Consider the following 141,193-nt stretch of genomic DNA (forward strand, 5'->3'; position numbering starts at 1 on the left):
AAGTATCCATTTTATTATACAATTAGGAGTTGTTTTGGTAAATTCTTCAGGATGATTCATGTACTAACCCGCCACTTGGCACCCGAACTTGACCATTTTCGATTTTGTCCTGGATTTTGGAGCATGTTGTATTTTGACAGGAATTGGGACATTTTTGGAGATGTTTTGACGCATGGTTACAACTGGGCTAAGATGAGGAATAAAAGGAAGAATCAACACGCAAAAGATGGGACCGAAAGGGGCCAGAAAAAGCCCAGGCCGGCCGGCCTGGAGTCCTTGGGCCGGCCGGCCTAGCCCTTTTCGGAGCCCAATCGGTCTCGGTTTTCTTCGGCACAAAGTATGCGTCAACCCTAATCTATGTTTTACCAAAACCACCGACCATATCTGCCTATAAATACCCCGAAGCCGCCGTCAAAAAAGGGAGATCGCAGGAGGGCAGCAGAAAAGATCGCAGAGATCGCAGAGAAGAGCATCCAGAGATACATTCGAGTTAGACACAAGAGAAAGGCGACACCGGAGGCCTCATCGTCCCTCGGTGCCGCTGCAAGTTGGAGGACAGCAAGGGATCCATCCCTTGCCGGAGATTTCGTCACCATGATCGACTACGCTTCGCTTAGCTTCATGGGGTAAAGTCCTCGTTTGTTCATGGGGTTGTATGGAGATCTTGAGTTGTAATTGCCGAATCCTTTATGAGATTGATCTATCACGATTCTTGTTGATGATGCTTTGATGCCTAATAGTTCGCGACTTGGCTTTGAGTTTGCTTTGCTCTTGCATGGTTTACTTAGATTACATCAACTATCGTGTTCTTATTGATTCGTTACCGATTATCCTCGTGTAGTGACAGTATGCGGGAGGGAAAGGTTTTGATCTTGGAACACACCTTTGGTAGATTAGATCTGTTCTTCGTTGCTTGGCAATTACATCTCTAGTGATCCTAGACCCTATAGACAAATGCTCTTCATGTCTTGTGCACACATCTATCATTGCTCACTAGTCTAGATTAGATTAGATTGGTTAGATTAGATCTATTTCACACTCAATCATTCAATATAGATCTTTTACTAACATCATTAGTGCTTAGTTAAGCATAGTAATACACTTGTTCCGTGGATTGATAAACCTTGGGGGAATACTCTAAGGGAAAAGCTATACACGATCCGTGCGCTTGCGGTATGTAAATTGGCGCTTTAAGAAGCGTCAACAAGCTTTTCTGGCGCCGTTACCGGGGAACAAGCGATTTTGCTACGTTTAACTTTGTATTAATTTTGTTGGTCACTAACACCTAACCTTTTCCCTAGAAAATTTTTATTTTCTTGTTTTTGTTTTGATTGTCTAGATGGGCCATCTCATTCAACACGTGGAGGAAGGAGAAAAATCACTAAGGGATTATGCAAGCCCGCGATCGGAGGACTTCGACATGCAAAAATCAGATTCGGTGTTGCGAGCCACCGAGTATGAGATCAAGCCTCAAATTATCAAGATGGCGGCGGCAAACCCCTTTAGAGGAGATGAGACAGACAATCCATATAGACATATCAAGTGGTTCACAATGCTATGCAACACGATACAACAAGACGGAGTTCCGCTAGCTTGGTTTAGATGGAATCTTTTCCCATACTCACTTGCAGAACAAGCGAGAAGATGGTTTGCACTTGCATCCTTCGAGGTAAAAGGAAATTGGGATGACTTGATGAAGAAATTTTGCGAGCGGTTCTTTCCGTTAAGCAAGGTTCAACATATTCGGAAGCAAGTGATCAACTTCGCGCAGGGAGAAGAAGAAGGGATAGATCAAGCATGGGATAGATTCAATGGATTGATTGAACAAGGACCGAAGCTCGGATTTTCCGGTGAAGTACTCCTGCATACCTTTTACTTTTCCCTAACCCCCGAGTGCATGCAGTTTGTCCAAATGTGTGCAGGAGGAGATCTCATGGAGAAAACACTCACGGAAGCTGCCCAACTCCTACAAAAAATCAGCAAGGGGGCGGCCATGCGAAGAGATTGGGAAAAACGATGTTTGGCAAGCTCCGAGGAAGAGTCTCAAGTGCGGGTGCTTGCTGGAATTTTCAGAAAAGAGGCATCGGAAGTGAGGGAAGAACAACCGAAGCATGGGAAAGTCATAGGGACAAACCACGATGAAGAAGCATCGATCCGGAGTGCAACGAAAGACGACCCGGAAAAGAAAGGAAGAACCATGGGCACCGCCAAATCGCTAAGGGAATTCGAGCAAATGGATTGGATACCAATTGACTTCGGAAAATTGTTCGACAAAGCAAGACCGCATCCAAATCAGCGAGGAATGGCGAAGGTGATAGCTGAAGACTTCCCGCTGGATAATCACACGGGATACACATTTGGCAAGGAATCAGCCGGTGATATTATTCGGAAACTTTTTGAAGAAAAAGAGGAAGAGATTGACTTGGACAAAGTGCTGGAGATCAAAAGGACCCTAGGAGTGAACTCGGAATCATCACCCTACGCACACATAGCCCAAGTATATGCGATTTGAAGCGATCAAGGCGAAGGTAACCCATCACCTACACCTCGCGTTGATTGCATGATAGAAGGAATAAAATGTTGCAATGTTTTATGTGACGTTGGCGCCCATGTTAGTGTGATGAGTTCCAAAGTTTATGTTGAGCTTTTTAACGAAACATCAAACCTAGATGCCACAATCATTAAATTGATCATGGGAGATGGTAGATTAATCAAACCGCTAGGAGTGCTTAGAAATCTAAATGTTGCCATAGCGGGTAAAAAAATTCCTACCGAGTTTTTTGTGATTAATGCTAGTGATGATGAGCAAGAAGGCATAATCCTTGGAAAGCCCTTTCTCAAATTAGTAAATGCTGTTCTAGATGTTAGAAAATGGATTGTCACTTTTGATCTAGATGGAGAGAAGCGCTCATTCGAATTTCATTCAAAACCGTCTATTGCTTCACCTCTACCTCTTGATAACGAAGAGGTAGAGAGCGTTCGTTCCATTTATTCTTTCAGGGATCCTCTCCAACGCGCTTTGGAGAACGAAGACGCTCAAGATAATCAAGACGAAGAACTAGTGGAAACGATGGAAGAGTTGAAGCCACAACACGGGAATTTGGAGGAAGAAAAATTTGAAGACATTGGAGAGTTAGATCAAGAAGAGGATGGTGCGCCCGATGTTGAGATGAAGCCACTCCCCAAGGGGTTGAAATATGAATTTTTGGGAGATGGCAAGACTTTTCCGGTGATTATTAGCGACGAATTGAGCTTGGAAGAGACGGAGAAGTTGCTGAATTTATTGAAGAAGCACAAAAAGGTGATCAGCTACTCGATTAACGACTTGAAAGGTATTAGCCCCGCTTTTTGCACACATTGTATACAACTCGAGGAGCAATACAAGCCGGTCGTAGAGCATCAAAGAAGGTTGAGCCATGCAATGCGTGATGTGGTGAAGAAGGAGGTTATCAAATTGTTGAATGCCGGAATAATATACCCCGTGCCACATAGTGAATGGGTAAGCCCCGTTCATTGCGTTCCAAAGAAAGGAGGACTCACGGTTGTGAAAAATGAGAAGGAGCAATTGATACCACAAAGAACCATCACGGGATGGAGGATGTGCATCGATTATAGAAAATTGAATAAGGCAACGAGGAAGGATCATTTTCCACTACCATTCATTGACGAGATGCTAGAAAGGTTGGCAAAGCATTCACACTTTTGTTACCTTGACGGATACTCGGGATTCTTCCAAATACCTATTCATCCGGATGATCAACATAAGACCACATTTACTTGCCCGTATGGAACTTTTGCATATCGGAGGATGCCTTTTGGGTTGTGCAATGCGCCCGCCTCTTTTCAAAGGTGCATGATGGCTATATTTTCAGATTTCATAGAAGAGATTATGGAGGTATTCATGGATGATTTCTCGGTGCATGGTACTAGCTTTGATGATTGCTTGGCAAATTTGGAGAAAGTTCTTAAAAGATGTGGAGAGGTTGATCTTGTGCTTAATTGGGAGAAGTGTCATTTCATGGTGAAAGAAGGAATTGTTCTCGGTCATGTTATCTCCGAGAGAGGGATAGAGGTGGACAGAGCGAAGATAGAAACCGTGGAAAAATTGCCACCACCTACGGATATCAAATCTTTGAGGAGCTTCCTCGGTCATGCCGGATTCTATAGGAGGTTCATAAAGGATTTTTCGAAAATCACCAAGTCATTGACACAACTTCTTCAAAAAGATGTGGAATACATCTTCGATAGTGATTGTCTTCACGCATTTCGAACACTCAAGCAATCTCTCATAAGTGCTCCTATCATGCAACCTCCGGATTGGAATCTACCTTTTGAAATCATGTGCGATGCAAGCGATTACGCCGTAGGAGCCGTCCTTGGACAAAGGAAAGAGGGGAAGGTAAATGCTATCTACTACGCAAGCAAGACTCTCAATGAAGCCCAAGTTAATTATGCAACAACGGAGAAAGAATTGCTTGCCGTGGTATTCGTCTTCGAAAAAATTCAGATCATACATAGTAAACTCTAAGGTGATAGTTTATACCGACCATGCGGCAATCAAGTATCTCTTGTCCAAGAAAGATGCTAAACCACGCTTGATTCGATGGATCCTATTGCTACAAGAATTCGATGTAGAGATAAGGGACAAGAAAGGGGCGGAAAATGTTGTGGCCGACCACCTATCAAGGATGAACCATGGAGACGATGAAAAAGAACCTATCGAGGATCAAATGAGAGATGATCACCTATATAGAATTCTCGACAAAGATAGTTGGATGAATGAAATAATAAGGGCAATAAAAGGGATGCCTTTGGATCACTTGGACAAGAATGCAAAGAGAAGAGTGATCACGGAAAGAAGAAAATACTATTGGGATCCACCATACTTATATAGATATGGAGAAGATGGAGTCCTAAGAAGATACATACTGAGAGAGGAACGTGAAGAAGTTCTAAGAAAGTGTCACTCATCGGGATATGGAGGACATTATGGGCACTTTAGAACTCAAGCTAAGGTATGGGCTAGTGGATTCTATTGGCCCGAGATGCATGAAGATGCGAAAAGATTCGTTTCGACTTGTCCGGACTGCCAAAGACGGGGAATATCTCGCAAAGGAATGCCATGCCATTGAACTACAATTTACAAATAGATCTATTTGATGTCTGGGGAATCGATTTCATGGGACCATTTGTGAACTCACATGGATTTGAGCATATATTGGTGATGGTGGACTATGTTTCGAAATGGGTTGAAGCTATGCCATGTCGGAAGGCATCAACGGAGGAGTCCATACACATGATTAAATCGGTAATCTTCCCTCGATATGGCGTACCGAGAATCTTGATAAGCGATGGAGGAACACACTTCACGGGCAAAGACTTTGGTAAATGCTTGAAGAAATTGGGAATTGAACATAGAGTGTCCACGGCTTATCACCCCCAAACAAACAGACAAGCGGAAACTTCGAACAAGCAATTGAAGGACATTTTAAAGAAGACCGTGTTAAAAGGAGGAAAAGATTGGTCGAAGAGACTAGATGATGCACTATGGGCATATCGTACGGCACATAAAACCCCGATTGGTATGACTCCTTATCAATTTGTTTATGGAAAAACATGCCACTTGCCGGTTGAGCTAGAACATAAGGCGTATTGGGCAATGAAGGAAATGAACTTTGATGCGGAAGCCGCTGGAATTAAAAGGAGAATCCAAATAAGCGAATTGGAGGAGTTAAGATTGAAAGCGTACAATAGTGCATCAATTTACAAAGAAAGGATGAAGAGATGGTACGACAAACGATTACAAAACAAGGAATTCAAAGAAGGAGACAAGGTCCTACTCTACAATTCAAGATTCAAACTCTTTGGCAAAGGAAAATTGCAAAGCAAATGGGATGGACCGTACGTCGTACACTCAGTTTCACCCACGGGAGCGGTGACAATCATGGATGCGAAAGGTGACCAATATGTGGTGAACGGACAGCGACTAAAGGTATTCTTGGAGCCCGACGTCGTGCCCCTTCATTACATCGACATATACACCATGGAGGAGGAACCAGAACGTCAAGCCTAACGACGTTAAGCAAGGTAAGTTTGAAAATATTCTCTTTTAGATTTTATTTTTGTAGTTTTATTTTTATTTTGGACGAACTTCGAGTAAAACATAGACTCATAATTTGTTGGAGGGCACCTCGGAAAAAGTTGGAGTCCAGGGGGCTGAAAAACCCCCTGGGCCGGCCGGCCCAACACCCCTAGGCCGGCCGGCCTAAGCCTCCTCGTGTGCGAATCGGTCTCAATTTTTGGTAGGTGCGAGATAAGAAAATTTCAAACCTGTGCCTTATAGATTTCGCATGCCAAAACCGAATAGATTTTGGACTTTTCGTCCAAGTCTTTTCGGGACATAAATAGAGGGGCAGGGTAGATCTATTCTCTCATACTTTTCAATCTACACCACCACCTCGAGAGAGACGTCGACAATGGCCGGTTCAGCGAGCGCAAGAGCCACGATTGCAGCAATGGAGATCGAGGAGAGGGCTTGGACGCCTGACACCCCCACGCCAAAGACGCCTAGCCCCATCTCGGCAACCGGTGCGCAGCCCCTCCTTGTTGAAGCAAAGCGATGTGAAGCGAAGGCCCCTCCGAAGAAATTCAATACCCAAGCACGGATGAGCGTCGGAGGGAAGGGCCGTCAATGGTACAACGAGAGGCTAGCTCAAGCCCAAAGGGTGGTCGTCGTCATCAGCAGCGACGAAGACGAAGGCGAGAAGCGACAAGACAAAAAGCCACCCACACCTAGGCGTTCCTTGCGCCTCCTCGGAGTCAAAAGAAAGAACTACATCGAGCACACCCCGGAGCCGAAGGATTATGCGGGGGACAGCAATTGGGAGAGCATCATGAGCCCTGGTTCATGGGGTGCCACCGGTCGTGGCTACGATGATGATTGGCCGGGGTGGGCCGAAGAGGAGAGAAAAGAGGAAGACGACCCCTCCGGAGGTGATAGCGGCAAGAAGAAGAAGGACGACGACGAACCCGAAGATGACAGTGCCAACAGCGGCGGGCATCACTTCGGGTGCTGTTTCAAGTGCCGCAATGAAATCGCGGATCTCCGCACCACCATCGATAGGTGTCACGATCAAACCGTGGCAATGGATCAAAGGATGGACGACATCGAGAGCTTGGGCGAAAAAGACTACAACTTCCTTGTCCGCAATATAAGGAAGTTATTTGGGATGGTCGGAGATCTACAAAAGCAAGGAGGAGGGCGTCCAAGATGCAATTGCCTGAGGTGCCGTTGAGAACGCCGACGAGCGTCACACCCGTCTTTTATATCATTGCGACGAGGACGCCGCATAATCTAAGCATGGGGGGGAGGTGTGACGGCTCCTAGATTGAATTTTGGTCTTTGTTTACTCAAAAGTTTGTCGTGTTGTGTGCTTTATTTTTCGCATGTGTGAGAGTCATAGTTTAGCATTGTGTGCTTTATTTTTCGCATGTGTGAGAGTGAGTCTTAAATTAGTGTTGAGTCATGAAAACAAAATAAAAAGAGTCTTTGTTTTTGTTGGATCGTGCAATTTTATTTATGCATTCAGTTTTACTTTATTTTCTTTAAAGCAATTGTTCACGAGCGTTGTCATGAAAATTATTTCGTATTTGTGGAGCTTAGTAGATTATTCATCCATGTTAATACCCACACTTAAGCTTTGATTTAGCGCTTGGTTTTGATTACACTTGCGAGTAAGGCATGATTTGGAGGACTTTAATTTCATAAAAATAATAAAACCCCTACAAACATAAGGTTGATCAAGTTCTTGGCAAGTTGAGAGTAAAAATCCTATCATCCACAAGCTATATTCGTCCCACCATAAGTATTGGATGTACATTGAGTTGAGTTAGGATTTCTTTCTCTTGGGAGTTTTAATTTCGAGCAATGATCATGTCCGTATTTTTCATCTCTGAATTGCTAGCTACGTCAATATTCGGTAATGAGAATTCCTCATTGGAATAACTCATGAAATCTACCGGATTCCAAAACCCGAACCCGAGATTATCTTGTTTATTATCGTCTTCCTTGACCACAACCCAATTATGAGGATACGTTCTGTTCCTGCGTATGATTTGTATAAAATATAACTTTGGGATGAAGAAAGGAAGGAGTACTGGAAGACGGACCGAATCCGACCTGGGAAAGCCCCAGGCCGGCCGGCCTACACCTCTTGAGCCGGCCGGCCTAGGCCTCTCTGGTCTCGGTTCGGGCTCCAAAAATTCAGGGAGACACTTTGGAGATTTGCCTATCTATGTTTTATAGAAAGTGTCCTATGAAAAGGGTCGGAACAGAGAGAGAAAATTCGGGAGAGAAGAAAAAAAGAGAAGAAGAAAGAGAAAAGAAAAAAAGTATGAGAATAGAAGGAAAAAAATAAAGGAAGGGATTCTATGGTTAGAGAAGTGCAAAGAGATATCACCTTGTTGTTTGAGAACAATATCCTCAATTCCAACCATGTGCAATCCGACAACAAGGACGATGCTTGTGCCTTGAAGTCAATCTTTTTATGCCTTTGCACATGTCCACCATTCTAAATCTTCTTACCCTTGAACCCTTTACATTATGGAGAAACTCTCATGATCATTGGCTCGGAAGGTAAGCAATCATTAGAAGGTTTTCTTAATTTGACAATATATGTATATACTTTGCTAAGCCTCACCTATAGCCCCACTTTATACTTGAGAGACTTTCGGGAGATGAGAGCTTGCAAATAAAAATAGGATAGCCACTTATATTGAGAGACATGAAAGGACTTGTGCAAGAATTTTTGGTCTAACCTTTGTTGCAGGGTATTTTGTTTCTTAAATAAAAAAAAGAGAAAGAAAAACCTCCAAGGATGGCAAGAAAAGCAAGTGTTGTCGATATTCGAGTTGCCGGCTAAAGGTAAGAGTTGTGGAGTAATATTGGATGAGTTTTGGAACACCCATGATATGATTATCCTTGCTGCTCCTCTGACCTTTGTTTGAAGAAATATTGTTAGATTTGTTTGCATAAGTAAATTTTGCAGTTCGAGAACTCTTGAGCAACCCATGGAAGGACTTGATGATTTGATTTGCTCGAGGACGAGCAAAACCTAAGCATGGGGGGAATGTTGGCACTCCTTAAGTATCCATTTTATTATACAATTAGGAGTCGTTTTGGTAAATTCTTCGGGATGATTCATGTACTAACCCGCCACTTGGCACCCGAACTTGACCATTTTCGATTTTGTCCTGGATTTTGGAGCATGTTGTATTTTGACAGGAATTGGGACATTTTTGGAGATGTTTTGACGCATGGTTACAACTGGGCTAAGATGAGGAATAAAAGGAAGAATCAACACGCAAAAGATGGGACCGAAAGGGGCCAGAAAAGGCCCAGGCCGGCCGGCTTGGAGTCCTTGGGCCGGCCGGCCTAGCCCTTTTCGGAGCCCAATCGGTCTTGGTTTTCTTCGGCATGAAGTATGCGTCAACCCTAATCTATGTTTTACCAAAACCACCGACCATATCTACCTATAAATACCCCGAAGCCGCCGTCAAAAAAGGGAGATTGCAGGAGGGCAGCAGAAAAGATCGCAGAGATCGCAGAGAAGAGCATCCAGAGATACATTCGAGTTAGACACAAGAGAAAGGCGACACCGGAGACCTCATCGTCCCTCGGCGCCGCTGCAAGTTGGAGGACAGCAAGGGATCCATCCCTTGCCGGAGATTTCGTCACCATGATCGACTACGCTTCGCTTAGCTTCATGGGGTAAAGTCCTCGTTTGTTCATGGGGTTGTAAGGAGATCTTGAGTTGTAATTGCCGAATCCTTTATGAGATTGATCTATCACGATTCTTGTTGATGATGCTTTGATGCCTAATAGTTCGCGACTTGGCTTTGAGTTTGCTTTGCTCTTGCATGGTTTACGTAGATTACATCAACTATCGTGTTCTTGTTGATTCGTTACCGATTATCCTCGTGTAGTGACAGTATGCGAGAGGGAAAGGTTTTGATCTTGGAACACACCTTTGGTAGATTAGATCTGTTCTTCGTTGCTTGGCGATTACATCTCTAGTGATCCTAGACCCTATGGACAAATGCTCTTCATATCTTGTGCACACATCTATCATTGCTCACTAGTCTAGATTAGATTAGATTGGTTAGATTAGATCTATTTCACACTCAATCATTCAATATAGATCTTTTACTAACATCATTAGTCCTTAGTTAAGCATAGTAATACACTTGTTCCGTGGATTGATAAACCTTGGGGGAATACTCTAAGGGAAAAGCTATACACGATCCGTGCGCTTGCGGTACGTAAATTGGCGCTTTAAGAAGCGTCAACAGAGGCATAAGCAACTACGGTACGAGGCCGGCCGAGTCATGGGGCCGCCTATGCCTCCGGGATACGGCACCCCCCTCACCACCTCATGCCTAAGTCTCTTATGAACGCAAAATTCCTCGCAGAAGTTTACCGAAGTCGCATGCGAGAACACGGAAATAGAGTAGAGAAAACGAGGGTTCGAACGCACAAGGCATCGATGGGCCACACTGTCGATTCATAATTACGAATTACTTAATCCAGAAGTACTATTACGATAAAGTACTAAATCATTACATGGGCTCCGAGGCCTACACTACCTACAGGTTATCATCCCACCTTTGTGGGTCTTCAGCGGCATCGAATTCGACTATGGGGGGGGTGTCGGCTTCCAGCTTCGCGGCCAGGAAGGTGGCAAACTACTCGGCAGTGGCGTCGGCATCATCCATGATGGTCGATGCAGCATTCGCATCGGCGTCGGATGGGATGACGTACCCCGATGATATCCTCTAGAGGTCCATGATGTAGTGCGTCGAGGCCATGACGAGGGCTCGCAAGACACCAAGGTGGAAGCTGCTCTTGGCGTGCTCGGCGATCCGACCACCTAGCGCTCGTAGGCGGCTGATCATCGAGCTACCAGACACGGTGCCCTCCCCCCCCCCCCCGAGCTGCTGGCACACACTCACAGCGGTCCGCTCTAGGATCCGCCACTCTCTCCTTCTTCCTCCTCTCGCTCTCGGCTCCGGGCTCAGGAAGCAGGGGAGGCGCAAAAGGCAGGGAAGACGAAGGCAAAATGGCCAGGTAAGCCCAAACAATCCCCCTTCCCTGTTTTTATCCATCAAAACAGGCGGATACGCCGCCATGGCCCGAATCCGCTGCATTCAATGCGGTAGATTTTGCCGTCGCTGACGGTTGGGCCCCACAATCGCGGAGTCTCCCACGCGCGCACTTGGCAATAATTACGGTGCAGTAACCAATGGGCGCGGCGGGACTGTTGCACTGTTCCATCCGTCAGCCGCCGCCCATGCCACTTCATCTACCCGAGGTAGTTGTCTGAAAAGGCGCGCCCGCACTGCACCGCACGTACCGGGCCACGTCGCCCATGACCAGCGGAAGACCCGCGCACACGACCAGCGACTCCGCGCCGCTTGCGAACCGTGATGGAATATTCCTTTCGGGGGCTCTTCACCCTCGAGGGAACCTTATTCCGAGGCCTTACTGATCAGGGGTTCGAAGCCTGGCCCGTCGAGGGTTCGACAGGCGCCCCAGATCGCCAGAGTCAGGGACTGCATAGATGTACCGTACAAGCTACCCTCGAACGTATAGTTCGAGACGTCCTACGTAGTGTTCAAGGCCAGTCGAGGGGGCCTAGCAGGGGGATCCCATCGAGGGAGAGCATCGAGCCCTCGGACCCTATCGAATGGGTCCGAACCCCGCCTAGCGAACCTTTGCGAGCGCTTTATGTGACGTGTCCATGGACCATGAGCCAACCCTTATCAAACGGGGCACGGACGTCCACTTGAAATACCCAATAACAGCTCACTGAAGCAGCCATAGCTCGCGGCCCGGGCATGGGTAGCATGGTCCGCTTCACCCCTCCTCCCTGCGGAAGGGCGACGAGGGTCATAATAAAAGTCGAGAGTTCCCCGAACGCCTTTACGCAGGCCGGGGCTCGGGGCCTCCTCGCACACCGCGGCTCAGGCCGCACCCTCGAATGGATCGACGACCGTCGATTATGAAGTTCCATGTGTTTAACCAAAACCCCCACTCTTGACGCGCGCCTGCCAGATGGTTCAGCCGGACACTGGGTCGCTGTGCCAGCACGAAAAACGCCGAGGCCGGCTGAAAGGAGTGCCGATGCCGGCTGAAAAAGATGCTGGACAGCCACCTCAGTGAAGGAACCAAGCAGGACGACGTTTATGGCCCTTGGACGAGTGCAAACACTCCTCCAAGGCCTCGGGGGCTACACCCGCGGGTGCGCTGACGCGCCCCCAGAGAGGAAACTTCACACATTTGAGGACCAAAATCCCCTGCAGGGGTGGTACCCACCCATACACTTTTGGTCGTCCTCTCCGCGAAGGAGAAGGAGACTTCATTGATCTTTACAAACAAAGATTACAAAGGGTTACCGGCTTAAAGCCGTCGAAAAGTACAAACACATTGCCACCTGCGTGGCAATTTTCCCTGTCTTGGGGAGGAGTGAACGCTGATGAAGAGCACCGAGTCCTTGGCCAGCGCGACGGCAAGGCTGCTCGGGATTGCAAGGAGCAGCCCAAAGACCGCACGGGTCCAGCGGGATGCCCTCCTCGCAAGCTTTCTTCTAGCATCTCCTCCACCGAAGACCCTGCGAGGGGTCAAGCTGGCGGACAGCACCCTCCACACCATATCCCGAGAGCGACATTGTCGCCAGGAGGGAGGATGCGAAGAACGGCCACCAAACCTGGCACCAACGCCATGGTCAGGCGTCTCAACCCCCCTTCAGGCTAAGGGACATCGCAGAAGCAGGACCCCACGGGACCAATGCTCTGCTGCTAATCCCACTGAAGCTAAGGGATGGTGCACACGCCCTCTCCAGCTTTCCCCCACCGCTCGCAAGCATTCTTCTAGCATCAAAGCCTAAAAAAGCCAGGCCACCCCATCTGGGGGCCAGTCGTGAAAGGCAAAGGAAAACATTATGAGACTTAGGCGATGCTAGAAGTAAGAGCAGGGAAGTTGGAGAGGAAAGGGAGTCCCAAGTCCCCTATTTATAGCTGCGTCGGGCGCCAAGCTTCAAGCCTGTCGAAGGGCGAAGGCTTGGACCGCCCGTGACGGCGTGGCTCCCCACGAGCGAAAGATACCCTCGGTTACCGTGCTGAGACATGATGGGACAAAGCAAAGCTGAGCCCTTGGACGTTGAGCGGCGCAGCATTGGCGCTAGCCGACTGCCCTCGAACGGCGCATCGCAAGGCAACCAGGGAAAGCGGGGCCGAGACCCTGAGCGCGGGACAGCGCGGCAAAAGCACCGGGTGTAGAGCGGCAGGTGCCATCGTGGCCCTGGCCCATTCAGCATGCTGACGCGTCTCGTCCCCGGAACAAAACAAAAAGGGGCACGTGCCTCGGAATACTCTCTCCACAGGCGCACTGCCCCGACCGACGAGTTGTCACATCCGCCGGGCCTGCACCCGGGTGCGCCTAGCGGGAGCGCAGCACCGATTGATCATGTCAAGGGGTAAAATCGCCAAAATACCCTTTGGCCGAATCCCCTGACTCTACCAAAGCCCCGGGGGCTACTGTCGGGGACCACGATTAGGGGCACCCTAATCGGGGTACTAAAATCACCCTAAAAACGCAAACACATATTAGGCAACTGAGCCCACGAAGGCCTACGGCCTCCTTCCAATCTGGAAGAAAGGAAAGGACTCAAAGAAGCCCAGCACGCGGCCCATCCGCACCCCCTCGGACCCGCGGGGTGATCTCTGTCTCGCTCGAGGGCTCCCATCGAGATCCTCGACAGCGCCCCGCATCTCCACCTCGCTCGAGGGTAGCGAGCCTACCCTTGGGGAGGCGAATCATCTCTGCCTCGCTCGAGGGTAGCGAACCTACTCTCGAGTGGGCCGAATCATCTCCGTCTTGCTCGAGGCCACCCCTCGACGAAAGGGACAAACGGCCCTTCCGCTCACCCACCCGTCGTACGGAGGCATTAAATGACAACCACTCCTCCACAGCGCCCAGGACAGACGGCGTCAGGCCGCCATTCCCCACAGGGCCTATGACCGGAGTCCCGTCTGCCAACTACGGTCACTGCTCCGCCATCCCAGACGCTGTGGCAACACTGTGGAAATCTGCGACGTGGTACGAGACGTGCTCGGCATAGCTCCCGTTACTATTCTGCCAACTCCTGCTGTCCGGACTCCACCTCACCACACCAATGGCCCCGGACCCGTCCCCTGCTCGGGAAGGGATCCGGCGTCGCCACGTCTCCCCCGAGGAGGGATGCTTAGCACTAGCAGCTGGAGGCCTGGACCTCCCCCCTCGAGGGGTCCGGGACCTCCACGTGACTCCCGAACCCCCTTACCGCACACGCTAGCACTCCACCCATGGGGGCCGGGACTGCCACGTGCCCCACTACCGCTGGCGAACATATATATGCAAGACCCTGGCCTGCAGGGCCCATGGAATGCCGCCACGCCACATCTGGAAGACGGTACACCCTACAGCGACGACCACGCCGCCTGCTGGGGCTGTCAGGATGCCGGTGCGATCTCCACAAGGCCGAGGACGATGCCCAGGACGACTGCCACATCCGACGCCATGCCCCACAATGTACTTCCCACAGTGCTCGACCACTGCACCCCCGCGATTTGGGAGAAAGACGACGACTTCCACGATCCCCTGCACATGTACACTGTCCCTCCTTGTGTCTATAAAAGGAGGAGGCGGGCTTCCTTTAAGGGGGTCGCGGTCGGATCCATTCGATAGTACGCAACACTCAGCACCACTGAGCCTCCGATGTTGGCACACGCCTCAATCAACTCCTTCTCTAGCAGAGACTTGGGAGCTTCCCTCCCTCTATCGCCTCGCCTGTACCCCCTACTACAGGCACCTCCAGTGCAAGATAATACAGTGCCCTCGCACACCCCCTTGCTGGATGTACGGCTCCACGGCCGGAACCAGGATAAATCCGTGCGTTACTGTGTTGCCTCTTGCATCAACATCTGGGACGAGGAAACACGCAGCATCATCACTAGTTGGGTCCGGACCGCCGGGTCAGGATACCGACAACCCCACTCCCTCTTTCTTTTGCCGGAGCAATACATCATATCAACAATGACTGCCTCAAGGGAAACTATTCCATGCACATCCTTAGCAATGGATTTCTTATATATATCAGAATTCGATACGCTGAAGATATGTAAAAAATGCTCGCTCCAATGTCATCATAAATGGCAGTCTATAATTAAGAGAGGCATATATATCAGGCTCCATATATCTGGCAAGAAGTTAATTTACTCCCAAAATTTGAAAGATATTTTTTTGCTAGCTGGCAAAATTTGGCTAGCTAGAGTGGAATATTAATCCTATTTGAATTGGCAGTTGCACTTGACCGATCACTACCGGAAATCGGCTATATGCCGAGTGCAAAAGAGTTTGCCGAGGGCACTAACACGGCACTCGGAAAAAACCATATTTGCTGAGTGCAATGATTAAAACACTCGACAAAAACAACAGACTTAGAAAAATTAGGTGTGGCACTCGGCAAACAGCATATTTGCCAAGTGCCCCACTTTAGGCACTCGGCAAACAAGGTCACGTGCCCCGCACACGATGTGTCTGTAACGGAACCGTGTCGTCCCTCAGTGCTTGCCGAGTGTCAAACAATCAGCACTCGGCAAACAGGTAGTTTTTCTGAATGTCCCCAACTACACTCGGCAAATGTTAAATAGGTGGTTATTGTTATGGTATTATTGTGGATTTGTTATGGCTATTATAACTTAACATTCACTATATTGTGTATTTGCTTTGAATTTTTTTTCTATATGTGGCATACGTAGCTGCAAATTTCTGGTACCGCCAATGAACCCCACTCCCCCTTTTTTCGCCAGGGCAATACATCAGATCAATAGCGTCTGCCTCAAGGGAAACTATTCCATGCACATCCTTGGCAATGGATTCCTTATATATATCAGAATTCGATAGGCAGTATATATTTAAGAGAGGCATATATAACAGGCTCCATATATCTGACAAGCAGTTAATTTACTCCTAATATTTGAAAGGAAATTTTTGCTAGCTGGCCAAATTTGGCTAACTAGAGTGGAATATTAATCCTACTTGAATTTGCAGTTGCACTTGACCGATCACTACCGGAAATCGGCTATACGCCGAGTGCAAAAGGGTTTGCCGAGGGCACTAACACGGGCACTCGGCAAAAAAAACATATTTGCCGAGTGCAATGAGTAAAACAGTCGGCGAAACAACACACTCGGCAAAACTATTATTTGCCAAGTGCCTTAGGCGGGGGCACTCGGCAAACAGCATATTTACCGAGTGCCCCACTTTATGCACTCGGCAAATAAGGTCACGTGCCCCACACACGACGCGTCCGTTAACGGAACCGTGCCAGCCGTTAGTGTTTGCCGAGTGTCAAACACGCAGCACTCGGCAAACAGGTGGTTTTGCCGAGTGTCCCCAACTACACTCGGCAAATGTTAAATAGGTGATTATTGTTAGGGTATTATTGTGGATTTGTTATGGCTATTATAACTTACCATTCACTACATTGCGTATTTGCTTCGAATTTTTTTCTATATGTGGCATACGTAGCTGCAAATTTCTAGCTCGGCCACTGAACCCCACTCACTCTTTCTTTCGCCGGGGCAATGCATCATATCAGCAGCGACTGCCTCAAGGGAAACTATTCCATGCACATCCTTGGCAATGGATTCCTTATATATATCAGAATTCGATACGCTGAAGATACGTAAAAAAGGCTCGCTCCAATGTCATCATAAATGGCAGTATATATTTAACAGAGGTCCATATATCTGGTAAGCAATTAATATACTCCCAATATTTGAAAGGAAACTTTTGCTAGCTGGCAAAATTATATTTGGCTAGCTAGAATGGAATATTAATCCTACTTGAATTATATTGGCAGTTGCACTTGACTGCTTGACCACCAGGTAAGCGAGCGAGATCTGCCAAAACCGATCGAGTTGGCACAATTTTGGCAATAAGTACCAAGTAACACGAGAACGAGAAGAGAGACTGCGTGCATGCATCTCCGGTAGGTGTAAGTCACGCCCCGATCGAACAGCTAGCTAGCTAGCACCAGCGAGAGCCAGCCAGCTCGCACACTCCACCGTCGCCCCCTCCCTTGTCATCTTCCTCCTCCCATGCATAGTCCCCTCTATTAATATGCAAGAGGCCAGCCAGGCCGGGCGCGTCTCACCCAGAACCAACGAGCAGCCTGCAGCTCCAAGCTTTGCTAGTCAACTACCTGACTCAGATCAGATCGAGTTCTAGATAGCTAGGGATCAGATCGATCTCCCTCTCCGCCGCATCGAGTATGTCTTCTCCAATCCGCCATGAACTCGATCTGAACTCACCCTAGTTTTTCATCCGCCTCTGTCGACTCTGCAGATCGAGCACCACCGTCACCGATCGGCTTCAGGGTTGAGGAGGCTGGCTAGCTATATATATATATATATATATATATATATATATATATATATATATATATATATATATATATATATATATATATATATATATATATATATATATATATATATATATATATATATATCCCCGGCGCTGCTAGTGACCGTCGTTGCCCCATCATTTCCCTACTCGATCTGACAGCCGCGTCAAGCACTTGGGTAAGCTCCTTCGATCTCCCTGCTGCATCTCTGACTTGTGGACCCCGCTATTAACAAAAAAATGTCAGCACTGATCATTTTTACACACGTAAAGTTTTACAAAAATCTTTTGCAATAATGTATATATAATAGTTCCGGGGCCGGCGATTGCCACCAGCTATATTCCGATCGAGACATGCATCTTTCAGATTAATTTATTTTGTAATCGAGATGTGTTTAGAAATTTGTAATTCGATCATCCATTTTAATTTCGTTTGGCATTTATCTGCGCTCGGGGTAGTTAGGTAACAAAGGGTTGGAGGAGCTAGGCAACAAACATGGATGGTCAAGGTCATCGAAAATTTGAAGTGGTTTGGCTTCACTAGGATTGATACTTTTGGAGAGTAGGTGCATTCATTGTTGTTGTTAGAGATGACCTGGATAATATCATTGCAGATTTGCTGTGCACAGATAAAAGTAATCTTTTTAAATAACACCCTCATTCTCCATTTTGCCAATAGGAAGAAGATAAAATATGGTAGCTAGTTACTTCTCTCTGAAATGTGGATCCTATTATTAAAATGCAGAAGGGGTGCACCCTAGCTAGCTAGCGCGTTGCAAATAAAACTCTTTTTTATCTTAATACAAAAATGCACAATTTGCATATTCGATAAATTAAAAAATATGGATCCTATTATAATGAAATGATTGCAGATTCAATCACTATGTACAAATAAAAATAGACATAGTACATAAATACCTTATTATTTTAATAATATAGGGACGTACTATCAGACTAATTACTTCACGTCTACAAGCATGGAAGTTTGCTGGCGATCTTGGGCTGGAAGGAATTAATGCCATCATTTTCCTTGCCAGCGCTTCACCACATAAGCAGATGCCAAAATAGGTTTTGCTGGAATAATTTTTGTCCCGAGCCATAGGATCCATCACCGACCGTTACGCCGGGCTCCCAACTCTCTAAATCGTTCACGCCTCGCCGCGCGCTGCGTGCAGTCACTTCTTGGCTCCGGATCCGGCGAACCTCGCTCGTCGTTGTTGGAGACGTTGCTGCCCCGGCCGACGCCGTCGATCCATCCTGCTTCTCCGGGCGGTAAGCTTGCTTGAATCTTTGTGTCCGAACTGCTTCAACTTCTTCCCAATCGCCAGCGACGGCCGGCCAGAAAACCTTGGCATCATGGCCGCCTCGTTGTCCCGTGATTCCACTCGCGCAAGCACCGCCTGTCTTGTCCCTCTCGGCATCTCCACGACAGTAACTGCGAGCGAGCTTACTTGGACCGCCGGCCACTTCTCTCTCTACATGCCCGAAGAAGAAGAACGTCGTCGACCCCTCCCTGAACCAGTGAAGGCAGGGCGTCCATATTGAGAGCATAGCGCTCTTACACTAGTTCCGACCTTGGATCCACCAGCAATACAGGGACAGTTTTCTATTTGATCTAACAATGCTTATGTACCTTAATATTGTCACTTTTAATTCTTTGTTCACCTTAATTCTGTTGGTGATTTATTGGTGCTTCCTTGTATTTCTGCAGGAGGTACGAATTCTCAAGAAAGTTAGAAAGGTACTTCTTTGCTCCACCAAAACAAGACACTAGGGGAAAGCAAGGAAGGTGACTTCCCACCATATACAATTTTTACGTTTCTATGTAAACTATTTATGTTTTTAAGTGATGAACGGCAAGCTGCACGGGACACCATTGACTTGTGCTTGATGAAGCTTGTCTGCCTCTTGAACTTATGATGGCATTGCATATTATTGGTTAAATATATATGGTTATTGAGGGACTTCCTTTAGGAGGGATTATGCGTACAAACCACATTTCGGGTTTCAGCGCTACGTACTTCAGGCAATGGCCGATGGTTAGAAAAGGCATTTGTTCTATTATGACATTGAGGGTCAGTTTGGCTAGTCATGTAAACAAATTACCAGTGAGTAACATTATTCCCTTGAAGGTCACTAGGGAACATGATGTCTTGATTCTTTTTGTGACTCCAAGGTTAATGTATATTAGGCATGGTGTATAAATTCATGCTTATCAACTCTGTCAACTTTTGGGAAATGTGGCAGTCAAAAGCACTTACTTTCACCAATTTGTGCATAAGTTTTCTAGATTTGATTCCATTAGTTGTTCCTCACGAACTGAACTAAGATTCTTGACACAAGGTTAGGGTTTCACCAAAATCCTAATGGACCAGTATGACTTCACTGTACGTACTAGAGCAGATGTAACCACACATTACAACTTCCATTATTGTGATTTATCCATAAGGAATATTCATGATGCAAGCTCTCGGACAGGAAGTTAAGTTCCCCACGCAATGATTTATCCATTATTGTGATTTTGAAAGGGGAGGACATGAGCGATATGTGGGACCCATGATCATTGCCATGGGGTTGACCTACCTAGGATTTTGATGCTCAGTTACTGGTCGCCACTTGAACTACCTCTCAGCCACCATAGGGGCCACCCACACCAGACCATTCTCTTTACATTGTTCTCCACTTCGATGGAGTAGTCTTCCCTTCAATGGCATCACTCTATGCCTCCCATGGTTCCCCTCACCACACACCAGCAAGACTCCTCAAGTTTAGTGTCTCCTCCTCGCTAGCCACTTTTGGATGCATGTCTCTCTTTCCCCTTGATCTGATGGGGAAGAGTAGTCATAGATAGAGACCGGCAATATTGGGATACCCTTCGTCATAGTGGCGGTGGCACCACCTTTGAATTTAATGTTGGCAACCCCTTCATATCAACTCCAACACCGCTCTCCTTTAACATTGCTTCAATTGCATCCATGGCATCTAATTCGACTCTAACATACGCAACCCTTAGCATCCACCATTTTGGTCGCAGTGCCACCCAATCCTTCACCTATGACCATCCTAATCGTCAGCTGCCATGTCATCATCCACAAAGGTCATCATGTCATCATCCACAAAGGTCACTATGCTCTACCCTTACCTGTATCAGGTTGGTTTTGGTAGCAAGTCTAGGACATGAGGTATTATGGTTAGAGGGTAGGCACTCTAGACAATCTTGTTTACGTGCTTTTCCAATACTTGATGTTCAACTAGAAATCACGAAAGAGCTAGTATTTCACCTTGAAATGACACAGAAGAATAGGATGCTCTTTAGAGATGATCATTCCCACTAGAAGGATCTAAATGCAAGTTCTTCTCCTCCGTAGAAGTGTGCACAAAGTCATCATTCCATCCCGTGCTAAGGAGGTTTTCTTAGGTCATAGGCTAGCCATAGCGATAGCTCAGTGTGCTTTCAACTATGCATGTTGATAACCTGTGGGGATTCATTTTTTGTTGAAGCTAGATGGAGATTGTTGGGGAACCTTGCAATAGGGCCCTCAATTAGGCCAAGTGGAGTTCGGACAAAGAAAACCAAACCAAGGTGTCGTTGAATGACTGGAGCTCTAAAGTAAATCCATCAATCACAACCAGGCATAGGATCAAGTTCTGCCTCCCAACCACGTGGTGAAACACAGGCCTCGACTACTCATCAAAAATATTACTTGGGGCCCCGAGGAAGGCCAAAAAGTCCATAGTGATTATATGGTTCAAAGCTTGTTGAACTCACGAGAAGCCCTAAACCAGTGAAGGCAAGGCCTCCATTTAGCTATCAAACCCCCTGGTGAAGCTAGCAAGGAAGCAGGCCTTGATCTCCTCTAGATGCCTGCAGGTCACTTCAAGAAAGGCTATTTATGGCATGGTGATATGAAGAATTTGACTACAACCACAACTGAAGCTTGGGGCATGTCACCATGCATGTAGCTAAGTGCCATGCCAAATATAATCATTTCTACCCCTGTGTGGGATATAGCATTTTTAGCCCCTATGTGGGTCATTCATGGAAGTATCACATACATATGTAAATACCATTGTGTCTTGTATCCGGGGTGGGAAACCCAATGCAAGGTCTCGTTCTCTAATAAAAGCTTGCTTCCTATCAGGGGGAAGGAATGGGAATGTAGGAGTTTGCATAAACAGAACCATTTGTAGAAAAGAGAATTAATGAGTGACCAAGGTTATCCATTGCATGCTCGTCCTACTCTTGCCTCCTTTGTCCTCAAGGTTACTACAAAATGGAGGTTGTTCTTTCTAACAATAATTTGAAGGGACCATATCGAGTGCAAATCAGAGAAGCTGTGCAAACTTACAAACTATGGATCCAGGCCACACGATGCTCATCCGATGGCTAAGTATGAAGGTGGAGGACATTTTGCATTTAATCACCTGCCATTAGCAGTACTAATCGGCAAAATTGCTAATCACTCACTCAGCCTCACGCCTGTCACAGCCATTCGTCTCCCGCAGCCTCACATCCAGGCGCGCGCCGCCATGAACTCGTCTGCCAGGCTGCCATGGAGTCCGCCAGACCACCTTGGACTCCGCCAGGGCGCCATGGAGTCCGATGCCGGCGCCAGCATGGACTCCTCCAGGCTGCGCACAATGGAGACGACCGCCGGTGCCGCCATGAAGACTGTGAGTGTATCAAAGATCATTCCAATCTTGGGATTCAAATGCTCTTTGCAACTTACTTCTATACTCGGAGATGATTTTGGTCGTGGTGTGCTTGGATGATCAAGGTGTGGGCCCTAACTCCGGCATTGAAGGCCTCAATGGAGATGGAATCAATGGCGATGGCCTCATAGGCGACTTGAGAGAGGGCACCCGCCCGCTGGTCTTCCGTCGCGTCTCTGATGGGATTCCGTCTCTAAAAGCACGTTAGTTCCTGTACGCACGGATCAAGTTGGATTCCCGTTAGTTCCCTCGGCAGCAGAGGCGATCCTTGAAATGCATGGCATCTTGCCAAAGTCAACTTTACCTGAATATCAGTGGTGGCGGCGACGGCGGCGATCTCCATGGCGCGCGGCCTGGCAGACTCCATGGCGGTGCCGGTCTTCATGGTGGCTCTAGCGGCAGTCTCCATGACACGCAGCCTGGCGGAGTGCATGGCGGCGCCGGCGTCAGAATACTCCATGGCGGCGCCCGCTGCGGAGTCCATGGCGGCAGCGTCGAAGTTCATGGCAGCGGCGGCCAGGCTAAGGGACGCGAGGCTAAGGGACCACGGGCTGTTGGCGGCGAGACAGCAGCAAGGTCCATCGCGGCGGTGGTGGCGGACTCTACAGCAGCGGCATCGGGACAACAGCAGGGTTCATCACGGTAGGGGAATCGGACGAGCAGCGCCGAAACGACAAGGAACGCCGACGCCGATTGACTAGGGCAGCGGGGGATTTGGAGGGGGTTTTCTCCTAAACTTGATTAGCTTTGCTAATGGTGTGGGGTTTAAGTGCAAAATGAACCCACCTCTAAAGGGAGCCATCAGATGAGAATCTTGTGGCCTTGATTCATAGTTTGCAAGTCTGCCCAGGTGGCCTGGTTTGCAATTGATATGCTCCCTAATTTGAATGATGATTACACATTGTTAGACAAAAAATTCTTCATTTATTCCTGTCCATCAATAATGTATGTCATAGGCCGATCCCACACTTCCAGTGCTCTTGCGTAATGTGGTTATGTTATGTTTTTTCAATGTAGTGATGTGCAAGATATGATTTTATGCAATTAGACTCCCTCATGCTATGATATAGTGAGCTTAGCCATAGTGATCATGCAGCATGGGATTAAGGCTACTATTCTAGAATATGATAATGACGCAACTGCTGCTAGGCGCGAGGATCACGCCCATCACCACTACCTGTCAATATTTGAACAATTAAGTGCGATTAGGCTCCCTCATGCTATGATCTAGTGAGCTCAGCTACAGGACTAGCTACATTGTAGTCTTTATTATGAATCCATGCATACACATGATATCTAATGTTACAGCTATAGGAGACACCTCAATGCCATAGTGTTCAGAACCTAATTTTTATATATTTTCCATTGGTTATATCCTTTTTATCACTTGGATTGCGTAAGGTGTGTTTCAGTTAACAATGAAGCTGCTCTCTCGATGCTAGGGCGAGTTACATTGTATTTTCTCATTCATATTCATGCATGGGTGTAGCTACATTTTTGTTATACTAGAATTCTATATTAATTTGCTACCGGTTGAACGATTCATAGCTTGGCAATGTAGCTAGCTTATTGCCTTATTATCTACTGTAGTGTGTTATTAGGACTGTACGAGTTATTAGTGAAGTTTCCCTGTTGAAGCTAGGGATTTGTTTGAGAATGCTTGGGATGGTTACACTTAGAACAAGTCTCTTTTTACCACAAAAAAAAAAGTCTCTTTATTTGCACTTGCATGCCTTTGCCGTGCTAACTGCCCCCCTAGACCCCAAAAAACCATGGAGCCCCCCTTGAGCCCCCCCTCAATTTTTTGAGAAGAAAGGATGAGGAAGAAGGAGGAAGAAGAAAGGAAGAGAGAGGAAGAAGAAATTAGCCCCTCCTTCAACCATTTCTAGATCCGCCACTGCTAACTGCTATGGATACAATGTTAGGAACCTGGTAACTATGGTTTCCATGTTGGGGATGCTTGCATTTAGAACAAGATCGTTTATTCATATCCAGTTTTTTTTCATTGTAATTTGATGAATGGTCTGGGGTGCAGTAATCACATAATTATATTCATCCTGAGGAAATTTTGTATTTATAATTTTCTAACAAGTTTTTATTTCTGCATGCAATTGGTAGTACCTTTACAATTTTTGGGATGTCACCTATGGCAATATTCTTTCTGTAGTTTAGTAAGTTTAATATTTGACATTGCTAATGCTGTTCATAATTTCAGGATTTTTTTTGTTGGACATGGAGCACAACAGGGATGAGGCCATCGAGGCAAAGGGTATTGCAGAGAAGAACTTTGAATCCGGGGACTATGAAGGGGCCATAAGATTCGCCGTCAAGGCTCGGTCTCTCTTTCCACTTGAAGGCATTTCCCAGATGATCACTACCTTCAGCATCTACCTTTCTTCGACGGTGAAGATTGCTGGTCAGAATAACTGGTACTCTATCCTATCCGTGCCAATGTCGGTGGATGATGAGACACTTGAAAAACAGCACAAGAAGCTGGTTCGTGAGATTCGCCCCGGTAGGAACAAGACAGTGGGTGCTTATGGTGCTTTCTCTCTGATCCAAAAGGCCTGGGCGGTGCTATCCAACAAAGAAAGAAGAGCATCGTATGACCAATGGCTATTGCAGCATGAGATACCCCAGCAGAGCACTAGTAGTGCTTCTTCAGGTGGTAGCAGTGGGTCCCAAAACTCTGCAGAAAATGCTTCTACTGCTGAGTCAGGGTTAAGCAAGCAAATGGAAGGATCATCAGCACCTGCAGTTGATCAACACAGCCAACCTCTGCCCACACCAATTCACCACCCAGCTCTGGCTCCAGTTGAATCAACAGAGGAGGGTCCTCTTACATTCTGGACTTCATGCAACAAATGCTCCATGCAGTATGAATTCTACAGGAACCATTTAAATCTCAATCTTCGCTGTCGTGAATGTTTTGAGCCATTCATAGCAACAGAGGCACAGAATATTGTTCCAGTGAAGAGGAGAGCTATGGATAAAGCTACTAAAGTTGGTTCATCATCCTCCACAGTAAGTTTGAGGAAAAAGAGTTTCACTTCCACCGATGCAGATTACGGGCGGGCTAGTTTGTTGGAACAACTAGATGAAGATTACAGGCGCTATAATTTGTTGGAAAAACTAGAGGTTGCTTTGAAGAAACAGCTAAATGATATAAGCACCATGAATGGGAATGACATGGTTAAGGACAGTGGTGGAGATAACAAAGTTCAAGCACCAGATGATTCTACTACACAGAATGATGTTCATGCTGATCCCAAGGAATGAAATATGCTCCCCTTTCCAAATGAATTCTACAGTGGGTCCCAGAAGTAGCGGGGTACGGTGACATGCAGCAACCTTTCCATGCTAGCCTCTGGACAATGGATGCTGAACTTTTGATGATTTGTCTTGCTTCGGACCAATCAATGCATGCAACTCGCTAATAATCTTGTGGATATATTACTGGATTTTATTTCCATTGCTAAACTTTTACTTAACTTTAAACAGGTGCAGTATGTGCTTTGAGTTTCTCAGTGAAAAAACCTCTAGGCTATTTTCGATATCTATTTTCGTTGGAGTAACCAAAGTACTAATCCAAGTTGAGAACCGAGCTTATTTTGTCCTTCGTTTATTCCTGTCGTGTGTATTTTGATGTTTGCAAGAAAAGAATACATCTTTTGGGTAAAGGAAGGTCGGTTTGCACATATCACGGCTTTCATGATGGATAAGTCTTGTCTGTGCTGGATGGATAAGGCACAGGGTCCTTGCAAGGACCATAGCATCTATTCTTGTAGCATATTTTCAGTTTGCTAGGACAGTTGCCGTCAGTAGGACAACAACAGTTAGCATCTACTTTTCTAGGACAGCAGGAGCATCTTGGACTAGGCAGTTAGCTTATGCCCTAGCTGGTTGTATATATGTGTGGCCACCCTTCCTGTTGGATGGTATGGCTTTGAGTGTGTGTGAATGAAGAAAAACAAGAAAATTTCCCCAGCTTGAGTGCCATCCTCTCTTCCATGAGAGTTACGATTGAACTACTGAAAACTAGCATCAGAGCCATACTGTCCTATAAACTGGACATCGCTTGCTCCTCCCCTATCCAAGCAAGTGTGAGCTCTCAGCTAGCAACAGCACTACCTGTTCCCCTTTCTCCTACCTCTTCTCCTTCCCCACGTAGCAGCCCCGTGGAGGTTCCTCATGTCCGACGGACAGTCTTGGCGTTCGGTCAGCTCGAGCGCACGGTGTCGGCAGGACGTCGAGCTCGCAGCGGCAGAAGAACGCAAGCAGGCGACTACTCAGGCCGCTGCAGCAACGGCTAGAGCGGCTAGGCTAGCAGCGGCGAAGCTGGCAGCGGTTAGGGCGGAGGCGGAGGCAGAGGAGGTGGAAGATGCAGCGCGTGCAGCAGAGGTTGAGGTGGAGACCTTGCTCCATCACCGGCGACATCACTGCCGACGGGGATCTTGAGGTGCTGGCAAGGGAGAGGGCATGGGAGTGGACGGCGCAGTGGGGTGGAAGCCTAGCCCCATGGCGGCGGCGGCCTGGAGGCCTGCGCGCACGGCGGCAGCGTCGGCTTGGAGAACTGCGCGCACGCCGGTGGCGGCCAGCAGGTAGGTGCGCCCGGCGACGACGGTCTGGGGGACCGCGCACACACCGGCAGCGGCCTGAATTGCGGCGGCGGCTTGTGGCACGGCAGAGGCGGCCGGGTCGGCGGAGGGCGTGGCCTTCACAGGCAGCGCGACTCCTCCTCCCCAGACCGGCGTCGTGGCTACCACCTAGTAAGGGACGCTGGTCCCGGCGGTGGGTGGCCGACTTCACCAAGACCAACTACGTCGAGTGACTGCGGTGATGAGGGTGAGGCTCCAAGTGTGACACATGTGGGATGTTGTCCAGTACGACGACTTCGACTACGACGAAGATCACCGGGTGCTAGATGTGCTCATTGCTGCAGTCCCTCCTGAGATGCAGTTCTCGATTTCCCAGAAGGAGACTGCCAAGAAGGCTTGGGACGCCATCGCTGCGGCACGCATCGGCAGTGACCGTGCCCGCAAGTCCAGGCTGCAGGCTCTTCGCAAGGAGTGGGAGAACATGGCCTTCAAGCCAGGTGAATACGTCGATGACTTTGCTCTCCGTCTTAACACTCTATTGCAGAAGTTGGTGCTGTTCGACGACGAGGTCTACAATGATGAGAGAGCTGTCGAGAAGCTCTTCCGCTGCGTCCCTGAGAAGTACAAGCAGACCGCTCATTCGATTAAGTCTCTGCTGGACCTTTCCACCATGTCGATCGAGGAGGCGATAGGTCGCCTCAAGGTCGTCGATAGCGACGAGCCACAGCCTCTCTCAGGAGGTATATCCATCAATGGCAAGCTCCACTTTACTCACGAGCAGTGGGAGGCCCGGCAAGGTGACTAGAAGAAGAGGGAGCCCTCTTCCTCGACTAGTGGCCGCAAGCGCGGCAAGCTGCGCAAGGGTCGCGGAGGTACCCAGACCGGAGCACGAGGGCGCGGCAAGGGTGGTGCCGCGGAGGTTCTCAGGGCGGCGCCGCCAACAAGTCCAAAGCAGCACGAGACGACGCTTGCCACAACTGTGGCAGACCCGGCCACTGGGCCAAGGACTGCCCGTAGCGGAGGCGTGGATGCCAAGCCCACGTCGCAGAGGCCCAGTCAGATGATGAGCCGGCTCTGTTCCTGCTCCACAGGGACATGGAGTTGCACCTAGCGGCACCGCCCGCCATCGTTCTACTCCACCTCGACGAGCCGCATGCCAGAGTTCTCCTCGACAATAGCTACAACGATGATAGGATTGACAGCTGGTACCTCGACTCCGGCGCCACGCACCACATGACTGGGTGGCGGGAGTTCTTCTCCGACCTAGACACCGACGTACGTGGCTCCGTCAGGTTCGGGTACTCCTTCGCCGTGGAGATCAAGGGCGTGGGCTTCGTCATCTTCACCGCCAAGTTCAGAAAGCACCAGATGCTCACCAGAGTCTACTACATCCCGGCGCTGCGGAACTCCATCATCAGCCTTGGGCAGCTTGATGAGAGCGGCTCGTGCGTGGTGATCGACAGCGGGGTCCTCCGCATCTGGGACCACCGTCGCCAGCTTCTCGCCAGGGTGGTTCGAGGGAAGAACCGCCTCTACATCCTCCATGTCGGGGTGGCCCAGCCTCTTTGTCTTGCAGCTCGCAGGGACGACGAGGCATGGCAGTGGCACGAGCGCTTTGGGCACCTCCACTTTGAGGCCCTGAAGCGGCTCGGCGCCAAGGAGATGGTGCAAGGCCTCCCGTGCCTTGACCACGTGGAGCAGCTCTGCGACGTCTGCGTGCTGACAAAGTAGAGGCCGGCACCCTTTCCCCCAGCAGGCAAGCTTCCAAGCCAGGGAGCAGCTAGAGCTCATACACGGGGACTTGTGTGGGCCGGTGACACCGGCCACACCAGGAGGATGGCACTACTTCCTGCTGCTCGTCGACAACCTCTCCCGCTACATATGGGTAATGATCCTCGGCCGCAAGGGAGAGGCAGCGGACACCATCAGGCGCGCTCAGGCTGCTGTGGAGGCAGAGAGCAGCCGCAAGTTGCGCGTGCTACGCACCACAATGGCGGCGACTTCACAGTGGCTGAGTTCGCGGCGAACTGCATGGATGAGGGCTTCTAGCATCACTACTCTGCACCGTACAGCCCGCAGCAGAACGGCATCATCGAGCGGTGCAACCAGATCGTTGTGGGGATGGCTCGGGCCCTCCTCAAGCAAAGGGGGGGTGCCGACTGTGTACTGGGGAGAGGCGGTGGTTACGGCCATCTACATCCTCAACTGCTCGCCCACCAAGGCGCTCGACGGCATGACGCCGTATGAGGATTGGCTTGGGCGCAAGCCGGCGGTCTCCCACCTGCGGGTCTTCGGCTGCCTCATGTTTGCCAAGGAGCTTGGCCACATTGGCAAGCTCGACGATAGGAGCACCCCGGGAGTGTTCATCGGCTACACGGAGGGCTCGAAGGCCAACCGCATTCTCGACCCGAAAGCACAACATGTGCGTATGACACGTGACATTTTGTTTGACGAAGGGCGAGGATGGGCGCGGGGCAAGGCATTGGACGATGGCTCAGCTCCGACATACGATGACTTCACTGTCGAGTACATCCACTTCGAGGTAGCTGGGGAAGTGGGCAGCTCTTCTTTGCCAAGCGTGCCTACCCTAGTCTCTGACCCTTCACCGACTCTAGCACATGCTACTCTAGCTGCACCATGCTCCCCAGCTGTGACACCGGCTGCAGCGAGTTCCTCACTGACGGTGCCACTATGTACATCAGCACCGACAGCTACACCGCCGGGCACGCCTACTCCCCTAGGCACGTCTACTCCACCGGGCATGTCTACTCCAGCACCCGCCCGTGTCGAGCACAACACAGTGTAGTTCGTCACCCCGCTCTCCCACAATGAGGAGCGCCTTGACGTGTACCACGACGGCGAGCCACTGTGGTACCGTACCATGGAGGATCTTCTCGGCAAACAGCCAGTGCTGGGACTGGTGCCTCACAACCTGGAGGCGGAGCTGGACCTCGCATGCGACGACGGTAAGCCCCAGTCCTTTGTAGAGGCCGAGGGACACGCGGCATGGTGCGCCGTGATGCAGTCAGAGATGGACGCGGTCGAGAAGAACCGCACTTGGGAGCTTGCTGATCTCCCTCGTGGTCACCGCACGATCACCCTTAAGTGGGTGTTCAAGCCGAAGAGGGATGAAGCCGGAGCAATCGTCAATCACAAGGCTCGCTTGGTGGCACGAGGTTTCGTGCAACAAGAGGGGTTCGACTTTGATGATGCCTTTGCCCCCTTAGCATGGATGGAGTTTGTGCGACTCCTCCTTGCGCTGGCTGCCTAGGAGGGCTGGCGCATCCACCACATGGAGGTCAAGTCAGAGATCCTTAAAGGCGACTTGAAGGAGGAGGTCTACGTGCACCAGCCACCGGGGTTTGCGATCCCCGGCAAGGAGGACAAGGTGCTACGCCTGCGCAAGGTCCTATATGGCTTGCGGCAAGCCCCGAGGGCATGGAACACCAAGCTGGACTCCATGCTCAAGGGGATGGGCTTCGAGCAAAGCCCGCACGAGGCGGCCATCTACCGGCGGGGCAATGGAGGAAATGCCCTGCTGGTGGGTGTCTACGTCAACGACTTGGTGAGCACCGGTACCAAGGATGCGGAGGTGCAGCGTTCAAGGAAAAGACGAAGGCCACCTTCCAAGTGAGTGACCTGGGGCCTCTCTCCTTCTACCTGGGGATCGAGGTGCACCAGGACGACTCCAGGATCACACTTCGATAGACCGCCTACGCCAAGCGCGTCGTGAGCTACCCGGGCTCACCGACTGTAACCCAGCCCTCACTCTGATGGAGGAGAGGCTGAAGCTGAGCCGTGACAGCACCGCGGAGGAGGTGGATGCTACCCAGTACCGGCATCTTGTGGGGAGCCTTCGCTACCTCGCCTACACATGGCCGGACTTGGCGTTCTCCGTCGACTATTTTTGTCAGTTCATGCAGCGACCGAAGGCGGAGCACCAGCAGGCTGTGAAGAGGATCGTCTGCTACATTGTGGGGACTCTTGACCACGGCCTCCACTACCCGAGGTGCCCATGGGAGGCGTGCGTCATCTGGTACAGCGACAGCGACCATGCCGGCAACATCGACACCAGCAAGAGCACAAGTGGGATCCTCTTCTTCCTCACATGAGACTTAGCCTTTAAAGCTCTAATTCTATCTGTAGTATCATTCATGTTCTTCTGACGAATATGAGCTTCACGGGCCTGGCTTCAGCACTCCACATTCTCCTCACGAAGCTGCTCATACATGTGAGCCAAAGCTGTGGAGTAACGAAACGAGAGAGCTGTCCTGGCATTGTAGTCCGGCATCATGTAGTTCAGATTGCGGTTCACCCGCTCTGTCCAAGCCTGAGTGGTCTCATCTCTCAGAGGGATAACACTGTAGGGAGTATCCACTATCTCGGCTGGATGCTTCTCCGTGAACTCCTCAATGGCCTTTCTAGCCGCAATCTCCCACGAGTCGGCTAGCTTCCTGCCAAACACTGTAAACTGCCAGGACTCCCAATCCAGAAGAGATGGGCAAGGTGGAATCTTGACTATCATGTGGCAGCGCGCTGTACCCAGCAGGCTAGACTCATGTCCTGTGTACTGTGGGGGCTCGGTATTGGCTTCAGCATCTCCCACAGTAGACGAGGAAAATGGCCGGTGTGGAGGGCATTGGAGTGTGCCCAGCCCTCAGCATCCACCACCACGTGCGTGAAGTCAACCATATGTAGGGACAAGTAACGCTAACATAAGCCACAGTTATTGATAAAAGAGTGATAAACCTTAATAAGAAACATACATAACTGCGGATAAGATAAATTACTAAACCGCCCAGATATGCAATAAATTTTTAAAGATGCCAGAATGCATGCTCGCGCTATTCGTTTCTCACCCAAACAAGTACCACTATGGTATACGAAAGGATTTAGCGGCACAATTATGTACTCTCCCTATCTATATATTCTATATAGATGACACCCACTAACTATTTCTCTCTTCATGCAAGGTGTCCACATCATTCTCCACTAAGTGTCCCACTAACATTCAACTACTTTATTAATTACAAAAAATGTCCATGTCATCTCTACAATATGCAATACTTTTAATCTTTAATTAACTAAAGTAAAGTCATATACATACGCTATTTTTTCATTATATATTCTTCTATAACATGATCAAATATTCTATTGGTGTTTCTTCTATTAGCTTATCGATTTTTATGAGATTCAATAAACAAAAAAATGTCCATATCATCTCTACTATGTGCAATACTCTTAATCTTTAATCTATTAACGTAAAGTCATAGGCATATTCTATTTTTTCAATACTTTTAATCTTTAATGTAAAGTCATATACATACTCTATTTTTTGAGCACCTATTCTTCTATAATGTGATCAAATATTCTATTGATGTTTATTCTATTAGTTTATCGATTTCTGCTGGATCCTGATAAAAAATAATATGCAAGTAAAATTCATATCATCTATATAGCCTATATAGATGACACCTACTAAAGTCATTAATTCTATTTCTCTTAACATGTAAATTATCTGCATCATATAGGAACCCATTATATCAAATGCCACATCACCGTCCACCGATTTTTTGTGAATGTTGCCATGCAAGCATCTTAATTTTTCTACTTTCAAATTTCACGTTAAAATTTTATTTAAGAAATTCCGCAGCAACGCGCGGGGTATCACCTAGTATATATATACTAGTCGTCCCTATGATCAAGGATTTCATAACGCGAGTAACATGGTTAGTATTCCTGCAGACAATCCAGATACAAGATATATAGAGAGATAATATATCCATTTCTGGACCCTTCGTGCCAGCACACACGAACGGCCCCCATGTGTCCTACACCACACGGATAACGCATATGCAGTTGCCCACATATTCACCCATACATTACCGTCCACTATAGAGATGGCACCCAAACGTTCAACGCTGAATGGGCAGCGCTGCATACGTTACTGAAGCAACATATTCACTTCCCGTACAAATCGCCTTACGGGACACCCAAGGGTACACGTGTCCCAAGGTACACGGTTATGACCAACTACATAACAAGTCTTCACCTCGTAACATTGCCTTACGAGATGGTCGTGATCACAATCACACGATGGGAAGTCCGTACTCCATATCAGGCAGCAGATAGCGACAGGCTCGTTTGAATGGAGCCTTATCACCTCCTCGTATGCTCATCATACGGGACACGGGCACGTATGAAACACGTGGGCTATTCTAAGGACTACCAGAATACTCACATTTCTACCTCAGCGTAGGTGCGTCGTTATAGAATAGTAGTTCTGCACAAAAATAAGGTTTAATGAGAAGTAAATGCTGGAAGTGCTGGAATAAAATAGATAATTAGATGCCACCTAACTTATAGAACATAATTAGGGCATACGAACTATCTACTCTATTCCTTAGCGCATCTAACGTCAACTTTTTGGAAACCCGAAATTTTGCAAAACAAAGTTTACTTAACGTAGTTAAGTACGCCAATAATCACCCCCCAGTGCAATTAGCTCTGATGCCAGCTGTCACAGAACAGTCCAAATAATACCAATCAAGTGCAGTAATTAACACTTAAACTTAATCCAGAATTACTGTACTAAACCAGTACACTCAGACTGCCTGTTGTAACCAGGATCGATTACACTGGAACTCTCGCCAAAAGACGAGCACAGAGGATTACAAGCAACAAAAGTGTTCAAATTCATTTACAACCAGAGTTTAAAATAGAAGTACCAACTTAATTTACAATAAGTGTTACCAGTTTTACAATTCAAACCTCAGAGTTCAAATGCAGCGGAAAGTAATTTAGAGTTTAAAACAAGCTTCAAAATATAATACGATAGATAACATCGACGACAGAAGACGAGCTTCACATCTTGCCCACTGATGTGAGGCTCACCTGCCCGAACTTCATGGAGAAGACGGAACCCGGAGGAAGTGGTTGACCGATCCACGAGGCGCAGATCTCCTCGAAGTCCTCCGGAACACATCCTGCTAAAATATATTACAACAACAAGCTTGAGTATTCTAATACTCAGCAAGGCTTACCCGACTATTGGTATATACTTAGCCGACTCCTAAACATGTAAGTCTTTTTGGCTCTGTAGTTCTTTTGCTAAAAAGCCACTAGTATTGGATCCTTACTTTCAATATTTTAGCTCCAATTGAGTTGAAAGCTATACACTAGGTTTGCCTAGTTCTCTAGAGCATACATGGTTAATCATATTAATCTTTAGTAACAAACAGCTCAACCTTTCCATTCCAGTCTCATTCCACTTCTTTACTACGATGCGACGAAGTGACCAAGGTTCTCATAACCGCGAGTCACGGCGAATCGATCCGATTTAACCTTGCAAGGTGGACCTAACTCACACGCCAAGTGCAACCCCGTCGAGTCACACCGAGCAACTGTTCCCATAATTACCTCGAAATCTGACGCACGGCCGCAAACACTCGGATGATGAGTCCCACACGTGCGAACACCCGGTGCCCCGTGGGTGACTACATCATCCGCCCTCGCACCACGCCAGTGTAGCAGATGGAGAGTCAGATTTCGTTGCAATTAGGTAATCAGCTTACTGGTTTCGACTACCTCCTACTTCCAGCATGTGGTTAGTACTGTTCAAACTTGGTCAGCACGGCCAGCAACGGTACGGTCCTCAATCGACACGGGCGGAGACTCAATTTTCCTTTATTCCATAATCAGGTTCCACTTTTCCTCCGCCCGGTCTCCATATCATTTTTACAGCACTATTTCTCACTTCTCTTATAGAAGTAGCAACCCTATATCTCGCGGGTGACAGGAAATCACTCGTCTTCTACCGGGTTTACTTAGCATAGCAGTGCTAGCGATAAACTGAACTAGTAAAGACACTGGGTATCCAAGATTATGCATCTATGGTTCCAATCAACTCTTTGAACGTAAATGCACAATACTTTAAGTAAAACATGGAGTACTTAAAATAAGGGATATGCTCCGGGGCTTGCCTTGCAGGTCAGCGGGGTTAATGCTTTCTTCTAGAGCTGGCTCAACGGCTTCTCCTGGCTGCTGGTCTCCTGCGGGAAGCTCCTGGACCGGCTCAGCAACCAGCTCGTACGCTACTTCGGGTTCAACGTCTATAGAAAAGAATGATGCTATGCATGAGACTTATGCAAATATGCAGTGTGATGCAATGCAATGCAATACTCATAAAAGGATGCACGGATAAACTAATGACCAGCCACCTCAACTATGATTTAACTGGACGGTGATATACTGAGATGGGGTTCGATTCCAAGTTTTATTTTAGCCTGAAGTGTCTCCACCAAGAAGACTGGAGGACACCTTGAACAATTCAGGTTCAGTTCTAAGGTTAAAAAGGATGTGTCCTAGGGTTTATCTACTAGCAAACAAGTGCAAGCAAAACCATCTAGCAACATTGACTAAACTAACCATTTCATGGTTCTATCAGATAGAGCATGAAATTAGGAAGCTGAAGAAATTGGTTTTGCCATTTTAGGATTTTTCTAGAATTATCTATGAATTTTGGAAGATCAACATGCAGAAAAATAGCAGTGAACCGGTGCAACCGGTTCACCACACCGGTATAACCGGTCCGGCATCACGAGCGGCGCTCGACCCCCCCCCCCCTGAACAGAGCACGCGCGCACGGCCTGCCGGCGGTAGCGTTCCCGCTGGCGAGGCTCAGGGTGGCGGCAAAGGAAGGGCGGGGAGGGTCCAGCAGGGTTAGGCGGCCTCCATGCGCGCAGCCGTGGCGCAAGAGCTCGGCCCAGAGCGTGGGGCGACGAGCGAGCGGCGGCAAGCGGCGGCGCACGGCGGCGAACCGTTGTTGGCGCTCCATAAGTACCCAATTTATCCCTTGTTTATCCTTGATAATGGTATGAATTTAATATCAAAATAACTAACTGTCCTAACCCCGGCCTAATTATTGGTCATTTTCACATTTGCACATATATTTTGGAGGAACTTCGTTTTTGCAGGTTTTTGGCCTATTTTGGAGCATGAAATGACAAGGCCCGTGATCGAGCGCTAACACGAAGAAAGACGAAGGCCAAAGCCCAAAGGAAGGACCAAAGCCCATGTTGATTCAATGTACATTCATGCACATCCATCCTCCAAGAGAGCCCAAAGGACCAAGCCCACGAAGATGAGATCAAGATACTTCGGGATTAAGCAAAGCAAATGAAGATTTAAGGAAGGATTCGCTATCCTATCCGTTCCTCGAAGATATCTCCAAGATAACGACGTCCAAAGGGGTGCAATCGTGAAGGACATAAACTCTAGAAGATGCGAGGAGTCTATACGCGAAAGATGAGACCGAGGCGGGCCCGAAAGAGGGTAGGCCGGCCGGCCTAGGCCCATGAGCCGGCCGGCCTAGCCTGTTTCCGAGGTGGTTCGGCCTCCCCTTCGACCGGTGGCTTCCTCGGCTCAGAAATAGCTTGCACCTTATTCAACTCGCGGCATCCATCCACCCAAAACTCGACGAAAACCTAGGGCTAAGACCGGAGGGAGACGACGGCCGCCGTAAGTCTTCGAAGTTGTCTAGGAGATGGCTTAGGCCACCCCTAGCCTCCATGGCCTCCCTGCGTGGTTGTGCCATGGCGGAGTTCATGAGCTAGTTGGATTCATCGATGGTGTGCACACGGCGGTGATGATCCAAACACATCTATTATGTGAGTAATGATAATCATGTCTTCCGAATCTATTAGCGATCATGTCTCTCCTTTTTGATTTCGTTCTTGCCTTGGGTGTGCTTATTCCTAGATCTATTCTCGAGATAGTTTGCATGGAGTGTTCCTGTAGCTATGGTGGCTAGAAGTTCATACCGGATCTACCCAAGGGGGTTCGACACGTCTAGCGTGCTTCGGGGTGCTTTTGTCCAAAGGGAGCATCGTGACAGGGCGTGGCCTGAGTAGGGGGGTTCCCGAGGGGTTGGATTGGAGGTTTTGATTTAAGGATGCTATTGATTGAGATGCATGATTTATTTGCTCGTTACCTTGAACTACAACTAGATGACGATAGGTCTAGTCATGTCTTTGGTTTTGCTATGGTTACGCCTATGTTCATGGATGAGATCAACATTTACACAACACTCATATCTATTAAAAGTTTACTCTATATGTGCAATTCATGCTTCATGTTAGGATAGATCCGTTAGATTAGATGGAAAACCTTAGGTAGTTCTTTGTTGATCCACGGATTGATAAACCTTGGGGGAGTACTCTAAGGGAAAAGCTACCACGATCTGTGCGCTTACGGTACATAAATTGGGGCGCTAAGGAGTGTCAACAACCGTGTTCCCAGTGAGGATGGCGCATGAACCCGAGGAAAAAGAGGTCGGGAACGTGGATTAGGGCACGAAGAAACTCACTGCTACCTTTAATCGGCACGAGGAAGGGCGGAGGATGGACGTCGACGAGAGGGGGGCGGAGCTCGGGTTAGGGTTAATGGCGGTCGGCGATGGCGGGCTCGATTCCGGCCGGGGAATGGCGAAATCGGGCTCGGGAAGTAGTTGTGGAGGTGCAGGGTGAGGGGTATCAGGGTTTTGGAGGGTCGGGGTGCGGGGAATCGAGAAGGGCAGCGAGGTTTGGCCGGCACGAACGCCGGCGGCGGCGTTGCTCGGGCTCGGCTCGGCACGAGCTCGAGAACGAAGGAGAAGAAGGAGGGGAAAACGGAGTTGGGTGCCGGGAGGAGATAAGCTCGAGCCCGCGCGAGTTCAAGCGCGATGGCTGACGCGTGGAGGAGCTCGCCGCCGGCCACAGTCGCCGGTATGGGCGGCGCACAGCACAGTGACCACGGTCAACGATTTTGAACAGATTTTGACCATCCAAATCTCCAAATTTCATATTGGCACTTGAAATTTGGCCAAAATAGAAGTTGTAGAGGACGAGATGATCTACAACTTTGGTTTTGGGTGAAAGTTGATTCGGAGCTTGGATTAAGGAGAAAAATGTGCTCTAACTCGGTTGAATGTAATACATTGTGCACTTGATTAGCACTAATGACCTTGATTAACCCTAATTAGCGACTAAACCCATGATTAGCACCAGAAATTAATCCTAGGGTGTTACATCCACCGCGTCGACTCAGGCGCTCTGGCTCGCTCGACTGTTTGGTGATCTCCTCGGCAGAGACACTAGAGCAGTAGAGGTCAGGGTGGACCGCAAGTCCGCTCTAGCGCTGGTCAAGAATCTCGTGTTCCATGAGAGGAGCAAGCACATCCGGATGAGGTATCACTTCATCCGACTCTGCTTGGAGGATAGGAGCATCTGGGCAAGCTACATCAACACCAAGGATCAGCTTGTGGATCTACTCACCAAACCCCTTGAGAGGATAAAATTCCTTGAGCTCTGTTCCAGGATCGGGATGGTCCAATCTTCACCCTTGACGACATACAAGACTTGGGGGGGAGAATGATGGATAAGTCTTGTCTGTGCTAGATGGATAAGGCAGAGGGTCCTTGCAAGGACCATAGCATCTATTCCTGTAGCATATTTTCAGTTTGCTAGGACAGCTGCCGTCAGTAGGACAACAGCAGTTAGCATCTACTTTGTTAGGTCAGTAGGAGCATTCCTTGAGCAGTTAGCATCAATTTGATCCTGCAGATATTGACAGAATGATCACTAGATTGTGCCCCAGGCCTCAAAAGCTGGTGTTGGAAGCAAACTCAACTGACTTGGACAAAACCTTGCAAACTGTCTCCATTAATCATGATATATCTCAAGATGACTGCTTCCCACAGTACCGAGCACGAGCAGTGGCTACAGGTTCACTTGCCAACCAGGGCATCACTACTACTTCGCCACCATTGCTGACTGCCACCCCCTTGCCCAATGCAAATCCACCTTCTGTTGTCTCAAGTTTGTCTCCACCTCAAACTATCTAGATATTTCTCCAACAGTGTTTTGTTTTTGAGGAAAATGTAGCCTGCTGTTTGATTCAGTTTTGCTTGTGCAGGACCACCAGTTCAGCAACCACAACCTCGTTACCAATTACCAGGCACTTCCCATTCCCAGGTATGCCCCTCCACTTTTTCACATCAAGTATTCATCACTGTCCTACCAAATCCAGTGGTATCTTCTACGTGGAAATGCCTCATCAAGCACAGCAATTAAATGAAGCTTGGGAGAAGAGGTTTCATTCCTTGGAGCAAAGGTTGCACGGCATGGTGACACCGGAAGCTCCTCAGGTGCACACATGAGATCCAAATTGATTTCTTGTTTTCCCCTAGAAAAATGATGCCTTATCCAAACAACGATTGAGATTTTCATACTATCATGTTCATCCGCAGCATAATCCAGGGCCTTTGTCCGCTGAACCAGTGGCTGAGGATGGGACGTCACACCAGGTAAATGGAACATTGGTTCTTTGCTCAGCTGCATTTGTCGGTAGTGCAGATTTTCTAGATAGAAAGGCCACTGGTACAGTACCCATGTGCGAAAGAAGAGTTCTGCTAGAAATGTGGAACCAAGGTTCTGCACATCAGCTTCCTTTTCTTTGTTACACTATGATTATTTGCACTCACCAGATCGATCTAGCCTGAGATAAATGCTGAATATAGTGTTGGCGAAATCGAATCTTCTTTCTTGGATCCTTGCTGATGCATCAGGAATTCGTGCATCTTTTGCAATTGGTGAAACCGTAACACTGATGTAATCCACACGCCTTGCTTTACAGGACGCCTCAGGCTCTTCGCAGCATGAAGGAGCGTACCAATCCACAACAGACGAGGATAGCGACGATGATGATGAAGATTATGTTGGTGACTAGGAACAATTGGTGACTAGAAAACCTAGAGACAATCACCAGAAGACAGCAGTGTAGGACTCGCCGGCTCTCTCTGCAGCTTGATGAGGCAGAACTTGATAAAATCACACCTTGTGTCACTGTTGTGGTACATTGGAGGTAGAAGAAGACAGAGGCAAGGTAGATGGAGGCGTGCTCGCCCTCCTTGCGGAGGCTCTGAACAACCTGATTAAGTGGCTAGATCAATCCTTGCTTAAACCTAAACAGTCTATACTCTCCTCTTTATAAAGCAGAGGCCATTCAACAAACTCCTACTAAGTGGATCTACCTATCGATTGACGAACCGACTGACTAACAAACTGAACCTCTAAACCTCTCTTAGCCACTAGGATTCGGTGCTGACGGCTGTTGCTTCCATTTCTTGCGGTAGTATTGGATGCCCGTGAAAGCATCCACAACATTTCCACCCTCCTTGGAAAACAGCTTGTCTTCAAGTTGAAAATCTGGATATGTCTCCTTGAACTCCTCGAGCTGCTCCCAAGTAGTGTTGGTTGGGGTGCAGCCCACCCAGCTAACACAAATCTCCCAATGGCCCCGAACCACTCGAGCCATCTTGATAGTAGCTGGCATGGGCACCACTCAACCATGGACAATGGGAGGCAGGGGCACCATGGCCAATTGCGCGTCGCCGATGAACTTCTTGAGGAAGAGCACGTGAAAGATATTGTGGATCTTGGTGAGTGGTGGCAGCTGAAGACGATAGGCCACAGGGACCGACGTGTTCCAGGACTTGATACGGTCCATAGAAGCGAGGGGCTAGCTTGGCGGTAGAGGAGTACGTGATGTCGGCGGCTGTTCGGTGGTGGAGACGAAGCCATGCCCAATCACCTGGCGCGAAAGATGATGTCCCGGTGTGCCGAGTCGTAGTGCTGCTTCATGTGATACTGGGCGTGGAGGACCCGCTCGCGGATCTATGCCAGGAAGACATTGTGCTCTGTGAGTTGCTTGTCCAACGCTGTGACACGTGTGACGCATGGATGGTACGATGCCATGGTTGGAGGGGGCCGGTTGTAGACGACCTCGAACGGTGTGCCTCACAGCGTCGTCTGGTAGGACAAGTTGTAGCGGAACTCCATCCATGGCAGCCACCGAAGCCAGCTCCTAGGACGATCTCCCACCAGGCAATGTAGGTATACCCCAAGATCTGGTTGGTCACCTCAAACTAGCCATCAGTCTTGGATGGAACGCGGAACTGAGGTGCAGCTTGACGCCGGCCAACTAGAAGAGCTCCGTCCAGAAGGTGCTAGTGAAGATGGTGTCATGGTGGCTGACGATGGAACAGGGGATGCCGTGAAACCACACGATCTGGTAAAAAAAAACGCCCGTGCCACCGATGTCGCCGAGTATGGGTGCTCAAGCGCGATGAAATGCGCGTACTTGGAGAGGCGGTCGACGAACGTGAGTATGACGGACTTGCCGCCTACCCTGGGAAACCCCTCGACGAATTCCATTGCAGTGTCCTGCCACACCGCCGATGGAACAGACAGAGGTTGGAGCAAACCCGCTGGGTGAAGGTGTTCAGACTTGTTCCGTTGGCATGTCATGCCAAGAGAACGAAGTTGCAGACCACCCTGTTGGCGTGGGGGTTGTAAAATGAGGCGCGTAAATGATGGAGGGTCTTCTAGACACCCTCATGCCCCGCGCCATGGGCTATCGCCATGATCTGTGGCCAGAGCGCAGATGTGGCCGGGACGAAGATGCGGCCATTGTGCAGGATGAAGCCGTCCACCAATGACCAGGCCGCACCCGCCTCGCCCCGCTCGATCTCCTGGAGCTTGGTGATGGCATCTTTGAGTGTGGCCGACTCCCGGCGGAGGTCAGTGAACAGGTCCAGCTCCGGCATGGAGATGGCGCGCACCACGACATCCTCCTTGTCCTCGTCGCGGCGTGACAGCGCGTCAGCAACCGCGTTCTGCTTGCTCGGTTGAACTCCACCTTGGTCGAGCAAGTACTTGAGGGCGAAGTGGTCGGTGCGGATGGTGAAGGAGCACGCCCAGAGGTAGGGGCGCCAATGGTGGACCGTCTTGACCAGTCCTATGAGCTCCCGCTCATACACCGCAAGCTTGGTGTGATGGGGTGCCACCGCTCGGCTGAAGAACGCGACCGGTCCGCCGCCGTGGTGCAGAACCACGCCGAACCCGTAGCTGAAAGCGTCGCAATCGCGATGAAGTCCGTGGTGAAGTCCGGCAGTTGGAGGGTGGGGCCGTAGGTGAGGGCTGCCTTGAGCTTGGTGAAGTCTTCAGTGGCTTGAGGAGACTAGACAAACGCCTCCTTCTTGAGTAGCGCCGTCAATGGTGCGTCAATGGCACCATAGTTGCTGATGAAGCAGCGGTAGTAGCATGTGAGTCCGAGAAACCCACGGAGCACTTTGACGGAGCATGGCTGTGGCCATGACTGCACGACCTCAATCTTGGACGGGTCCATGGCCACTCCCGCCGCAGATATGATTTGGCCGAGGTAGGCCACACTTCGTTCGGCGAAGGAGCACTTGCTGCGCTTCAAGACCACATTTTTGTTTGGTGTTTATTTTTGGGTTGCCTCATTGCTGCATTGGAGCTGAAGTTTCTCGGAGTTCTGTTAGTTTGTAAGGTTGAGGTTTGGACCTCACTCCAATTGAGAAATTATCTCAACTGAGGTACTGTATATGTGAAGAGCTACCATAGGTCGAGGATGCAACTGCCTATACAAATTTGTGGGCTACATCATCTAGAGACATTGGTTATAGATGGACAGTTGTCCCATCTTCCACATGATATTGTTCATTTGCCTGCTTTGTCATATTTGAAGGTTTCTGTGAGCATAGCTTGTCCTGATGGAATCAGCTAGATGGAATCTCTTCATGCTATGGATTGCTTTGATCCAAGCAAGCAGTCAGTCGATAATTTTATTAGAGTATATTTGGGATACCTCTATAGGATGAAATCTCTTCCCCGACTACTTCCTCTACTCCGGCAAGCAGGCTGCATCGACATCTTTTGCCCCGTCGTTCTTCTGCACTTGCGATTGCTGTGGAGGCCTTCTCTGTTGTTCCCACAGGCAATGGCGTGTCTGGTTGCGCCCTCTACCTTGCACGTCCGGTATTGGTAACATTGGTGTGTGCTTTCATCCTCGACGTGTTCTCGGGTCTGGCAAATCCGGTGCATGTGTCGCCACGCGCGGCCTTGACCTCATCCTCGACATCGATCTTCCTCCTCGACAACTGCCTTAACACGTCACTGTCTCCGTCTACGACACTTTCTCTTATGTGCCACCACCTCTGGCGCGCACCATGGTGCGCCCGCGGCTTCACGTGCGACTCCCTCATCTTCGGCAACCTCGACAGCAACGTCGCCACGGCTACCCTATGTACGACATCCTCAACCATGACTACAAGCTCTCGTCTCGGCTTCCTCGACATCGCCACAAAGAGCTGTCATCCGCATGAGGCTTCACCGGGTTTTCTCCACTCACATCACTCGTACTACCCCTACGTTATGTCTGCAGGGAATGTCAGTTCCTATCTTCAGCTTCATTTGTAGTCTCACCATCTGTAGATCCTGCTATGACTGTGGGGGAAGATTAGAGTATATTTGGGATATCTCTATAATAGGTAGGTTAAAATTGTATCGGGACTCTACACTATGAAGAGGCTTGCCCTCCAAGTCATGTAGCCCAATATATACCGGTTTAGACCTCAATGCAACATAATCCATGGATTATACCCAGTCTTACAAATTTAATGGCTCTCGAGGAGTTGCTGAATCTAAGGAAGTTGTACATCTGTATAACTGATCACAACTTCCCCACAATGGAAACACACCGGGGTGGTCTGCTTTATTCTGTCGAGAAGTTACTAATCACAATCCGAAGCATTTAACTGTTTTCGCGTTAGACCACACGCTGACAGGCTACCAAGCTATCACACACTGATACAGTAGCTGAAGTCGAAGCCGATGCCGTCGAAGCGGAGCGAAACGGGCTCATACTGCATAATCCACTCTTTATTCCGTCTTTATTCGCACGGTCCTCTCTAATGCCCTCGCTACTTAATCATTTGTTCACTGTTTCCTGAGAGTGATTGGGCTCGATCGACAAGTCTGGCCATATGTTGGGTCAAGGGGGTGTAGCAATGAAAACGTAAAAAAATTCTATTGTTGATACAAATGTAACAGCAGAACGTAACAAGAAGAGTGACACGTGACACCCCCCAACACACACACACACACACGAATTCCTCTAATTCTCAAATCCACTGATTGATGATTTAGTGTTAATGCTGAATGTAAAGGCTGTTTGGGTCTCTCATTTTGAAGGAATTGAAATATACTTAATAATCTAGGTTATTTGGCTTAGATTCGACACCCTATCACTTTTCAAAATTTAGATATAAGCTCTATCCTAAATTCATAGAATGCCTAATTGAAATTGATTCCAGACACTATTAAAACATCAAGCTATGTTTCTATTCCGTAATTTATAGCATACTTTTTAATTTACTCCTCTATAGTAGAAATATAGCACATAAATATCTCGCTTATATGGCCAATAATATTATACGAATATATTCTATATATAATTATATTAGTTTACTAAATTAATATTTAAATTATAATTATTAGAATGAAATTCAATTCCAAGCATTTTCTCCGATCGCCGAAACGCCAGAACCCCAGTAAAAACCCAGTCTTTGCCCCCACCCCCCACAAACGCCCCCTGGCGGAAACCCTCCTCTCCCTCCCCCACGCCGACGGCCGAAACCCTCGGCCCCACCTCCGCGATGGCCGGCCGCGGCGCCTCCCCCGCCCCGGCGGCCGCCGTCCAGGTGCGCTGCGCCGGCTGCCGCGGCGTCCTCGCCGTGGCACCTGGCATGACCGAGTTCATCTGCCCCAAGTGCCGCATGGCGCAGCGCCTCCCGCCGGAGCTCATGCCGCCCTCCCCGCCCAAGGCCTCCCCGACCCCGCCGCCCTCGGGCCCGACCCCGCCGCCTCCCCATTCGCTGCCGCCGCCTCCGCCGGTGCCGGCGCCCCCTCCGCCACCTCCGGGCAGCCGCTCCGCTCCCCGGGCGCAGGGCGTGGACCCCACCAAGATCCAGCTCCCCTGCGCGCGCTGCAAGGCCGTCCTCAACGTGCCCCACGGCCTTGCCCGCTTCCGGTGCCCGCAGTGTGGCGTCGACCTCGCCGTCGACATGTCCAAGCTCCGCCATTTCCTCGCCTCCGCCAGCCCGGGCTTCATCCCGCCCCCGATGCCACCACCGCCGCCGGTGCTGATGCCGCACATGCCCTTCCTGCCCATGATACCGCCGCACCTCCAGGTACCCATGGTGCCAATGTTTCCGCCTGCTGGGCCACCTGAGGAGATCAATGAGGTGAGTGGCTCTGCCTGTTCATCGTTATTGGTATGCTGTCAGTTAGGCTACTGTATCACTAGTCGCACTTGCTGTGATATCTGGTATGATTAAGGTCAAAATTGTGGTGTCTGTTGACTTGATTTTAGGTCAACTAGCTTCTTGTTTTTTAGCTGTGCTGCATGTCATATGAGAAATCTGTCACATGCATGTCTGGATGCTGATGCCCTTATTCTGGTAATGCTTGGAGCTTCAGATTTCCAAAATCCTCGCGAGCCTAACAGATAGTTGCCCTGAGGAACACATCTTCAGGGCTTGTGAGCACTGCAAGTCTCCACAAGTTTAAACTTGCACACGAGAAGACCTGCATTTCTTTTGTTTTTCCTGTTGTCTGTGGGTGCAACAATTAAATATGATTGCCTGTTATTTGGTTTGTCATGTTTTTGTGGGGCTGGTTGGTTTGGTCCCTTTGTGACCCTGACTTCTCTGTAAGACTAGAAACTGAACTTCTGGTTGCTCAAGAAACCAGAGCATTTATCTGTCATTGGTTGTAAAGTGCTGTCATGTGATCTCACAGTATCGTGTGAAGCTCATCCACTTCTTCTAGAGTCTTAAGAGGGATACCAAGGGCAACTGTTTGGATGCAGAGTACTTTTGGGGTCCAAGAAAAATACTATGGTTTTGCAAAATTCTTTGGTTTTGAAAACCTATGAGGTGTTGGGAATCAACAAACCTTAGAGTTTTGGAAACCATGACATTGTTAAAAACTGTATTTTTTTTGGAGGTTTACAAACTTCACTCATGACCTCTTTTTTCTAAACCATGGTTTAGCACACTGTTGGTTTCTAAAGACTAAAACTACAGTTTCTTCTTACCATTTTCCCCCCTAAAACTGCATCATCCAAACAGGTCTAATTTAAATCTTAATAATTTTGAAATAGCTTATTTTGTGGAAGCACCTTGTGGAAAATTAATTAATTTTTTTTGTCTGTCTTAAGTCATCTGGAACTTTGACTAGCAGTTTGAATTGATACAGTAGTCATGTGTACTAAGCATACAGATTGGTGTAGTTATCTTATGCATGCGCTAACTATGAAGTTTGCCCTTTGCTCCCACTTTTTCTTATCTGTATTCAATCAAGCTTAGTTGCTGAATGATGCATGGAAGTACTGAAGCGTTAAACAGTGCATATCATCCTATCAACGGTCGTCATATCTACCAATGGCTTCTTGATATGGTTCTGGGCTTCTGGCTTTATAACTGTATAAGAATTGAATTGATTTCATGCAGCTTGCAGTTGATGTTGAGCGTGACGAAGATGAAGGTGGTACTTTTGGGGAAACTTTCATTGATTACGTAAGGGTTTATGTTTTAATAAATTTGATGAGAAAAAGGAGAGCAATTTTGGACTTCCTAGATCCTTTTCTGTTTCACTTTTATTGTTGCATTGAGAAATTTACATATGCATATTCTATTTCCAGAGGCCTTCCAAGTTCTCTCTTGGTCTTCCTCATCCTGACCCCATAGTAGAAACATCATCCTTATCAGCGGTTCAACCTCCTGAACCTACTCACAAGTTGACTATCATGGAAGAATTGGATAAAATCAATGCATTATCTTGCTTACAAATCGAAACATTAGTGTATGCTAGTCAGGTCAGTTACCTTTTCATTATCTGACATTCCTTTTATACATACATTGCATCTCATGTCAGTCTTGTATGGCAGAGGCATCTTCATCATCTCCCGACTGGTGCCAGAGCAGGTTTCTTCATTGGTGATGGAGCTGGCGTTGGTAAAGGCCGTACCATTGCTGGATTGATCTGGGAAAATTGGCAACAGGGAAGGCATAAGGCTTTGTAAGAACTTCTGCAAGAAAAGAAATTCCGTAACCACCTATCCAATTTTTTGCTTGTACTTGCATTATATGTTCCTTCTTTGTTTTTTTAACGATGGATAAATTATTCAGATGGATATCAATTGGTTCGGACCTGAAATATGATGCTCGTAGAGATCTGGATGATGTTGGTGCAAAGTGTGTGGAAGGTGCAGACCTACAAATACACCAGTTTCTTTGAGTTATGAGCAAAATGGAATTACAACTCACATTAAGTGAGGCCATCTTATGCAAATAAATGGAATTGGGAGGCAGGATGCATCTGCACTTTGTCATTGTTGAAAACTTCTATGAAAGCATATAGTGACATGTAATGCCACTTATGTAGAACATTATAAGAGGTGGATATATGAAAGAAAAGTATTATAACAAATATAAGTATCAACTGATAGTCAACAGTATGGAAGCATTCTTATTTTCCATTTTTCGAATGTCTTCATGTCAGTCTCCATGAGAAAAAAAAGACTAGAAAAAATTGTTAAACACTTAATAGAATTCATTGATTAAATGGCCTGTCTTAATTCTAACAATTGAGTTGAAATGAAGAACATTAAACCTTTACCAGGCATATATGTCATTTGTCTATTTCATGTCTTTTTCTGATATTTACGATTGACATCATATACTTGTTCTGCAGTGCATGCTTTAAATAAGCTTCCATATTCTATGATAGACTCTGAGGCCATTGGGATCAAAGATGGAGTTGTTTTTGTAACTTATAGCAGCTTGATAGCATCCTCTGAAAAAGGCCTTTCCCGTTTGCAGCAGTTGGTACAGTGGTGTGGATCTGAGTTTGATGGTCTTCTGGTGTTTGATGAGGTACATAAGGCACAACCAACAAAAGGGAAATAACTGATTGAATGAATTCAGCATCTTCTAGAAAACATCACTTTATTTATTCAAACATAATGTGCATTAAGTTGAAGTGCTGAAACAATCTCTCCTGCAGTGCCACAAAGCCAAAAATCTGATTCCTGAGGCAGGGAGCCAGCCCACCCGCACTGGTAAAGCTGTTCTTGAGATTCAGGTGCATGCACATTCCTGTTTGGTGATGTTTCCTTGTGCTGTTTGCCCTTATGATCAGCATGAAACATGTTCTGCTGCTGTGGCCTTCCTGTCCAATTTCTTGAATGTGAGCTGTATGGATTTTAAAAACAAACATTTTATGTATAAATTATTGTCTGCTAAAATATATGTTTGAAACCATAAATTCAAATTGTACTGCCATCGAAATATGTCCGAGAATTTGTGATTGAGCTGGCAGCGCAGCATGGTAACTCTGGTATTACCATGCATTTTGTTACTTTGAACAGTATGTGTGGTCTTATCAGTGGGGCTTTTTTTGTTGTAGTAAAGATCCTTTACTTTCTAGGGGTGGCCGTATTAGTGTCAGGTTGTCAGAGTACTTAGTATTTTATTGTTAGTTTACTTTTCTGATGATATATTGATAATACTGATGGCACCTAACATCACAGGAAATGTTACCTCAAGCCCGGGTTATTTATTGCTCAGCAACTGGTGCATCTGAGCCTCGAAATTTAGGTTACATGATTCGGCTTGGTCTCTGGGGAGATGGAACATCATTTGAGAATTTTCACCAATTTCTAGGTTTGTGTTAATTCTTCTATTCCTTTTCTTTTGTTTTCTTTGTGCATACTTTCTCCCTTTCATATTTCTTATCTGAACTCACAAACAAATGATCATTGAGCTATTCATTCTAACATCATTTACTATTTGATGATGCTGAGCTTTTCTATCAAATTCCTTCCAAACCCGTAAATGGAAATTAACTGGTGCTTTATCTGCATTTTCTTTACTCGAATGTGTTGGAGTATATTGAGCCCATGTATAGAGGCCCATCTAGAGGCCCATGTGTAGGATCTATATATCCCACCATTCTAGGGTTTGGAGTAATACAAGCTATTATTCTCTCCCATCCTCTCTCTTACATGGTATCAGTTAGGGTTTCCTGGGTGCGGCTACTGTAGCCGCCGCCGCCGCCGGCGCCATGGCCGGCCGGCAGCCGGCGCCGCCGCCCCCTTTCTCCTCCTTCCCTCCCCTCTCCTCTGCTCCCGGCGCCATCTCCTCCTCTGTTCCGTGCGCCTGGCCGCCGGCTTCTTGGCCCGCCGCCCCCTGGGCCCCCGCCGCTGTCGCCCTCACGGAGCTCGACGCGCCGCCCCACCCACAGACGGATGCCGGACGCGCCTCCCTGGGCGCGGATCCGCCCGGCCTGGTGGCGGGGGGCGCGAACGGGGCGAGCGCTGCAGCCGCAGCCGCCCTGGGCGCGGGCGGCGCGGGCGCTGACGCCGCCGCCGCTGCGGCCCTGGTAGCTGGCGCGGGCGCCGCCGCCGCCGCCGCAGCTGCCGCCATGGCCGCGGGTGCGGGTGCGGGGGGCGCCGCCGCCGCCGCCCAGGGTTCTGGACCCCGGCCCGCCCCGACCGTTCCCACCAAGCTCCTGCCCTCTTCCTCTGCTCCTCGCGCCGCCGAGGTTGCCATCGCCGCGCCCTTGGTCGCCGCCGCGCCCGTGAACGCCGACCGCTCCTCTGCCCTACGCCTCTGGACTCCGCCCTGCGCGTATGAGGGCGCGGAGGGGGCTGTTCCCAGGCTGTTGGAGGATGGGCCAGGGGGCAGCGGCACGTTGGGTCCCGGCCCAGGAAGAGGTGGCCCATCTTCCACACCTCCCCATGGGCCGCCACTACCTCCTGTGGCCGTCGTGGGTGCCGCAGACATCGCACGCGCCGCGACTGCCGTCGCCGTGTTGCCTGCCGCCGCCGCCCGGGCTGCCCAGGCCACGCCACCGGCCCGTTCGAGCGCTGATGCAGCCTCCCCCACCGCCCCTACAGCGACTGGCGTGGGGGCCGTCGGGGCCATGGGACTGCTGCAGCAGCCGCTCGCCGCCGCCAGGGCCGCGGCCGCCGCCTAGGCCGCCCACGGCGCTGCTACTCCCTCCTTCCTTCCTTGGCCTGCGCTTGGGATGCCCCCCCGCGGCGCGGCCGTGGCCCCAGGACACGCCACCGCCGCCAGGGCCACCTTCCCCGTGGGCCTCCGCTCCCTGGCCTGCCGCCGCCGCACCCTGGGCCGCCGCCGCCGCCTCTGCTCACGGCGTGTCGTTGCCCCCTGGTGCTGGATCCACGGCCTCTGCCGCCGCTCCTCTGTTCCCGGGCGTGGGGGCCGCCCTGTTAGAAGCTCAATTTTCACTCTCATTGAGCTGAGAGGATGACACTCAAGTTGGGGAAGTTTTCTGGGTTTTTCTTCATTCACACTCACAATGCCATGACTTCCAATGGGAGGGGTGGCCACATATATATACAGCAGGCTGCTGGGCAGCAAATGAAGCCAATAATGCTATCTAACACTAGTCTAACTGCTGTCCTAGAGAGGACACTAACTGCTGTCCTAGAGAGGACACTAACTGCTGTCCTGCAGTCCAAGATGCTGCAGGGGTACAAGAGATGCCTGCAGTCCAAGATGCTAAGGACTACAAGATGCTGCAGGGGTACAAGGGACCACAAAGACCAACAGCAAGGACTTATCCATCATTCTCCCCCTAAGTCTTGTGCGTCGTCTTGTGGGAAGATTGGACCATCCCAGTCCTGGAGCAAAGCTCAAGGAACTTGATCCTCCCAAGGGGCTTGGTGAGCAGATTCGCAAGCTGATCCTTGGTGTTGATGTAGCTCGCCTTGATGCTTCCTTCCTCCAAGCAGCCTCGGATGAAGTGATATCTCACCCGGATGTGCTTGCTCCGTTCGTGGAAAACAGGGTTCTTCGCCAAGGCCAGAGCGGACTTGCTGTCCACCCTGAGCTCCACTGCTCCAGTGTCTCTGCCGAGTAGATCACCAAGCAGTCGAGCGAGCCAGAGCGCCTGAGTCGACGCGGTGGAGGCCGCTATGTACTCGGCCTCGCAGCTGGACAAGGCCACCACCTGCTGCTTGACCGACTGCCAGCTAACGAGGCACTCGCCGAGGAAGAAGAGGATCCTGCTCGTACTCTTGCTGGTGTCGATGTCGCCGGCGTGGTCGCTATCGCTGTACCCGACGAAGTGTGCCGCCCCAGGGCACCTCGGGTAGTGGAGACCGTGGTCGAGAGTCCCCGCAACATAGCGGATGATCCTCTTCACGGCCTGCTGGTGCTCCGTCGTCGGTCGCTGCATGAACCGACTGACGTAGCCGACGGAGAACGCCAAGTCCGGCCGTGTGTGGGCGAGGTAGAGGAGGCTCCCCACAAGACGCCGGTACTGAGTAGCGTCCACCTCCTTCGACGTGCTGTCACGGCTCAGCTTCAGCCTCCTCCATCGGAGTGAGAGCTGGGTTGCAGTCGGTGAGCCCAGCGAGCTCGACGACGCGCTTGGCGTAGGCGGTCTGTCGAAGTGTGATACCGGAGTCGTCCTGGTGCACCTCAATCCCCAGGTAGAAGGAGAGAGGCCCCAGGTTGCTCATCTGGAAGGTGGCCTTCATCTCCTCCTTGAACACCGCCACCTCCGCATCCTTGGTGCCGGTGATCACCAAGTCGTCGACGTAGACACCCACCAGCAGGGCATTGCCTCCTTTGCCCCGCCGGTAGATGGCCGCCTCGTGCGGGCTTTGCTCGAAGCCCATCCCCTTGAGCGTGGAGTCCAGCTTGGCGTTCCACGCCCTCGGGGCCTGCCGCAAGCCATAGAGGGCCTTGCGCAGACGTAGCACCTTACCCTCCTTGCCGGGGATCGCAAACCCCGGCGGCTGGTGCACGTAGACCTCCTCCTTCAAGTCACCGTTGAGAAACGCCGACTTGACGTCCATGTGATGGACACGCCAGCCCTCCTGAGCAGCTAGCGCAAGGAGGAGTCGCACGGACTCCATCTGTGCCACGGGAGCGAAGGCATCGTCGAAGTCGACTCCCTCCTGCTGCACGAAACCTCGTGCCACCAGGCGAGCCTTGTGCTTGACGACGGTGCCGGCCTCATCCCTCTTCAGCTTGAACACCCACTAAAGTGTGATCGCGCGGTGACCGCGAGGGAGATCAGCAAGCTCCCAAGTGCGGTTCTTCTCAACCGCGTCCATCTCCGACTGCATCGCGGCACGCCATGCCGTGTGTCCCTCGGCCTCTGCAAAAGACCGAGGCTCGCCGTCATCGCACGCGAGGTGCAACTGCGCCTCCAGGTCGTGAGGCACCAGTCCCGGCACCGGCTGATCGTCGAGAAGGTCCTCCATCGTACGGTACCGCAGTGGCTCACCGTCGTGGTACGCGTCGATGCGCTCCTCGTCGTGAGAGAGCGGAGTAGCAAACTCCACCGGGCTGTGAGCAGGTGCTGGAGTAGGCGTGCCCGGAGGAGTGGCTGTCGGTGCTGGAGTGCGCGGCGTCGCCGGCTGTGGTGGTGCAGCCGAGGAACTCGGCGCAGCCAGAGTCGCAGCTGAAGAGCGTGGTGCCGCCGGTGTGTCGGGCGCCAGAGTCGGTGGAGGCTCGGGGACCGGGGTAGGCACGCTCGGCGAAGAAGAGCTGCCTACTCCCCCAACTCCCTCGAAGTGGACATACTCGACGGTGAAGTCGTCGTACGCCGGAGCCAAGCCGTCGTCCACCGCCTTGTCCCACGCCCATCCTCGCCCTTCGTCTAACACAACGTCGCCCGCCGTGCGCACACGCGGTAGGCCTTCGAACCCTCCGCGTTGCCAATGAACACTCCCGGAGTGCTCCTGTCGTCGAGCTTGCCGATGTGGCCAAGCTCCTTGGCGAACGCGAGGCAGCCGAAGACCCGCAGGTGGGAGACCGCTGGCTTACGCCCATGCCAAGCCTCATACGGCGTCATGCTGTCAAGTGCCTTGGTGGGCGAGCGGTTGAGGATGTAGACGGCCGTCACCACCGCCTCTCCCCAGAAGACAGCCGGCATCCCCCTCTGCTTGAGGAGGGCCCGGGCCATCCCCACAACCGTCTGGTTGCGCCGCTCGACGACGCCGTTCTGCTGCGGGCTGTATGGCGCGGAGTAGTGGCGCTGGATGCCCTCATCCGCGCAGTACTCCGCGAACTTGGCCGCCGTGAACTCGCCGCCGTTGTCGGTGCGCAGCACGCGCAACTTGCGGCCGCTCTCCGCCTCCGCAGCGGCCTGAGCACGCCTGATGGCGTCCGCAGCCTCTCCCTTGCTGCCGAGGATCATCACCCACATGAAGTGGGAGAGGTCGTCGACGAGCAGCAGGAAGTAGCGCCGTCCTCCTGGTGTGACCGGTGTCACCGGGCCACACAAGTCCCCGTGTACGAGCTCGAGCCGCTCCTTGGCTCGGAAGCTCGCCTGCTGGGGGAAGGAGTGCCGCCTCTGCTTCGTCAGCACGCAGACGTCGCAGAGCTGCTCCACGTGGTCGAGGCACGGGAGGCCTCGCACCATCTCCTTGGCGCCGAGCCGCTTCAGGGCCTCAAAGTGGAGGTGCCCAAAGCGCTCGTGCCACTGCCATGCCTCGTCGTCCCTGCGAGCTGCAAGACAAAGAGGCTGGGCCACCCCGACATGGAGGATGTAGAGGCGGTTCTTCCCTCGAACCACCCTGGCGAGAAGCTGGCGACGGTGGTCCCAGATGCGGAGGACCCCGCTGTCGATCACCACGCGGGAGCCGCTCTCATCAAGCTGCCCAAGGCTGATGATGGAGTTCCGCAGCGCCGGGATGTAGTAGACTCCGATGAGCATCCGGTGCTCTCCGGACTTGGCGGTGAAGATCACGGAGCCCACGCCCTTGATCTCCACGGCAGAGGAGTCCCCGAACCTGACGGAGCCACCTACATCGACGTCCAGGTCGGAGAAGAACTCCCGCCACCCGGTCATGTGGTGCGTGGCGCCGGAGTCGAGGTACCAGCCATCGACCCTGTCGTCGTCGGATCCGTTGCCGAGGAGAACTCGGGCACGCGGCTCATCGAGGTGGAGTAGAGCGGTGACAGTCGGTGCCGCCGGATGCGGCTCCAAGTCCCCGTGGAGTAGGAACAGAGCCGGCTCGTCATCCGGCTGGGCCTCCGCGAAGTGGGCTTGGCCCCCACGGCTCCGCTGCGGGCAGTCCCTGGCCCAGTGGCCGGGCCTGCCACAGTTGTGGCAGGCGTCGTCTCGTGCCGCCTTGGGCCTGTCAGCGGCGCCTCCCTGAGCATCTCCGCGGGCGCCACCCTCGGCGGGTGCCAGATGTTAGAAGCTCAATTTTCACTCTCATTGAGCTGAGAGGATGACACTCAAGTTGGGGAAGTTTTCTGGGTTTTTCTTCATTCACACTCAATGCCATGCCTTCCAATGGGAGGGGTGGCCACATATATATACAGCAGGCTGCTGGGCAGCAAATGAAGCCAATAATGCTAGTCTAACACTAGTCTAACTGCTGTCCTAGAGAGGACACTAACTGCTGTCTTGCAGTCCAAGATGCTGCAGGGGTACAAGAGATGCCTGCAGTCCAAGATGCTAAGGACTACAAGATGCTGCAGGGGTACAAGGGACCACAAAGACCAACAGCAAGGACTTATCCATCACGCCCCTCCTTTGTTCCAGGCCGCCGCCCAAGCGCCTCCTTTGCCACAGGGCAGACGCAGCCGGTCAGCACCGAGTGGATCGCCGACTCGGGTGCCTCCTTCCACACCACCCCACATGTCGGTATTCTCTCGTCTGTCCGACCCCCACACCCCTCTTGTTTTCTTCCATCATGGTTGGTGATAGGTCTTGCCTTCCTTTCACCGCCGTGGGTTCTGCTCCTGGATCTTTTCGTCTTCCCAATATCCTTATTGCTCCTCAGATGGTTCATAATCTTCTTTCCATTCGTCAGTTTACAACTGACAATTCTTGTTCCATCGAGTTTGATTCTTCTGCCCTCACTGTAAAGGATTCGGCCTCCCGGCGTTCGCTACTCCGGTGTGACAGTACAGGGCCCTTTTACACCCTTCGCCTTCCTTCTTCCACTGCACCACTCTCGCCTTCTTCTTCGCCCTGGCCGTCTTGGTCCGCCGCTTTTGCCGCGACGCCGTCTTCCACCACCTGTCACCGCCGTCTTGGTCACCCTGGCCGCGACGTTCTGGCTCAGCTCAGTCGTAACACCGATGTTACTGGTACTAGGGCTCCTGCTGAGCCCCTCTGCCATGCGTGCCAGCTCGGTCGTCATGTTCGGCTCCCTTTTTCTTCTTCTTCGCATGCGAAGCATGCATTTGACCTTGTTCACTGTGACCTGTGGACCTCTCCTGTACTTAGCCTTTCTGGTTATAAGTACTACCTGGTGGTGGTCGACGACTTCTCGCACTACTCTTGGACGTTTCCTTTGCGCGCCAAGTCTGAGACCTTCTCCACCCTCCTCCACTTCTTTGCCTGGGTGTCCACTCAGTTCGGCCTCACCATTAAGGCCGTCCAGTGTGACAACGGATGGGAGTTCGACAACTCCACCTCCCGGTCTTTCTTCCTCTCTCGGGGTGTTCAGCTGCGTATGTCTTGTCCGTATACCTCTCCTCAGAACGGCAAGGCTGAGCGAATGATTCGCACGACGAACGACGTCGTGCGCACCCTTCTGATCCAGGCTTCTCTGCCCCCGCGCTTCTGGGCTGAGAGCCTCCACACCGCCACCTACTTGCTCAACCGTCTTCCGTCCACTGCTTCAACTACTCCCACTCCACACCACGTTCTTTTCGGTACCCCTCCTCGCTACGACCACCTTCGGGTTTTCGGGTGTGCGTGTTACCCTAACACCTCCGCCACTGCTCCTCACAAGCTGGCGCCCCGCTCGACACGTTGTGTGTTCCTTGGTTACTCCCCTGACCACAAGGGGTACCGATGCTTTGACCTCACCTCTCGCCGCGTCCTGATCTGCCGACATGTCTTTGACGAGTCGGATTTCCCCTACTCTACCTCCTCTACACCTTCTCCTGACCCCGAGCTGGAGTCTCTGTTTCCGACTGACCCGGTGGTTCAGCCACCGTTACCTGTCTGTCCTTTCCCTGCAGGTTTTCCCGGCACGCCGGCACCGTTTCCGGTGATCCCAGTTGCGCCGAGCGTGGGCCCGGTGCCCGCGGTCGCGTCACGCACGGTCCCCGGACCTCCGGTCGTGCCGCGCGCGGACCCGGTGTCACCCGCTGCGCCACGCGCGGCCCCGGTGCCTTCACCTGCACCTTCGTGGTACGCTCAGCCGGTGCAGGTGTACCGGCGTCGCTCGGCGCCGACCCCGACACCGCAGCGGGACGCTAAGCCGGTGCAGGTGTACCGGCGTCGTTCGGCGCCGGCACTGTCGCCGCCTCCTGCTCCAGAGGCTCCTGCGACGCCGACGCCGGAGCCGCCGCCGCCGCCGCCTCCTCCGGCTCACTCTCGAGCCGAGCCGGAGGTATACCACCCGCCAGTCATCCATCGGGATCCTCGGCATATCCATCCCATGGTGACTCGGCGGATGGCGTCTCAGGCCGCGACTCTCTCCGCCACCGAGGGAGAGCCGCGGGTCTCTCCGGTACCCTCCTCTGTCCGCGACGCCTTGGCGGATCCTCACTGGCGTCGTGCGATGGAAGAGGAGTACGCGGCTCTTCTTGCCAACCAGACGTGGGACCTCGTGCCGCGTCCGTCTGGTTGCAATGTGGTGACTGGCAAGTGGATTTGGACGCATAAGCGTCGGGTTGATGGCACACTGCAGCGCTACAAGGCTCGCTGGGTTCTCCGAGGGTTCATTCAGCGGCCTGGTGTTGATTATGATGAGACCTTCAGCTCAGTCGTGAAGCCCGCTACGGTGCACATGGTCCTTTCGCTTGCGCTCTCGCGCTCTTGGCCTGTGCACCAGCTGGACGTGAAGAATGCGTTTGTTCACGGCACCTTGTCAGAGACTGTCTACTGCTCTCAGCCAGCGGGATTTGTGGACTCGAGTCGTCCGGATATGATCTGCCGGCTCAACAAGTCTCTCTATGGATTGAAGCAGGCTCCTCGGGCTTGATACTCTCGGTTCGCCACGTTCTTGATGACACTGGGATTCGCCGAGGCCAAGTCTGGCACGTCTCTCTTCATCTACCGCCGTGGGGATGAGACTGCCTATCTGCTGCTATATGTCGACGACATTGTGCTCACAGCTTCTAGTCCGCAGTTGCTTCAGAGTGTCATCTCCTCTATGCAGCGGGAGTTCGCTATGAAGGATCTCGGTCAGCTCCACCACTTTTTGGGCGTCACTGTTGAGCCTCGTCCGTCTGGTCTTCTCCTTCACCAGCGGCAGTACGCCCTCGATATTCTGGAGCGGACTGGGATGACTGATTGCAAGCCCTGCTCCACTCCAGTCGACACTCAGGCGAAGCTGTCTGCGGATCTGGGTGCTCCGGTGGATGATCCTACCGCCTACCGGAGTCTGGCCGGCGCTTTGCAGTACCTCACCTTCAACAGGCCGGATCTCACCTACACTGTTCAGCAGGTCTGTCTCCATATGCATGATCCCCGGGAGTCACACCTTGCTGCGCTGAAGCGTCTCCTTCGGTACGTCCGTGGCACTGTGGACCTCGGCCTGGTACTTCACCGCTCGTCCTCTGCTGAGCTGGTGGTCTACACCGACGCTGACTGGGCTGGCTGCCCGGACACTCGTCGCTCCACCTCCGGCTACGCCGTCTTTCTGGGCGGGAACCTGGTCTCCTGGTCGTCCAAGCGGCAGCCGGTTGTCTCCCGCTCCAGTGCCGAGGCGGAGTACCGGGCTGTCGCTAACGGCGTGGCGGAGGTGTCCTGGCTACGACAGCTTTTGGCGGAGCTCCACAGCCCGCTCGCCAAGAGCACGCTCGTCTACTGCGACAACGTCAGCGCCGTGTATCTCTCCACCAACCCCGTCCAGCATCAGCGGACGAAGCACGTGGAGATCGACCTACACTTCGTGCACGACAGAGTCGCCATCGACGATGTTCGGGTACTCCATGTCCCGACTACCTCCCAGTTTGCTGACATTTTCACCAAGGGGCTGCCCTCGTCGACCTTCTCGGAGTTTCGATCCAGTCTCAACGTAGCCGGTGGCTAGTTGTGGCTGCGGGGGGTATTAGCCCTTTTGTGCTCTTTTTGTACTCTCATCTTGTCTAGTCTTGAACATCGCTGCGTCGGTTGTTCAGACTTCGGGGGTGTTAGCTTTCTTGTGGTCCAGTTTTGAACACCACTGCGCCGGTAGTTCAGACTGCGGGGGGGGGGGGGGTGTTAGAGTATATTGAGCCCATGTATAGAGGACCATCTAGAGGCCCATGTGTAGGATCTATATATCTCACCATTCTAGGGTTTGGAGTAATACAAGCTATTATTCTCTCCCATCCTCTCTCTTACAGAATGATAGGACAGCGCTATCTATTTCCTATTCAGTTTATTAATTAAAAAGGCTTAGAGATTAATGCTTTCTATAGGGATTTATAAATTGCAGGTATGCTGCTATTTGAAATTACTGTTATAAAAATGTACACTAACAGCAAGATACCATCATCTGTTCTTCACACACTCAAAGCCAAATATTCCTTTGTTTTAACAATAATGGGGTCAGTTTTAGGCACATATATTCCACAGCAGTAAGCGTTGCATCCTTTACATGATATTACCATGTTTAGTTACCATCAGAAATTAAAGCTGTGAAATCTAAATAAATACTAATGATTTTGGCTATTGTTCATGCTCTATGGGAATAATTTCCAGGTGCTCTTGAGAAAGGAGGTGTGGGTGCTTTGGAACTTGTTGCCGTGGACATGAAAGCCAGGTTAGTGTTTCCCGCACTGCTAAACGACCAAGTTCTGCCTTATATGTGCACAAGTGCACACAATTAATAAAGACATCCCATATGCAATGGATGAATATGTCTAATATTCTGTGTATGCTGTATACATAGGTCATGGAATTGTCTTGTTGCTAAATTTCAAATTTAGTGTTTTTGTGCGCCAGTGTTCATTAATACTGCTTTTGTTAAATCTTCCCCAGAGGTATGTATGTTTGCCGTACTCTGAGTTACAAGGGTGCTGACTTTGATGTTCTGGAAGCACCTCGGGAGGAAAGAATGATGGTAAATTGACATGCAACCTTTTCCCTTCTATTTTGGTGATATGATTAGCTTTATTTGAGCCATTTTTATCTGTCTTGTTACAAAGTCTGATTGCTCATAAATATGAAGTAATAATCTTTTAAATTTACCTTTTCCTAATATTTTTTTGAGCCTGTAGTTATGTCATGTTGCAGAATATGTATAAAAAGGCAGCTGGACTTTGGGTTGAACTGCGTGTTGAACTCCTATCAGCCATTGAATATTATGCAGAAGATAAAGTCAATTCAGCTCAAATATGGCGGCTATACTGGGCCAGTCATCAGGTAATTCCCTTTTTTTTATGCAACAATATGTTTAGTGTAGGAGGGAATAATGAATGTATACCTCCAACCCTAAAAGGGTGGGTATATATAATTCCTATACATGGGCCTCTAGATGGGCCTCTATATACATGGGCTCAATATACATCAACACCCCCCCGCAGTCTGAACTACCGGCACAGCGGTTTTCAATACTGGACAACAAAAAAGCCAACACCCCCCCGCAGTCTGAACTACCGGCACAGCGGTGTTCAAGACTGAACAACAAAAAACCAACACCCCCTGCAGTCTGAACAACCGGCACAGCGGTGTTCAAGACTGGACAAAACGAGAGTACAAAGGGCTAATACCCCCCCGCAGCCACAACTAGCCACCGGCTACGTTGAGGCTGGAGCGAAACTCCGAGAAGGTCGAGGAGGGCAGCCCCTTGGTGAAGATGTCAGCAAACTGGGAGGTAGTCGGGACATGGAGTACCCGAACATCGCCGATGGCGACTCTGTCGCGCACGAAGTGCAGGTCAATCTCCACATGATTCGTCCGCTGATGCTGGACGGGGTTGGTGGAGAGATACACGGCGCTGACGTTGTCACAGTATACGAGCATGCTCTTGGCGAGCGGGCTCTTGGCGAGCGGGCTGTGGAGCTCCGCCAAGAGCTGTCGTAGCCAGGACGCCTCCGCCATGCCGTTAGCGACAACCCGGTACTCCGCCTCAGCACTGGAGCGGGAGACAACCGGCTGCCGCTTGGAAGACCAGGAGACCAAGGTGCCGCACAGGAAGACGGCGTAGCCGGAAGTGGAGCGACGAGTGTCCGGGCAGCCAGCCCAGTCAGCGTCGGTGTAGACCACCAGCTCAGCAGAGGACGAGCTGTGAAGCACCAGGCCGAGGTCCCTTGTGCCACGGACGTAGCGGAGGAGACGCTTCAGCGCAACAAGGTGTGACTCCCGTGGATCATGCATATGGAGACAGACCTGCTGGACTGCGTAGGTGAGGTCCGGCCTGGTGAAGGTGAGGTACTGTAAAGCGCCGGCCAGACTCCGGTAGGCAGTAGGATCAGCCACCGGATCACCCAGATCAGCAGACAGCTTCGCCTGAGTGTCGACAGGAGTGGAGCAGGGCTTGCCATCAGTCATCCCAGCCCGCTCCAGGATATCAAGTGCGTACTGCTGCTGGTGAAGGAGAAGACCAGACGGGCGAGGCTCAACAGTGACGCCCAAGAAGTGGTGGAGCTGACCTAGATCCTTCATACCAAACTCCTGCTGTAGAGAGGAGATGACACTTTGAAGCAACTGCTAACTGGAGGCTGTGAGCACAATGTCATCGACATAGTGCAGCAGATATGCAGTCTCATCCCCACGGCGGTAGATGAAGAGAGACGTGTCAGACTTGGCCTCGGTGAACCCCAATGTCTGCAAGAACGTGGCGAATCGTGAGTACCAAGCCCGAGGAGCCTGCTTTAGACCATAGAGAGACTTGTTGAGTCGGCAGACTATATCCGGACGACTCGAGTCCACAAATCCCGCTGGCTGAGAGCAGTAGACAGTCTCTGACAGAGTGCCGTGAAGAAACGCATTCTTGACGTCCAGCTGGTGCACATGCCAAGAGCGCGAGAGCGCAAGCGAGAGGACCGTGCGCACAGCAGCAGGCTTCACCACTGGACTGAAGGTCTCATCATAGTTCACGCCAAGCCGCTGAGTGAACCCCCGGAAAACCCAGTGAGCCTTGTAGCGCTCCAGTGTGCCATCAGTCCGACGCTTATGCGTTCAGATCCACTTGCCAGTCACTACATTGCCACCAGACGGACGAGGCACGAGGTCCCACGTCTGGTTGGCAAGAAGAGCTGCGTACTCCTCTTCCATCGCGCGACGCCAGGTGAGGATCCGCCAAGGCGTCGCGGACAGAGGAGGGTACCGGAGAGACCCGCGGCTCTTCCTCGGTGGCGGAGAGAGTCGCGACCTGAGATGCCATCTGCCGAGTCACCATGGGATGGATATGCCGAGGATCCTGATGGATGACTGGTGGGTGGTACACCTCCGGCTCGGCTCGAGAGGGAGCCGGAGGAGGCGGAGGCGGAGGCGGCGACGGCTCCGGTGTAGCCGTCGCAGGAGCCTCCAGAGCAGGAGGTGGTGCCAGTGTCGGCGTCGAACGATGCCGGTACACCTGCACCGGCTGAGCGTACCGCGCAGGTGCAGGGGAAGGCACCGGGGCCGCGCGTGGCGCAGCGGTAGACACCGAGTCCGCGCGCGGCACGACCGGAGGTCTGGGGGCCGCGCGTGGCGCAACCGCGGGCACCGGGGCCGCGCTCGGCGTAGCAGGGATCACCGGAAGCGGTGCCGGTGCGCCGGAAAAACCTGCAGGGAAAGGACAAACAGGTAACGGTGGCTGAACCACCGGGTCAGTCGGAAACAGGGACTCCAGCTCGGGGTCAGGAGGAGTGGAGGAGGTGGAGTAGGAGAAATCCGACTCGTCAAAGACGACGTGCCGGGAGATCAGGACGCGGCGAGAGGTGAGGTCCAAGCATCGGTACCCCTTGTGGTCAGGGGAGTAATTGAGGAACACAACGAGTCGAGCGGGGCGGCAGCTTGTGAGAAGCGGTGGCGGAGGTGTTAGGGTAACACGCACACCCGAAGACCCGAAGGTGGTCGTAGCGAGGAGGGGTACCGAAGAGAGCGTGGTGTGGAGTGGGAGTAGTTGAAGCAGTGGACGGAAGACGGTTGAGCAAGTAGGTGGCGGTGTGGAGGCTCTCAGCCCAGAAGCGCGGGGGCAGAGAAGCCTGGATCAGAAGGGTGCGCACGACGTCGTTCGTCGTGCGAATCATTCGCTCAGCCTTGCCGTTCTGAGGAGAGGTATACGAACAAGACATACGCAGCTGAACACCCCGAGAGAGGAAGAAGGAACGGGAGGTGGAGTTATCGAACTCCCGCCCGTTGTCACACTGGACGGCCTTAACTGTGAGGCCGAACTGAGTGGACACCCAGGCAAAGAAGTGGAGGAGAGTGTGAAAGGTCTCAGACTTGGCGCGCAAAGGAAAAGTCCAAGAGTAATGAGAAAAATCATCAACAATGACTATATAATATTTATAGCCAGACATGTTGAGTACAGGAGATGTCCATAGGTCACAGTGAATAAGATCAAAAGCATGCGCAGCATGCGAAGAAGAAAACGGAAGTCTAACATGATGACCTAACTGACACGCATGACAGGTGCTCCGTAGGAGCCCTAGTACATGGAACATCAGTACTACGGCTGAGCTGAGCCAAAACGTCGCGGCCGGAGTGACCAAGCCGGCGGTGCCAGGTGGTGGACGAAGGCGTCACGGCAAAAGCAATAGACGAAGAAGTCGAAGACGGAGCAGCGGAAGCAGAAAGCCGAAGAGTGTAAAGGGGCCCCGGGCTGTCACATCTGAGGAGCGGACGCCGGGAAGCCGAATACTTCACAGTAAGACCAGAAGAGTCAAATTCGATAGAGCATGAGTTGTCAGCAGTAAACTGGCGAATGGAAAGAAGGTTGTGAACCATTTGAGGAGCAACAAGAACATTAGGAAGGCGAGGAGCAGAACCCACGGCGGTGACATAAGACCCATCACCAACCATGATAGAAGGACAAGAGTGGTGTGAGGGTCGGACAGAAGAGAGGATACCGGCATCAGGAGTGGTGTGGAACGAGGCACCCGAGTCGGCGATCCACTCGGTGCCGACCGGCGGCGTCAGTCCCACGGTGCTGAAGGACTGCGCCAGAGCGGCCTGGTCCCACCCCCCAGGCCAGGTCGGTTGCTGGCTGGGCTGAGCGGGCGGGGTCCAGTACGGCGCGGAGAGAGGAGCAGCACCGGTGAACATGGCCGCCGGCTGTAGTTGAGAATGAGGCCCCTTTCTTGGACCCTGGAACGGCCACGTCGAGATGTGCCCTGACCATGGGTTGCTGAAGGATGGTCTGGGCGTACCTCCAGGGGCAGGGGCAGGAGCGGGAGTCGGAGCCTGAGACGGAGGAGTCGGCGCGCCCCGACGGCCCCCACCGGTACCGGTACCCCCAGAAGCAGGGCCACCAGTGCCACCACCACCTCGTCCCCCCTCGGTCGGGTCGTACCGGACTCCAGATCCAGCGAGCGGGGCCTGGCGGGAGGAAGAGGAGCTGGGCTCGGGGTCGACGGGCAGCTGGCCGGAGGAGACGCGGAGGAAGTGCTCCGCCTCGGCGACCCGGAGAGCGGAGGCGTCGGCCGCGGCGCGCTCGCGCTCCCTGGCGAGGGCAGCCACGCGGACCCGCTCCTGGGCCGCCGAAGCCTCCGACTTGGCGGCGAGGAGGGCCGCGGCGAGAGCGGCGTCGGTCGGCTGCCCGCGGAGGGTGGCGGCGGAGAGCGGCGCATCCGCGGGCGACATCCCGAGCCCGGTCCATGCGGGAGCGGGCGCGGCGTCGGCGGCGGGCTGCTTGCCCGCGGCGATGGCGGCGCGGTGGGCAGCAGCGGCGGTGGGATCGGCGGCCGGCGGCATCCGTGGGAGCCGCAGGGCAGCGAGATCGGCGGCCGCATCCCCTGGAGCAGCACCCGCGGCCTGCAGCAGCTGCGCTGTGGCCTGCTCGGGCGGCTCCACGACGGGTGGTGGCACGGGCGGCTCCAGGACGGGCGGCCTAGGCGGCGGCGGCAGCGGTCGAGGCGGTGGCTGGGACGGCGCGGGCAGCACAGGCGGCGCGCCCACGGCGCCCTGCGCGTCCGCGGCCGCGTGCTCCAGCAGCACCAGGGCGGTGGCGGGCCGGATCTAGGGCCAGGAGGCGGCGGCGCCGCCCAGCGCGCCCAGCGCTGCGCCCCCCACGCCCGGCGTGCTCGCGCTCGCGCCAGCGGCGGGTTGGCGCCCCCGGCGGCCCCAGGCGGCACCGGCCCCCGAAGCAGAGGAGGGGGCGGCGGCCCAGGCTGTGGTGGCACCCAAAGCAGAGGAAGGGGCGCTCGAAGCAGAGGAAGAAGAAGGGAGGGGAGGGAAGGAGGAGAGGGGAAGGGAGGGGGCCAGCGGCGGCGACTGCTGCGGGCTGGATGGGAGGGAGAGAGTGAGGGAAACCCTAGGCTATTGATACCATGTAGGAGGGAATAATGGATGTATACCTCCAACCCTAGAAGGGTGGGTATATATAATTCCTATACATGGGCCTCTAGATGGGCCTCTATACACATGGGCTCAATATACACCAACATTTAGTACCATAAACATGCTGGCAGAAAATCAGGTAATTCCCCAAAAGTCATATTGTTATTACTCCTTGACATTCTCAACTCAGATGATATGGGATCACCGGATCAGAAAAAAAAGTTCTGATTTAGTACTTGTGAAGTATGGCAGATCATGTGCTTCATATATACTCTTTAACTCTACCCTGTATTGTTAATAATCTAATAACAGTACATTATGTATATTCTTTTCGCAGCGATTCTTTAGGCATATGTGTATGTCTGCAAAGGTACCTGCTGTTGTGAGATTGGCAAAAGAAGCCTTAGCAGAAGAAAAATGTGTGGTGATTGGTCTTCAGAGCACTGGAGAAGCTCGAACAGAGGAAGCTGTTGCAAAATATGTGTGTTTGTAACCTACTCATCTTTTTCTTCCCATCTTGTGTATTCTATAGCTTGGCAGGCAAACTGATGCATTTTTTTTCCCAATTAAAATGTGGCAGGGTGTTGAATTGGAGGATTTCGTTTCTGGTCCTAGAGAACTTCTTCTTAAGCTGGTAGAAGATCATTATCCTTTGCCTCCAAAGCCTGATTGTTTTCAGCAAGGTTTGCATCGGCACAAACTTTATAGATGGACATAGCGCTAATGTTCGAGTTAAATCTGTAGTTTTGCGATAAGTTTGCCAAAGTATCTGTAATTTTGAAAAAGGTAGTGTCCCTTATTTTCTTCCAAAATAAGTTAAATTTATTCATAAAATTTTGAATGGTTGTTTTTGTTATTAGTAATTACATAATTTTTTGTGGGCGTTTTCATGTTGGTTTTCCGCTGAAACAAAAGTGATTTTGTGTTTGTACCCAGATGAGCTTTTGCAATAGATAAATGACTCATGAACTTCTGTTTTTGCTAACGTCGCAGCAAATGAGGCTGGCTTTTTAGTTATGTAAATGTCATGAATTCATGCCGCCTGCTATTGTGCTGATATAAAACCACACACCTTACAACATCACATTTATGGCACATCATATTTACCTTCACTTATTCCTGCACAAATATCCAATAATCCCCCTTGTTGCCATCTTGCACTATCATAGACACCTTTTTTCAGGACTTGTGGTTTAATCTAAATGTCATGTGGGGCAAAGTCTACGAACGCCGCCGCAAGAAGACTCAGGTGGCCGGTTAGGATTGTGTCATCGGCCTTGGTTGTTATTTGGAAGGCTATCTCCTAGATATTAGGGATTTGTTATGCAAGGCGCCTAGGCCTATATATATGTAACTAAGAGACTCTTGAATGAATGAATGAATTATCGTTCCTCTCCTATCTCTACTAAGTCGTGCGAGCAGTAGGGTTTGACCCTGCCCTCCTACGTGTCCTATCTACCATCACATCTGGTATCAATTGGCTAGGTCCGATTCGATCACGCATTGTGTTTTGAGTTGGATCCGAACTGCGCTTCTTCATCATATATCCACACGCCGCTGCCAGATCCTCCCAATCTTCCTTCACCAAAACCCTATTCCACCAGCCGCAAAACCCTTAAACCCTAGCCTCCATGTCCGACGACGAGAAGCAACCGGACGGCTCTGTCCAGTTCATGGAGGCGATCCTCAAGAAGCTTGACTGCCTCGACGTCTTGGACGCCCGCTTGACCGAGCTCGATCGCCAGCAGTGTCTCCAAAGCGCGTCTCTTCAGCGTTTGGAGCAGAGGCATGAACATGCGCCGCCTGATCCCCGGCGCGAGGGGCCTATGGGCCAAGCTCGCTTCCACAAGCTCGATTTTCCCAAGTATGATGGCACCGACGATCCGATGCCCTTTGTCAACAAGTGCGAGCACTACTTCCGTGGCCAACGCACCATCGAGGAGGAGAAGGTGTGGCTTGCCGCGTTGAATCTTCACGACGCTGCACAACAATGGTACACGCAGGTGGAGAAGGATGAGGGCACACCCTCATGGAATCGCTTCAAGGAGCTCCTGGATCTGCGCTTCGGCCTTCCACTACGCTCCAATTCGTTGGGTGAGCTCATTGCATGCCGCCTCACGTCCATGGTGGCCGACTTCCAGGATCACTTCCAAGAGTTGCTCGCGCGCGCCGGCCCCCTGTAGGAGAACCAGAAGACGCAGCTGTTCCTCGCCGGTCTTGGGGAACCTCTCAGTCTGGACGTCCAGATCCAGGGGCCCCAGTCGCTCGCCATGGCCATGAGCCTGGCCCGTTCCTTCGAGCGTCGCAACGTCGCGGCGGCCGCCGCACTACAGCCCCGGGCGCCTCCACCTGCGCCCCCGCGCTCGCGTCCGCCACCACCACAGCCGCCTCTGCTAGCGGCCCCTACATCCGCGGCGACACCTGCAGCACAGCCGCCGAAGCTCCTGGCGTAGTCGTTGTCCCACGCCACCACAATGGTAGTTGGCCGCACCGTCCGCCGCCTGACTCAGCCGGAGATCGACGAACGGCGCCGCCTCGGCCTCTGCTTCAACTGTGACGAACGGTACGTTCGCGGCCACAACCGTTCATGCAAGAAGCTCTTCCTCCTCAACGTTGACTATGACGACACCGACGACACCGAGGACGCCGAGGAGCTGAAGGTGTCCCTACTGGCGGTCACCGGCATCCATCAGGACACGGAGCGCGCGTCGGGCACCGCACTGCAGCTGCTGGTCCATGTCGGATCGGCCACCCTACGTGCGTTGGTCGACTCCGGATCGTCGCACAACTTCATCAACTCGGATCGTGTGGCGTCCATCGGCCTCCAGGTGACTCCGCGCGCGTTGCGCGTCACCGTGGCCAATGGCGAGAAGGTGCCATGCGCCGGCATGCTCTGTCAGGCAGCGTTCCTCATCGAGAACGAACCCTTCATCGACAACATCTTCGTGCTTCCGCTGGGAGGCTACGACATGGTGCTGGGCACAACGTGGCTCGCCTCCTTGGGCACCCTCAGCATGGACTTCCGTACCCTGTCCATGGCATTCCGGCGCGACGGCCGCTTGGTCCAGTGGCGCGGCGAGGCCGGACCCCAGCGCCCACAGCTGCATGCCTGCACCCCGGAGTCGCTCCTAGACGCCCTCCTCGTTGAATTTGAAGACGTGTTCGCCGCACCAGTGGGCTTACCCCCAGCGCGCTCCAGGGATCACCGTATCCTGCTCAAACCCGGCTCGCTCCCGGTGGCAGTGCGCCCTTACCGCTATCCGGCGCTGCAGAAAAATGAGCTTGAGCGCCAATGCCGTGTCATGGAGGAGCAAGGCCTCATCCGCCGCAGCTCGTCACCGTTTTCTTCTCCTGTCCTCCTCGTCAAGAAGCCCGACAACTCATGGCGCTTTTGTGTGGACTACCGTGAGTTAAATGCCTTAACAGTGAAAGATAAGTTCCCCATCCCGGTGGCGGATGAACTCTTCGACGAACTCCGTGGCGCATGCTTCTTCTCCAAGCTGGACCTCAGTTCCGGCTATCATCAAGTGCGGATGCACCCTGATGATGTGCATAAGACGGCGTTCCGCACTCATGAAGGACTCTACGAGTTCTTGGTGATGGCGTTCGGCTTAACGAACGCGCCGGCTACGTTCCAAGCGCTTATGAACGAGGTACTCCGGCCCTTCCTCCGCCGCTTTGTTTTGGTTTTCTTCGACGACATCCTTGTCTACAGCAACTCGTGGGCGGAACATCTACAACACCTGCGCCTCGTCCTCGACACGCTGCGTGCACACCGCCTCTTCGTCAAGCGCAGCAAGTGTGCGTTCGGCACGACGATCGTCGCCTACCTGGGACATGTTTTCTCGGCGGAGGGCGTCGCCATGGACATCGACAAGGTGCGCGCCGTGCAGGACTGGCCGCAGCCGCGCTCTACTCGCGCCTAGCGCGGCTTCCTCGGCCTCGCCGGGTACTACCGCAAGTTCATCAAGGACTTCGGCGCGGTGGCGGCACCCCTCACGCGGCTCCTCTAGAAGAATGCGTTCGCCTGGTCTGACGAGGCCACGGCGGCGTTCGACGCTCTCAAGCGCGCGCTCACAACCGCGCCCGTCCTGCAACTACCAGACTTCGCCAAGCCGTTCATCGTGGAATGCGATGCTTCGGGCTCGGGGTTCGGCGCGGTGCTCCATCAAGACGACGGCGCCATCGCGTTCTTCAGTCGCGCCATCGCTCCTCGCCATCAGGCATTGGCGGCTTATGAGCGTGAGCTCATCGGGCTGGTCTTCGCCGTCCGACACTGGAGGCCCTATCTGTGGGGACATCCGTTCGTCGTCAAGACGGACCACGCAAGCCTCAAGTTCCTCCTCGACCAGCGCCTCGTCACAATCCCGCAACACCATTGGGTGAGTAAGCTTTTGGGCTTTGATTTCACTGTGCAGTACAAGCCAGGCTACTCCAACATGGTCGCCGATGCGCTGTCACGCCGCGACACGGACACAACGGTCAATAGCATCTCGGTGCCCTCCTTCGACCTCTTTGCTGAGTTCCGAGCAGCAAACCTGGCCGAACCAGCCTTGGTGGCTTTGACGGAGCAGATCGCGTCCGGCGAGCTACAAGCGCCTTGGGCCATCGTCGACGGCCTGGTCCTCTACAACAAGCGCATCTACGTGCCGCCGTCGTCCCCGCTCTTGCAAGTGGCTCTGGCGACTGCCCACGACGTCGGCCACGAGGGCGTCCAGCGCACACTGCAGCGGTTTCGGCGCGACTTCCACACTCCGAACGCCCAGCGCGTCGTGCAGTAGCATGTTCGTGCTTGTCTTGTGTGCCAACGCAACAAGACTGAGCAGCTGCACCCCGCGGGTCTCCTCCTACCCCTACCGATTCCATCTACAGTTTGGACAGATGTGTCCATGGACTTCATGGAGGGTCTTCCAAAGGTCGGGGGCAAGTCGGTCATCATGACCGTCGTCGATTGCTTCTCGAAGTCGGCGCACTTCATTCCGCTCGGACATCCCTACACAGTTGAGACGGTGGCGCGCGTGTTCTTTGGTGAAGTGGTGCGCCTTCATGGGATTCCAGCCTCGATCGTCTCGGATCGTGATCGTTCTGGCAGGCTTTGTTCAGCGCCATGGGTACTAAGCTTCAGATGAGCTCGGCGTTCCACCCTCAATCTGATGGCCAGTCGGAGGTGGCCAACAAGATCATCGCCATGTATCTCCGTTGCTTCACCGGCGATTGTCCCCGACAGTGGCTTCGGTGGCTTCCGTGGGCTGAGTACACCTACAACGCCTACAACTCAGCCCTGGGTGACACGCCCTTTCGGGTGGTCTACGGCCGTGATCCGCCCTCTCTGCGGATGTATGACTCGGCGAGATTCGTGTGCCGGCAGTGGCTTGATCCTTGGAAGAAAGGGACGAGCTCTTGGCGGACGTGCGCCTCCGTCTCGAACAGGCGCAGAAGATGAAGTTCCACTACGACAAGCGGCACCGCAAGCTCTCCTTCGCTGTGGGAGATTGGGCGTGGCTGCGCCTCCGTCATCGCATGGCTTCGGGTATATTGACACATCTAAAGGCAAGCTGCGCCCCCGCTTCTTCGGCCTGTATCAGGTGGTGGCTGTCATCAACCCAGTTGCTGTGCGACTTGCTCTACCACCAAAGGCTCGCATACACGATGTGGTACATGTGGGCCTCCTGAAGCCGTTCAAGGGTGATCCTCCGGCGTCACCTCCAGCTCTTCCTCCGCTTCATCATGGTGCAGTAGTGCTAGCACCTGAACGCGCTCTGCGTGCCAGACTCTACCGCGGTGTTCGCCAAATTTTGGTGCAATGGCAGGGTGCCCCTCAGTCATCGGCCTCATGGGAAGACCTTGCCGATTTCCAGCAGCGTTATCCGACGTTCCAGTTCGAGGACGAGCTGTTGCACGAGGGGGGGGGGGATATCATGTGGGGCAAAGTCTACGAACGCCGCCGCAAGAAGACTCAGGTGGCCGGTTAGGATTGTGTCATCGGCCTTGGTTGTTATTTGGAAGGCTATCTCCTAGATATTAGGGATTTGTTATGCAAGGCGCCTAGGCCTATATATATGTAACTAAGAGACTCTTGAATGAATTATCGTTCCTCTCCTATCTCTACTAAGCCGTGCGAGCAGTAGGGTTCGACCCTGCCCTCCTACGTGTCCTATCTACCATCACATAAACTTCAACTTTTCAGATGTTAGCTGTGGTAACACTCACAAAAGCTACTATTACCTCCGTTTGTTGTATGGTTCCTAGAATGCTTTCAGTCAACACTTTTTATCTTTGACCATATATTTAACAAAGTCTGTATGGATTGAGGATTAGTCACATGGACATAGTATCATTGGATTTACCATGAGAAACAGTTTCATAATTTTTGTGTTACCATTTTCATGCAAAAAGTAGTAGTCAAATGTGTCGGTTGATGTCCAACATCATACATATACAAACAGAGGGCATATTTGAAAATTGACTATTTGTTTTGCAGAAAGTTAGTTTTGGTACTCTGTTGATTTCATTTAGAAGAGAATATGAGGATATATCACTATGATCTATGTGTTTCTTCTTGCATCTTTATTATGTGTTAAGGATATACTGGGTACTAGAGTTCTTGTATTCCTATTTCCCTCTCAAGTACTCCATAAATTTTGCTCCCTTGGGGTATTCAGTACAACTTCCATTCATAACTATTTGCATATGCTAGTGCAGATGAAGAGAAGGTCATGGAATTTCAGCGTAAGCGGCATTATGGACCTGATATGTCCTTGAAAGGACGAGTTAGTAAACTTGGAAAACTGGAAGATGTGAGTGACAATGGAAGTGACGAGCATCCGGCACGTAAGTTCTTGACAAAGTTGTCTATAGTGATGGCTATGTAGGGCGGAGCCCATACTGGGCTCCGCCCCCCCCCCCCCCCCCCTGGTTTAGCAAAACCATTTCTATTTTTGAGTGATTGCTATGTATGGTACTGCAGTAGTGCAGTGGCAAAAGCATTTCTATTTTTGATATAGTTACCACTTGGAGCAGCATTCTCAATGATCTGAGTGTTTTCGAGGTTGATACAGATTGTTGTGTTCTTCTAGGTTCCATAATCCATAGTGTAGCACTTTAGCACAACCACAGACCATACACTAGGGGATGTTCTTAACCACTTCAACTTTTTGAGACTCTGGTGTAAATCACATAGGCTACCATCCATGGGCATTGGTTGATATCGCTTCTGACCTGAAACTGTAAAAGTTAGTACGGTATCATGTTTGAAATTTGAAAGAGTTAATAGCTATGTTGCATGGATTGCTTGAAGAATAAGTATGGTATCTTCCTAATAATTATTTGAGTTAATTATTGATCTATTAAATGTTGCAGCAGAGTCAGATCATGAATCAACAGACTCCGATGAGGAATTCTATATGTGCCAGATCTGCAACACTGAGGAGGTGACTTATTATGTTTCAATAAAAACTGCATATTTTAATCTATTTGTGATGTAATTGTGCCTGATACTTTTACCTATCAGGCTGATCGTTTTATAGTCACACCAGAGCTCAAAAACCATTTAGGAAAAAATTTCACATGTCAGTACCAGTTTGCTGGCAACCAATTCTAAATGCATCTCTCTTCAAAGGGTCCTGCCCAATGTTCAGGGGCACCTTTGAACAGTGGCCGAGTCTAGCCTTTGGTGCATGGCTGATGCTGATAAATCACAAGATCTTATTAAGTCTCGGTAGTGCTGGTTGTCTTTCTTTCTATTTGGTGATGCGTTTCTCATTGGTTTTGTAAGTGTGTGTGGGGTGAGCCTGGGCAGGGCTATTTGCCTTCCCCTTGTTTGGGAAAAAAAAAATCTAAATTTGATTTTGAAACTTTAGCCAGGCTGCAATTGTTCAAATCAGCACTGCCTGCCTGGTAACTGTTCAATATTGTCCAGAAACCAATAACTGCTTCAGACCCGTTAAAATATGCACGGATTCGACCAAATTACTTTGTTGTAAGGGAGTTATTTCCCCTCGTAATCCAAGGCAATTGAACCTGCTCCATTCAACAAGCCCTTAAGGGGTTGTCTTAGATTCGGATATGTGGAAAAAAATGATTTTAATTGTAATCACTTGTAGTTAACGATAAGAAATGCAATACTATTTGGTACCCATGAAGAAAATGAACACTTGAATGCAATACTGCCGGCTGTGACTGTACAGGATTGGGGTGTTCTGGAATTTGATAAGAAATGCAATACTCCCTCCCTCCGTTTGTGTAACATTTTAATTTGCATGCCATTTCAGGAGAAAAGCTCATTGCTTTATTGCTCTGTTTGTGCTGCACGTGTTCACCCTAGTTGCCTAGCTCCACCTTGGACTGATACCTTGACTGATGATTGGTCATGTTATGGTTGCAAGGAGAAAGTAGAAAACTACTTCAAAGAAAGAGATGCTTACTTGACTGAACTGTCGAAGAGGTGCCTGTTATGTGAACCAAGAATTATTCGCTAACTTGACATGCTCATATGGTCCAGTTCATAAACTTCTTACCTGGAAATTGTGGTCAGGTATGATGCTGCAGTGGAGCGAAAGTCAAAGATTCTTGACATTATTCGTTCATTGGATTTACCTAACAATCCTCTCGATGATATCATCGATCAGGTAATTGAACTTTCAACATGGGAACATTGAACTCCCTTTTTATCAAAATTTCGTTGAATACTTGAATGCAGAGCAGTAGTTGGTATTGGTAACCTCAGGGCTCAGGCTACTAGAGGAGAATGTGAACCCAAATCTAAGCTATGGAAATATAGAATGAGCTATTGTAACTGCTTTTGTAGTTTAATAGAACAAATGAGTAAATGTGAATAATTTAGGTGTTTAAGGAGGTGTCAGTGACTTTTGATGTATGATCTAAGACATTCAGAGCCCATCCAACTACCATCTTGAGAATTTCAATCCTCATCCTGTTTTGTGAACTTCATAATCCGTCACACACTTTTGAGCATTCACAGTGATATGGCTGTGTAAATAATTTAGTTGATTTTTGGTCATCAACGATCCCTTTTGTATTTTGTATTTTTGTAGCTTGGTGGTCCTGACAATGTTGCAGAAATAACTGGGCGGCGTGGTATACTAGTAAGAGCATCAGATGGAAAAGGTGTTATTTACCAGGCGAGGAACATGTGAGAGAGCTTTCTTATAATGGTTTGTTATCTTCTTTGATTCAGTTTCTCATTTAAAATATTGTGCCCTTTTCTAGGAAAGATGTTGCATTGGACATGATCAATATTCATGAAAAGCAGCAGTTCATGAATGGAGAAAAGAATATTGCGATAATATCAGAAGCAGGATCAGCTGGTGTTTCTCTACATGCTGATCGAAGGGCAAAAAATCAGGTTTACTTTCCTCTCCTGCTCATCCATACAATTGTTTAAGACAATTGTCTATTGGAATGCTCCTTATCCTGCTTAACTACACATGCCAGAGGAGAAGAGTACACATAACACTAGAGCTTCCTTGGAGTGCAGACCGTGCAATTCAGCAGTTTGGTAGAACACATCGTTCTAATCAAACTTCTGCACCTGAATATAGGTATTATATGAACAAGGAAATTTTCAGTCTGCTCATCTTTACTCTGTCATATTGCCTGGTCAAAATTAAGATCTTAGTGTAGTTCTGATTGTTCATGAGTTATTGATGACAAAAAACTTAGATTCTTGTGGAGTACAATTATTTAATTAAGCTTACGCACGAAGAGCAGGTAGCTCAGTGCTAGAGGGGGGAATACCCTTTTTAAGTTGGTAACATTTGAACCATAAAGATTTAATTCTTGAAACACCAATTTAGGCTTCTTTTTACAAACCTTGGTGGTGAAAAGCGATTTGCATCAATCGTGGCGAAGAGACTGGAGTCTCTTGGAGCTTTAACACAAGGAGATCGGAGGTTCTTTCTCTCTTTAGTTGATCTCAGTCAGCTTAGATTTGTGATAAGTGTAACATTGAATGTCTCTGGAGATTACATTGTGTGATCTAACTTCTTGTAGAGCTGGACCATCACTTAGTGCCTTTAATTATGACAGTAATTATGGAAAGAAAGCCCTGACAATGATGTACAGAGGAATAATGGAACAGGTTAGTAATTAATATTTCTTTTCTCTGTGGAAGCAAGGATAATTTCAAAATCAATGCATTGTTCTAAAGCATTTTTTCAAGGTTACCAGGACACATTTCCAGTTGTGCCTTTGGGATGCTCTGAGAATCAAGCTAACCTCGAAGAGTTCATCACTAAAGCAAAAGCTGCTTTGGTGTCAGTTGGAATTATTAGGGATCCTGTAATGTGTAAGTTGTTTTACAAATTTATTATTGTTGCAAAATTAAAAGTATGAGCTTTGGAAAGTTCTATTTTGTTTGTTTTGCTATCAAAATATTATTTTCTTACTATCCAAAGCTAGTGATTGTTGTCAGAAATTTTGCCACTTTTGAACCTGATATGTTTTCTATGTTTCATACTACTGTTTGTAATAAAACCTGGTATTAATGTATTATCATAGACATATAGTATCACATTCTAGATAGCCTTTTCATCCACAAACTGTATGTTTATGTCCAATTTATCATAAAAACTTCACTTACGGATTTGTTATGTTATATCTGTGATCTGTCCATTTGTTATTTGTTTGAAGTAGTTGTTTGGCTGGTGGTGAGTTCATAACCCTGAGTATAACCAGAACGATGCTTGCTACTGCTATGCTACATACCATGCTTGCAATGCACAACAGAAATGTTCTGTTATTCTTTACATTACAATCTGTCCTATTTAGTTTCACATTTGGAGCTCGTAATTAGCAATATTTGTGGCAGGCAATGGAAAAAATGGTGGAAAGCTTACTGGTAGGATTATTGATTCTGATATGCATGATGTGGCCCGTTTCCTTAATCGTATTCTAGGATTGTTTCCGGACATCCAGAATAGGCAAGTTTTCTGAATACAAGTTTCTTTCACTATATTTGTATCTAGTCAGTCAACAGCTCATGAAAACATTTAATTTGACAGATTATTTGATCTTTTCACAAGCATACTTGATTTAGTCATTCAGCATGCACGAACTGAAGGGCAACTTGATTCTGGTATTGTTGATATCAAAGCTAAAAGTGTTGAAATGAAAGAATCCCCAAAGGTAATGTTTCCTTCAGATAATCTTTACTGTGGTAGCTGTATTTCCAATAGGTATAATGGAAGTTTGTTTGTGCAGACTGTTCATGTCGATACCCTGTCTGGTGCTACTACAGTATTATATACTTTTACAATTGACCGTGGAGTTTCTTTTGAGGTAAGCTACATTTTGAAGCCATTGTTTTGTTTTTCTTTAGAAATTAGTTCTACATACATGAATCTAGTCATATTTCAGTTTGATTCTGCATTGGTTTTAAGACTTCACCTTTTGACAACTGCATTGCTATTTATATTTTCAATTGCAAATGTTAGTTAGCAAATGCAATTCTTGAAGAAAGGCTGAAAGATGAAGCAGGTTCTTCTAGTGATGGGTTCTATGAGTCCAGAAAAGAATGGATGGGGAGAAGACACTTTCTGCTAGCTTTTGAGGGGTAAGATGTGGTTGATGAGTTTGCTTTATTTATCTGTTCTGCAAAATGTCTCAGGATTGCACATTTCTGCCTTAAAACTTAAATAAGAATGAAAATTGTTGAGAAAGGTAACTTTCTAATTAAAACAAGGTGATGCAATTGTTCTGGCATCTGATGACAAATGAAGCAATTCAGCAAGTAATCTGCACGTTGATGGGAATCCTTTGGCACATTTGATATATTTTGTTACACTCTTGGAGAATTTAGTGCTTTTTGACTTGAAGTGATTCATGAATTCTAGAATGAAATCAAGAAATAATTTTAAATACATAAGGACAAGAACCTTATTATTGCCATGAAAGATGACATACATGTATTGTTGTTTGAAGTTAGGTATAGGATATTGAGGTGCTTGTTTTAATAAAATATGCTCCAGTCTGCATCTATCATGATTACCACACTACTGTTTGTTTGCTTGGTTGTCAACAAATACAATGCCGTGTTGTAGTTGTTGCAACTATGTTTTTACGACCTCAATCCTTATTAAATTGTTGTTGTTTTTGTTGTACCAGCTCAACTGAAGGTATGTACAGAATAATTCGTCCTGCTGTTGGGGAGGCTTCAAGGTACTTGATTCATCATTTTCTTTAGTGTTCTTTTCTATTTCTTCCGAAATACATCAAACTCTTGATGGAGTTGAGTTCTATGATTCATCTTGAGTACTCTCTGTGTTTGTAAATGTATGATGTTTTCAACATTGAAACACGATCCTTGGTGTGCTACTTTGACCACAAATTTTATATGGACATGGTAACAAAAACTTGTAAACTTATATGTTGTGAAAGCATTTTTCATATGAACCCAATGATTTTATTTTCTTGAGATCGATCCAAATGGTCAAAGATAGAGCTGCACACATTATGAAGCCCCACATTTATGAATGGTCATATGTTGTGGGCTATGAATGTCTTATATCATGGTGATTGGTTAAAATTTAAAATTTTGGCTGTAGAGAATTGGGAAACACCACGCACCCAAAGGAGGGGGGGTGACCTCTATTATATATTGCCGTATGCCTTGGAGTACAAGTAAACTCAATACAAGGAAATACAACAATATATCTCTAATACCCGCCCGTAGTCGTAGGCGGAGCTAAACGAAGACCAAGACTAGTCCTAAAATCAGTGTACAACTGGACAGGAAGTCCTTTAGTCATGATGTCAGCATACTGATGAGAAGACGGGACATGCAAGACCCGAATCTCTCCCAAAGCCACTGTAACGAACATGGCACCATTTATGCCATTTCGAGTGATTTTGGTGATCAAATGACAACACAACACTTGAACTAACATGATTATTAAGATGACCATTCTCAGGCTTTTAGGTTCAAGTGATGACAAAGAGAAAGAGAAGATAAGCATAGCAAGGCCCGAAGGGCCGCCCCTACGGGGGTTCCGCATGAAGCACCGGAAGAACCGACGCATGAAGCATTGGTGCATCCGATGGTTGTCGGAAGAACCGATGCCATGGCAGAAGGGAATCAAAGCCAAGTCAGCTTATGAGCACCGGATGAACCGACGGGTCAAAAAGGGGCATCGGTGCATTGGGCGTCCTATGTTCCAGAGACGATGTCAAGTGACCAGGAGAAATTTCTTCAGCACCGGTTCAACCGACGGTGCATCGGAGTATTGCGTCGGTGCAATGACGTCAGCGCCCAGGAGAAGATTCTCAAGCACCGGATGAACCGGTGATGCATCGGTACAAAGCATCGGTTCAACCGGTGATCACCGCGTCAGCTGTCAGAAGTTCAACGGCTACTTCGGGTTATGAGTGACCGGACGAACCGACGCTAACCCGCCAGAGGCATCGGTTCATCCGATGATACGCAGATTTTCAGCTGACCGTTGGAGCAACGGCTACAAGACTTGGTGGCCTATATATACGCCTCACCCCGGCCATTTGAAGAGTGCTGGAGACCATACAAGCATACTAGAGTAAAAGATCATCTCCAACCATCCTAGAGCTTCATTGTACATCATATAGGCTTAAGCACACTTGTGAGAGTGCTTAGTGCTTGTAATAGGGATTATTTCTTGCGAGAGCTCCCTTGAGAGAAGCCTTGCTGCGGCAAGCAACTTGTGATCCGTCGTGTGACCCTCCGTCTTGGTGTGGAGTGGCAACGACACTTTGTGCTGGGGAAGAGGAGGCCCCCTCCTTGGTGGAGAAGCTCCGTAGTGGATTACGGCCGGGTGACCGAGAGAGACGGTGGCGGTGCACGAGACTCGGTGTCTTAGGGGCACTTGCCTTTGCTTGCCGGCATCGCCTTGGTGGCGTAGTGCAAGACGGTGATCGGAAGAGCCTCGGTGTCCCGTGGACGTAGGCGTTTATGCCGAACCACGTTACATGACCGTGTCTACTCGGGAGTTTGCATCCCTCTTGCACTTACATCTTTACTTACTGCATTACGTTTCTGCATTTACTCTACCTTGCATACCCTTACTTTTCTAGTTAGTTTGATTAGGATTAGCTAGGTTGTAAGTCTTTTAGGGGTAAGTAGAGAGTAGCATAGATAAACCTTAGTCTTAACTAGCATGTGTAATAGCTTGGACGTGTTAGGTTTATCTTATGCAAATAGTTTGAGCCCTAGGTTAAAAAGCGATTAGCGACCTTATTCACCCCCTCCCCCTCTAGGGTCGGACACCCCGGTGATCCTTACAGCCACCTTCTCGCGAACAAAATGAATATCAATCTCTATGTGCTTTGTGCGACGATGATGGACAGGATTAGAAGTCATATATACAGCACTAACGTTGTCGCAATAAACAACGGTAGCCTTGGCGAGGGGAACATGAAGCTCCTGAAGCAACTGTCGGAGCCAACAACACTCAGCAACAACGTGCGCCACTGCCCGGTACTCAGCCTCAGCACTGGAACGAGAAACTGTAGTCTGGCGTTTAGAGGACCATGACACCAGATTATCTCCAAGATATACACAGTAGCCTGAGGTGGATCGTCGGGAATCAGGACATCCAGCCCAATCAGCATCAGAATATGCGGTGAGTGTGTTGACAGAGCCAACTCCCAAAGAAAGACCAGCGTCCGGAGTGCCCTTGACATAACGCAAAATCCGCTTGACGAGTGCAAGATGTGGATCCCTCGGATCATGCATAAACAAACAGGCTTGTTGAACAGCATAGGCCAAATCAGGACGAGTCAAAGTGAGATACTGCAGTGCACCAACAATACTCCTGTACTCTGAAGGATTCGCAACCGGAGGACCATCTGTAGCAGACAACTTGGACTTGCTATCAACTGGCGTCAAGGTAGAGTGACACTTGTTCATACCGGCGCGCTGTAGCAGATCCGAGGCGTACTGTCGCTGGGACAAGAATAAACCCTCTGAAGTACGGGTGACAGAAATCCCCAGAAAGTGATGTAGATCACCCAGATCAGTCATAGCAAACTCTGCATGAAGGCGACCAATAATGGAGAGAAGCAAATCTGTCGACGAAGCAGTGAGAACAATGTCATCGACATAGAGAAGCAGGTAAGCAGTGCTGGCGCCATCCTTGTAAACAAACAAGGAAGTGTCGGAGACTGACGGAACAAACCCCAACTGACGAATATATGTAGCAAATCGCTGGTACCATGCTCGAGGAGCCTGCTTCAACCCATAAAGCGACTTCTGTAGAAGACAAACATAATCTGGATGTGAAGGATCAGCAATACCAGGAGGCTGCTGGCAGTACACTGTCTCATCTAAATGTCCATGCAGAAAGGCATTCTTCATATCGAGCTGACGAATAGGCCAATGACAAGATACATCAAGGCTAAGAACAGTACGAATGGTGGCAGGCTTGACCACAGGACTGAAAAGTCTCATCATAATCTATGCCATGCTGCTGAGAAAATCCACGGACAATCCATCTAGCTTTATGATGTGCAAGAGAACCATCTGAATCAAATTTATGCTTGAAAATCCACTTGCCAGTAACCACATTAGCTCCAGAAGGCCGAGGAACAAGGCGCCAAGTACCATTATCAACCAGAGCCTGAAACTCATCTGCCATAGCTGCTCGCCAATTAGGATCCGCAAGTGCATTGCGATAATTGGCCGGAACGGGAGAAGCAACAACATGATCAGCAGACAAATTCTTGTAACTAACTGGCTGAATTGTACCAGACTGGAGTCGAGTAATGCGGCGAAGGACCGGCGGTGGAGGAGAACCACTCATCGGATGTCGGGGAGGCTCAAGTGGAGGAAGCTCTCTAGGAGGAGCTTCTGGAGACCGCGCCGGAAGAGGGCCTAGGTAGTGGCCCTGCAGCTGCGGCAGAGGGAGCTCGCGAAGAGGGCGACCAGGCTGCGAAGAGGGCACCGTAGCAGCAGCTGGTCGGCGGCTGTACACTTGACCGAAGCGCCCGCTAGGTACAGCACCACCAGGAGGCGCTCCAGGAGCAGGAACAGCAGCACCAGGCGCTCCAGGCATCCCAGAAGAAGCACCAGCAGGCGCACCAGAAACAGCACCAGGCGCTCCAGGAGGCGCAGGTGGATCAGCTGCTGTTGCTGGCACAGGAAGTGGGCTGGAATCCGTCCCGCCCGTAGAAGAAGACGCCGAAGGACCGGACGGGGGCACGAAACCACACCTGCCCGGAGAAGAAGACGCCGAGGGCCCTAGTGGGGGTTGAACACCGCTCCCACCAGGTGCCGAGCATGGTTGCTCAACGTCTATGGAAGACGGAGCAGCCGTAGGAGAGCCACCAGCTGCATGATTAGTAAACAAAGGTGCAATATCCAAGTCGCGACCGAGTAAGAAATCAAAGGAGCTGGTGGTGGGTGGATGAGTCTCACGAGCGAAAGGAAAGGTGGACTCATCAAACACAACGTGTCTAGATATAATGATGCGACGCGTTGTAAGATCAAAACAGCGATAACCCTTATGATCAGGCGGATATCCCAAAAAGACACATGCGGTCGAGCGTGGAGCGAGCTTGTGTGAAGAGGTGGCCTGTAGGTTAGGATAACACAAGCAACCAAAGACACGCAAGTGATCATAAGAGGGATAAGCATTATATAGGCGAAAATAGGGAATCGCGTTACTAATGGAGGAGGAGGGGCGCCGGTTAAGCAGATAGGTGGCTGCTGCTAACGCCTCAGCCCAATACTTGGGCGGCATAGAGGCATGGATGATGAGGGTTCGCACTGAATTGTTAAAAGTTCGAAGGATGCGTTCGGCCTTGCCATTCTGTGGAGAGGTGTAAGGACATGAGAGGTGAAAGATAACACCATTTGCGCGCAGGGTGGTGTGCATGGCGTGGTTAACAAACTCAGTCCCATTATCGGCTTGAAAGCACTTAACGGGAAGGCCAAACTGAGTGCGAGCATAAGCAATAAAATCAACGATATGCTGATGTACATCGGATTTGTGCTTAAGCAGGAACGTCCAACAATAGTGCGAAAAATCATCCAACAAAACCAAGTAGTAGGAACAACCAGAAATACTAGCAACCGGCGAGGTCCAGACATCACAGTGAACTATCTCAAAAGGTGAAGTAGTTTGAGAAGTAGAAGTAGCAAACGGAAGACGCACGTGCTTGCCAAGCTGACATGCATGACAAAGCGAGCGATCTACTTTATTACATAACCAAGGCGACGATGCCACAAGGATGAAGAGGCGGCAAGCATGGCTTTTGCGGCTGCGGGGGCGACTGATGGGATGGTGTAGAGGTCGCCTGTACTATCGCAACGAAGGATCACTCGTCCCGTCCGGATGTCCTTAACAGAAAAACCAGAGGCGTCAAATTCAATGGAACAATGATTATCGCGAGTGAATTGGCGAACAGAAAGTAAGTTGCGAATAATGGATGGAACGATAAGCACGTTGTTCAGAATGAATCTAGACGTATCTGTGGCTAGAACGGAAGAACCTCGGGATGTGACAGGGATATGTGCACCATTGCCTACGGTAATCGAAGAGGAAGCAGCTGGGAGGTGAGAGAGAAGTATACCTTCCGAGGAGTGCATGTGAGTAGAAGCTCCAGTATCCATCACCCATGCATTGCCTTCGAGCGCCATCTGCTGGAGGGCAGCGATCAGGCCAGCCTGATCCCACGAAGGGGACTGAGTTGGCGCCTGAGGGGAGGTGATCGCCGTGTGAGCCTGAGGAGGGGCGCCCAGAATGCCTTGACCGCCGCGCTGGAATTGTGCGCCATTGCTGCTACCTTGCGCACCCTGGAAAGCAGCCCATGGGTTGATGCAGACCTAAGGACCGCTAGGGTTAGGTGTGCGAGGCGACTGCTGCTGCTGCTGCTGGCCGCCGTTGGAGCGTCTGCCCCTCCTGCGACGCTGCTGCTGCTGACCGCCCTGCTGAGGTGGGCGTTGCTGCTGCTGCTGAGGAGGGCGCTGCTGCTGCTGCGTGACGAAGGTCGAAGATGATGCAGATTGGCAGGAGGAGCCGCATCCAGCCGAGGAGGAGGCGATCATGGCGGAGGAGGCAGCCACCTTTGACTGATTTGCTAGGCGGAGCTCCTGGAGGGCAAGCCGATCTACAGCCCTGGAGAAGGTCATGGTCGCGTCTCCTGCGATGATCTCTCCAGTGGTGCTGTAGCGAGAATCAGCCCCAGCGAGAAGGGCAAGAACCATCTCAGAATCGGCAACAGTCTTGTCGACGTCGCGAAGAGCATCAGTGGCCTTCTTGAGGGCTTGGGCATACTCGTGGACAGACATATCCCCTTGAGTTATTGCGTGGAACGCATGACTCAAGAAGATGGCACGAGGAGCTTTGTTCGTCTGGAAGTGGTTGGAGATGGCGACCCAAAGGTCCCGTGCTGTCTGGTTGGCGGCCATGGTGAAGTCGAGGACGTCCTCGGTGACGGAGCCATAGAGCCAGCTGTGGACGGCACAGTCGGCCTCGTTCCATGCATCAGTGCGCAGATCAGGGGGAGGGGCGCTGTTGATGTGGCTGAGGAGGCCGAACTTGCCACACATGGCCTCGAAGAAGCTGCTCCACTTGGTGTAATTGGAGGAGCGGAGTTCCAGCTTGATCGGGACATGCGCCTGGACGGAGACGGCGGCGTACGCAGCCATGGGGATTGGCGGCGGCTGGGTGTCGTCGACGAAGAGGGAGGAGATGCCGTCGAGGACAGTCACCGTCGTCGAGGGTGTCACCGTCGTTGGTGACACATGACATCAACAGATTGTTGCAGATGCAATCTGTTGATGCTGCTGCAGCCGACCGGGGAGGGCGCTGGGAGGAGGAGCGACCAGGGAGGTGGCGCAGGGAGGAGGGGCCGACCAGGGAGGCGGCGCAGGGGTGAGGAGGAGGTGCCGCAGCCTAGGGTTGGCGGCGGCAGGTGGTGGGTGGGCGCGCAGGCAGGGTTTGCCGCGCGAGTTAGGGCAGCGGAGGGGGGAGAGGGGCATGGCTGGCCTAGGGTTTGGCCCGGACTCGTGATACCATGTAGAGAATTGGGAAACACCATGCACCCAAAGGAGGGGGGGGTGGCCTCTATTATATATTGCCGTATGGCTTGGAGTACAAGTAAACTCAATACAAGGAAATACAACAATATATCTCTAATATTGGCACTAAATCTTTTTATTATCACTGTCCTGTTTGAAGGGAGATGCCTTTGGTTGAACTTAAAAGCAAGTATAGGAAGGTCTCATCTGTTGACAAAGTTGGCAAAGGTTGGCAAGAAGAGTATGATGCTTCATCCAAGCAGGTAATGCTTAGATAATTTCATTGAACATCGACTGTAATACTTGTTTAAACTACCCAAAAAACTTATTAGTTATTAGAATTAAGCTAGCTAGCTTATTTTAAGTTTCCAGTTATCTGTTATCACCAATGAGTTTACAAATTATTAAAAGAAACACCAGTAGGTCTTTACCAGTAGCACAAAGGGGAAAAGCATAGCAATCATATGATACTGTTTGGACATAAGCCTACAATGTGATTTTAGCTCTTGGTCTGTCTCTACCCAACTTGCTTGGGACAGAAAGGCTTTGTTGTTATTTATGTCATCCATCCAAACGTTTTCGTTTTCGAAAGCGTCCATCAAAGGATTCTGTGGTTGTCTCTTATTTTAATTCAATAGGTTTAGCATCTAAAAATGATAACACATTCCTTTTTGTTAATCCCATGACATGATTTGCCATATGCTCTTCCCTTTAACAACTTGGGCTAGGTTCATAATCAATTTTTTTAACTTTCAGTGTATGCATGGACCAAAGTGTAAACTTGGAAGCCATTGTACCGTGGGAAGAAGGTTACAGGAGATTAATATCTTGGGTGGTTTAATACTTCCTGTCTGGGGTGCAGTAGAAAAGGCACTAGCTAAGCAGGTTTGTTTTGTTTCATTATCTTGTTCTCCCGTACTACAAGCAGCTATCAGTTCATTACTGCAAATGTTATATTAGACAGCATGGTGAAATTAAATAATGGAATAGGATTGATGCTTGTGCACGTGCTAGAATTATAGAGGATGTCTAATCTACTCTTCTTTAATTGGCAATTATATTGCTTACATAAACAAATAGGTGCGACAGATTCACAAGAGAATACGTGTTGTCCGCTTGGAGACAACAACTGACAACCGGCGATTTGTTGGGCTTATTATTCCAAATTCTGCAGTGGAGTCTGTACTTGAAGGTCAGTTCCAGTGTTCCACCTTCCAAGCACTCCCATCTGCTTATACTTTTAATGATCTATAGTCGAAAGGAAACTGTGTATGATTGTGCATGCATGACTGGAAAATAATGCCATCGAACTGTGGATACTGTTAACTGTTAATAACTCCTTCCGATTACAAATGTAAGCACTTTAGGACATCAACATGGTCTATCAGGTGACACTCTGAGTACCGATTTCCATAAAAATAAATCATTCCAATTATATAATAAAAGTATTTCTTTCATGATGAATATAGTACCACATCCTCATGTTGCGAAACTATTTGGAATTTTAGTCATCACTGGCCAAAGTAAAAAAAAAAACTTAGGACAAACCTAAAACTACTTATATTTGTGATCTAAGGGAGTCTCTTTGAGTATTACAGGAGATATGCACAAGAAAATGGCTATATTTGTTGCCTCATGTTATGGTAGTTCTAACTGAGCTTGCCGGGGCAACCGGCAACATAAAATTTCTGTGTGTGGCAACATAAAATTTCTGTGTGTGAACATGTAGTTGGAAATTAGAGATAAAAAAATTGCTTCTATTTTACTGGGTTTATTTCATTAGTCTATCCTGCAGGAATCACAATAAAATCAGTCCACTGTGACAATAAGGTTCTGGGTTCACGACCCCTAGTTTCTCTACTAGAGTTAATGAGTTATTTTGGTACCGTTCTATTCTTTGGCCACATTTGGAATGTGTAGGCATTCCAAGGTTACTGCAGAATGGTTGTCTTGTATGAAATTTGTGCGCAATCTAAATTCGTGCACAACTCTGTCTTGACTCAGCCCTTAACCTGCTCTAAGGAAATTTAAAGCAAAAGAAGTTGAATAAAAGTGGAAATGTATTGAAACGCCATCACTTGTATAGCTATAATTTCCTGGTTAAAATGAGCTTCTTTTACTTAGTGAACTCTAGTTTCTATTTACTGGTATGCGTTCACCTGTGAATTCCTGTGGTTTTCTATTTTCTTTTTTCACTTGTTTGTAATATCATATGACCTTGTATTTACCTCCTTTTCCATGCACTTGCAGTATTGTATGTACCCATGTTCCTAACCGTGGGATATTGCATACCCTTTGTTATTCTATGGCAGGTTTGCACTGGGTCCAAGACATTGACGATTGACTTGGAAAGATGCTATTCTTTTCTCATTCTTTTCATTGTTGTGGACCAAGTCTGTGAAGCTGAGGCAGCTTGGGAGGCACCCTGGAGAAGCTTATTAATCTGGTGCGATTGTACTTAGTGATTAGGAAAAGTATAATACAGAACCTGACCTCCGATATTTGTTATATATATAATTATATATAGTTAAGTTTGTCAATTTAGGTCCGGTTGCAAGTTAGTCTGTTGCAGTGGAGTGGTGGACCCATGGCCCATCTGTTGCAAGTTTGTCAAGAGAACATGTATGATAAGCATCATTATCATGTGATGTCGCTGTGGCTCTTTTAGCTATTACCTCTGACAGTCAGTGCACTAGCCTTTCCCGACCGGATTGGATTGGGCAACAGAGGTTGATGCATCAGCCAGATTGATGATGCGGTGATGTTGAACAGAAACTTTTCGCGTCGCAAAGTGGTGGATGATTTTTCAGGTAACCTCTTGGTTTATGTTCTGTTTTTCCAAGAGGAAATTTGCAATCCAAATTCGGGTTGCGGCTAGGATTCGCGCAGCAAGTTGAACTGGACTGCGTAGAATCTGCAGCTATCAGGCTGTGGGCTCAGTCTGAAGCACTTTGCTGTAGTGGTATTGTTGCTGTTTCTTCTCGAGAAGTTTTTGACTCGCCAGTTGCCACGACAGCGACTGCTGGTGGCGGCTGCCCCGAACCATGGTCGTTTTGTGCCTGGTGCTGGAAATTATGGTACTTGTCGACGTGGCAACCATTTCTTTTTGGTAGTGCCAAGGTTCTATTTGTATGCTCTCCATGGTTTGATACTGATGAGGGTAAAATCCGTAGAGGGTTCCAGATCAGCTGAAAATTGCCTGTTTGGTGCCACTTCAGCGAGATTTGTTTAAACATCATGACGAGTATTTGTGCATTCCAGCATAATTTGAGATTGTGATATGTTTTTTTTTCATGAAAGATCTACGCGTTTTATAAGTTTTGAAAGTGATTGGTGGTCAAAGTTTTGACTGGGTCCTGCCGGAAGTGAGAAGTATTTGTGAACGGAGGGAACCTTCGATCCGGACGCTTTGTTTCAACTTACTGCGTACAGCAACACCAACTAAAGGAGGGCCTACTCATCAAGAGCAAGAAAAAAGCAGTTCTCCCTTGCATTTGCGCCCAGTGGATCTGGCGATCCATGACAGTAGATACTCTGCCAAATAAAGTTAATAGAAGCTAGTAAGTTAAAAATAAGCTATTTTTTTGCCCTAGATGCCGCATATTTAAGGACATGTGAGTAGTATGTAGGCTTAATATAATCCCTCTCTTTTTTATTTGGTAAGAGTTTTTCTTGCTTTATCAAATATGAGAATTCCCTGCGGTATAAAAATTAAAAGATACATTTTTTTTGTAAAATGGTATAACTTTGTGGGAGTTCGAGCATCTTGTAACCAAACTATTAGTATATTTCGTGTACACATATTTGGAAAACTTGAATATTTCTAGAGATGGATCAAGACAAATGTGTTTGCGTTGTACTCTCTCTGTTTTTATTTACATATTGTATATCCTATGTCAAATTTGCAAACTTGACTAAATTTATAAAAAAAAAATAGTAACATAAAGTATATGTTGACAATGGATATGTTGGATATTATAGTTATTACTATAATTTTTATAGATTTGATCAAAGTTGACTAAGTTTGACTTACGACAAATCTAATACTATATATAAACAGAAAAACCGAGAGAGTAAATCGTACTAGCAATGCGGTCATGTCGATGGGTCAAGACACGTGAGCCACAAAATGATGAGGCTTTGCGAAATTAATTACCCGATGTGGCCACCGCCGTGCGTGCCCATCCCGTTAACCACAAGGGAAGGGAGCTCATGAACAGAGACACGGGCACACTAATGTAAAGTAGAGCCAAACGGGAGCACGAGGAGACCGACCAACCCCAACCAGTGCGGCGGCGGCGGCGGCCATGATCGGCGGGCAGGCGGCGGACAGCCAGCCGCCGTCGGCGTCCTGCTCCTCCTCGTCCTCGTCCTCGCCGTCGGGCCCGGCGGCCGGGGGTGGCGCCCGCCTCCACCGCAGCAAGAGGCGGCCCGACATCCTCAACATGCTCATGGTAGGTATTAGGTGACCACCCAGAGGGTTGCTGCTGCCTCTGCTCCCCTTTTTGCTTCCCCGGAGCCGGCGAGGCCGGGTGGGTACCTCGCGGCCCACGCCTGGTTGCGGGACGAGATCCTTGAATTCGCGAGCTTGCTGTTACTGTGCGTGGCGAGTTCTCTAGTTTAGGAAAGTTACTTTAAGTTCAATCTTTAAATTTACTTCCACAAAAAAAATCAAGCTTTGAATTTTCTAGCTTTCGATTCTGTGTCATCAGCTGGCTCCGAGCAGGCTATGCTTCCAGGAAATGATGCAACTTTCTGTTCGGGGTGCTCGAAGCGTAGTACAGGAATTCATCTTTTGCTTGGTCATGACTCATGAGGATGGGGGGAGAAGGCTAGGTGGTAGGATTCGATTCTGTTGGTGCTGGGCAAGTGGTAGTATGCCTAGGCCTGACTGCATAAGAATTAAGAACGCTGTGGAGCCACACGCACCACTATGATGAGAGCTGGGTTTGGAGTGTAATCGGTGTGAAACTGTGATCATTCAGGTCAGGGAGTGTTAAACCGTTAAAGTGAGGCTTCTCGATTGATTTAAATTTACTTCCTCGAAAAAAAGGTTTTGCATGGTAGATGGATAGCATGGTACATGGAGTTTTGCGGCAGTTTACAAAGATCTGATAATGAATGGTGTAATTATTCGGCATGAGAGATGTCAGGACTGGTATTGGATGGTGGTAGGGTTATAATGATGAAATCAACAAATTTTCATGCCTCAGTGAGAATGGTGGAGTAGTGACAGAGGGAGCTGGTGGTGGTGATAGGTGGCGGTGGGGCAACCGTTACCATTTCAATACTTTTAGTTCAATGCTAACTATATAGTAATTAGGAGATTCATTTTCATCAAATATTTTTTATGGCATTATAAACTTCATTAGCATTTTATATGCCAACCTTATCACAATTTGGATGGGATATCCTTTTCTTTGTTTTGTTCCGTCAATACTTTAACAACTGCTAGGATTTTAAATTGAAACTATTGATATAACCTTTGTTTTCTATTTCTACATGTACTCTAAAGACCGCAGCATGTCTCACTACATCATCATCTGATACTGGAAAAGGACAAAGTAAGTTGTCAAGCAACAAAGTAACACACGGATTTCACTTAGTGGAAGGAAGATCTGGCCATGACATGGAAGACTACCATGTAGCAGAGTACAGATATGAAAATGATCACGAACTTGGTCTGTTTGCCATTTATGATGGCCATTTGGGAGATAGCGTGGCCAGTTATTTGAAAGCTAATCTTTTTAACAACATACTGAAAGAGGTAAGCTTTACATTTTCTTATGTATTTTCCATGTAAAACTTGACTACATTTATGTAATTTCCATGTAAAACATACTGAAAGAAGCTTATGTAATTCCAATTTATGACATTTTCTCTACGAAGATACTCATCCAGCTAACTATTCATGGTATTTACAGCCTCTCTTCTGGTCGGACCCTCAAGAAGCCATTAAAAATGCATACAGCTCTACAAACAAATATATTCTGGAAAATTCTAAACAACTAGGACCAGGAGGTTCAACAGCAGTTACTGCTATTGTAGTAGATGGTAAAGATTTGTGGATAGCAAATATAGGTGATTCAAGAGCTGTTGTCTGTGACAGAGGTACTGCTAATCAGCTTACTGTTGATCATGAACCCCATACAACTAATGAACGAAAAAGGATTGAAAAGCAAGGTGGTTTTGTTTCTACTTTCCCCGGTAAGCATCTAATCGCCTAATTATTTCATTGTTGTTTCATCCCAATCGCAATGTAAACTGTCTCAATGCATTTTCTAGTTGCTGATAGGTGATGTTCCTCGCGTAAATGGCCAACTTGCCGTTGCAAGAGCTTTTGGTGATCAGAGCCTCAAGGCACACTTGAGCTCAGAACCGGATGTTAAGCATATACAGATAAGCTCGAGTACTGAATTTGTCATACTTGCCAGTGATGGATTATGGAAGGTATGTATTTTATTTGCCAATTTCACTTTAACGTTATCACCTTACACAGTACAGAATTTGTTACCTAGCATTAATACTTTCTTTTTGGATATCAATCCAAAATCTTTTTTCTTATTGCGTTATTGTCCACTAGTTTATATTTATCTTTTCTATAGTGAAAGACCAGAAAAAATTTTGAGCCAAAAAAATTGCAACTTCCTAAGACCAATTTAACCAATCTGTCACTTGGTTAAAGACCAATTTAACCATTTTGTTACTTGGTCAAAATAGGCCAAGTCAGTGTAGCTTTGTCTTGTTAAGTTACATCATGCATGCTTGTAAACACAATGATTGGTGGTCCAGTTAAAATGCTGCTATTCTTGTTGTGTGTTAAATACAAACAGATATGCCTGAGCAACAAATTAACATGTCGAGTCATCTATATTCTTAAAAGTCTACTTACAAATCTGTTGTTTGGCTCTGTCTTTGCTGAGTAAAGGTAATGAAGAACCAAGAAGCTGTTGATCTGGTGAGGTCTACCAAGGACCCACAAACAGCAGCGAAGCGACTAACGTCGCAGGCATTGGGGAGGATGAGCAAGGACGATATCTCATGCATCGTCATCCGGTTCCGATGCTGAGTCTCGGACCATCAATCTCAAGAGTCTGGACCTGTCACATTCCACCTTATCTACATCCACGGAATTGTCCCCTCCTATGCGGCTATACCAGGTCTGGGTACGTTGTAGCTGGTGAAGTCTGGATCTGTCGCAGCTCAGGACCGGAGTGGGCAGATTCTTGACCAAAGGAAAATTGTTGGGTTGGATGTTTTCAGCCTTTGTAGGCTGTTTTTCTTTCTTTCTTGTGCATATATGTACACACGTTAGAAGCAAATATATACTTGCTGGCCGGAGATTCGAAATAATTAACTGCCCAAATTAAAGATGCAAAGACGGTACAGATTATATGTAAGGTTTGTTTAGACTTCTAGTGGTAGTTTGGTGATTGTTTTTAGTGAGTCGTGTGTGTTTGTGTGTATATGTAAACAGCTTGGGAAAAAGTACCGTTGCCATTCACGTCCTAATGGAGCCAGAGCAAATGATATGCTTGACTTGAAAAAAACAATTCTCCCCTCGCATGTCAGTGCCACAAAGGCTTCGAAACTGGTGGTAACTTCAAAATCACATAACCAATAAACGCAATTTGTTGTTGTAGAGATGTTGGCTAGATACTTAGAACTAGTAGGATCGGCACCAGGCGGACACCGCACGTCTACCTACGTCCACCGGCCCAGCTGGACGCTAATTAGGTGGCTAAGGGTCCGTTTGGAGACAAAGTGCTAATGGATGAAAATGCTAAACTTTACAACTAGTTTATCCAAATGGAAGTGCTAATATAATAGGGTGGACTAAACTTTAACTAAGATTTGAAAATTTTAGTGTATATATGAGTGCTAATATGTGCTAAAGTTTAGCACACAATTTTAGCTCCTCCAAACAGACCATTAAGTAAAATTTTCGCAAATACTTCGATTGTACTTCTTTTACATTTGTATTTGTTATTGAAAACAAAACTTTGGGCATAAACTAACTTATAATATATTATCGGTTGTTATAAAATCAATATCATGTGGAAGGTACGTGAAATACGTATCTATTGGTATAGCTTTTAGACCTAGACATGTATATGATTTAACTAATTATTAGTCAAACCTACAATGTTTGACCTTTTGAAATCCTAATACTCCCGACGTAGAGAAAAGGCGGGAATAGCTTATTTCAAAGAGACTGAGGATAAGAAAAAATGGCCTCGCTAACCTCAGGGAGCTCAGACCGTCCCCCAGGTTCTTGATACTAGTGATTAATTGCTCAATTCCACTGATCAATGCAAAAAAAAAAGAACTCACCAGGAACTAGGTGGAGAGAGAGAGAAAGAGCAAGCGAAGATTAGAGAGAGAGAGAGTAGGATGAGTGCGGGATTAGTACTGCCGAAATCTAACTGCCCCTGAGCAACTCCTCCCTAATTCTGAGATTTTCCAAGGTGACTGTAACAGAACCGTCCAAATTAAATCGGCTTAAGTGCGCTAACTATCATCTTAATGGTTAATCAAGTTGCCACGCACTTAAAACAGTGTAATCCGGTCGTCTGTCGGGTTAAGGATCGAAAAACACTAGAAGTCTCGCACGAAGACGAGCACAGATGATTACAAGCAGACAAAAGTTCTCAAAGTTAATTTATAATGCGGAGTTTTACAAACAAGTTTACATAAAATATCAGAGTTCAAAATGCAGCGGAAATTAAATAGAAGTTTAGTTTAGAAAAAGAACGATCACTACGATGACGTGATGACGTCACATCGAGCCCACCGATGTGAATCCTGGTTAGCTCCAACCAGCAGCAGTTACTTGAAAACAGGGTGACAATAAACCCTGAGTATACTAATACTCAGCAAGACTTACCCGACTATGGGTATACTTAGCCCACTATCTAGACATGCAAGCTTTTTTGCTCTGGAGTTTATTTTTGCTGGAAAACGACTAATAGTGGATCCTTACTTTCAATATTTTAGCTCAAGTTTAATGTACAAATATCAACTAGGTTTGCATAAATATCTACAGCAAACATGGTATATCACATTATATTTTCCAAGAGTACCACAATCATATCTCATGTGTTAACTTTTCATTCTCATTTCAAACTTTTACTACGATGTGACACAGTGGCCAAGGCTCTCATATCCGCGAGTCACGGCGAATCGATCCGATTTAACCTTGCAAGGTGGACCTAACTCACACGACAAGTGCAGCCACGCCAGACCACATATGTCAACTGTTTCCATCATTATCCCGACGTCTGAACCACGCCTGCCAAAACCCGGGTGAATGGGCCCCTCACGGCGAACTACCAGAGATCCCGAAGGTGACATACATTCCATCACCCGCCATCATCCCACTCCCAGAGTAGCAGGTCGCAGTTCAAAATATCGTTGCAAATCAAGTAATTAGCTTACCAGTTTCAACTACCTCCTACTTCCGGCATGTGGTTAGTACTGTTCAATCCTCGGTCAATAATGCTAACAACGGTACGGTCCTCAATCGACACAGGCGGAGGCTCACTTTCCATTAATTTCACATCCATAATCCAATTCCTCTCCACCCGATCTCCATTTTTCTTTTCTCACAGATTCATTCTCAAACCCACTTTGCCATAAGAAACCAGGACCTATATCTCACGAGTGACAGGAATCACTCGACTTCTACCGAATCCTGATTAAGCATGGCAGTACTAACGACCTGCACACTGGTAGAGTAACTGAGGAAACCTAGGGATCATGCATCTAAGGTTCCAATCAACTCCTAGAAATGTAAATGCACAATAATTATATAATAAACATTAAATACTGAAATTAAGGGTTATGCTCCGGGGCTTACCTGGGTTTGACACAAAGTCAGTTAGTTAGCTTGTAGTCTTGCACCGGCTTGACATCATCCCAGTCCAAGCATGCACTCCAGTCGGTCCTTCCGTCTTCTGGATTGGTCCACCCGTGCACCATCTTCTGGCTCGGCTTCGACATTGCCCTCCGGTTCCACGTGTCGCACATCTAGTGTACCTAGATGATATGCAACGATGCAAATGCAATGCCATTAAAGGAAAGACATGACTGGGCAATCATTTATCGAGTAAACACAACAAACAAACTCAAAAGACAAAAGGGTTGGTGCTGCAATAAGAGAATTCAGGTTCAATTTATTTTAGCCTGAAGTGTCTCCTATAAAGGAAGGCTACTAATTCACATAGGAAGATTAAGCATTACGAAGATTAAGGATCCGCCTAGAGCCAAAAAGAAGTAGCTATGGACTTAAATTATTAGCAAGCAAGCATAAACATAGCACACAAACCAAGAACACTCTGAACCTAATAGGGTTAGCATGATTTACAGGAACTGCATGCTTTTGACTTAACAGGACCACAGATATTGAGAGATAGCTTATACAAGCATTAAACACGATTAAGACAAAACCTCACCAATTGCTAAACGAACAACACGTTGAACATTTTAACTAGGCACTGCAGGTGACCACAAGGCTAAACCAGTTGGTTGCAAAATTTAGCATGCTACTAACTTCAATTACGCATTTACAAGTTACAAAAGGATTTATTCTAGCATAAGAAAAACTACACAAGGCATAAAAGAAATAAAGCAAGTGATAGCTACATTAATCAAGTTTAAATTATACAAGCAATTATACTGAGTTATACTGAGTTCTAGGGCTCTAACTTTACTTTTATGATTATGTACTCAAGGAAAAGTTCTAGTAAAAAATATTAAATTTTTCCAGGCATAGAAATTATTTTCCCTGATTTAATGTAGTTCTCCTTAACAAAAATCATTTGGTCCAGTTAGGCATAACTAAAAATTCTCAAACTTTTTCTATAGCAATTAGAAACCAAATTAAAGGTACTGAAAAAATTTTAACTCACGGAACACAGTATAACACCCTGAACATAAAGATCTAATCAAATATGGCATAAAAAAGGATTCAATAAAAACTAAAGCTAAACATGAGAAATGATCATGAAATTTTTACACTAACACTAGATTCACATTTACATACTACCATAAAAATTTCATGGTATAACATGGCTCCAAACATTATTTATTAAAAAGGTAAGAACAACTAGTCTTTATGCACTATTAAATATAAATCTATTTTTGCAGCAAAACATTCTAACTAAAAAATGTCATTTTATGGTTCCAGAGGGTAGAGATTTTGATAAGGATTCCAAAAAGTCCTTATTTGCCTTTTTAGGATTTTTCTATGATTTTTAATTGAATTTCCAAGTTTACTGCAAAAATGTAAAAACAAAACTAGATATTATGTTTAAGTCCCTAGATTTGCAGAAAACCCCCTGGAAAGATTTGGGACCTCGCAATCTGGCCCATGGCCGGATTGGAAGCAGAGGCGGGCGGTGCGGGCCGGCTTCCAGCGAGCTCGCTCGCCGGCGGCGAGGGCCTCGGGGTGGAGGAGGTAGAAGGGACCTAGGGCTACCTCTGGGTGGTTTCGGAGTGAGCTGAGGTGGCCGGAAGAGGGCACGCTGGCGAAGACAGGGGACGGCGGCGGCGGCGGTCCACGGCGGCGGCGACGCTCTGGCGTGGCTGGGCGGTGGTGGCTGGGCCGACGAGCATCAGCGGGCGACGGGGAAGCTCGCTAGCGGGTCAGTGGGGGCAGAGGAGGGTCAGACAGGGGAGCTCCACGATGGGGCTAGGGCGGCGGCCATGGCGGCGCGCAGGCGTGCGGTTAGTGCACGGCGGCGGCATTCGCGCGCGCGAGCAGTGGGCTCGGCTCATGGCCGCGGCGGCGAGGCTCCGGTGAACCTGGGCGCGAAGAATCAAGGTGGGGTTTGGCCGGAGGGGCGCCGGCGGCGGCAGCTCTGCTTGGGCTCGGCTCATCCTGAGCCTGAGAAAGGAGAAGGGGAGGGAAAAACAGACTTGGGCGCTGGACGGGATAAGCACGAGCTCGCGTGGACGTCGAGGTGCGATGGCCGACGCGTGGAGGGCTCGCCGGCAGGGCTGGAGCGCAGCGACGGTGAGCGGGCGACGGTGTTTGGCGGCATGTCGCCTGGCCGAGCGTCGTAGACGCGTGGCAAGCGCGAGGCTCTGCCAGGGAGGGCGGTTTGGGCGAAAACAGGGGGCGCGAGGGTGGTTTGGCTCATGGCGCGGCGCGTGGCCGGCCAGAGGACGGTGCCGGCGTGACGGCCCGACGCCGAGGCGGCGACGGCGTGAGGGAGGGAAAAACAGAGGAAGGAGAGAGATGGAGTGAGGGCAGTCTCGTAAATAAACTGAAGTTCAAAATACAATTCGTAAATTCAGTTTTTCTCCTGGTCTTAAATGAAAAACTTTTGAATATGAAAGTTGTTCAAAATTTTGAGATCTTCAACTTTTGTTTCAGGCACTTTTTCATTTGAACAATGGTTTGAAAGATAAAATTTGAAACTTGAGTGCATTTGAAAATGTCCTATTCAAAGCAAAATTAAAGGTTTTCTTTAAATTTCGTGCTGAAACTTGAAATTTGGCCAAAATGAAAGTTGGAGAGGAAGAAAAGTTCTACAACATTGATGTTGGGCAAAAGTTGATTCGAGTTTTGGATTTGGGAGAAAACAGAGGTCAAAGCTAAGTCAATAACTAAAATTTATCTAAGCCTACACGATTAACACTAATAACCATGCTTAAGTGATGATTAGCGGCTAAGCACGGAATTAGCACCTAAATTAACACTGGGGTGTTACAGTGACTTACTTTTTAGAATGGAGGGAATATTTTTTAAGAATGAAACAGATACCTATGCATTTGACATAACAACCAGATATACGTCTGGTAAGATTTTCTACTATAGATACCCATCCGGCATGAGGCCCATGGGCCAGCCCACGGCACAAGGTTAATCGTGCTCTCGTGCCGTGCCTGGACTGATGCCTCGACACGTGGGCTAGCCCGGCACAGCATGGTTAGCAAACAGTGCAATATACCGTACCCATCAACCAAGCGACCCCCACCGGTCCATATATACACACACACATATATATTCATCCCCAAACCCTAACTTACCATTTCCCAAACCGCCCCTCCTCCCCTATCCTGTACCGGCGGCGGCACACCTTCCCGCATGGCGGGCGGCAGCAGTTGGCCACCCGCGCCTCTCCTTCCCTCCCACACGGTGGCGCACCCTGCCTGCTTTACTCCCATCCCCACCTCCTGCCATGCCCACGCATCGGCGCTTGAAGTTCCTCCCTTTACTGTGTCCTAGCTCCAGCGCCCACCCCTTCATCCCTGCGGCATGTCACGCCGGCGTGGCCGCACCCACCCCCGACAGCGACACGGCAAGAACCGCCCAGCCTCCCCCCACTGTCGCCACCACGTGTTGCGTGCTTACATCGGCCAATCGCGTTCAGGCACGGCACGACTAAGACCCACTCGTGTCATGCCTAGGCCGACACCTTAGCATGTGGATGGTCACGATACTGTCCCTTTAATTAGCAATCATGCTTTAACGGGCCGTGCTTGAATGGGCCCATATCGGGCTGCCTGTTTTGGCCACCTATAGTTTCTACAACATAATTGCGCATCTACTAGATAACAATGAGTTTTAACCGACTTAGATTGGCACAAACATACAACAACAGGACACGAGATCTATGACAAATGTGACGCTGCATCCCACTTGTAGCCGTCGTCTTGGAGGAACCACCCCAGCACCAGCACTAAGTGCTCTGCTTTGGTGCTTCATTGGCATCCTCCCTTGATGGTTGCACACGCCAAATGCCGGTGAAGGTCGGCTGCAAGTCTCTATACCGTGTCATCATCCACATTCCTTGATTGCATCATCTCAACAAATGCCGGGTTGCAAGACTATGATATCCTCTCTTAGATCTTCATGTTCTTCACTCGTCGTTCCCCTCTTTTAGGTTTCCACCCCTCAAATGGTGTTGGCGGCTCATTTGGATCCCGGCCGTCGTTTGTCGAATTCAACTTTGAGCTTTACAGTTGCCTATGGATTGGAGATCACCGGAGTATAGCTGCTCAGAGATGCAATTATTAGGTGATAAGCCACATGCCTCTGTTTATAGAGAAGTAACCTTTGCTCTGTAACTTTGTGGTGTCCTTTCCTTACCACATGCCTCTGTAATTTTTCTTGTGCATATATATACACACGTTAGAAGCAAATATATACTTGTGGACCGGAGATTCGAAATAATTAATCGCCCAAATTAAAGATGCAAAGACGGTATATGTAATGTTGTATAGACTTGTAGTGATAGTTTGGTGATTGTTTTTAGTGAGTCGGGTGCGTTTTGTTGACACAGAATCGCTCCAACACACTCGAAAGCGCTAGAACGCGCAAAAAATCGTCAGAACGATCAACACCTGTGAAGCCCTGTGCGAACCAGTCTGACCAGTTGCGCCGACCGGTCTGTGTAGAACGCCGTGTAGACCTAGGAACACAAGCTCGGGAGGGGCCCCGTCGGAGCTCGTATAGCTAGGGTTGCCCTGAGGTCGGCAAGGCCACTCAGAACGTCTTCGAACATCGCCGGGACGCGAGAAGAACAACAATTAGGGTTTGGAAAAGCTAGGGTTTGAGAGGAACAAAAAGTAGATGTAAATTTATTTGATTCGATTGGAAATACCTCAATCAGCCTTAGCCTTTATATTTATAGGCTGGGGAAGTCGTACCCCTTTCGAAATCGGTTTACACAAGAATTTATAAAATAAAACAAAGCCTACTAGGACTAAAACTGGACAGACCGGTCGGCCTCTGAGCCTGCTAGAATTGGATGTCAATATATGCACCCCCCCCGGCTTTTTGGTGAGTTTCACAAGCCAAAAAGCAAGAACTAATCTGATATACATGTTTTACACAGAGCATGCAATCCAAAAATAAAACTAAGGGCGATATCCACTATCGGTCATCTTCATCTTCATGCACTTTGCCATACGCTGGGATAATATTTCTTCAAGTACCTCCCGTTGATAGCTCTAGGTAGACGCTCGCCTTGCACCGTCTCCATCATATATGAATTTCCGGAGATAACCTTGATGATCTTGTATGGTCCTTCCCAACTTGGCGACCATTTGGCAAACTTGTTGCCTTTCATCCCAAGAGGCAAAATTGTCTTCCAAATCAGATCTCCAACCTGAAAAGATTTAATTCTTACCTTCTTGTTGTAAGCTCTGGCCACCCGAAACTTGTCATTCTCAATTTCCTTTAAAGCCTTCAAACGCTTGTCGGTCACCTCATCAATGTTATCCATCATCAAGTCATGGTAATCAACGGCGGAGAGGTCATTTTGTTTTGCTAATCTATAAACATCCAGATTTACCTCAACAGGTAAAACGGCCTCTTGACCATACACAAGCTCAAAAGGAGTAACCTTAGTAGCACCATGTCGAGATATCCAATGAGCCCATAATGCTTTCGATAAACACTTCATGCCACCTCCTAGGATTTTCCTCTATCTTCTTCTTGATAAGCTTGATCAAAATCTTATTACTAGACTCGGCATGTTCATTGGCCTGAGCATAGTATGGAGATGAATTGAGCAACTTAATCTTGTAAGATTCGGCAAAGGCACGCACCTCCTTTGATATAAATGAAAAACCTTGATCCGTTGTCAAAGTTTGTGGAATGCCGAACCTATGAATAATATGCTCAGTAATAAACTCAATTACCTCATGTGTCATATTCTTCAAAGGAACTGCTTCGGTCCATTTAGTAAAATAATCTGTAGCAACCAACAGGAAGCGATGCCCCTTCGAAGATGGAGGATTAATTTGTCTAATGAAATCCAACCCGTAACCTTGGAACGGTCATGGTTTAATAATAGGATGCATCAACGTAGCAGACACCAATTGCAAATCACCAAACCGCTGACATTCTTCACACCCTTTATAATACTTGAAACAATCGGACATCATGGTAGGCCAATAGAAACCGACTCGTCTAAGCAACCATTTCATCTTGGGAGCCAATTGATGAGTGCCACAAATGCCTTTATGAACCGCTGACATTCTTCACACCCTTTATAATACTTGAAACAATCGGACATCATGGTAGGCCAATAGAAACCGACTCGTCTAAGCAACCATTTCATCTTGGGAGCCAATTGATGAGTGCCACAAATGCCTTTATGAACCGCTGACATTCTTCACACCCTTTATAATACTTGAAACAATCGGACATCATGGTAGGCCAATAGAAACCGACTCGTCTAAGCAACCATTTCATCTTGGGAGCCAATTGATGAGTACCACAAATGCCTTCATGAACCTCACCCATAGCAACTTTTGCCTGATCCGAGTTTAAACACTTGAGAAGCAAATCTTTGGCAGTTTGACGATAAAGCTCATCGTCAATTAAAACATACTTGAAAGCCAAACGCCGAATATTTCTTTCTGCACCACGACCAAGATCTCTTAAATATGATATAAGAGGAATCCTCCAATCCTGACCTTTGGCCGTGACAATCAAATCATCCCTTTTGGCCGAATTGGAATCAACAGCAGCATTACCGATCAGACTGGTCTCTGGACCGGTCAAACCGGTCTAGGCGGTTAGACCGGTGTCACTGACCGGTTGGTCCGGTTGGTCCAGAACTAGAAACTCGGCTTTCGTTTGCATCGATTTGCGAATGTTAAAATATTTTTTTGTAACATTATAGCCAGATGCTTGCTGAGCCAGAGTATTTGATTTTCAATCTCTTTCCTCGGAATATGTTTTATAATAAATTTCATTAAAGGAAGAAATAATATTAAGACATTTGTCAAGATATTTATTTAAAGAACCACTATAACATTGGCATACCTTGGATACTTGCTGCACCACCAGAAGAGAATCTCCAAAGGCTTCAACATGTTTCACGCCCAAGGATTGCAAGAATTCCAAGCCAAATAGAAGAGATTCATACTCAACTTAGTTATTTGTGCATACTTCTTCCAACCGGTTTGAAAACTCAAAAACGGCACCATTCGAAGAAATAAGAACAACACCAATTCCTTGACCATCATCACAAACCGATCCATCAAAGTACAACTTCCATGGTGTGCAAGTAATATAGCTGACTTCTAGATCATGCTTGTCATTAATCCGATGCTCAACAATAAAATCTGCTACAATTTGGCCTCTCATAGATTTCAAAGGTTCACAAGCCAAATCATATTCAACTAAAGCATAAGCCCACTTGCTGATTCGACCACTCAAAATTGGTTTTTGTAACATATGCTTGATCACATCGGTTTGACATACCACTATGCAAGTACTAGATAGTATATAATATCTCACCTTGGTACAAGCGTAATAGAGAGACAAACATAACTTTTCAATGAATGTATACCTTGTCTTCGCATCAATAAGTCGTCGGCTTAAATAAGTAATGATGTACTCTTTTCTTTCGGTTTCTTGAGTCAAAACAGCACCAATAACCTTGTCTTCAGCAGCCACATAAAGTCTGAAAGGTACTCCCCTCCCAGGCGCCTTGAGCACATGTGGTGAAGACAAATAAATCTGGATCTTCTCAAACGCTTCTTGCTGTTTTGCTCCCCAAGTAAATTCGGTTTTATCCTTTAACCAAAGAATAGGAGTAAAAGCATCGATCTTCCCGGACAAGTTGGATATGAACCTTCTCAAGAAATTTACCTTGCCCAAGAACTTCTGCAAATCTTTTTTGCATGTAGGAGCTTCAACTTTCTTCATGGCTTCAATTCTCTTAGGATCAATCTCTATTCCATTCTCATGAATAATGAAGCCAACTGGTCTGACCGGTAGGCCCTGTGCGCCGAACAGGATCGAACCGGTCTGACCGGTCGGCACAAGCGGTCTGACCGGTTGCTTCTGTGATCTCTGTTGAACTCATCTGATTTATATTAAATGATTTAGCCAATTGTCCATCAGCATTAGTACAGCAGAAACAAAACCATTCTTAGTGCAACTGATCAAATCATGATCGGACAGATCCACGCCCAATAAGCACTTGACGTTGTCATGTACACACTAATAGAATCGGAATCGGCAAAGCAACAAAAGATGAAGCGTCTCCATGGACTACCTCAACTTTATTGCCGATCCACTGAATAAGAAATTGATGCAAGATAGAAGGAACACACTGATTTGCATGAATTCAATCCCTCCCAAGAATCAAATTGTAATTACCTTGCACCTCCGAGACGAAGAAGGCCGTAGCAAGTGTCTTACTCCCAATGGTGAGATCCATGGAAGCAACTCCTTTGGCACTAATGGGCTCGTTCCCACCAACGCCACTGACCGTCATGTTCGTCTTGATCAGGTCTTTGTCTTGGCCACTGAGCTTCTTGTACAAAGAGTACGTGTCGCTGCGGGAAATGGGCGACTAAAAAACTACTCGATTGCTCGTTTCTTGTGCGCTTGATCGGATATGGTCTAGCATGCAAAGACTCGAGGATTTAGACTGGTTCAGGCCGAATGTGTCCTACGTCTAGTATGGGGGGTAGTGTTCTTGCTCTATTGCTCTCGAACCCAGGTGCTCAAAGTTTTGAGGGGAGCTTACAAGCTGTATCCAGCAGTGTTGAACCTCTAGGAGTCTAGCCTTTTCCTACGCGGGGGCTTTCCCTTTTATAGTTCATGGTGGGGCCCGTATTTACATATATCTAGCGCTATGTCTTGGCTCTGTCTGGGAGTCCTTTGTCCTTGTCAGTCGTCGGGGCCCACTCGGTCGGTCGGGAGTGGGGAGGCTTGAGTCTGGTTGGTTTTCTTGGGCAACTGTTTGTCCAAGTGCTGTCCCATCCTAGGTCAGTCGGGATTGCCTGGTTACTCGGATGGTCGCTCAGGGATCATCTTCGGTCCTATCTGCCTGTGCCTACGCTACTTATCCGCAGGGCTACCTCATGTCCTCTTCGCGTACTCCCTGTCTGTAGGACAGTGCGCCCAGTAAGGGGTGCCTTACCGAGGCCAGGCAGGGTCGTCCGGTCACGCTCGCTGGCGTAATGGAGTGGTGCACAGGAGCGACCATCATTACGGCACGGGAGGCGACGTCTGTTGATGCCCTCTCCCATTGTGTCGCGGGACCCACACATGAGGCGCTGTCACTCTGTCAGAGAGCCTTGTAGCCTATGTTCGCGCCGCGCGATAAGGGGAGCAGGCGTCGTGGAGCTTGTACGGGGTCCTGGCTTGACCGGCACGCCTATCGTGCAGGGCGACAGTCTTGGAGCGCACGACCCGGGTCGCCTAGTACGGCTCTGACCCGGGGCGCTAGGTCGGGGAGCCTCCACGTGTAGCGGGAGGTCGAGCTCCCGGACATGTTGGCTTATGAAGGAAGGCAACTGCCCATGCTGGTTGGTGGGCTGTGCCGCTTCCAGCCCAGCAGACTTGTTGGGCTGCCCTTATGCGAGTCAGGCCCGTCAGGGGTCCCGGGTTTACTCCCCCATCAGTAGGGCATAAGATTTACAATAGCCCCACCATCCACTAGCATGCGACTCACCGGCTTCCCGTCGATGTGTCCCCTCATGTAAAGAACCTTTAGATGGTTGTCCTTCTCTCTTGGCTTCTGGAACACAGCTTCACAAGGCCCAAACTAGAGATGAGCCATATCTTCTTCCGGAACCACGAAGTAATCTGAAGATAAATGCACCACATTGATCTCCAAGTTGGTATGCTCCGGAGATGCTTCATAATTCACCAATTCCTCATCTTCTGATGCTGGTGGAACTGCTGGGGCTTCATCAACAGAAGGAACCGAAACAGGCACCGCCGATTCGGTTGCTAGCGCTGCACTGGGCTCGACCGGCCTGACCGGCTAGTCAGAGCGGTCTGACCGGTCTGGCTGACCAGTCTGACCGGTCAACTGTGTCGGTCCGACCGGTCCTGCTGGCTGATCAGCCGTCTTGATCTGCCAAACCTTGCCTTGAGGGATCATGGGTCTATACTTGTTGTAGTGGTCATCCCTCATCTTCTCTGCCTCCTGCTCTTTCTTCTCCTTGTTGCGAAGGCGCTGCAGCTTCCTCTTCTGTGTATGAGTTAAGCCTGAAGGGCACCACCTAGGCTGATGGTACTTGTCTGCTGCGCTCTTGCTGCTACCGGCCTCATGATCATTGTCCATGACCGGCTTTTGAGAAGGAACATCAACTGATTTCTCAATATCCATCGGTCCTTTACCCGTATCCTTTATGGGCACCTTGATTTCACCGATCTGAACAACAGCATTGGCTTTAAGCTTCTCTAGATCAGCAACAGGCTTCTGCTCCTCCCTTTTCTCCTTGACGCGGTACTCGAACCTCGAAACAGGAACTTGGCCCGGCCTATGATGAAACCGGTCTGACCGATCGGAGGTGACCAGTCTGACCGGTGTAGCCTGCTGCACTGGACTAGATTGGCACGGTCCCAATCGGTCATGCACGGGCACCCTAGAGCTTTCCCCCTGATAATGCGGAGGATACGGCATTGGGAAACACTACATCCAAATCCCCCCATTCTCCCATGCTGGATTTGTAGCATTTGATGCCGGTGGTACCCATGGCACGGTGGCATACATCTTCTGGGGAGGATACAATGTAACAACATCACCCCTGGGCCTGCTGGATTCCCACCTTGGGTACACTGGACGATCCTGGCGCAGCGGTGAATGTGGTTTCTTTTTTAGCGGCTAATCTTTTTGAACAGCCTTTGTGTACTTGTTCAGCAACTGGTTGAAGGTAGGCTTCTGATTAGCAGCTCTTCCCTGCACCTTCACCTCGTTGGTCTTCCAAGTATCCACTTCCGGACGCTTCGGCTTGAAAGTCCGGGGACGGTCACCAGACTGGTCTGACCGGTTAGAAAGACTAGTCTGACCGGTCGTGCCTGAGCAACTGACCAATTTTCTGGTGGAGAGCTTCCTTGCCCCCCCCCCCCCCCGAGCCTTGGATTCCTGATGGTGATCTTCAGAGTGTCTTTGGCATCATTAGTTTTTTCCTTGATAACCTCTCTGGCCAGAATCTTATCATTTGCATTCATCAGCCTTGGATCACCAATGACAACGTTCTTCCCCTTAGCTCCTTCGACTTGATCTGGCCGAATGAGCACCTTTGAATTGTTCAATTCCAACGTATGAACAGGGAAAGGAGCTTTGTCAATTTGCATCTCAGAAAGTACCAATCGTCCTTCATTAATGGCCAATTGTACCTCTCAACGGAAAAGATTACAATCATTAGTCGCATGAGATGTAGAGTTATGCCACTTACAATATTAAGCTCCTCGGGCGACGGTATAGCATGTGACAATCGGATGTTACCGTTTTTAAGCAATTCATCAAAACTCCGATCACACTTTGATACATCAAAAGTAAATTTCAGCTTCTCCTGCCGATTCTTTTAAATCGGCTTAAGAGACGGAACCAAACCGGGTTTGGCCTTTGATGGCCAAACAAATTCAGCGGCATACATTTCCTTAGTTTCATCGTTCGAACTATCGGAATCATGATCTAGAACATGAGTATTGGACCGATGAGACTTGAAGGTATCCTTGGCATTTTTAAGTTTAAACTCCAAACCGATGACTTTGATTTGCAAGTATTTCACCGTATGATATTCGAAGCCCTCAAGTTTTTCTTTCAAATAAGAATGAAAACCATTAAACGCCAAGTCCGCCAAATCCTTTTCGGAAATTTTCAAACTAAAACACCGATTTTTAATTTCTTTAAATCTCTTGAAATAATCAGAAGCAGGCTCATCACAGCCTTACTTAATCGATGTCAAATCCAACAATTTCGCTTCAGTTTCCCCACTAAAGAAGTGATCATGAAACTTATGCTCCAATTCACTGCAATTGCGAATAGAATTTGGAGCAAACGAGGAAAACAAAGAGAAAGCCGTTCCAGTCAAAGATAAATAAAACAAATGCACGCGGAAAGCATCATTGAAACCGTCTTCCCCCAACTGTAGGATATACTGACTCACATGTTCCCAAGTTGTACGAGAATCATCACCATTAAATTTAGTGAACTCAGGAATACGCCAACCAGCAGGAAAAGAAACAAAATCAAACTCAGTGGGATAAGGTTTTTGATATAAACGCGAAGTACCCATATCCACCCCAAGCTTACTCTTAATCGCATTAGCCATATCTTCTTTGAACTTAAGGAGATCGGCCTGGTAGTGTTGGCTGGTATAAAACTAAAAATATTGACGACGTTCATTAAGATTTCCATGTGTCATCATCTGTGAAGAAGTTGGGATCGGTCCTTGGCTAGGTCCGGATCCTCGTGATCCACCTGCTACAGCGGTAGTGCGAGGTGGTGTGTACATTGACAACTTATTGGTTCGGCTAGGGGTAGCCGAACCTGGAATTGTCTCGAGGGGTGTCGGTGACAGCACCGTCCCTGGGTAATCGGTCTGACCAGTTGTATAACCGGTCTGACCGGTCGGACCGTCTGACCGATCGGTGAGACCGGTCTGGCTGGTGTTGTGTATACAGACGACGATGGCGAGGTTTGCCCTGAAAATGAGTTCCGCGGCATACCATATAGTTGCTCAGGCGCGAACTCAGGGGTAGCCGAACTTGAATCTGATGAGTTAGGATCTGCGATAGGTTTTTTGCCCTTAAGCTCATCAATATCACTACTCATTTATTGGCGCTCCTTAAGTATCCATTTTATCCCCTATTTAACTTTGATAATGTCATGAATTTAATATCAGAATCACTAACCATCCTAACCTCGGCCCAATTATTGGTCGTTTTCGCGTTTGCACAAATATTTTGGAGGTACTTCATTTTTGCAGGTTTTTGACCAATTTTGGAGCATGAAATGGCGAGGCCCACGATCACGCGATGACACGAAGAAAGACAAAGGCAAAGCCCGAACAAAGGATCGAAGGCTATGATGATTAGAGGCCCGTTCATGCACATCCACCCTCCAATGAAGCCCAAAGGACAAAGCCCACAAGATAAGATCAAGATACTTCGGGGCTAAGCAAAGCAAAGAGATATTTAAGGAAGGATTTTCCATCCTATTCTTTTCCTTGAAGAAATCTCAAAGATAACGACGTCTAATGGGGTGCAATCATGAAAGACATAAACTCTACAAGATTCCAGGAGACTTGGGGAGAAAGAAGGACACGAGACGGTGAAGGACTGAGCTAGGCCGGCCGGCCTAGGCCCATTGGGCGAGCCGGCCCATCCCTTTTTTAGGTCGGTTCGACCTCCCCTTTGACCTAAGGTTCCCAGAGGCTATTTAAAGACCCCTCCCCAAGGTTCACGCAGAGATCAATTCGGGAGATGACGTCAAGGAGCAGAGAAGATAGAGGGACACCTCTCGGAGAGCCGAGGGTCGTGCTAGTTGTCTAGGGTTTGCCCTAGCCGACGTGGGAACCTTGCAAGGAAGACCACGTCAGAGTTCTGGAGCTAGGATCATCAAGATCAAGGTAGGGCCCCGGTTGTGATCTTGTGATGTACAATCATTCGTGGTGAAGTTATTTGTGATTCCGAATGTTTAGCGACCATGTTCTCTCTTTCGATTTCGTTCTTTTCTTTGGGTTTGCTTCATCCTAGATCTATTATCGAGATAGATCGCTTAGCATGATCTTGTAGTCATGGTGGCTAGAGGTTCATGGAGGAACTACCAAAGGGGGTTCGACTTGCTTTAGGGTACTTTTGTCGAAATGGGTGGCGTCGTGACAGGACGTTGCCACTAAGTAGGTGGGGTATCGATGGATCGGATTGGAGATTTTGAGTTTAAAGATGCTTTTCATTGAGTTTCACATCTATCTTACTTCACTATATCTAGCTGAAACTACAACATATGCATGATCTAGGTGATCTAGATTGGTTATCTCTAACTTTCTCTTGCTACCTTTGATGTTTGTCGATTTTAATAGATTAGATTTGTTTTACACCACATCAACACAAAGGAATCTCTATGTAGTAGATTGTTTCTTGTCTCTTTGGTTCCGTGGATTGATAAACCTTGGGGGAATACTCTAAGGGAAAAGCTACACGAACCGTGTGTTTGCGATATACAAATCGGGGGCGCTAAGGAGCGTCAACAAGCTTTTCTGGCGCCGTTGCCGGGGAACCATCGATTTAAGATCCAATCTTACTTGCATTCGTAAATATTTATTTTTCTTGATTTTTCTTTTTGACCTTTTTTGATCTCTTATTTTTCTGAGCTATCTAAAAAAACGGATCTATTCCACGAAAATCAATCTAATCTAAAGTTTGCTTTGTTTTGCTTTATTTTTCTTTTATATTTTAGATCTTGTATATTCATCTTTTAGATCTCGTATATATTTTTCTTTTTCACTAACCCCTAACAGGAGATGGACGGGAGCCTCTCCAACAAACCCGAAAATTTTGTGGATGATCCAGAAAAAATTTACAGGCAAAGGAGACGAGAAGAACGATCAAGGAAGCCGGAACTAGTAGATACAAAAGTTGAAGCCGACGGTTCATGGTCTTCACCTCAAGCAACTCCACCAACAAGTCCAAAGGAGGCGCCACTTCACCAAGGGATGGCGCTACCGGAGCCGGAGCGTACGATCGGAGAGCTATGCACTCCGGACGTTCGGGACTTGCTGATCCAAAACCTCAACAACATCGGAGTTCCGTTCGAGATCAAGACATCAATCATAAGGATGGTGCAAAGATCTCCCTTCACTGGAAAAGAAGACGCTAATCTACATCTTCAAGCGTTCCTCCAACTATGCCGCACCTTCGACATGCAAGGGATGACTCAAGATCAAATAAGAGCGAGGCTCTTTCCGTTCTCTCTACTTGGGAGAGCGTTGCAATGGTTTCATTCTCTACCACCGCGCACGGTGCAAAATTGGGAGTCCTTGATGAAAAAATTCATGACGGAGTTCTACTCGCCGGGCAAGACCCAGATTCTGCGCAATAAAATTGCAACATTCGCGCAAGCCCCGACGGAGACTATTGTGAAAGCCTATGAGCGCTTCAACGACTACATCCACGCCGTACCTCATCACAAGTTCTCAAGGGAGGATGTAGTCCAGAAGTTCTATCAAGGCCTCACCACTGCATCAAGGGGGATCATTGACGCATCGGCCGGAGGTTCTATCATTGAGCTCACGCCTACTCAAGTTTTGAAGCTATTCAAGAAGGTGGCAGACAATGACGCATGGGCATCATCGGGGCGCCTACAACCACTCCAAGCCGTGGGTGCCGCGAAGAGTGTATTGCAAGTGGAACGTGAAGAAGTGCTAGAAGGGAAGATCGACTCGCTCATGAGAAGGTTGGAGAAGATGGAAGTGGAAAAGAGAGAAGCCCAAGCTATCGATTTGAAGGCGGCCGAAGCAAGGTCTACATGTGAAGAATGTGGAGAGTACGACCATATCCAAAAGAATTGCCCGGAGGAAGCCAAGATGCTCGACTACATGAAGAAGGGAGAATGGATTCCGCCACCCAACTTCCGCTACGGGCAAGGTAGACCCCAATTTAATACAAGATCTTCCATTCAAAACTCGGTGCCTCTTCGTATACAATTGAAGGAGTTCATGGAGGAGCAAGGCAAGATCAACAAGGACACCGTCACCAAGTTCAAAGCTATGGACAAGATCTTGGAGAACATTGATGGTAAGGTGACGGAGGTCAGGAGCTCTAACCTTCAAGTACTCAACATGATGAAGATGCTAGAGACTCAAGTAGCCCAGCTCGCCGGACGCTTATCTAGCAACGAAGAAAAATTGCCCGGGCAACCTCAAAGTCTAGAGACGGCTAAGGCAATTCAAACTCGCTCGGGAAAGGAGACTGAAGAACCCGAACATGCAGTGGGAGCAAGGAAGCCTAAGCCAAGAGTTGAAGTGGAGACCATCATCAATGAGAAGGCACCTACTCCTATGCCAGAGATAGTGACCGAAGAGCCAAAGTTTGAGCTAGATGATATAGACACCAAGATTCTACCGCCAAGGCCACGATACCGCAAAGGTAAACATGAAGATAAGCAATTCAACAAATTTGTTGACATGGTACACAGGTTGAGCATCAATATGCCGCTCTTGGACGCTCTACAAATTCCGACGTATTCTTGCTACTTCAAAGACATCATGGGAAACAAGCGCGAGATACCGCCAAGCACTGTCAAGCTAACCGAGGAATGTAGCGCGGCAATCGCTAATGAAGCTCCTGAAAAGAAGAGGGACCCCGGATGTCCTACCATCCCGTGTTCCATTGGATCTCTTATGTTCGAAAGAGCACTTTGTGATCTCGGTGCAAGTGTGAGCGTCATGCCAAAGAATGTGTTCGAGAAGCTACGCTTACCGGAGCCGGAGCCCACCGCCATGTGCCTAGAGTTAGCGGACAATTCCGTTCGCTATCCTTTGGGAATCACCGAAGACGTGCCCATGAAGATTGGAGAACACTTAGTCCCCGTTGACTTTGTGATTCTCGATATGGGAGCAGGGAGCAAGGCGCCTCTCATACTTGGGAGGCCTTTCCTCAAGACCGCAAGGGCGAACATCGATGTTGGCAAGGGGGAGATAAAGTTCGACATCAATGGCACCACAAGCGAATTCAAGTTTCGTCCACGCCTCGAGGTATGCAACATGATCAATGTCAAATATGTTCCGCCTCACCGCAGTGTCACAGAGGAGAAGCCAAAGAAAGAAGAGGAGCCGAACAAGAAGGAAGCGAAGAAGGAGATAGAAGTCGTCGCATCCATCGCGACAAAGAAGATCGCTGCACCCGTCAAGAAGAAAGCTAAAAGCCCGCCTGTGAAGACCAAAAAGACGACTAACCTAGAAGACAAACCCGCACCACGGATTGTACGGAAGTGGGTACCCAAGACTGCAGCGCCATCACCGAGCGATGGTCCGAAGTGAAGAAGAAGAAAGTCTAGCTATAGACTATAAACGAAGCGTTTCGTGGGAGGCAACCCGTTCGTCGAGTCAAGAATAAAGCTGCCGGGAGTTCAACCCATTCGTCGAGTCAAGAATAAAGCTGCCGGGAGGACAACTCGCGAAAGGTTTAGGTAAGTAAGTCGAGAATTTTGCTACGCAAGAACATGATATACTTTTGAACAATTGGTCGTTCGGTCGAACAATTCGATTTGGATTTTATTCGCTCGGTCATTCCGATGTTATTTCTTATTTTAAACCAATGACATGAGTCATCCTATGATTTATTTGCCTCTTCTTGAGAAAGCCACATCCAAAATTCCATACCTATTTTTGGCGACCGTTCTCTCCATGATGGCCGGATCAAGTTGAGATAAAACACACGAATAGAGCCGCGCTATGTTTATATCATTTGAATTCTTGATGCGTAGGTTCGTGCAAACATAGAGAGAATTTTCAGTTTCATCACCATAGGATTAGAATTTTTTCTAACTTTAATTATTCTCTTTTTCAAAAATCTCTCTCTCATTTTGGCAAAAATTAGAACCTAAACCCAAAACCCACGGTTGAATTCGAGATTGTTCGCTATCAATTCATGAAAGTGAACGGTTCCGGTGCAACCAAAATTAATGTAGTCGGGAAATATTTTCGACTTACAAATGTAAAGATGTTTCAGTTCCCCTCTGATTATTCATTTAAACTCATTGCATGCTTTGAGTCAATTCTGAAATTTCGAAGTTAGAGGAGGATTAAACATCTAAGCATGATTTGGAGAGGGTTTATGTGCTTGATTAACATCCATTGATCAAAGCGAGTTCACGGGAAAGAGTTGTGCTCTCTACCTACCACCACATGCAAATAATTCAAAGGAGGGAGCAGCCATGCATGGGAAGGACATGTGATTTTCAGCAAAGATGGCACCATGTGATGAATGATGAAGCATGGGACAAGGTGAATGACACAAAGTGAAGAAATAATGTTGCAAGTGGACATCAAAGACAAAGAAGGAGTGGTTCACTGGATTTGGACGGTGCAAAGCACCAAAGATGTACTGGAAAGAAACGAATAATTGCACCAGGAAGCCACCAGAGAAAATTCAAGTGGAGGAGAGCCAGGAAACCCCAAGGCCGGCCGGCCCCAAGGCCCTAGGCCGGCCGGCTTGGCTAGTTTTTAAGCCCTCTTGTGATGCCCTTTGACAGGTGCACTCCTCATTCAGTTCCTCACTTATGTTCTTCAAGTTCTTCGCCCAGAAACATCAGTTAGAGTCCTGAAAAATTCGTCCCCCAAAACCTACTCCAAAAATCTCAGAAAATTCACCACAATTTCTAGTTTATTCCACTCTTCGATATATTATTCTCATGCCGGCAAGAAACCCCCGGTGTGTTTGTTTTTGAGTGTGTGCAGCAAGGAGTCACCATGAGTGGCCTCATGAAGTTCATCGCCGGGAGGAGAAGGACGCGTTCATCAACATCCGACACATCGGCAAGTTCTTCGCGGAGGCACTCGGTCTCCGAGTCTCCGCGGAGCATGGAGGAAGACAACCCCGCACCGAGGAGCGACATGTTGCTCCTTGGTGGGATGAGAGACCCGAGAAGCTCCTTCATGAGATTCACCGAAGGAATGCCACCTCCTCCACGGCGTTCGACAAGGTCATCCGCACCACCGCCATACAAGCCCAAGAATTCAGAATATGGGTTTATTATCTTGTCGAACGAAGAAGAAGAAAGGCTCAAGTTCATGAAGGGAAGACTGTGAGCAAATTATGATTTCGATGATGAAGCATTGGAGAAGTTGGGATTCCATCATGACATCTATGAGCTCTTGGAGAACATCGGTTGGAAGTTATTTTCCGACAGTGTCACGGTAGACATGCAAGAAGAAGTGGCTCTGGAGATGTTCATGACACTAGAAAAAACAACGGAAGTGGTGGATGATGAAGAAGTGCCATGTCTGAAATTTCATCTCAAGAATGAAGAGAAAGTCATCACCTATGGAGAAATAGGGAGTTTGCTCGGATTCAAAAGTAATGCATATGAAATGGTGCAAGTTGAAGATGGAGAGCTTGATGAATATTGGACAAAGATAGCAAAAGATGTCAACCGCCAAAGGAAGAATATAAGTAATGTGACCCTCCAAATATTCCACTCTTGGTTGAGCAAAAGAATTCTCGGGAGGATGAGAGAATCGAAGGTCACCGACCAAGAATTAAATTGGATGTATGCTACATTGGTGAAGAAGCAAGTAATTGATCCCACCTACATCATGGTTGAAAGGTGGATTTGTGAAGCATCATTCGGCACAGGAGAAGTTGGTCCGGGGTGTTATCTCACAATGATAGCCCGAGCCATGAATCCGAAGTTACGAGTGATCCAAAAAATTTATGTCCCGGGAAGAGATATTGGGATTGAACATTTGAGGCAAGGTCATTATATCGAAGGGGATGAAAAGAAGGGATTCACTATTTCTGAGATGGATATTTCTCTCCCCGATCAAAGGCTAAAATTATTTGCAAGAGGGAGGACTGATTGGCGAGTTGAAAATATTGGAAAAAAGGTGAAGAAATCAAAAAGAGGAAGGTTAATTGAAGGAACATCGGCATCGGCACAGCAAGAAGACTTGGAAGTAAACCTTCCACCACCAAGTTCCGCTTATTGGAGGAATGAATTTCAAGGTGTATCAAGTGGACAAGGATACCAGCAAGGATGGACGAGTCAATGGGAAGGAAACCAAGATCAAGCATGGGGGCATGCTACGGCGGCGCCCCCACCATTTAGCAACTACGGCTACCCACCCTCGTCATACCAAGGAGAGATGCCCGACCCATCATTTGGAGCACAATATTTTGACCTCCCTCAACCGGAACAAGGAATGAGAATCATGGGTGCCTATGCAAGAAGAAACATAGAAGATATAGACGCCATCCGGAGGCACACAACCCAACTAGAAGATGGAACCGCGGGAATTGCATATCAAATGGGACTTCTAGGCCTGGCGCCACCGGAATAATTTAATGGAGGAGCATTTCAGCAGTATTATGACCAAGGATACAACGCAAGAGGCAATCAAGAAGAGTGATCGATGGCAAGACCATGAATAAAATGCTCGCACGTGTGGTTTGGCTTTTTCTATTTCTTTTCATTTATTTTCAGCATGTGTGCAAGCTTGTGTGTGCGTAGCAATTTTTTGTTTTTATTTTTCAGCATGTGAGCAAATTGTTTTCTTTTGCTATCATCACCATGATAAATAAATGCATCACCCACGCTTTAAAGCTATGGTTAGCGACGATGATAGAAAGTTTGTGCCATGTTAAAATATGATGATCGTTGCCGCTTTGTCTACTTTCTTGTGCTTGGTTTATGCATGATTAAACTAATGCTCTTTCTAACATGATCTGAAAATTAATTAAATGCCGGCTAATTCAATTGTGGAGGTTATGATAAATTAAGACCCATATCTTTTATTCTTGCTCTCTTACTTAAGCTTGTCAAGGAAAATTTAATTTGGATTTAATTCTGAGTTAACCTTGTCAATGATAACTTTTACAATTGCTCTACCCTTCTACAAGCCTAAATGATATATCATAACAAACCATAGAGCAAGAATTATTTTCAGGTGCATTAATTCAGGATTTATCTTCTTTGGTACGAGACTAAGAAGCTGATCATTCAGTATTTTTGCGTACCTCTCTTTTGCTAGCCATTCTATCCATGCATTGTGAGTTTCTATACCGGGAACATCGCAAACCTCGCTGGATATCCACCCTTAACCAAAAACATCTTTTTGTGAAACACCTCCTTGACCACAACCTATATATTGAGTATATAATTATTTTGATGGCAAAACAGTGGAATCAAAAGTAAAATTCAGCAAAACATAAGCTTGGGAAGCATCAAAGAATTCGCAGAAGAAAAATCCGAAGAAGTGGAGGCCTACAGGCAGTAGGCCGGCCTGCCCAACACCCCTAGGTCGGCCAGCCTGCCCCTTTTCCTCCTCTGTTGGCTTCAATCTTTCACGAGGAGATGCTCCATTGAATTCCAAAGTTGAGTCCAGAGAATTGATAAAGGTTTGGTGCACTCACTCCATCAAGTTATCATCACTTCATTGCTTGAGGACAAGCAAACGTTCAAGCATGGGGGGAAGTGGAGTAAGTGCATTGTGTTGCCAATGGTTCTGAGGAGCAAAAAGAAAGAAAGAAAAAAAAGAGGAAGAGAGAAAAGAAAAAAATGAATGATGATGAAAAGCTCCTCGGTTCCTTTAGCTTCATTAAACTCCAGGTACTTTGAAGATTATTCGATACTCAATTATTCCAACTATGTGCAATCCGATAACAAGGACTTCAGTTGTGCCTTGGGATCAACCGTTGCCATTTGCACATATCCACTATCCAAAGTGTGTGTTCCATTCTCTCCCTCTCCATAAAGAAATTATTTTCCAATGGTCTTTTTGACGAGTCTCGGTAAATCCATAAGTATTTCTTGTTTTGATAATATCTTGATTATAATATCTTTTGTTAGGACTAACCTTTCCAGAGCTCCAGATAAAGCCTCACACATACATATGAGAGAAAGAAAGGAGCAAGTTCTAGCAAGTTTGAGAGACAAGATGAGCTGAGAGTTTCCATGAGCAAATTGCAATGAGGTTTAAATTATTGATCTTGGTTTAGTATTACTTATGGAACTTACTTTCTTAATTCTGAGACTTGTTTAATTTTGAGAGCATGTGCTTAATAATTGTGGGGAAGCATTTAACTTGTATCTACCTTCCACATTGAAAAAGCTGGTCATAACTTGAACTATTAACTGCAAAATATTTTTTGGGAGCATTGTGTTTTCTTGTGTATGATCGAGTGCAGGGATTGGACACTGAAAGGCAGCGCTGATTTTTATCAAAGACTTACTCGAGGACGAGCAAGGTTTAAGCATGGGGGGAATGTTGGCGCTCCTTAAGTATCCATTTTATCCCTTGTTTAACTTTGATAATGGCATGAATTTAATATCAGAATCACTAACCATTCTAACCTCAGCCCAATTATTGGTCGTTTTCGCGTTTGCACAAATATTTTGGAGGTACTTCGTTTTTGCAGGTTTTTGACCAATTTTGGAGCATGAAATGGCGAGGCCCACGATCACGCGATGACATGAAAAAGACAAAGGCCAAAGCCCGAACAAAGGATCGAAGGCCATGATGATTAGAGGCCCGTTCATGCACATCCACCCTCCAATGAAGCCCAAAGGACAAAGCCCACAGGATAAGATCAAGATACTTCGGGGCTAAGCAAAGCAAAGAGATATTTAAGGAAGGATTTTCCATCCTATTCTTTTTCTCGAAGAAATCTCAAAGATAACGACGTCTAATGGGGTGCAATCATGAAAGACATAAACTCTAGAAGATTCCAGGAGACTTGGGGAGAAAGAAGGACACGAGACGGCGAAGGAATGAGCTAGGCCGGCCGGCCTAGGCCCATTGGGCCGGCCGGCCCAGCCCTTTTTTAGGTCGGTTCGACCTCCCCTTTGACCTAGGGTTCCCAGAGGCTATTTAAAGACCCCTCCCCAAGGTTCACGCAGAGATCAATTCGGGAGACGACGTCAAGGAGCAGAGAAGATAGAGGGACACCTCTCGGAGAGCCGAGGGTGGTGCTAGTTGTCTAGGGTTTGCCCTAGCTGACGTGGGAACCTTGCAAGGAAGACCACGTCGGAGTTCTGGAGCTAGGATCATCAAGATCAAGGTAGGGCCCCGGTTGTGATCTTGTGATGTACAATCATTCATGGTGAAGTTATTTGTGATTCCGAATGTTTAGCGACCATGTTCTCCCTTTTGATTTCGTTCTTTTCTTTGGGTTTGCTTCATCCTAGATCTATTATCGAGATAGATCGCTTAGCATGATCTTGTAGTCATGGTGGCTAGAGGTTCATGGCGGAACTACCAAAGGGGGTTCGACTTGCTTCAGGGTACTTTTGTCGAAAGGGGTGTCGTCGTGGCAGGACGTTGCCACTAAGTAGGTGGGGTATCGAGGGATCGGATTAGAGATTTTGAGTTTAAAGATGCTTTTCATTGAGATTCACATCTATCTTACTTCACTACATCTAGCTGGAACTACAACATATGCATGATCTAGGTGATCTAGATTGGTTATCTCTAACTTTCTCTTGCTACCTTCGGTGTTTGTCAATTTTAATAGATTAGATTCGTTTTACACCACATCAATACAAAGGAATCTCTATGCTAGTAGATTGTTTCTTGTCTCTTTGGTTCCATGGATTGATAAACCTTGGGGGAATTGTAACATCCCGAAAACTCACTAAATTAAATCGTACGCTAAAGCTGTTTTTCATCGTTGAGCTCAAACTATTTTCCCGCCCGGTCTCCCGATTCCCAGAAGGAACTGGCCTTGATCCTGAACCCCGCGGTCACATCTCGATGTGCGCCTCATCCCGCGCGTCGCGCCTGTCCACGAGCGCGCGACCGGCGCCGCGCGTGGCTGACCGGCGCCACGATCGCGGCGCGAATCCTGCCCCCCCCCCCCCCCCTCTCTCTTTTTTTTCTCTCCCTTCCCCTTCTTTCCTTTTTCTCTTTTCCAATGTTTTTTCCTTTTTTATTTTCTCTCTTCCTTCCCCCTCCCTTCCTTCTCTTTCCTCTCGACACGCGTGCCTGCCCGAGCTGCTCCCGGTGCGCACGCCTCCTCTCCTCCCCGAGCCCGAGCGGCCTGACCACCTCGCCGGCCCCGCGCGCGCGCCATGCCGCCCCGCTCCGGCCTGCTCCTACCAGCCGCGCTCGCGCACCACAGCACCCCACCCCGGCCAACCGTGCGCCCGCAAGCGCGCACGCACACGTCGCGCCGAGCTGCGACGCGCACGCGCACCGCGTGCCCGCGCCGCACACCGGACCGTACCCGCGCCGCTCGCCGTGCCCGCGAGCGTGCCTGGCCACGCCGCGCGTGGCCCGTCGCTGCGACGCCTCTCCACAGCGCCAGCGCACGCGCTCGGCGCGGCCTCGCTGCTAGCGCCACCGCCCTGGGCCGCACAGCACCACCCTATGCTCGCCGCTGCCGCTCGCGTCCCGTCAGCTGTGGCCGCCTCGCCGCCCGTGCCTCGCTCCGCGACGCTCGCAAGGGGCCAAAACGCCATTAATGGTGCACGCAAGGCTCGCCGGCCGGCCACACCACGGCCACCGCCCTCCCCACCGCCTTGCTTGGCCTATAAGAAGGCCCCAGCACCGTTCCCCCACACCCCCAGACCACCACGGCGACCGCCCACCTCCTCCCGAGCCGCAGCAGCACCGCCGCCTCGAACCGCTTCGCCCGCCGCCGCCTGCTCCCGTGGCCAGCTCGCTCCGCCACCTCCCTAACCAAACCAAGGGTCGAGGTAGGTGTTAGGACCCTTCACCTCCCTTTTCCCCTGCCGACACCCGCCTCTGGCCACCTCTACCGCGCCGCCCACGGCCGCCGCCGACCCGCCACGGCCATGGCCGCCGTGCTCCTCCCCGCGGGCCCCCTCCTCTGAAACTGAGGAGGGGAATCGAATCCCGGCGACGCCCTGCCCCTTTCCCCCCTAATCCCGGCCACCACCATGCCCCAGGGCCGCGAGCCCATGGCCGCCGGCGCCCGGAGCACCTCCCCTGTTTTGCCCCGTCGGGGGGGGTAGAAGAAGGAGGGGCATTTTGCTCAAAACCCCTCTAGCCTTCCCTGTTTTCTAAAAAGAACCCCCACTCCTTATAAGCTTTTTCCTAAAAAGGCCCTTCTGTTTTCCCTTTTTGCAAATAAACCTTCTCACCAAACAAAATTAATCCCAATTAGGTCCCTGCTCTTTCCAAAAGTGACCCTAACATTATCAAATATTACCATCAAGCCCTTGGCCTCTCAAAAATAAATACAAATAAGCCCCCGGTTCCAGCTTAACCCCTAACTCTCCCTGTCACCTATCATTTCATGTAACAAACGACCTCTAATCAACCCGAAACTTTACCACGCCTCTCATAACCAAATCTTGGCCATGCCATTAGGAAACCACTCGAAAATATTACTCCGTACCCCATATCTTATGTCTTCCCGATTCGAGCTCAACGATAGATCCTTGTTTCCTGTGTATTGATTGGGTGCTTGTTTGTGTGCGATGTAGACCACGAAGTGAATGAAGGAGAGCCCATCAACGAGCAGTACTGTGAGCAGGAGAATGAGGACCCATTCCGCGACCCCGAACCCGAAGGACAGGACCTCCCCGAAGGCTACGAAGATGGCAAGTTCAATCCCATCCTTTGATTCATGTTTCTGTCCTAGTTTTTTTTGTTATAAACACAACCCAATGGCCTGCTTTATAAAATTGCATATGTTTGCTTGCATGAGAACACGGTTGGATAGCCACCCCTTGATTTGTGATGACCATTCCTTGACCACCTAGATTAATGTCTGATTTTGCTTGGACGTTAATCGATGTTAGAACGCTTAGGACTTTACTCATAATACGATTTATTTTTTTATAAAGAAAATGTGTGCGTGTGGGATGGGATAAATGTGGTGTTTTTGTAAAGAAAGTTTAGAAGGGATGGATGGCATTTCTACATATTTGTCTTTTGGTGTGCTCGTGCCAATGTGGCAGGGCAAAGAAGGGAGATATCCATCTTGTCGTGTCTAAGGACCGAGTTGGTGTGTCATCTCACCTAACTCCACTATCGTGCAAACCACTCGACCGTTGAATGGGCAACGGCGTAGCATAAATCCCACTAGTTGGTGTGATAGCCATCAGGAGGGCTGAGAGCAACGGGTGACCAAGGAGAAGGGATATGCTCAGTGTGACTTATACCCCGGTTATACCTCAGAGTTAGGTCGATGACCCCTTGGTGAATCCCGTGATGGCTAGTCAGGCTTAGCTAAGGTGGGTAATGGCTATGTAGGGATCTACACCGACACGACGGTGTTCGAGTTGTGGTATCCTACTTGTGGGTAAAGTTGCACACCTCTGCAGAGTTAAAAGCTATTCGAATAGCCGTGCCCACGGTATTGGGCGAGTTACGGTGTGGTCACACGACTAGTGTTTCATTGGGATGGGCTGGTGTGAGTTGTTTTGGAATTGTGTCCGGCAGTTGTGCCGTGTGCTACGACGGACGGGGAGTCCGGTAGCAGTTTAAAACTTGAACTCCGTGTTACTCAATATAGAAAATTGATTTTTGAAATATTTTAGCTAAACAAACCCCTGCATAAAACTTAGCTTTCCGCAAATTAAACTGTAACCTTACCCTTGAATTATCTGTGCATATTATTCTGATTTAACCCCCTCCGTGGGTGTGGTTGGACTTGCTGAGTACGTTTGTACTCACCCCATTCTTACTTTTTACAGAGGAAGACCCAGACTTCGTACCTGACGACGCTGAGTAGGGTTATCGTTCTGCACCCAACCTTGCCTGTGGGACCGGCCCTGTCGAGATGCCTTCGCTGTCGCAGTACTCTGAGCCCATGCTAGACCCCATGTGGTTTGCGGTCTGGTGTTATGTCGTAGCTTGGTTACTTATTATTATTATCTGTATCGAGTGTCCTCCAAGGTTTGTACGGTTATGAACCATCTGATGTAATAAATGTGGCATCAGCCTCCTGGGACTGGTGTTTTGTATCACATTTAAGTCCTCTCCTATGAGGGGACACTTCAGGTGGTATCAGAGCCGTAGGTTGGCCGTAGGACGTGACCCTAGGAGCGAAACCCGTTTTCAGACCCTTTATCTTAGGACTTTTCTATCCATAACCCTTTCTTGACACAAACACTTACCTTTGGTTCTTGCCCTGTCCAGATGGCTGACAATGGATGGATTGTCGGAATCTGTCACGCAGAGCCCGGCCTTCCTAAGTTGTTGATACTCAGCCTGGAACGCATCGGAGTTGTGGACCCACCAGAGTTTCTCTATCGGGAGTACGACTCCAAGGGCACTCTTCGGTGTGACCTGATGATCTTCATAGCAAGAAACACCCGCTACCCTGATGTGGACCCTTGGTTCATCTCCACCACTGGATTCCGTTTCCCGGATACCTATCGGAAAGCCGCCCGTAAAGCCCTGCGACGGCTCCGAATGATCTACAAACATCACCTTCAGCGGACTCCTATGGGATTCTTCCCGCCAACTGAGGGAAGAGGACGCACCTGGATCACCCGGATGAGAGGACTCGGAAGGGAAGAAGAAGACCTGGAAGACACAGTATCCCACCTATCCATCTATCTCACCGGCCTGGATGAGCTCTACCGCGAGCAAGCAGCACAACTAAAGCAACAAGTCCACAGAGCAGAAAAGGCAACCCAGGAGCTGGATGAACAACAGACAAGAACCGTACACGCCGAGTATTCCCTAGCGCCCTCCAAGTCCAAATGGAAGAAAAAGAGGCAGAACTGGAAGAGCAACAGGCAAGAGCCACACGTGCCGAGAATTCCCTGGCCGCTCTCCAAGCCCGAATGCGAGAGTACGAGACTCGCAGAGGAATAGGTGGGTGGATAGAGGAAGAAGAAGAAGAAGAACCCGAAGAGGCTCAATGGGATGTAGGCACTCAAACTGAAGAAGAAGAACCCGAAGAAACCCATTGGGACATAGGCACTCAAACTGAAGAAGAAGAACCCGAAGAAACCCACTGGGATAAAGGAACTCAGACCGAGGATGACATGACGGATCTGTAAGAAGCGCCCCCTTAGGATCGAGGAAGGGTCCCCATGATAGGAGTAGCACCCAAGCTAGAACCTTTGCCCTTAATAATCGTGTAACCATGCAATCTGTACCCCACCATGTTGTAATAAATATCATCTACTCCGTTGGTGTACCCCAAATAATTGTGCAAGTTTTTCACCCTATCTTTGTTTTCAGATGGCTGAGGAAGGATGGACCCAGGGCGACTGCCAAGCTGCACCTGGCTTTCCCAGCCTGTTGATCAACGCCCTGGAAAACCTTGGCGTCACGGAACACCCAAGGTACTACAGCAAGGAGTACGAGCATCATGGCACTCTCCGCTGCAGGGTGATCATAGTCATCGCCAGAAGTGAACGCCACCCCGACATCCAGCCCTGGCGAGTGACCGCTACATGGTTTAGGCACCAAGACACCTATCCCTTGGCCGTCAGAAAGGCACTTCGATACTTGTGCCGGATTTTCGAGGAGCACCTAGCCCCCATACCAATGAGGTTCTTTCCACCGGCCATCAGAACCCCATTTGGGAAGCTCGAATGAGAAGCCTGGAACGGCGCCGCCATGAAGAAGTTCTTCTGTATCAAGTGGCTACCTACCCAGCCTCCTTGGACCAGCTCTTTGACGAGCAAGCCAACTTGCTGAGGGAACATACCCATCGTGCTGAGTAAGCTGAACTCGCGGTGAGGCTCCAACAGGTCCGAGCAGCCCAAGCCGAGGCAAGAGCCGCAGCCGCGATCAGCAGTGAAGCAGTTGCACAGGAGAGCCTCAGACAAGCCCGAGACCGGCGCATGCAAGAATGGACCAGAAGTGGGACCCCAGTTCCGGCCATCGGAGAAGACCATGTTCTACTCGGAACACTCGTCATAGGATGGGGAACGCTCTTTGAAAGCCCTCAAGCCCCACCCGAGAACCCTGGAAGGTCTACCACCGCCGCCACAAGAGAAGCCATTACGCAGCCCCTGGAGAACGGGAACCCGGAGGACGGCGAGCCATTTGTGCCCCCGGAAGCACGCCCCGCCCCAGAAGAAGGCTCGCCCCGTGAGTAGATTGCCCAACGCTACCCTAGTGTTGTACCCTCCTGGCCCGTTCGGCTTAAGTTGTATCGCTAAGTTTGAACTTGTCCCAGGACGTGTAGTACGCGTTCTAGTCGTGTCCCCGTGTTGTACCCCGCTTCGCTTTATTAAAGTTGCTTGATTGCCTATTTGAGTGTTTGTTGTTGTGTGCTTTTCGGCAGAAGGCTGGTTCTGCCTTAATTACATGAATTAAACTACTTTAACATCACCTAATTTTAACCCCAACCCACTTGTTCTACAGATGGTTTCCCGAAGCGTTACGAGGGCCTCCCGCGTCAGGGACCCTGCAGCCGCTGATGCAGGAGTACGTCCTAACGGGCAAAACCATCCTCAGGAAGAACAAGAAGTGAGCCAGGGCAGAGGAGAAAATCATGATGCACAGCTGCCACCACCACCACCACCCTTCACGGACCTGGCACAAATAATCCATAACCAGACTCTCATACTAGAGACATTGGCCAATGCTCTAGTGAACAGGCAGCCACGAGAGCAGACATTTAATGACAAGCTGACAGCTTTTCTGAGGGCCAAGCCGCCCACTTTTGCCGGATCTAGCAACCCCTTGGATGCAGATGATTGGCTCCGCGTGATCCAGAGGAAGATCGAGCTGTTTGGGTGCCAGGATCGAGATAAAGTCCTTCTAGCAGCACATCAACTCACCGGGACTGCCTTAGCCTGGTGGGAAAATTACTGCGCTGCTGCTAGAGATGCCTCCACCGTCATCTGGAATGAATTCGTGAGGGAGTTCCGCCATTATCACATCCCCTCGGCCACCATGAAGCGCAAGGCAGATGAATTCCGCGTACTTCAGCAGGGGAGTATGTCGGTGGAAGAGTATACCCACCAGTTTATGGAGCTGGCTCGCTATGCACCTGAAGAAGTGAACGACGACGAGAAAAAGCAGGATATGTTCAAAAAGGGACTAAACCCAGAACTCAAGACCCTATTCACCCCTTAGATCTATCCTGATTTCAACACCTTGATGAACAAGGCAATCCTCACAGAGAAGGCCAAGATTGATGAAAGAAAGGATAACAAGCGCAAGTTCTTGGAGAGCAAGTCACGCCAGCAGGACCGTTTCCAGAATCCCAGAAGCTTCAGCTACAACGCACCAAGGTCCCAAGCCCCTATGCAGTACAGAACCCAGTCTCAAGTAACAGGACCACGGGCCCCTAACACCCAGCTCAGAAGCCAGAACACCATGAGAGCCCCACAGAGTAATGTGAGCCAGGTCACCAACAACAACAGCAATGTGAGGGCCTGCTTCAATTGTTGTGAGATGGGTCATTTCATTGCCGACTGCCCCTATGCCAAGAACAAGTCGGCTACTTCAGCTTTCTCCAACACAGTGAACGGACCCAAGCCAGTGCTGACCGGTGCCAACCGAGTGCCCCTCCGCGGCAACAGCAACAACAACAACAACTAGCAGAGGCAATCCCAGCAGTCTTTTGGACGAGCCCGTGTCAACCACATCGACGCACAGGAAGCTCAAGGAGCTCAGGGCGTAGTACTCGGTGAGTACCTAGTCAGCTCAACCCTTGCAACAGTACTGTTTGATTCTAGAGCATCACACTCATTCATATCCTCGAGTTTTGTGGAGAAACATAAAATACCTACATTACTACTAAAAACACCCCTATTAACCTGGACGCCCGGGGGAGACATCAGGTGTCAACTGGGTTGTCTACGGGTAAGGATCAATTTAAGTGGGGTAGAGTTTCTAGCGGACCTAGTAGTACTTAAGTCAGAAGGGATAGACGTGATCCTCGGAATGGACTGGCTAAGCAAACACAATGGCCTCATAGGTTATACGGACAAGGTAGTGCATCTGACAAACTCAGAGGGTGTCCGAGTGACCTGTCACACCCGGGAAAGTGGAGCAAACCCGATGGTATTCAGTATGGAAACCAAGACCTTGGAAGAAGTCCCAGCAGTGATCGAGTACCCCGATGTCTTTCCCGAAGAACTTCCCGGTATGCCACCAGATAGGGACATAGAATTTGTTATTGACCTCGTTCCTGGAACTGCCCCCATAGCCAAGAGACCTTATAGGATGGCAGCCTCCGAGTTGGCGGAGTTAAAGAAACAACTAGAGGAGTTACAACGGATTGGCTTCATCAGGCCAAGTTCGTCGCCTTGGGGAGCCCCGGTTCTATTTGTCAAAAAGAAGGATGGAAGTATGAGGTTGTGCGTTTATTACCGGGCACTGAACGAAGTCACTATCAAGAACAAGTACCCCCTCCCCAGGGTCGATGATCTTTTTGACCAGCTAAAAGGAGCCAAGTACTTTTCCAAGATAGACCTGAGGTCTGGATATTTTCAGCTCAAGATCAGGGAGAGTGATATCCCGAAGATAGCCTTTGTCACCCGATACGGGCAGTTTGAGTTCACAGTGATGTCTTTTGGACTGACAAATGCACCTGCCTATTTCATGAACCTCATGAACAAAGTGTTTATGGACGAGTTAGATAAGTTTGTCGTAGTCTTCATTGACGACATACTCATCTACTCGAAGAGTATTCAGGAGCACGAGCAACACCTGAGAGTAGTTTTGGAAAACCTGAGAGTGCATAGGCTATACGCCAAGTTCAGCAAATGTGAGTTCTGGCTAGAGAAAGTAGCCTTCCTTGGTCATATTCTGACCGCGGAAGGAGTAGCAGTGGACCCCGAAAAGGTAGAAGCAGTATCCAACTGGCAGCAACCAACCAATGTCAGTGAGATCAGGAGCTTCCTCGGATTAGCAGGGTACTATCAAAGATTCATTGAGGGATTTTCTAAGATAGCCCGGGCCATGACAGAGCTGCTCAAGAAAGAAAAGAAGTTCACCTGGACGGAGTCGTGTGAAAGGAGCTTCCAGGAGTTGAAGTGAAGATTAACGACAGCCCCAATACTAACCCTGCCGGATATTCATCGGGATTTTGTCATCTATTGTGATGTGTCCCGACAAGAATTGGGTTGTGTACTAATGCAAGATGGGAAAGTCGTTGCATATGCTTCCCGTCAGCTCAGGACCCATGAGCAAAACTACCCGACCCATGATTTGGAACTTGCAGCCGTAGTGCACGCACTCAAGATTTGGAGGCATTATTTGATTGGAAATAAGTGCGAAATCTTTACCGACCATAAAAGTCTGAAGTATATCTTCACCCAACCAGACTTAAACTTGAGACAGAGAAGATGGCTGGAATTAGTCAAAGATTATAATTTGGAAATTCATTACCACCCGGGAAAGGCAAATGTAGTGGCCGACGCTCTCAGTCAGAAATCCTACGGGCCCAAGGATGACCATTTAAGAGAGGACATGGCATGATTAAATGTACACATTGTCCCTCGAGGCTCCAGCCAAGTGCTGAACGTTCAATCCACTCTAGAAGAAAGAATCAGGAAGGCCCAAAGATCGGACAAGGGACTGATGGAAATCCGGAGACAGACCGGAGAAAATAAGGCACCAGACTTTAGAATGGATAATAGGGGAACATTGTGGTATAAAGATAGAATTTGTGTGCCCCAGAAAGGAGATTTCAGGCAAATAATCATGGATGAAGCCCACAACTCAGCCTACTCCATTCACCCAGGATCCACCAAAATGTATATGGACTTAAGACAGAAATATTGGTGGAATGGGATGAAGGCAGATATTGCACGATTTGTCGCCCATTACGATACTTGCCAGAGGATCAAAGCTGAACACCAGAAGCCGGCAGGATTGTTGCAACCCCTACCCATCCCGGTTTGGAAATGGGATGAAATAGGAATGGATTTTGTGGTAGGTTTGCCTAGAACCCAGAAAGAACATGATTCCATATGGGTAATAGTGGACCGACTCACTAAAGCGGCTCACTTCATACCCGTACGGACCAACTACGGCGGAGAGAAGCTAGCCAAGCTCTATGTGGAAAATATAGTAAAGTTGCATGGTGTGCCCAGTCGAATTGTTTCAGATAGAGGGACCCAGTTCACCTCTAGATTTTGGAAGAGTTTGCATAAAGCCATGGGCACCAAGCTAGACTTTAGCTCCACTTATCACCCGCAGACAGATGGTCAGACAGAAAGGGTAAACCAGATTATGGAAGATATGTTGAGAGCGTGTGTCCTCACTTACGGCAAAGATTGGGAGCAGAGTCTACCCTACGCTGAGTTCTCATACAACAACGGGTACCAAGCAAGCTTGGGCATGTCGCCGTTTGAAGCTCTCTACGGAAGGAAATGCAGAACCCCTCTGATGTGGTCAGAAGTTGGAGAACGTGCCCTAGTCGGGCCCGCACTCATAAAAGAAGCAGAAGAAAGAGTTGCTGAGATTAGAGAAAAATTGAAGGCGGCCCAGTCCCGACAGAAGAGCTATGCTGACAAGAAAAGACGGGAAATTTGTTTCAACCCGGGGGATTTCGTGTATCTCAAGGTATCACCCATTCGAGGAACCCGAAGATTTCAGGTACAAGGAAAATTGGCCCCTCGGTATATTGGACCATACCGTGTTCTGAAGAAAGTTGGAGCAGTAGCATACCGTTTGGAGCTACCAGAAGAAATGTCAGATATACATCCAGTATTCCACGTCTCGCAGCTAAGAAGATGTTTGAGGGTACCCGAAGCGGAACATGTGCCAGTAGAAATGATAGATCTACAGCCAGACCTACGATATCAGGAAGTACCGGTCAAGATTCTAGACACTGTCACTAGGAGAACCAGAAACTCTGAAGTACGGATATGCAGAGTTCAGTGGAGCAGACATGGAGTAGAAGAAGCTACCTGGGAATGCGAAGACGCTCTAAAGAAGGAGTTTCCCCACCTGTTTAGGAACCAGCCGAATCTCGAGGACGAGATTCATTTTAAGTGGGGTAGGTTTGTAACATCCCGAAAACTCACTAAATTAAATCGTGCGCTAAAGCTATTTTTCATCGTTGAGCTCAAACTATTTTCCCGCCCGGTCTCCCGATTCCCCGAAGGAATGGCCTTGATCCTGAACCCCGCGGTCACATCTCGCTGTGCGCCTCGTTCCGCGCATCGCGCCTATCCACGAGCACACGACCGGTGCCGCGCGTGGCCGACCGGCATCACGATCGCGGCGCGAATCCTGCCCCCCCCCCCCCTCTCTCTTTTTTTTCTCTCCCTTCCCCTTCTTTCCTTTTTCTCTTTTCCAATGTTTTTCCTTTTTTTCTTTTCTCTCTTCCTTCCCCCTCCCTTCCTTCTCTTTCCTCCCGACGCGCGTGCCTGCCCGAGCTGCTCCCGGTGCGCATGCCTCCTCTCCTCCCCGAGCCCGAGCGGCCTGACCACCTCGCCGGCCCCGCGCGCGCCACGCCGCCCCGCTCTGGCCTGCTCCTACCAGCCGCGCTCGCGCACCACAGCACCCCACCCCGGCCAACCGTGCGCCCGCAAGCGCGCACGCACACGTCGCGCCGAGCTGCGACGCGCACGCGCACCGCGTGCCCGCGCCGCACGCCGGACCGTACCCGCGCCGCTCGCCGTGCCCGCAAGCGTGCCTGGCCACGCCGCGCGTGGCCCGTCGCTGCGACGCCTCTCCACAGCGCCAGCGCACGCGCTCGGTGCGGCCTCGCCGCTAGCGCCACCGCCCTGGGCCGCACAGCACCACCCTATGCTCGCCGCTGCCGCTCGCGTCCCGTCAGCTGTGGCCACCTCGCCGCCCGTGCCTCGCTCCGCTACGCTCGCAAGGGGCCAAAACGCCATTAATGGTGCCCGCAAGGCTCGCCGGCCGGCCACACCACGGCCACCGCCCTCCCCACCGCCTTGCTTGGCCTATAAGAAGGCCCCAGCACCGTTCCCCCACACCCCCAGACCACCACGGCGACCGCCCACCTCCTCCCGAGCCGCAGCAGCACCGCCGCCTCGAACCGCTTCGCCCGCCGCCGCCTGCTCCCGTGGCCAGCTCGCTCCGCCACCTCCCTAACCAAACCAAGGGTCGAGGTAGGTGTTAGGACCCTTCACCTCCCTTTTCCCCTACCGACACCCGCCTCTGGCCACCTCTACCGTGCCGCCCACGGCCGCCGCCGACCCGCCACGGCCATGGCCGCCGTGCTCCTCCCCGCGGGCCCCCTCCTCTGAAATTGAGGAGGGGAATCGAATCCCGGCGACGCCCTGCCCCTTTCCCCCCTAATCCCGGCCACCACCATGCCCCAGGGCCGCGAGCCCATGGCCGCCGGCGCCTGGAGCTCCTCCCCTGTTTTGCCCCGTCGGGGGGGGTAGAAGAAGGAGGGGCATTGTGACACCTCAGATGTTTAAATAGCTAAACCAGAGTCATTAGCACCAAATCATGCATCCTTAATCAAGAAGCGTTGAAATAGATGTGTATGGATGTATGTCTAGATGTATTTGTGCATAGGTCGAAAACCTTAAATAGTTTTTAAACTGATGCAAGTTTGCTTGTGAAATTTCATAGGCAGCTCACTAAAATCATAATAAACCAAAGTCTAGTTGAAGCCATGGGAAGAAAGTGAGTTTTTACACATAAAATGATAAGTCGATCCACATTACTTTTGCTCCCATAATTAATTTCGGAAAATACTGAAAAGATCCGAAAATACAAAGTGCAAACCATAGCTTAAATTAATTTTTGCCCAAAACAAAAGTTGTAGAGTTTCATATAACAAACAACTTTCATGTTCAAAGTTATTCAAGTTGCCATGCAAAATTTGGAGAAAATTTTGAAATACGAACTGTGTAGGGAGTTCTTGGTTACCTTTAAGTTTCAAATTTTAACTCTCAAACGGAGCTTCAAATGAGTTTGTGTCTGAAACGAAAGTTGTAGGATTTTGAATTTTGAACAACTTTCGTATTCAAACTTTTTCGAGCTTCCATTAAAAATTTTGAGAAACTTTAAAGTCAACTCTCTGACTTTTCTCTCTTTCTCTCTCTTCTCTCTCTCTCTCCCTCGCTCTCCCTGGCTTCTCTGCTCACGCTGAGCTACTCGAGCGCGCACGCCCGCGCGCGCTGCGCCGCTGCCGCTGCATTGCTGCCTCGCCGCCTGGCCACGCCACCGCGTCACTGCTGCCACCGCGCCGCTGCCTCGCTGCGCCACGCCATCACCCCCACTCGAGCGCGCATGCTGCCCTCGCTGACTTCCCGCTCCACCGCGCACGCCACGCTCGGCGACGACCGCGACCGGCCGAGCGCCGCGGCTGCTGCCCGCCCTGCCCGAGCTGCCCGTCCTGCCCCAAGACCGACGTGCCCAGCCCCTCTCCTCCTCCTGCTCGCCCATAAAAGCCGAGGCGAGCTTCTGCTCGCGCACCCGCGAGCCACAGCCGCCGCCATTGCCACGCCGCCGTGCCCAACCGCGCCGTGAGCTCCCCTCTGCAGCTCTCTCCTCCCCTTTTCTTCGAGCCGAAGCTCCCTCACCCCTCACTCTTCGCTTCTCTTGCCCAGGAACCAAGCCCCAGCCTACCCTGCGTCTAGGCACACCTCCGCCATCACCATGGCCGCCGCCATCACCTGGGCCACCGCGGAGCTCTCCCTTTGGGCCCTCCTCCACCCGAGCAAGCCCCCTAGCTTGCTTCTCCATGGCTTGGTGAAGCTCCCAGACCACCCCACTGCCGTTTCCCCTCGCCGGAGCGCCGCCGCCGCGGCCTGCCGTCGCCGCCGCCCACTGCTCCCGCGGGGAGCACCCCTCCGGCCATCCCCAACCTCGTTTGAGCCCACAAACGGGTAGAGCTCGGTCTCCTCTAGCTCCTCCCCAACTTTCCCCTCGCCGCCGGGGCCGAACCTCGCCGGAAAACGGCCGCCCGACCCTCCCCTGTTCTGTTCCCTCCGCCAGGGACCTCTAGTGAGAAGAAACAAACTTCCAGGGGCCTAAATGCAAGAGTTCGTTTCCTTTTTCTTTTGTTTTTAAAAACAGCAAACTTGTAAATTCCATATAAAATCGTAGAAAAATCAGAAAAATGCAAACTAAAATGTTTTGGAATCCTTAGATCAAAACCTACAATTTTTGTTACAGTCATATGTTCATATTATGCTTCTATTTTAATATAGAATAAAGATTAGATTAAATAGCACACAAATGTATCTCCTGTTGTAGTCATGAACTAAGGCTAGTTTTTGGACAGTGTACTATAAACTAGATGAGTAGCTTACTGTAAAAATTTTATGACATTTTGACAACTCTAGATATATGTTTCATTAGATCTTGGTTTATGCCTATGTTAAATAGGATTAAATACGCAGGGTTATATTTTAGTTTTCCTGAGCTGAAATTTATACAGAAGACTTACTTTAGTTTCTATATGCTACATAAAAATTTTGGGAATTTTTAGTAATGTATAACTAGTCCTTTTTATTTATTCATGAATAAATTTTGTAAATCAAAAACCCTAGTTTCCTTCATTAGAAAAATCTCATATTTTTACTAGAGCTTATATTAGAGTACTAAATCCTTCTGGTAAAGTTTGAGCCTCTATAAATTAGTGTGACAGCCTATGGAAATTAGTTTTGATCCATACAGCTATATGTTTCTCTATTTTTCATGCTCTATTTACTGCTCCATAAAATCTGAAAAATTAACAGTAGGCGCCACGTATGAGTAGGAAGCCTCAGTAGAAATTATAGCATCTTTACTTGTGTGGTTTGTTCTGTATAAATGAATCTTGCTCCTAGTAGTAGTTGTTTAATGTCTTTTTAATAATTATTATGCTCAATGAAATTAGCTAAAAAAAATTCACAGTAGGCATGTTACTCAGATTTGTACCTTTCATAAAAATTTCAGTACCATAAAGTATATGTAACCCTAGTTATGGCATTACATGTTAGTATAGTGTTAATTAAGAAAAATACTATTTCTTCATGTCAAGAAAACGAAAGACAACAAACTCCTAGTCCTTTTATGAATAAAATCATGTTAGATAGTACTCTATAAACGATTGCCCAATAAAGAGAACATAATCTCCAACTTAACTGGAGTTATGTTGGTTTGCAACTTTATAGTGAATTAAATCATGAATTGAGATCATCACGTAAACTCATACATATGCATCTCGTGTAGATTCGACTACTCTCGCCGACGATACGTACGAGCTGGTGCTGGAGTCCGAGAGTGAACAGCGCGAAGCCCAAGCTAATCTAACTGAAGCCGCCGAAGACCCGAACCAAAGTTCGGAAGAGCCTAAGGCTAACTGTGCTTAGCAAGGCAAGCCCCGGAGCATGTCCTATCTACTGTAGATTTATGCAACTACTTATATTTCTATATACTTGTGCATTTACGTTTACAGGAGTTGATTGAAACCTTAGTTGCATGATCCTAGGTACCTATGCTTGAACACTAGATGGTTTAGGTCGCTAGTTGGCTAGGCTAATGGTTCGGTAGAAGTCGAGTGATTTCCTGTCACTCGCGAGAATTATAGGAATTGAATGTCCACTTCATACTGCAACTATAAGGCTCACGGGCGGGGTTGTGGTACTTGAGATACCCCGTCTGTTTAGTGAAAAATGGATAAGGCCGCAGTGTGTGGTAGTGGTGGTTAAGCTTTTGAACGTACTAACCACATGCCGAGAATATGGTAATCGGTAAGCTTAAGTACTGGATGGAACCGAGGCCGGAACATACTCCCCACCGTCTTGAACTTGTTCACATCTAGCTAATGGTGAGTACAGAGTCGTCGTGCTGCTGTACTTGAGGGCGGTGGGCCTGTTCCGTGAATCGGGAATTGAAGGGAACTGTTGCGTGGGTGACTCTGTTCCCATGCGTGTGTTTAGGTCTGCCTGGCCAGGTTAACAAACTCGATTCGAATCGTCCGTCTCTCACGGATATTGAGACTGCTTAACCCTTTTGCCACATAGAGTAAGAAGTGAAAGATGATGATGATGATGAATATGGTTGTTTGGATGATGAAAGATAATTGTTTCCCACCATGTATGCTATTGGATAGATGCTCACTTAGAATGGTTAATTGAACTAGAATTTTGAAGCTAAATTTTGAAATTAAGGATTCACTCTTAGTCGCTTTTCGGCGAAACAAACTCCTCCAGCCAAAAGCCTTGCATGTCTAGGTAAAGGGCTAAGTATACCCTTAGTCGGGTAAGCCTTGCTGAGTATTAGTATACTCAGCCTTGCTTGTGGCTCAACTTTGTTTTCAGGTGATACGTTTGAAGATCAGGTAGCTAGCTTGACTTGGCCGTGTACCTTTACCCCCTGGTTGGTCGGTGGAATGGGATACGACTACCGGCTAACGATGGCAATGCCAAGTGATGTCATGTACGGGCTTCATCATGACATCTTGTATCGTCGTTTAGAACTCGCTTTATTTCCGCTGCAGTTGAACTCTGAACTATTTTCAATTTGATTCTCAAGCACCTTTTTAAGATTTCAAACTCGGTTTGTAATATTTTAAGTTAAGACTCTGTGATGTAAGAATTTGTGAAATGTTGTACTCTCGGGACTCACCTTCGTGTGGGTTGCATGTAAGCTTTGAGTTCGATCGACGCTCAGGTGGTCTTATCGGGACTTTACCCGACAGCACTGCCGGATTACTCCGTTTGAAGTGCGTGTTAGCCGGGATTACTTTTAGGGTGATGGTTAGCGCACTTGAGCCGGATTAATTAGGGCGGTACTGCCACAGGCATTTTGCTCAAAACCCCTCTAGCCTTCCCTATTTTCTAAAAAGAACCCCCAGTCCTTATAAGCTTTTTCCTAAAAAGGCCCTTCTGTTTTCCCTTTTTGCAAATAAACCTTCTCACCAAACAAAATTAATCCCAATTAGGTCCCTGCTCTTTCCAAAAGTGACCCTAACATTATCAAATATTACCATCAAGCCCTTGGCCTCTCAAAAATAAATACAAATAAGCCCCCGGTTCCAGCTTAACCCCTAACTCTCCCTGTCACCTATCATTTCATGTAACAAACGACCTCTAATCAACCCGAAACTTTACCACGCCTCTCATAACCAAATCTTGGCCATGCCATTAGGAAACCACTTGAAAATATTACTCCGTACCCCATATCTTATGTGTTCCCGATTCGAGCTCAACGATAGATCCTTGTTTCCTGTGTATTGATTGGGTGCTCGTTTGTGTGCGCTGTAGACCACGGAGTGGATGAAGAAGAGCCTGTCAACGAGCAGTACTGTGAGCAGGAGAATGAGGACCCATTCCGCGACCCCGAACCCGAAGGACAGGACCTCCCCGAAGGCTACGAAGATGGCAAGTTCAATCCCATCCTTTGATTCATGTTTCTGTCCTAGGTTTTTTTTGTTATAAACACAACCCAATGGCCTGCTTTATAAAATTGCATATGTTTGCTTGCATGAGAACACGGTTGGATAGCTACCCCTTGATTTGTGATGACCATTCCTTGACCACCTAGATTAATGTCTGATTTTGCTTGGACGTTAATCGATGTTAGAACGCTTAGGACTTTACTCATAATACGATTTAATTTTTTATAAAGAAAATGTGTGCGTGTGGGATGGGATAAATGTGGTGTTTTTGTAAAGAAAGTTTAGAAGGGATGGATGGCATTTCTACATATTTGTCTTTTGGTGTGCTCGTGCCAATGTGGCAGGGCAAAGAAGGGAGATATCCATCTTGTCGTGTCTAAGGACCGAGTTGGTGTGTCATCTCACCTAACTCCACTATCGTGCAAACCACTCGACCATTGAATGGGCAACGGCGTAGCATAAATCCCACTAGTTGGTGTGATAGCCATCAGGAGGGCTGAGAGCAACGGGTGACCAAGGAGAAGGGATATGCTCAGTGTGACTTATACCCTGGTTATACCTCAGAGTTAGGTCGATGACCCCTTGGTGAATCCCGTGATGGCTAGTCAGGCTTAGCTAAGGTGGGTAATGGCTATGTAGGGATCTACACCGACACGACGGTGTTCGAGTTGTGGTATCCTACTTGTGGGTAAAGATGCACACCTCTGCAGAGTTAAAAGCTATTCGAATAGCCGTGCCCATGGTATTGGGTGAGTTACGGTGTGGTCACACGACTAGTATTTCATTGGGATGGGCTGGTGTGAGTTGTTTTGGAATTGTGTCCGGCAGTTGTGCCGTGTGCTACGACGGACGGGGAGTCCGGTAGCAGTTTAAAACTTGAACTCCGTGTTACTCAATATAGAAAACTGATTTCGGAAATGTTTTAGCTAAACAAACCCCTGCATAAAACTTAGCTTTCCGCAAATTAAACCGTAACCTTACCCTTGAATTATCTGTGCATATTATTCTGATTTAACCCCCTCCGTGGGTGTGGTTGGACTTGCTGAGTACGTTTGTACTCACCCCATTCTTACTTTTTACAGAGGAAGACCCAGACTTCGTACCTGACGACGCTGAGTAGGGTTATCGTTCTGCACCCAACCTTGCCTGTGGGACCAGCCCTGTCGAGATGCCTTCGCTGTCGCAGTACTCTGAGCCCGCGCTAGACCCCATGTGGTTTGCGGTCTGGTGTTATGTCGTAGCTTGGTTACTTATTATTATTATCTGTATCGAGTGTCCTCCAAGGTTTGTACGGTTATGAACCATCTGATGTAATAAATGTGGCGTCAGCCTCTTGGGACTGGTGTTTTGTATCACATTTAAGTCCTCTCCTGTGAGGGGACGCTTCAGGAATACTCTAAGGGAAAAGCTACACGAATCGTGTGCTTGCGGTATACAAATCGGGGGCGCTAAGGAGCGTCAACATCATCTTAATTAAAACATCATCCGCTGCAACTTGTGCAGCAATAATCTTCTGATCCATCATTGATGACATTTTATCAAACATATTAGAGGGAGAGAGGCTTACATTGGGGATCTCTTCAATTTTCTCCTTGTTAAGCTTGAGATAAGGCAGTACGAACTCCTCCACCCTCTTGATGAGGCCACCACGATCCTTCTTGAAGCCCTTCAAGAATTGAGCCTTGACGTGCTCCTCTACAAGAAGGTACGCCTTGCGTTCCTCTTCGGTGAGCTCCTCCAGTGTAGCCGTGATGATGTTTTCCTTGTTGATCTCTACAGAGCTCATCTTCTTCGAGGACTAGATTAGATCGGTTTTAAAACTAGATTAATCTGTCCCTAGCAGAGTCGGCAAAAAGTATGTTGACACAGAATCGCGCCAACACACTCGAATGCGCTAGAACACGCGAAAGATCGTCAGAACGATCAACACCTGTGAAGCCCTGGGCGAACCGGTCTGACCAGTTGCGCCGACCGGTCAGACCGGCGTGTGCAGAACGTCGCGTAGACCTAGGAACACAAGCTCGGAAGGGATCCCGTCGGAGCTCGTACAGCTAGGGTTACCCTGAGGTCGGCAAGGCCACTCAGAACGCCTTCGAACGTCGCGCGGGATGCAAGAAGAACAGCAATGAACAAAAAGTAGACGTAAATTGATTTTATTCGATTGAGAATACCTCAATCGGCCTTAGCCTTTATATTTATAGACCGGAGAAGTCGTACCCCTTTACAAGTCGGTTTACACAAGAATTTACAAAATAAACGAAGCCTACTCGTACTAAAACTGGACAGATCGGTCGGACCGGTCGGCCTCTGAGCCTGCCAGAATTGGCTGTCAACGTGTTTGTGTGTATATGTAAACAGCTTGGGAAAAAGTACCGCTACCATTCACGTCCGGATGGAGCCAGAGCAAATGATATGCTTGACTTGAAAAAAAAAACAATTCTCCCCTTGCATGTCAGTGTCAGTGTCAGTGCCACAAAGGCTTTGAAACTGGTGGTAACTTCAAAATCACATAACCAATAAATACAATTTGTTGTTGTAGAGATGTTAGATACTTAAAACTAGTAGGATCAGGGCACCAGGCGTACACCGCACGTCTACCTACGTCATGATGTTTTCTTGTTGCCTAGCCTTTGTTTAGTTAGTCCACCGGCCCAGCTGGACGCTAATTAGGTGGCTAAGGGTCCGTTTGGATGCAAACTGTTAGACTGTCTCCAACAACCAGAACTCAAATAGGAGACCTATTCAATGTTTTGGGTCGCCCACAGCAAAGAGACTGAGCACCCAAAATATCTGAACTCCAACAGCGCGGACCCAAAACTCCAACGGATGCTGCCAGCCAAGTGCCGCTCCTCGCCGGCGGCGGCCCGCCGCTCCTTGCCGGCCGCTCCTTGCTGCGAGCTCACCTCACGCTCGCCGGCCCCACCCCGAAGCCGCGCAGGCAGCTCCCCGTCGCTCCCTGCCGTGCTGCTCCTCACCGGCCGCGGCCCACCGCTCCTTGCCGTGAGCTTGCGTCGCATTCGCCGGCAGCTCCCCGTCGCTCCCCGCCGCGCCGCGCCGCTCCATGGTGGGGATCGACCTCGGCACCACCAACTTCGCCATCGCCGCCATGGAGGGCGGCAAGCCCACCGTCGTCACCAACGCCGAGGGCGCGCGCACCACGCCCTCCGTCGTCGCCTACACCAAGACCGGGGAGCGTCTCGTTGGCGGCGGCGGCGGCCATGGCGAGCTCGGCCCCGGCGGCCATGGGGGAGCTCGACCCCGGTGCGGCCACGGGGGAGCTCGGCCCGGCCATGGCGAGCTCGACCCCGACCGCCATGGGGGAGCTCAACCCCGGCCGGCAGCAGCTCCCCGCCTCGCGGTTGGCGGCGGCGACGACCATGGCGAGCTCGGCCCCGGCGGCTTGGGCGAGCTCGACCTTGGCACGGACATGGGGGAGCTCGACCCCCGCGCCATGGGGGAGCTCAACCCCGGCGGCGCAGGGGGCGGGGCTGCTTCCAAGGGAGCTCGCGCCGGAGGAGGGCCGCCGCTGGTGGAGAGCTTGGGCCGCCGGCTTGCCCAGCTCGCACAGGGAGGAGCTTGCCGGTGGGAGAGCTCGGGCAGAAAAATGCGTCGGGTGGAGAGAGGTCACGCATTTTTGCGTCGCGGTTCGCGGCGGACGCAAAATGCGTGCTCTGTTTGCGTCTTCCGTTGGAGGGTGATTTTGGTACGCAAAACACTGTGCACGACCTATTTTTAGGTTTGGGTTGCCTTGTTGGAGATAGCCTTAATGGGTAAAAGTGCTAAACTTTAGCACTAGCTTATTCAAACGGAAGTGCTAATAGGATGGGCTAAATTTTAGTCAAGATTTGAAAACTTTAGCATATATGCAAGTGCTAATATGTGCTAAAGTTTATCACATAATTTTAGCTCCTCCAAACAAACCCTTAAGTAGAAAGTTTCGCAAATACTTGGATGTACTTCTTTTACATTAGGCTTTGTTTAGTTGCCTCCATAAAGTTTTTGAAATAAAATCTTTGCACATTTAAAATAATAAATATAGACTAATCACAAAACTAATTACAGAACTCGTATATAACACTAATAGAAAAATGCCTTAAGGCACCAGTTGCAGGTGCCTTTTGGTACCGTTTTTTTGAACCGGTACCCCGAAAGTGGTACCAAAGGCTCGAGCCTTTGATACCGGGTAAATTAACCGGTACCTAAGGCCTCCAAAATTCACGAAAAATATTCTCTTTGGCTGGGATTTGAACTCACGACCTCTAGCCTTGCGCGTTGCTCCTTTACCATCTCAGCTACACAATTCTTCTGATTGAGAAGGAGATGCTTTCCTTTTGAAATAACCCATGGATGAGCCTAAGGTACCGGTTGGTAACACCAACCGGTACCTAAGGCTCCTAAGGTACCGGTTGGTAACACCAACCGGTACCTAAGGCTCGTCTAAAGGTACCGGTTGGTGGTACCACCCGGTACCTATGGAGAGCCTTAGGTACCGGTTGATAATACCAACTGGTACCTAAAGCTCATTCAAAGATTTTATCCACCCCAAAAGTACTAGTATGGAGATGAACCGGTACCTATGCTATACCGGTACTTTTGGGGTGGACCTAAACCTTATTTTCTAGTAGTGTAAACTACTAGACGAATTTATTAAGACTAATTAATATATCATTAGCACATGGTTACTGTAGCAATTTTAGTATATAATCATAGTCTAATTAGACTCATTATATTCGTCTCGCAATTTACAAACAAACTATGCAATTCATTTTGTATTTCATCTAGATTTAATACTTCATGCATATAAGATTCCTTTTTGATGTGATAGTTTTGGATTTTTTGAATTTTGCAACTAAACAAGATCATAGTATCTGTTATTGAAAACAAAACTTTGGGCGCAAAATAATTTATAATATAGTATCAAGTGTTATAAAATCAATATCATGTGGAAGGTTCGTGAAATACGAATCTATTGGTATAGCTTTTAGACCTAGACATGTATATGATTTAACTAATTATTAGTCAAACCTACAATGTTTGACCTTTTAAAATCCTAATATACTCCCGACGTAGAGAAAAGGAGGGAATAGCTTATTTCAAAGAGATTGAGGATAAGAAAATATGACCTCGCTAACCTCAGGGCGCTCACACCGTCCCCCAGGTTCTTGATACTAGTGATTAAGTGCTCAATTCCACTGATCAATGCAAAGAAAAAAAACTGACCAGGACCTAGGTGGAGAGAGAGAGAGAGCAAGTGAAAATTAGAAAGAGAGAAGAGAGAGTAGAATGAGTGCGGGATTAGGACTGTCGGAATCTAACCGCCCCTGAGCAACTCCTCCATAATTCGGAGATTTTACAGGATGATTTACTTTTTTACTTTCTAGAACGGAGGGAATATTTTCTAAGAATCGAACAGATACCTATGCATTTGGCATAATAACTGGATGTATGTCTTGTGAGATTTTCTACTGTAGATAGTCATCCAGCACGAGGCTCATGGGCCAGCCCACGGCACAGCCTTTTGCCCTGGCACGGCACAAGGTTAATTGTGCCCTCGTGCAATATACCCTGCCCATGAACCAAGCAACCTAATCTCAAAAAAAAAAAACCAAACAACCCCGACCATTCCACATATATACACACATCTTCATCTCCAAACCCTAACTTACCATCTCCCAAACCGCCCCTCCTCCCATTTCCCTCACGGCGGCGGCGCTCGGCGCCCGGCCACACCTCCTTTCCCTCACGGCGGCGGTGGTGGCCGGCCACCCGAGCCTCACCTTCCCTCCCACATGGCGGCGCACCCTACCTGCTTTACTCCCATCCGCACCTCCTAGCGCCTGAAGCTCCTCCCTTTTCTGCGTTCCAGCTCCGGCGCCCGCCCCTTGATTGCTGCAGCATGTCATCATGGAGGCGTGGCCGCACCCACCCTCGATGGCCACACGGCAAGAACTGCTCAACCTCCTCCTCTCCCCCCTCACCCCCCCCCCCCCCCCCCCCCTCCCCCGGCGCCACCACGTGCTGCGTGTTTACGCCGGCCAAACGTGTTCAGGGTCAGCACCTCAGCCTGTGGGCGGTCACGTTTTGGTCAAACATGGCCACACCCACCCCCGACAGCGACACGGCAAGAACCGCTCAGCCTCCACCCTTTTGCTACCACGTGTTGCGTGCTTACGCCGGTCAATCTCGTTCAGGCACGGCACAACTAAGACCCACTGGTGCCATGCCTGAGCCGGCGGTCCCTTTAATTAGCAATTATGCTTTAACGGACCGTGCCTGAACGGGCCCATATCTGGCTGCCTGTTTTGTTAGATAAGTAGGTAATTTTTGGTATATTTTAATTTCAAATATTATTATCAATTTCATGGCATAAATGAGTGATATTGTGTGAACAAAATATGTGCTTGTGTTCATGTTATTCTCACTAATAAATATGAACAAATGACTAGACATTGTGTCGGTCAGGGCTGTTCGATGTAGCCGAACTTAGTCGATGCAGTGCAGATGGCCGTCGTGAAGTAGTCGAGACGATCGTGATGTTCACTTGGGGAACACAGGTACGACCACCATAAAGAAGAGGACGTAGGCGTTCGGCCACCAGGAAGTCGAGGGCGTAGACATTCATTCGGGCATCGGTAAGTAGACGAAGTAGTCGATCAGGGAGCGAGCAGCCGCGTCAAGACGCTCCCCAAAAACCTGATTGCCCCGCTATCCCGAGCAGGATCTCAGCGTTGCAGAGGTTTCGGAGGCCTGCTCACGCCAGAACTGTGCTTGCAGCGCTAGCGATGGGGATTGCAGAAAGCAGCTGAGGGAGAAGGGAGATGTCTCCTAAGCAAGGAGTACCTGATAGCTTGAGAGTGTTGTATTAGAATGAGAGGGGCTTGTCTCCTTTTATAGTCGATCCTAGAGGAAGGTGGATGAACCTGGACACCTCTAGTTGTAATAATGGCCATCAATTTGCACCATTAACCGATCATCAATCCTCTATTTTAATCATTATTTATTACCCAGCCAGCACTCTCCTCAATTACAACATGATATTAACATCCTCATGACTCCCTAGTATTAGTAGTGAACTTTAATTCTTATCCATTGAATTATTGAATAATTGGGCTAAAAGCCCTCATATTCCAACATGTTTTGTCCACCTATATTTTCTACTGCATAATTGCGCATCTACTGCATAACCATGAGTTTTAACCAACTTAGATTGGCACAAACATACAACGACAGGACACGAGATCTATGACTGTTGACGACCAAAATTGGCAGCAGACTAGACCAACCGGTCTGACCGGTCGCTCCAGGCGGTCTGACCGGTCTTTGACGATGTAGCCGATTCGGCAGGAGCCGACCGGTTTGACCGGTCCAAGCAGAGTCCGAGTACAACTAGAGATTTTCATAGATTTAGATCTTGTAATAGGATTTCTTGCGGGGCAAGTCCACCCACCCTATAAATATAAAGGGCCACGGCCGATTGAGACATCCAATCGATCAAAACACATCAATACGTTACTTTTCTTTATGTTTATTGCCTTTACTTTTGTCTCCAAACCCTAGCTCTTCCAATCCCCAATCTGCTGTTCTTCCTTCGTCTCTGCGACGTCTGAAGGCGTTCTAGGTGGCCTGCCGATCTTAGAACAATCCTACGCGCGTTTGCCCTGACGGGGTCCCTCCCGGGCGAGCGTTCGTCGGATTTCGCCGTTCTGCACCGGCGAACCGGTCTGACCGGTTACCCCGACCGGTCTGACCGGTCTGAGCATCGGCGCTGCAAATTGTGCCGTCGCTCGCTGCGCGATCAACCGCGTTCGTGTGTTGGCCCTAGATTGGCGCCAACAATGACAAATGTGACACTGCATCCTACTTGTAGCCATCGTCTCGGAGGAACCTCCCTAGCATCAGCACTAAGTGCTCTGCTTTGGTGCTTCGTTGGCATCCTCCCTTGATGGTTGCACAAGCCAAATGCCAGTGAAGGTCGGCTGCGAGTCTCTATATCTTGTTATCATCACATTCCTTGATTGCTATCATATCAACAAATGCCGGGTTGCAAGACCATGATCTCCTCTCTTAGATCTTCACGTTCTTCACTTGTCGTTCCCCTCTTTTAGCTTTCCTCCCCTCAAATGGTGTTGGCGGCTCATTTGGATCCTCAATACGCTTCAAAGGCGATGCAAGTCACGGTCGTCGTCTGTCGAATTCGACTTTGAACTTTACAGTTGCCTATGGATCGGAGATCACCGGAGTATAGCTGCTCAGAGATGACATTATTCGGTGATAAGCCACATGCCCCCTTACAGAGAAGTAACCATTGGCCTGTAACTTTGTGGTGTCCTTTCTTACGTATGTTGCTTCGGTTGTAAAGCTGCTGAACCTCGTAATTTTATGAGC

General features: G+C 48.9%; 3 protein-coding genes across 6 annotated transcripts; all 3 read left to right on the forward strand.

Moving 5' to 3' along the window:
• The first annotated feature begins 38,408 nt into the window (after positions 1-38,408).
• Positions 38,409-39,822, forward strand: LOC120679119. Its single transcript, XM_039960635.1, has 4 exons — positions 38,409-38,672; positions 38,770-39,001; positions 39,104-39,160; positions 39,490-39,822. Exons 2-4 carry the CDS (start codon positions 38,831-38,833, stop codon positions 39,580-39,582), a joined length of 321 nt encoding a protein of 106 aa, XP_039816569.1. The 5' UTR covers positions 38,409-38,672; positions 38,770-38,830; the 3' UTR covers positions 39,583-39,822.
• Positions 39,823-44,339: 4,517 nt separating this feature from the next.
• Positions 44,340-85,967, forward strand: LOC120679121 (protein FORGETTER 1-like). 4 transcript variants are annotated; one of them, XM_039960639.1, is made up of 32 exons: positions 44,340-44,962; positions 46,232-46,297; positions 46,423-46,596; positions 46,669-46,799; positions 46,910-46,986; positions 47,475-47,656; positions 47,787-47,864; positions 48,313-48,445; positions 58,425-58,485; positions 58,704-58,785; positions 58,959-59,087; positions 64,489-64,632; positions 64,732-64,834; positions 70,854-70,982; positions 71,511-71,581; positions 72,422-72,594; positions 72,685-72,778; positions 73,205-73,302; positions 73,380-73,515; positions 73,605-73,711; positions 73,967-74,062; positions 74,199-74,250; positions 74,340-74,457; positions 74,980-75,091; positions 75,173-75,296; positions 75,372-75,449; positions 75,605-75,723; positions 76,275-76,328; positions 83,321-83,423; positions 83,917-84,045; positions 84,241-84,352; positions 85,473-85,967. In XM_039960639.1, the coding sequence occupies exons 1-32, from the start codon at positions 44,375-44,377 to the stop codon at positions 85,502-85,504; spliced, it is 3,885 nt and encodes a 1,294-aa protein (XP_039816573.1). In that variant the 5' UTR covers positions 44,340-44,374; the 3' UTR covers positions 85,505-85,967. The 4 variants fall into 4 exon arrangements, with proteins under 4 accessions (XP_039816573.1, XP_039816571.1, XP_039816572.1 ...); XM_039960637.1 differs by having other exon boundaries at positions 71,514-71,581; positions 74,163-74,250; XM_039960638.1 differs by having other exon boundaries at positions 47,511-47,656; positions 74,163-74,250.
• A 1,390-nt stretch (positions 85,968-87,357) lies between these two features.
• On the forward strand, positions 87,358-90,672 carry LOC120679122 (probable protein phosphatase 2C 44). The gene is made up of 5 exons (XM_039960641.1): positions 87,358-87,614; positions 88,676-88,927; positions 89,085-89,367; positions 89,456-89,610; positions 90,089-90,672. Exons 1-5 carry the CDS (start codon positions 87,468-87,470, stop codon positions 90,227-90,229), a joined length of 978 nt encoding a protein of 325 aa, XP_039816575.1. The 5' UTR covers positions 87,358-87,467; the 3' UTR covers positions 90,230-90,672.
• Positions 90,673-141,193: the final 50,521 nt, after the last annotated feature.

This window comes from Panicum virgatum, chromosome 6N, assembly GCF_016808335.1.
Source record: "Panicum virgatum strain AP13 chromosome 6N, P.virgatum_v5, whole genome shotgun sequence".
Lineage (NCBI taxonomy): Eukaryota > Viridiplantae > Streptophyta > Magnoliopsida > Poales > Poaceae > Panicum > Panicum virgatum.

What these genes read in the sequence shown, in the direction of transcription:
- LOC120679119 (XM_039960635.1), top strand. Translation starts at nt 38,831, where the DNA reads ATGCCCCTCCACTTTTTCACATCAAGTATTCATCACTGTCCTACCAAA. An exon ending in TGACACCGGAAGCTCCTCAG is followed by an intron (nt 39,002 to 39,103) that starts GTGCACACATGA and finishes GTTCATCCGCAG; the next exon opens with CATAATCCAGGGCCTTTGTC. An exon ending in AGGATGGGACGTCACACCAG is followed by an intron (nt 39,161 to 39,489) that starts GTAAATGGAACA and finishes CTTGCTTTACAG; the next exon opens with GACGCCTCAGGCTCTTCGCA.
- LOC120679121 (XM_039960636.1), top strand. Translation starts at nt 44,375, where the DNA reads ATGGCCGGCCGCGGCGCCTCCCCCGCCCCGGCGGCCGCCGTCCAGGTG. An exon ending in CACCTGAGGAGATCAATGAG is followed by an intron (nt 44,963 to 46,231) that starts GTGAGTGGCTCT and finishes GATTTCATGCAG; the next exon opens with CTTGCAGTTGATGTTGAGCG. An exon ending in AAAAGGCACTAGCTAAGCAG is followed by an intron (nt 84,046 to 84,240) that starts GTTTGTTTTGTT and finishes ATAAACAAATAG; the next exon opens with GTGCGACAGATTCACAAGAG.
- LOC120679122 (XM_039960641.1), top strand. Translation starts at nt 87,468, where the DNA reads ATGATCGGCGGGCAGGCGGCGGACAGCCAGCCGCCGTCGGCGTCCTGC. An exon ending in ACATCCTCAACATGCTCATG is followed by an intron (nt 87,615 to 88,675) that starts GTAGGTATTAGG and finishes TGTACTCTAAAG; the next exon opens with ACCGCAGCATGTCTCACTAC. An exon ending in TTAACAACATACTGAAAGAG is followed by an intron (nt 88,928 to 89,084) that starts GTAAGCTTTACA and finishes TGGTATTTACAG; the next exon opens with CCTCTCTTCTGGTCGGACCC.